At 45.1% G+C, this 120,098-nt stretch overlaps 2 protein-coding genes across 2 annotated transcripts; one reads left to right on the top strand and one right to left on the bottom strand.

The window, feature by feature from the left end:
* The first annotated feature begins 8,670 nt into the window (after positions 1-8,670).
* spata1 (spermatogenesis associated 1) lies at positions 8,671-82,500 on the top strand. Its single transcript, XM_067989825.1, has 12 exons — positions 8,671-8,854; positions 23,442-23,548; positions 27,061-27,178; positions 46,446-46,499; positions 46,604-47,195; positions 51,780-51,927; positions 59,318-59,372; positions 60,419-60,542; positions 61,758-61,883; positions 63,417-63,595; positions 76,150-76,248; positions 80,382-82,500. The coding sequence occupies exons 1-12, from the start codon at positions 8,816-8,818 to the stop codon at positions 80,508-80,510; spliced, it is 1,770 nt and encodes a 589-aa protein (XP_067845926.1). The 5' UTR covers positions 8,671-8,815; the 3' UTR covers positions 80,511-82,500.
* Positions 82,501-86,172: 3,672 nt separating this feature from the next.
* On the bottom strand, positions 86,173-114,559 carry LOC137325107 (di-N-acetylchitobiase-like). The gene is made up of 7 exons (XM_067989824.1): positions 114,328-114,559; positions 110,973-111,111; positions 107,488-107,696; positions 105,853-106,024; positions 103,181-103,278; positions 101,484-101,645; positions 86,173-87,035 (listed from the first exon to the last, which is right to left on the bottom strand). The coding sequence occupies exons 1-7, from the start codon at positions 114,472-114,474 to the stop codon at positions 86,814-86,816; spliced, it is 1,149 nt and encodes a 382-aa protein (XP_067845925.1). The 5' UTR covers positions 114,475-114,559; the 3' UTR covers positions 86,173-86,813.
* Between the last annotated feature and the right edge of the window lie 5,539 nt (positions 114,560-120,098).

The raw sequence follows: 120,098 nt of genomic DNA, 5'->3' as shown, positions 1-120,098 counted from the left end.
TGAAACTATGATGCTAAAACGGGAGAGTGAGATATCTAGAAGAATGAGCTTTAATGGATCAAATAGCCTGTAGGTGCCCTATATTTTCTCAAGACTTTTTCTGATAGCAGTGGTTCCTTGTTGGGATGTGGTTTCACTTTGGTTCTTTGCCCAAGAGACCATGACTTTAGTCATTGATTGTTAGTGGACTATTTGACCAAGGGAGGGGGATCCATGCCAAGCCTCATCCTGTTCTCGGCTGACGTGCCTTTTCTAACAGGGTCGTTTGATAGCCGATTTTCCTGTTTCTTTTCCCCTTTTTGGTTTCGGGATGCTGTGGTCCATCGCTGTCTTGGCTGTGATCAGTTAAAGCAAAACAAACAAAGGAGATTTCTTATGCATGTGTGTGATGGGTCCTTGTTTTGCTAGAAATGAGAGTTGCATGATCAAGTGTATGGTATTGGAAATATATTAGAACTTTGTGGGTGATATAATGCCCATGAAATATTTCATGTTTATCCTGCCAGCACATACTTAGGGATGGAAGGTACTAGTTATTAACAAGAATGTAACTTAGTTGGAGGCAAACCATGCATTATTGTCAGTCAAATCATTCTGCAAGACATTTTACCAGGTTACTAAGCTGAGCTAATGAGAATGATATAATTGGCAATTTGACCAAGGTTTAAAAAAATAAAAGATGATTAAGTCAAGCAGGTGAAATTAGGTGATACGAAACTTGGATTTTGAGATTGTAGGAGGAAAGGAAATAAAGACTTGCATTTATATAGCATCTTTCATGACCTCAGGCCATCCCAAGGTACTTTACAGGCAATGAAGTACTTTTGAAGTGTAGTCACTGTTGTAATGTAGCGAAATCTTTGAAGGTGGCAGGACAGGTTGAGAAAGCACTTAAAAAGGCATATGGAATCCTTGGCTTTATAAATAGAGGCAGAAAGTACAAAAGCAAGGAAGTTATTTTAAACCTTTATAAAACACTGGTTCAGCCACAACTGGAGTATTGTGTCCAATTCTGGGCACCGCACTTTAGGAAAGATGTGAAGGCCTTAGGAAGGGTGCAGAAAAGATTTACTAGAGTGGTTCCAGGGATGAGGGACTTTAGTTATGTGGATAGACTGGAGAAGCTGGGGTTGTTCTCCTTAGAGCAGCGAAGGTTAAGAGGAGATTTGATAGAAGTGTTCAAAATTATGAAGGGTTTAGATAAAATAAATAAAAAGAAACTGTTCCCATTGGTGGAGGGGTCGAGAACCTGAGGACATAGATTTAAGTTGATTGGCAAAAGAACCAAAGGCAACATGAGGAAGAACTTTTTTACGCAGCGAGTTGTTATGATCTGGAATGCTCTGCCTGAAAGGATGGTGGAAGCAGATTCAATCGTGGCTTTCAAAAAGGAATTGGATAAATACTTGAAGGGAAACAATTTGCAGGGCTACGGGGAAAGAGCGGGGGGAATGGGACTAACTGGACTGCTCTTACAAAGAGCCGGCACGGGCTTGATGGGCTGAATGGCCTCCTTCTATGCTGTAACCATTCTATGATTCTATGTAGCAGCCAATTTGCACAGAGCAAGCTCCCACAAATAGTAAAGAAATAAATGATCAGATCATTCGTTTTAGGTGTTCGTTGCAGGATAAATGTTGGCTGGGACTCCATTGGGAGCTTTCAAAATCAGTTTTGCTTATTTCTCTCCAAATTTGTGATTAAATTGTTATTTCTTTCACCACCACTCAATGCTGCCAGAGTAACGCTAATTTTGACTAGGTGTCAGCCGTGGCTCAGTGGCAGCACTCTCGCCTCTGAGACAGAGGTCATGGGTTCGAGCCCCAATCCATGTATTTGAGTACATATTTTAGGCCTACACTCCCAGTGCAGCACTGACGGAGTGCTGCACTGTCGGAGGTGCCGTCTTTCAGATGAGACTTTAAACCAAGGCATATCTGCCCTCTTGGGTAGATGTCAAAGATCCCGTGGCACTATTCGAAGAAGAGCAGGAGAGTTCTCCCTGGTGTCCTGGCCAATAATTATCCCTCAACCAATATCACTAAATCAGATTATCTGATCATTGTCACATTGCTGAAGGGAGCTTGCTGTGCGCAAATTGGCTGTCATGTTTTGTACATTACAACAGTGACTACATTTCAAAGGCGCTGTATAAATGCAACTTCTTTCTTTCTTTGATTGGTGGTGACTACTGCCAGTGCAGTGCTTCGACTGGTCGTAACTTCTGTCAATGTAGCACTCCTTCTGACTGGGCTCATTCTCTGTCAATAACTGCAAAAGCAGCACTTTGAACCCAGCTTCTGTCAATCAATGCAGGGTAAAGGTCTGGGTGGGTACGGCTTCTGTCAATCAGTGTCAATGCAGGACTCTGACTGGGTGAAGCTTCTGTCAATCACTGCCAATGCAACACTCTGACTGGGTGAAGCTTCTGTCAATCACTGCCAATGCAACACTCTGACTGGGTGCGACTCCTGTCAATCACCGCCAATGCCACACTCTGACTGGGTGCGACTCCTGTCAATCACTGCCAATGCCACACTCTGACTGGGTGCGACTCCTGTCAATCACCGCCAATGCAACACTCTGACTGGGTGCGACTCCTGTCAATCACTGCCAATGCCACACTCTGACTGGGTGCGACTCCTGTCAATCACTGCCAATGCCACACTCTGACTGGGTGCGACTCCTGTCAATCACCGCCAATGCAACACTCTGACTGGGTGCGACTCCTGTCAATCACTGCCAATGCCACACTCTGACTGGGTGCGACTCCTGTCAATCACTGCCAATGCAACACTCTGACTGGGTGCGACTCCTGTCAATCACTGTCAATGCCACACTCTGACTGGGTGCGACTCCTGTCAATCACTGCCAATGAAGCACTCTGACTGGGTGCGACTCCTGTCAATCACTGCCAATGCCACACTCTGACTGGGTGCGACTCCTGTCAATCACTGCCAATGCCACACTCTGACTGGGTGCGACTCCTGTCAATCACTGCCAATGCAACACTCTGACTGGGTGCGACTCCTGTCAATCACTGCCAATGCAACACTCTGACTGGGTGCGACTCCTGTCAATCACTGCCAATGCAGCACTCTGACTGGGTGCGACTCCTGTCAATCACCGCCAATGCCACACTCTGACTGGGTGCGACTCCTGTCAATCACTGCCAATGCAACACTCTGACTGGGTGCGACTCCTGTCAATCACTGCCAATGCCACACTCTGACTGGGTGCGACTCCTGTCAATCACCGCCAATGCAACACTCTGACTGGGTGCGACTCCTGTCAATCACTGCCAATGCCACACTCTGACTGGGTGCGACTCCTGTCAATCACTGCCAATGCCACACTCTGACTGGGTGCGACTCCTGTCAATCACTGCCAATGCAACACTCTGACTGGGTGCGACTCCTGTCAATCACTGTCAATGCCACACTCTGACTGGGTGCGACTCCTGTCAATCACTGCCAATGAAGCACTCTGACTGGGTGCGACTCCTGTCAATCACTGCCAATGCCACACTCTGACTGGGTGCGACTCCTGTCAATCACTGTCAATGCCACACTCTGACTGGGTGCGACTCCTGTCAATCACTGCCAATGCCACACTCTGACTGGGTGCGACTCCTGTCAATCACCGCCAATGCCACACTCTGACTGGGTGCGACTCCTGTCAATCACTGACAATGCCACACTCTGACTGGGTGCGACTCCTGTCAATCACTGACAATGCCACACTCTGACTGGGTGCGACTCCTGTCAATCACCGCCAATGCCACACTCTGACTGGGTGCGACTCCTGTCAATCACTGCCAATGCCACACTCTGACTGGGTGCGACTCCTGTCAATCACTGACAATGAAGCACTCTGACTGGGTGCGACTCCTGTCAATCACTGCCAATGCCACACTCTGACTGGGTGCGACTCCTGTCAATCACCGCCAATGCCACACTCTGACTGGGTGCGACTCCTGTCAATCACTGCCAATGCCACACTCTGACTGGGTGCGACTCCTGTCAATCACTGCCAATGCCACACTCTGACTGGGTGCGACTCCTGTCAATCACTGCCAATGCAACACTCTGACTGGGTGCGACTCCTGTCAATCACTGCCAATGCAACACTCTGACTGGGTGCGACTCCTGTCAATCACTGCCAATGCAACACTCTGACTGGGTGCGACTCCTGTCAATCACCGCCAATGCAACACTCTGACTGGGTGCGACTCCTGTCAATCACCGCCAATGCAGCACTCTGACTGGGTGCGACTCCTGTCAATCACCGCCAATGCAGCACTCTGACTGGGTGCGACTCCTGTCAATCACCGCCAATGCCACACTCTGACTGGGTGCGACTCCTGTCAATCACTGCCAATGCAACACTCTGACTGGGTGCGACTCCTGTCAATCACTGCCAATGCAGCACTCTGACTGGGTGCGACTCCTGTCAATCACCGCCAATGCCACACTCTGACTGGGTGCGACTCCTGTCAATCACTGCCAATGAAGCACTCTGACTGGGTGCGACTCCTGTCAATCACTGCCAATGCAACACTCTGACTGGGTGCGACTCCTGTCAATCACTGCCAATGCAACACTCTGACTGGGTGCGACTCCTGTCAATCACTGCCAATGAAGCACTCTGACTGGGTGCGACTCCTGTCAATCACTGCCAATGCAACACTCTGACTGGGTGCGACTCCTGTCAATCACCGCCAATGAAGCACTCTGACTGGGTGCGACTCCTGTCAATCACTGCCAATGCAACACTCTGACTGGGTGAAGCTTCTGTCAATCACCGCCAATGCAGCACTCTGACTGGGTGCGACTCCTGTCAATCACTGTCAATGCAACACTCTGACTGGGTGCGACTCCTGTCAATCACCGCCAATGAAGCACTCTGACTGGGTGCGACTCCTGTCAATCACTGTCAATGCCACACTCTGACTGGGTGCGACTCCTGTCAATCACTGCCAATGAAGCACTCTGACTGGGTGCGACTCCTGTCAATCACCGCCAATGAAGCACTCTGACTGGGTGCGACTCCTGTCAATCACCGCCAATGAAGCACTCTGACTGGGTGCGACTCCTGTCAATCACCGCCAATGCCACACTCTGACTGGGTGCGACTCCTGTCAATCACTGCCAATGCCACACTCTGACTGGGTGCGACTCCTGTCCATCACTGCCAATGCAACACTCTGACTGGGTGCGACTCCTGTCAATCACTGCCAATGCCACACTCTGACTGGGTGCGACTCCTGTCAATCACCGCCAATGCCACACTCTGACTGGGTGCGACTCCTGTCAATCACCGCCAATGCCACACTCTGACTGGGTGCGACTCCTGTCAATCACCGCCAATGCCACACTCTGACTGGGTGCGACTCCTGTCAATCACTGCCAATGCAGCACTCTGACTGGGTGCGACTCCTGTCAATCACCGCCAATGCCACACTCTGACTGGGTGCGACTCCTGTCAATCACTGCCAATGCAACACTCTGACTGGGTGCGACTCCTGTCAATCACTGCCAATGCAGCACTCTGACTGGGTGCGACTCCTGTCAATCACCGCCAATGCCACACTCTGACTGGGTGCGACTCCTGTCAATCACCGCCAATGCCACACTCTGACTGGGTGCGACTCCTGTCAATCACCGCCAATGCAGCACTCTGACTGGGTGCGACTCCTGTCCATCACTGCCAATGCCACACTCTGACTGGGTGCGACTCCTGTCAATCACCGCCAATGCAACACTCTGACTGGGTGCGACTCCTGTCCATCACTGCCAATGCAACACTCTGACTGGGTGCGACTCCTGTCAATCACCGCCAATGCAGCACTCTGACTGGGTGCGACTCCTGTCAATCACTGCCAATGCCACACTCTGACTGGGTGCGACTCCTGTCAATCACCGCCAATGCCACACTCTGACTGGGTGCGACTCCTGTCAATCACTGCCAATGCCACACTCTGACTGGGTGCGACTCCTGTCAATCACCGCCAATGCAGCACTCTGACTGGGTGCGACTCCTGTCAATCACTGCCAATGCCACACTCTGACTGGGTGCGACTCCTGTCAATCACTGACAATGCCACACTCTGACTGGGTGCGACTCCTGTCAATCACTGCCAATGCAGCACTCTGACTGGGTGCGACTCCTGTCAATCACCGCCAATGCAACACTCTGACTGGGTGCGACTCCTGTCAATCACTGCCAATGCAGCACTCTGACTGGGTGCGACTCCTGTCAATCACCGCCAATGCAACACTCTGACTGGGTGCGACTCCTGTCCATCACTGCCAATGCAACACTCTGACTGGGTGCGACTCCTGTCCATCACTGTCAATGCAACACTCTGACTGGGTGCGACTCCTGTCCATCACTGTCAATGCCACACTCTGACTGGGTGCGACTCCTGTCAATCACCGCCAATGCAACACTCTGACTGGGTGCGACTCCTGTCCATCACTGCCAATGCAACACTCTGACTGGGTGCGACGCCTGTCCATCACTGTCAATGCAACACTCTGACTGGGTGCGACTCCTGTCCATCACTGTCAATGCCACACTCTGACTGGGTGCGACTCCTGTCAATCACCGCCAATGCAACACTCTGACTGGGTGCGACTCCTGTCCATCACTGCCAATGCAACACTCTGACTGGGTGCGACTCCTGTCCATCACTGTCAATGCAACACTCTGACTGGGTGCGACTCCTGTCCATCACTGTCAATGCCACACTCTGACTGGGTGCGACTCCTGTCAATCACCGCCAATGCAACACTCTGACTGGGTGCGACTCCTGTCAATCACTGCCAATGCAACACTCTGACTGGGTGCGACGCCTGTCAATCACCGCCAATGCAGCACTCTGACTGGGTGCGACTCCTGTCAATCACCGCCAATGCAACACTCTGACTGGGTGCGACTCCTGTCCATCAGTGCCAATGCAACACTCTGACTGGGTGCGACTCCTGTCAATCACTGTCAATGCCACACTCTGACTGGGTGCGACTCCTGTCAATCACTGCCAATGCCACACTCTGACTGGGTGCGACTCCTGTCAATCACCGTCAATGCCACACTCTGACTGGGTGCGACTCCTGTCAATCAGTGTCAATGCCACACTCTGACTGGGTGCGACTCCTGTCAATCACTGCCAATGCCACACTCTGACTGGGTGCGACTCCTGTCAATCACTGTCAATGCAGCACTCTGACTGGGTGCGACTCCTGTCAATCACCGCCAATGCAGCACTCTGACTGGGTGCAACTCCTGTCAATCACTGCCAATGCAACACTCTGACTGGGTGCGACTCCTGTCAATCACTGCCAATGCCACACTCTGACTGGGTGCGACTCCTGTCAATCACTGCCAATGCCACACTCTGACTGGGTGCGACTCCTGTCAATCACCGCCAATGCAGCACTCTGACTGGGTGCGACTCCTGTCAATCACTGCCAATGCAGCACTCTGACTGGGTGCGACTCCTGTCAATCACTGTCAATGCAGCACTCTGACTGGGTGCGACTCCTGTCAATCACCGCCAATGCAGCACTCTGACTGGGTGCGACTCCTGTCAATCACTGCCAATGCAACACTCTGACTGGGTGCGACTCCTGTCAATCACTGCCAATGCCACACTCTGACTGGGTGCGACTCCTGTCAATCACTGCCAATGCAACACTCTGACTGGGTGCGACTCCTGTCAATCACTGCCAATGCCACACTCTGACTGGGTGCGACTCCTGTCAATCACCGCCAATGCCACACTCTGACTGGGTGCGACTCCTGTCAATCACCGCCAATGCCACACTCTGACTGGGTGCGACTCCTGTCAATCACCGCCAATGCCACACTCTGACTGGGTGCGACTCCTGTCAATCACTGCCAATGCAACACTCTGACTGGGTGCGACTCCTGTCAATCACTGCCAATGCCACACTCTGACTGGGTGCGACTCCTGTCAATCACCGCCAATGCCACACTCTGACTGGGTGCGACTCCTGTCAATCACCGCCAATGCCACACTCTGACTGGGTGCGACTCCTGTCAATCACCGCCAATGCCACACTCTGACTGGGTGCGACTCCTGTCAATCACTGCCAATGCAACACTCTGACTGGGTGCGACTCCTGTCAATCACTGCCAATGCCACACTCTGACTGGGTGCGACTCCTGTCAATCACCGCCAATGCCACACTCTGACTGGGTGCGACTCCTGTCAATCACCGCCAATGCCACACTCTGACTGGGTGCGACTCCTGTCAATCACCGCCAATGCCACACTCTGACTGGGTGCGACTCCTGTCAATCACCGCCAATGCCACACTCTGACTGGGTGCGACTCCTGTCAATCACCGCCAATGCCACACTCTGACTGGGTGCGACTCCTGTCAATCACCGCCAATGCCACACTCTGACTGGGTGCGACTCCTGTCAATCACCGCCAATGCCACACTCTGACTGGGTGCGACTCCTGTCAATCACTGTCAATGCAGCACTCTGACTGGGTGCGACTCCTGTCAATCACTGCCAATGCCACACTCTGACTGGGTGCGACTCCTGTCAATCACTGCCAATGCAGCACTCTGACTGGGTGCGACTCCTGTCAATCACCGGCGAGTCTCAGCCCTTGTGCGCTCAGCTGTAAAGGGATCTGAGTGCAATTCACCCGCCGGAGAGGCAGAGAGTGATTTGGATCTGGCCCCGTTATTAGCGTTGCCGTTATCGGAATAATCTCTGCGGGCTTCTGCTTTGAACCGCAAGAATACTCTGGAAATCTAATCAGAGACTGGGCTTCATGAGATCTGCAGGGGATCGCAGACCTCCGAGTGCTGGGGTGAGTCGTCAGGCTGCTCGCCCAGTGCTTTTATATATCATCAGATAAAATATATTGCAACAAAAAAAAATCACATCGGCAGCCTTGTGGTTAATGCACGTTGGCACCGAGCGGTGGTCTACTTTTCAGCAAAAGTTATTATGAGTTAGAAAATGCTGGAAATGTCCATTAACACCTGAAACGCCAGGTCAGAGAGACCCATTGTCCGAACTGTAAAAGGAAAGTGGGCAGTCACTTTGGTCAGTTCTTCATTCAACTGGTTCAGAGACAGGTGAGACCAGGTAAAGGGAGGTGGGTCATAAATATATGCTAAATTTCCTATAACAGTGACTACACTTCAAAAGCACCTTATTGACTTTCTTTTCTTTCAAGCTATATCTCCATATCACATCATGACATCTGAAAGCCCTTCACACAGTGATGGGCTGTAGTGACTGTTGTTATGTAGCCCAGTATCTCACAAACAGCAGGTAATCTTTTGGTTGTGTTGGTCGCTGTTGAACGGGGAGAAACTCCTTGCTGTTCTCCAAGTGACACCAGGGGATCTTTTAACGTCCACCTGAACAGACAGACAGGTCGACTTTGCTTTACTATTTCAATCTGAAGAGCCATGCTCCCTCAACACCAACAGTAAATATCGCAAGTGCCAGCCTGGATTATGCAGCCAAGTCCTGATGTGTGACCCTTGAAGCCACAGCCTTCGAACCCAGAGACCAACTTGCTACTAAGACTGCTGCCAAGCGAGTAGTAGAAAGAGGCAGCTATTTTTCCAAAATGAAAGAACTGAGAAGGGGTGAATGGGATGGTGTACAAAGGTCAAGCAGGCTCTGTATAGTTATTAGAATGACAAAAGGTGAGTAAAACGGCTCTAAAATTGGAAGGAGTGAAGTAGAACGTGAATGGGTGAAACTGAGAGGAAAATAGGAGAAGATGGTTTAAAAGAAAGAACTTGTGCCTTTTATGACTTCAGGACGTCCCAACGCACTTCACAGCCGATGAAGTGTCAGGAAATATGACAGCAATTTGCGTATAGCAAAGTCCCACAAGCAGCAATGAGTTGTATGATCAGATACTCCAGTGATGTTGGTTGAGGGATAATATTGGACACCAGGAGAACTCCCCTTCTCTTTGAATAGTGATATAGAACCATTTGCATTTACCGCTGAGGGTAGATGGGATCTAGGTTTGACACCTCATCCAAAAAACGGCATCTCTGACAATGCAGAACTCCCTCAGTACTGTACTGAAGCGTCAGCCGAGATTATGTGCTCAAGTCGCTGGAGTGGGGCTTGAACCCATGATCTTCTGACTCAGAGGTGAGAGTGCTACCACTGACCCAAGGCTGACATTTAAAGTTTAAGGTTTGAAGTCAATATTCAGATCAGGGTGCTCTAAAGTGCCCAGGAAGAAAAATTAGATACTATTCCTGAAATTTGTGATGAGCTTCATTAAAGCAATGTAGGACAGCAAAAGTGGAGAGGTTGGAATACAAATGGAGGGATTCAGAACCAGGTGGAGGTCAGGATTATGCTTGAGAGTGTAATGGAGAGAACATTGGGGTTGATTGCTAGCATGAGAAAGGGTTTATAACAAGAATGGACTGCAGAGCTTAGTGGAGTGTCTACTGGCAATACTGGCTAGCTCTTCAGGTTGAGGGGTAGTGTAGTAGGAGCCTGGGAACACATATTAATTAACCTACAAAGTGGGGGGAAATACAGTTATGTTTTTGTGAGATATATATAATCTAAAAGTCTTGCACCTGGTGTGCATTTTGGGCTTTGCACTGTGGGTGTTACATCTGTACATATATGTGCAAATTTCTTTGTTATATCTGCACCTGATTGGCTCTAACTTCACAGTCGTAAAACAGTAAAAGTTCATAACGAAGCATGTAGGAAATAAACTGATTGAAAGCAGCAAAAACAGGTATTAAAAGTTCCAATGTCAGTTTTTTTTTGCAACCTTCCTCCTTGATCCTTACATCCATGCTCCCACCCTTAGTTATTCCAAAGCTGACCGACTGCACGTTTCCTCCCTTCTTCTGCTCTACCATTGGTGACAGAACCTTCTAGAACATCCTTCCTAAACCCTTTTGTTTTACTACATATCTCCCCAACTTCAAAATCTTCCATAAAAAGATGCCCCTTTGATAGCGCCTTTGGTCAACTCCCTTACTGCCCCTCCTATTTCTCTGTCGTTTAGTCTGACTCCCTTGCTAAATTTTGCTACAGTAAAGACACTTAAAGGAATTTTTGGTTTTGTGCTAGATATTTTCTTGGGTTCAGTGTCACTGGTCAGTCCCATAAGAGGACCGTGCATCCCCTACTATCTGGAGTGCACCTTTCACTGCCAATATGTGAGTGGGCGGAGATTTGGCAGATGCAATACAATATTGGAAAATGTGAGGTTTGCACTTTGGCAGGAAAAATCAGAGAGCAAGTTATTAACTTAATGGCGAGAAACTGGAAAGTACTGCAGTACAAAGGGATCTGGGGGTCCTTGTGCAAGAAAATCAGAAAGTTAGTATGCAGGTGCAGCAGGTGATCAAGAAGGCCAACGGAATGTTGGCTTTTATTGCGAGGGGGATAGAATATAAAAACAGGGAGGTATTGCTGCAGTTATATAAGGTATTGGTGAGACCGCACCTGGAATACTGCATACAGTTTTGGTGTCCATACTTAAGAAAAGACATACTTGCTCTCGAGGCAGTACAAAGAGGGTTCACTCGGTTAATCCCGGGGATGAGGGGGCGGACATATGAGGAGAGGTTGAGTAGATTGGGACTCTACTCATTGGAGTTCAGAAGAATGAGAGGCGATTTTATTGAAACATATAAGATTGTGAAGGGGCTTGATCGGGTGGATGCGGTAAGGATGTTCCCAAGGATGGGTGAAACTAGAACGAGGGGGCATAATCTTAGAATAAGGGGCTGCTCTTTCAAAACTGAGATGAGGAGAAACTTCTTCACTCAGAGGGTAGTAGGTCTGTGGAATTTGCTGCCCCCATGAAGCTGTGGAAGCTACATCATTAAATAAATTTAAAACAGAAATCGACAGTTTCCTAGAAGTAAAGGGAATTAGGGGTTACGGGGAGCGGGCAGGAAATTGGACATGAATTTAGATTTGAGGTTAGGATCAGATCAGCCATGATCTTATTGAATGGTGGAGCAGGCTCGAGGGGCCGATTGGCCTACTCCTGCTCCTATTTCTTATGTTCTTAAGTAGTATACAAACACAGGAATCGCAGGCTTCTTCGACAGCACCTCCCAAACCCGCAACCTCTACCACCTAGAAGGACAAGGACAGCAGGCACATTGGAACAACACCACCTGCACGTTCCCCTCCAAGTCACACACTATCCCAACTTGGAAATATATCGCCGTTCCTTCATCTTCGCTGGGTCAAAATCCTGGAACTCCCTTCCGAACAGCACTGTGGGAGAACCTTCCCCACACAGACTGCAGCGGTTCAAGAAGGCGGCTCACCACCACCTTCTCAAGGGCAATTAGGGATGGGCAATAATTGCCGGCCTCGCCTGCAAGGCCAACATCCCATGAACGAATAAAAAAAATAACACAGAACTTTTGCTCTGTATACTAGCTACTGAAATATCGCACATGAATTCTCTCTCTATGGAAGGTGGACTGAAAAGCACTCTTATCAAGACGATGTGGAGATGCCGGTGATGGACTGGGGTTGACAATTGTAAACAATTTTACAACACCAAGTTATAGTCCAGCAATTTTATTTTAAATTCACAAGCTTTCGGAGGCTACCTCCTTCCTCAGGTGAACGATGCGGAATTCCGCATCGTTCACCTGAGGAAGGAGGTAGCCTCCGAAAGCTTGTGAATTTAAAATAAAATTGCTGGACTATAACTTGGTGTTGTAAAATTGTTTATCAAGACGAGGCACGATTTCAAAACCAACAAACTGGTTTATTTTACGTTAAGGTCATGTACAGCTTTCAAAACAGTCAATTTCCAGTGCTGCCTGGATTATGAAAAGTAACAAAGATGCAAATACTAACTCTTTGAGCGTGGATCCACTATCCCCAGCTAGGCCTTTCATGCTAGCTGGTCTAGGCTTTTAAAAACACAATAGACAGCTTCTTACTGCCATCTGGGCACTAGTGACTTACTTTGATAGAGAGAGAAAGAGAACTCTGTGAGGTCAGGGCTATGGTCCACGGAGTTATCAATCAAAGTCACTATCCTGAGGGAAATGCCTCCCCTTTGTCCTGGGAAGGTAAGACTCTTAAATGTTTGCCTTAGCTATGCACCCTGAGGTGCCAATGGAATGAGGTGATATCTGACCATTTAGGAATCACAAGGGAACCATTTCATCACAATAGGGTGAAATGTTTGAGATTGTACACAACAATTCTAATTAATTACTAATTAACATTATAAATTACTATGGTAACCAGCCTAGAGTTAGTGCGGCTGGCAAATGCCGAATTCAACCTTAAATGAATATTATAAGAAAAAGATTTCCAGTTTAGGCAATGCGGGTTAAAACCCAAATTATTACAGGTGCAAGCGGCTTTTGAAAGATTACTAAAGATGTATGAAAACAACCAATCACCAATGATCAATCAGCAAAACCTACCAAGGGAAAAAAACTTGCATTTATATAGCAAGTTTCACATCCTCAGGACACCACAGCCAATGAAGTGTAGTCACTGTTACCAGTAGAAAGCAAAACAATTAAATTGCTCACATTTTTTGAAAAACAAACTTTTTTTGGTGACCATCTTGGTGTATGACTAAAATGAGAAACTTAGTACTGGAAATACAGCTCATACATAATCAAGACCTAAAAGTACGAAACTTACAAGTAAATAATTAAATCAGCAGCAGCATTTTGTTTGATTGAAATGTCTCTAAGAGCATTGTGCCTCTCTGAGAAGCCTAGGGTTTAAGGTCGTGGGGCTTTGTGGAGCTGTCACTTTCAGCTGAAGAGGCTGAATAAGGTAACAGATAATAACTCTGAGAACTTTTTGTGGTTTAACAGCAAGACTGGTCATTCAGAGTGTATCAAGTTTTGCTGCTGGTAAGTCCTGCCCCTTTCCCCTCCCTCCCCTTACTGCTGCCCATCAATGGAAAATTACCTTGAAATTGACTATAACAGCAACTCCTTAAAATCACTTAGTATTTTCCTGTGTGCATAAATTTTACTGGTTTGAACCTGCATCCCCTTGTCCTAAGTTATTAAACCAGAAAAGTGTAAATATAAGCATATGTACCTGAATTAAAATATCTTCATCGATTGTCTTTTGTGATATTGTGTGACAGTAATCATGTCAAGAAATATTTATTCCAATAAAAACTTGTATTAGAAAACATCCTGCAGGTCCAACCATTTTTGTTTTACAACTCTACATTCCTGTCTCGTTACCTTGTGGGGATCAAACTTTGTTTCCCCAATCCGTATTCTGTATCTATCGTTTAAACTCCAGTGTTTCTATTGTAATATCAAAGTACCAGCAGACTAAAATTATACCGAGCAGCGTTTTTTTGAATTTTAAAGAGGTGTGTCAGACTTGACTCACGGCTCAGTCGGTAGCACTCTCACCTCGGAGTCAGATGGTTGTGGGTTCAAGTCCCACTCCAGAGACTTGAGCATAAAATCCTGGCTGACACTCCAGTGCAGTACTGAGGGAGCGCTGCGCTGTTGGAGGTGCCGTCTTTCAGATAAAATGTTAAACCGAGGCCCCGTCTGCCCTCTCAGTTGGACGTAAAAGATCCCATGGCACTTTTTGAAGACAAGCAGGGGAGTTCTTCCTGTGTCCTGGTCAATATTTGACCCTCAATCAACATCACTAAAATGGAGTACCTGATCATTCATTTCATTGCTGTTTGTGGGACATTGTTGTGCCCAAATTGGCCTTTTGCATTTCGCTATATTAGTACAGTGACTACACTTCATTGGCTGTGAAAAACTTTGGGATGTCCTTGTGGTCATGAAATACCCTATATAAAAGCAAGTTATTTTTTTCTTTAAGTGAAAGTGCTTCTTTAGAATGGAGGCAAATGACATTAATTGCTGGGGATTTTACTTTTTAAAAAAAGATCTTAAAAGTGCAGACTGTGAAAAACTTGTAATTCTAGTTTTATTATAACACAAGATGGCCTGAAGGCTTCACTAGTCTGAGGCTCAATTCTCATTGGAGGGGTAAAACTTGCTCATGTTGATTCAAAAATGTCATTGGTGGCTCAGTGGGTTGCACACTGAACTCTGAGTCAGAAGGTCATGGGTTCAAGCCCCACTCCAGAGACTTGAGCACATAATCCCCCAGGCTGACGCTTCAGTACAGTACCGAGGGAGCACTACATTGTCGGAGGTGGCATCTTTCGGATGACGCCGTCTTGGGTGGACATAAAAGATCCCACAGCACTAATTGAAGAAAAGCAGGGGAATTCTTCCTGGTGTCCTGGCCAATTTTTATCCCTCAACCAACGTCACTAAAAAACAGATTATCTGGTTATTGCTGTTTGTGGGATTTTACTGTGTGCAAATTGGCTGCCGCATTTTCTACATTACAACAGTGGCTACACTTCAAAAGTATGTCATTGGCTGTAAAGCACTTTGGGATGTCCTGAGGTCATGAAAGGCACTATATAAATAAGACCATAAGACCATAAGAGATAGGAGCAGGAGTAGACCATTCGGCCCCTCGAGCCTGCTCCGCCATTCAATGAGATCATGGCTGATCTGATTTTTACCTCAACACCACTTTCCTGCCTTTTCCCCATATCCTTTGACTCCCTTGCTGATCAAAAATTTGTCTAACCAGCCTTGAATGGATTCAATGACTCAGCCTCCACAGCTTTTTGGGGTAAAGAATTCCAAAGATTCACGACCCTCTGGGAGAAGAAATTCCTCCTCATTTCAGTCTTAAACGGGCGACCCCTTATTCTGAGACTATGCCCCCTAGTTTTAGATTCCCCCATGAGGGGTAACATCCTTTCAGCATCTACCCTATTGAGTCCCCTCAGAATCTTGTATGTTTCAATAAGATCTCCTCTCATTCTTCTAAACTCCAATGAGTATAGACCCAACCTCTTCAATCTTTCCTCATAAGACAACCCTTCCATACCTGGAATCAACCTAGTGAACCTTCTCTGAACTGCCTCCAATGTAAGTTTGTCCTTCCTTAAATAAGGGCACCAGAACTGTACACAGTGCTCCAGGTGTGGTCTCACCAGCATCCTGTACAGTTGTAGCATGACTTCCCTGCTTTTATACTCCGTCCCCCTAGAAAGAAAGGCCAATATTCCATTTGCCTTCCAGATTACCTGCTGCACCTGTATGTTGACTTTTTGTGTTTCATGTACGAGGACACCCAGATCCCTCTGTACCGCAGCATTTTGTAGTATTTCTCCTTTCAAATAATATTTTGCTTTTTTATTTTTCCTCCCAAAGTGGATGACTTCACATTTTCCCACATTATATTCCATCTGCCAAATTTTTGCCCATTCGCTTAACCTGTCAATATCCCTTTGCAGACACTTTGTGTCCTCCTCGCAACTTGCTTTTCCACCTATCTTTGTATCGTCAGCAAATTTGGCCACAAGACACTCTGTTCCTTCATCCAAGTCATTGATAAATATTGTAAATAGTTGAGGCCCCAGCACTGATCCCTGCAGCATCCCACTAGTTACAGATTGCCATTTTGAAAATGACCCTTTTATCCTGATTCTTTGTTTTCTGTTAGTTAGCCAATCAAGTTCTTTCTTTATTTTAATGCATATCACTTAAAAATAAATCCAGCTTCATTATTCACTTATCTGCCTCACCTTATCTGATCATAAATCACCTTTTCTAACCTTTCCACATTTATTTTCAGCTCTGAAAATCGGAAGCATTGAGAATTGTGGCTTGAGTGCTGTGCCCCTCAGTGTTTCTGATTATGGAGAGCCTTCTCCTTGAGGCTTTGAGCAGCTCCACTGGAACCTCCTGACTGACCAAATGCCCGGGGCTGCCCAGAGTCTCTGTTTACTCTTGAGGTTGCAGGGTTGGGAGTTATATCATAGGAACATAGGAAACAGGAGTAGACCATTCAAGCATGTTCCGCTATTCAATTAGATCATGGCTGATCTGTACCTTAACTCCATCTACTAGGCTTGGTTCTGTAACCCTTAATACCCTTGCCTAACAAAAATCTATCAATCTCAGTTTTGAAATTTTCAATTGATCCCCAGCCTCAACAGCTTTTTGGGGGAGAGGGTTCCAGATTTCCACTACCCTTTGTGTGAAGAAGTGTTTCCTGACATCAACCCTGAACGGCCAAGCTCTAATTTTAAGGTTATGCCCCCTTGTTCTGGGCTCCCCCACTAGAGGAAATAGTTTCTCTCTAGCTACCCTATCAAATCCTTTAATCATCCTACACACCTCAATTAGATCACCACTTAATCTTCTATATTCAAGGGAATACAAGCCTAGTCTATGCAACCTGTCTCATAATTTAATATTGCTATAGTTTTTTTTGGCAAGCAGGCGACCGGTTAACATAAAATACGTCAACGACTGTAATTAAGAACATCATGATCAGCAGTTTTTCTAGAGAAGCGGTTTTATACTGAAAACAAAATGATCAGAATGTGGGGAATGTGTAAACAGATACAGTAGTTAGGCATATGCTAGTCCTGTTTGCTTTTTTGTGAATTTACAACTGAATTGTTTGGGAAATGATTTGCAGAGTGTTTAGTCCCAGTTCTTTAAGGGTGACTGTGTTTGTTTACTTTGCAAACGTTGGACAACATCTTTAGAAATAAATAAATGGGGTTTTATTTAATATCAGCTGCATATATTTACTTATCAAACATTACGGAAAAGGCTTTGCAAATTTGCCAGACCATATAGCAAGCAGCGACTAAAAGGTCTGTGTAGCTCTATTCGTTGTGTTTGTATTACTGAATGTTGTAACGTGCATTGTTAATAGATGAATTAAATATGAGCTAGTATTTACTCAGCTATTTGGGTAAATGCCCCACAGTGAGGCACACGTCACAGCCCCAGTTGCTCTTATAACCATGGGCTAAAAAAGCACAGGATGAGGGTTGTCACTAAGATTGCAGTAGAGCGTAATGTGGGCATGTAAACATTTTCACACTGTGCCCACTTGAACTGTGGAAAAAGCAGCCAATTGAGGATTTTGCCTGTCCAAACTTGAAGGAATAATTTTGAGTTGTATAAAGGTGCGTTTAGATTTGGTGCTTTTGCATTTAGTCTGGATCACAGGAGACCAACATCCATCCAAAAAGCTCCCCGATGTTTACATTGCTAAAACCTTTTTGTCAGTCTACCATTTTGCCATGGAGAGAAAGAAAGAAAGTACTGTTGTCATGTAGGAATCGCGGCAGCCAATTTGCATACAGTAAAGGCCCACAAACTGCAATGAAATAAATGACCAGATAATCTAGCTTAAATGTTGGCTGAGGCATAAATGTTGGGCAGGACACTGGGAGAACGTCCCTACTTTTCAAAAAATCGTGCCATGGGATCTTTTACATCCATCTGAGAAGGCAGATGGGGCCTTGGTTTAAGTTGGGGATTCTAGGAGTAGGGGGCACAGTCTAAAAATTAGAGCCAGACCTTTCAGGAGCGAGATTAGAAAACACTTCTACACACAAAGGGTGGTAGAAGTTTGGAACTCTCTTCCGCAAATAAGGCAATTGATACTAACTCAATTTAAATGTGAGATAGATAGCTTTTAGGCATCCAAAGGTATAAAGGGATATGGGCCAAAGGCAGGTATATGGAGCTAGATCACAGATCAGCCATGATCTTATCAAATAGCAGAGAAGGCACGAGGGGCTGAATGGCCTACTCCTGTTCCTATGTCTCATCTGACAGGTGGCACCTTAAACAATGCAGCACTCCCTCAGTACTGCACTGAAGCACCTACCTGGATTATGTGCTGAGGTCTTTGGAGTGGGACTTGAACCCACAACCTTCAGACTCAGAGGCAAGAGAGTGCTACCATGGAGCCAAGGCTGATTCCTTTTTAAGGCAAATATATGATTCTGGTATTTTTACCAATGTGTTGGGGGTCACAGTCTGTGATTCCAACTACTTTTCTATGAAAAATGGAAACCAGTGGCTTTTAACATAATACACTAGTCGATCTCCTGTGACACTGCACACGGGGAGTCAAGACAACGTATTGGCTTCAGGTGAAGTGCAGTTCGAGGTTGTGGGATAATTGAAGGGATTTCGATTGAGTAAATAAAGAGAAGCTGATTCCACTGGCAGGAGGGTTGGTAACCAGAGGGCACAGCTTTAAGATAATTGGCAAAAGAACCAGGGGGAGATGAGGAGAAATTTTTTTACTCAGCGAGTTGTTATCATCTGGAATGCGCTGCCTGAAAGAGTGATGGAAGCAGATTCAATAGTAACTTTCAAAAGAGAATTGGATAAATAATTGAAAAGGAAAAATTTGCAGGGCTATGGGGAAAGAGCAGGGGGAGTGGGACTAATTGAACAGCTCTTTGGGCATAGTCGCAGGATAAGGGGTCGGCCATTTAAGACTGAGATGAGGAGGAATTTCTTCACTCAGAGGGTTGTGAATCTTTGGAATTCTCTACCCCAGAGGGCAGTGGATGCTGAGTCATTGAATATATTGAAGGCTGAGATGGATAGATTTTTGGACTCCAGGGTAATCAAGGGATATGGGGATCGGGCAGGAAAGTGGAGTTGAGGTTGAAGATCAGCCAAGGTTGAATGGTGGAGCAGGCTCGAGGGGCCGTATGGCCTACTCCTGCTCCTATTTCTTATGTTCTTATGTTCTTTCAAAGAGCCAACACAGGCTCGATGGGCTGAATGGCTCTAAGCTTCTAACACATGCACATTTAATTAAGCTCCCATTCTAAAGCCATACATTTTGTCCTTATTTTTATATAATATTTTGTTTTTATATTATTTATAGTTAATTACCAGCACCTATAGTATTGGTTAGAGGTTACAACTAAAGCATGATAAGTTTACATACGCAGTTCCCATTATAAATGTGGACGTGTGAATTAATGCTGGAAGAAGTTGACGTATAAGTGTGACAAAAATGAGAACAGGAAGTGAGATTTTGTAGCCAGGTAGTTTGCAAATGTAATTTTTAAAATATATTCTAGTTGTTGTCACTCTTTGTGATTTTTTGACCATTTTTCCACAGAAAGGATTTGGAAAGAAGAGTTACATTTAAGGGTTCTATTTTAAAGCAAAGTTTAAAACAAAGGCACTGAGACAAAACTCGGCTAAAATGCTAATCAGCTAGTCTTTGAAATTGTTTCCCCAAAGACTGCAAACGATAAGCAATTCATTAGTCTCGTTCGGTAATCAATAAACAGCTCATACCCGTTGTGTTGGGAGGTCGCTGGTCCTGGGTGCTTGGCAGGATTTGTCTGACATTGGCCCTGCCCTTGAGTTGTGAACACAGGTAGCTAAAAATAGCAGTACAGACAATCAATCAAATCTTTTAAAAGAGAAAGCCGGGAAGGCAGTCAAATCTAGCAAAGGCTTTTTCAGAAGGTTAGAATGCAGGAGACTAATTAGAAGTTATTTGTTTAGGTCAAGCAAGACGACCCACTGATGTACATTATTTTGTATTATTATGCAAAAGCACGTTGTACCGATTGAATTAAGTGAATGTGATCATAATTTGTACATTCACTTGCTGTCAATGAAATAAAGCAACGTAATGATTCATACCTGGCCTTGTCGAACCAGATGTTTTCACAGACTGCATTGAAAAGTTTGGATTAATGCATGTGAGGACACATGCAAATATCCAAATTTGTAATTCAAGAGTGATATATTATTACATCCCCAAGATTATGCTACCGTATATCTAAATATTGGGCAGTGTGGGTCAACTCCAGGACCTAAGTGACATGAGAACCACTTACAGGAGGATAGGTTCATAGGAACAGGAGTAGGCCATTGAACCCCTCGAGCCTGCTCCGCCATTCAATTAGATCATGGCTGATCCATGTCTCAACTCCATTTACCCGCCTTAGCTCCATATCCCTTGATACCCTTACCTAACAAAAATCTATCGACCTCAGTCTTGAAAGCTCCACTTAACCCAGCATCTACAGCCTAATGGGAGAGAGAATTCCAGATTTCCGCTCCCCTTTGTGTGAAAAAGTGCTTCCTGATTTCACTTCTAAATGGCCTGGCTCTAATTTTAAGATTATGTGCCCTCGTTTCTCATTCCCCCGCCAGAGGAAATAGTTTCTCAGTATCTACCCTATTGAATCCTTTTAACGTTTTAAAAACCTCAATCAGATCTCCCCTCAATCCTCTGTACTCAAAGGAATACAAGCCAAGTTTATGTAACCTGTCCTCGTAATTCAACCCTCTAGGCCCTGGCATTATTCTGGTGAATCTGCACTGCAACCCCTCCAAGGCCAGTATATCCTTTCTGAGGTACGGTGCCCAAAACTGAAACCATTAAATGTGGGAAGGTATTTACGGGATGTGTAAGAAATGGTCACTAGCCATACCATTGGTCAACATGAATCAATTTGTACATCATAAAATTTTTGATGTACATTACTTTACTTGCGATTCCAAGAGACTAGCATCTGGTGTCTATTTCCCGGTGTTCATACTACTAAACGTGTTATTCCAGCAGTAGACTCACAGACCAACATTAAAGCTGGGTCAACAATTCTGCTGCCGGGGATAAGGGAGCCAGATTTAGCAATGTAAGTGCAAAGAGTCGGCTTCCAGTTGCCAAATGTCCCGGAATCGAAACTCAACCAGTGCCCCCGTAAAAACAAATTTTCTTTATTAAGCTTTACTACTGTAACTTCTACTTTAAATGTCTTAAGCATAGAGCTGTTCTTGTTTCCTTGTTCACAACTTTGTTCATTTATGTTGGGTTCTGCTCAGTATTATATCTGCGTACATTATCATAGAATGATACAGCACAGCAGGAGGCCATTCTGCCCAACGTGCCTGTGGCGGCTCTTAGAAAGAGCTATCCAATTAGTCCCCATAAACCTGCACGTTTATCTCCTTCAAGTGTTTATCCAATTGCCTTTTGAAAGTTATTATTGAATCTGCTTCCACCACCCTTTCAGGCAGTGTGACTTATTTATATCACCATAAGCCAGTGGCCCGGCCTATCTTGGTACAAATATAAGCCTGATGTACTCTCAGATGAACAAGATTATATATCTTTGTCCATTTCCTTGTGAGTGGTGTTTTCTAGACAGATTGTGAACCCGCGTCCTGTTCCTGTGATCATGAGATTCGATGTCAAGTCTGACCAGAATATTGGTCAACAAATTGCCTATTTTCAGCATAGATGAGTGCACTATAAATCATACAGCACAGAAGGAGGCCATTTGGCCCATCATGCCTGTGCTAGCTCTTTGAAAGAGCTATCCAATTAGTCCCACTCCCCTGCTTTTTCCTCATAGCCCTGCAAGATTTTCCTTTTCAAGTATATATCCAATTCCCCTTTAAAAGTTCCTATTGAATCTGCTTCCACCACCCTTTCAGGCAGCGCATTCCAGATCATAGCAACTCTGCGTAAAAAAAATTCTCTTCATCTCTCCTCTGGTTCTTTTGCCTGGAGTACTGTGTACAGTTTTGGTCTCCTCACCTCAGGAAGGATATACTTGCCTTAGAGGGGGTGCAACGAAGATTCAGTAGATCGATTCCTGAGATGAGAGGGTTGTCCTATGAGGAGGGATTGAGTAGAGTGGGCCTATATTCTCTGGAGTTTAGAAGAATGAGAGGTGATCTCATTGAAACGTATAAAATTCTTAGAGGGCTTGACAGGGTAGATGCTGTCCATTAACCAATCCTCAATCTACACTAATATATTCCCCCCAATCCCATGAGCCCTAATCTTGTGTAACAACTCCTTGTCTGGCACCTTATTAAATTCCTTTTGAAAATCCAAATATACTACATCCACTGCTTCCCCCTTATCGACCCTGCTAGTTATATCCTCAAAAAATTCTAACAAATTTGTTAAACACGATTTCCCTTTCATGGGACCATGTTGACTCTGCCTAACCATATTATCATTTTCTAAGTGCCTTGTTATTATATCCTTAATAATAGATTCTACCTATTTTACCTACTACTGATGTCAGGCTAACTGGCCTACATTTTTCTCTCTTCCTCCTTTCTTGAAGTTACATTTGCTATCTTCCAATTCCCGGGACCGTTTTAGAATCTAGGGAATTCTGGAAGATCAGAACCAAAGCATCCACTATCTCTGCAGCCACCTCTTTTAAAACCCTAGGATGTAGGCCATCAGGTCCAGGGGATTTGTCGGCTTTTAGTCCCATTAATTTCACCAGTACTTTTCCTTTACTAATATTAATTGCTTTAAGTTCCTCACTCTCATTAGACTAACGCTTTTACTGTAGTATATTGATAGCATTGCACTAAATAAGCCTGCAGTTTTATCCCAGCAGTGAGTTAAAACCATTCTGGTTGTTGGTTTTTGTAACTGTGATTGCTCCCTTTGTTATACAAGTTACTCAAATTATTGATTGTATTAGCGCATGATGACATTGTTAGGCTGTTGCATATTCACAGCCCTCGCATTATAAACTGTTTCAGGTGTTAGAGCTTCATGTCTTCTGTGTCCCAGCTGAATTGTGGAACTGCAAATTAAATACGGTTTCTACCCACGCCATTAGCAAGTTCATCTCAGCCGGGTTTGTCAGGTAAGGATTAATACTGACCTGTTATTCTGAATGTTTGCTTACAGTCGAAATCCAATACTGAACAGACGCAACAATTGATATAGTGACTGCTTGTTAATTGTGTACCTTGAAATGAGTGAAATTGAAAACAAAGCAGGAAAATATTCAGCACTACTATTAACTTTTCACAAAAGTGTCATATTTAAAACTATGAAAGGGTTTGATAGGGTAGACGTAGAGAAGATGTTTCCACTTATGGGGGAGTCCAAAACTAGGGGGTCATAAAGATAAGACAGTCACCAATAAATCCAATAAGGAATTCAGGAGAAACTTCTTTACCCAGAGAATGGTTAGAATGTGGAACTCGCTACCACATGGAGTGGTTGAGGCGAATAGCATAGATGCATTTAAGGGGAAGCTAGATAAACACATGAGGGAGAAAGGAATAGATGGATATGTTGGTAGGGTGAGATGAAGTAAGGTGGGAGGAGCATAAACACTGGCACGGATCTAGTGGGCGAAGTTTTCATGCAGACTTTTTTTACATCCAGAAGTATAATTTTAGAGGTTGTCCTTCCAAACTTGAGTTATGTCTGGATAAAGTATTTTGAACTGTTTCGCACAGGCAGGTCACTGGTGGGAGTGAATTAAGAGCTCAGCACAACATTAAAGCTTAATACAAGATCATAAGATAGATACAGAATAAAAGACCCCCAATAAGAGACTTCAGTTATGTGGAAAGACTAGAGAAGCTGGGGTTGTTCTCCTTAAAGCAGAGAAGGTTAAGGGGAGATTCAATTGAGGCGTTCAAAATTGTGAGGGGTTTTGATAGTCTGGTTAGGGAAAAAATTTACAGGGCAATGGGGGAATGGGTCTAATTGGATAGGTCTTTCAAAGAGCCGGCACAGACATGATGGGCCAAATGGCCTCCTCCTATGCTGTACCTACTGTGATACTATGAAATGACCAACTAATCTGTTTTTTTAAATTTAGTGTTGGTTAAGGGATAAATGTTGGCTAGGACACATGGAGAACTCTCCTGCTCTTCTTCAATTAGTACCATGGGCTCTTATATGTCCTGAGAGGGCAGACGCATCCTCAGTTAGACGTCTCATCAGAAAGACGGCACCTCCGACGGTGCAGCACTCCCTCAGTACTGCACTGAAGTGACGGCCTGGATTTATGTGCTCGAGTCCCTGGAACCTCTGGCTCGGAGGCGAGAGTGCAGCTACTGTGCCGCGGCTGACATCAGAGCGGTCTTTTACACCATAGAAGCTTTTTACCAGAGCAATCCAGAACTCATCCCACTGCTTTGCTGTCTCCCCACCCCCCCCCCCTAGCCTTGCACCTTCCTCTGGCTCAAACACTTGTTCCTATAAACGCTTAATATAAATGAGTTGTTAAGATCACAGGAAGTCATATCTTTGAAACAGACCTTTTTTTTTTGACACTCTGGGGTGCCTTATTGCCTTACAGATTCATTCCAGATTCCTTGCAGTGACATTACATCAAGCCAAAGCTCTACAAGCCAAAGCTCTACACTCTGCCCGAGGGGATTTCACCCTGACTGCATCCCCCCGGCATACAATGGGCAGGAAGGCTCCAAACGGTTGCCTTCCCCCACTTGACCACTTGATCTTAGCCAAAAGGCCGAGAAGCGATCCATCGGGGTTGAAATTGGATTTGGGCGGGAATGCAAAAACGGACAGTATCGCATTGGTTGCCTGTTACACGTCCCGCCCCATATCAGTCCCATTGACTGGGTGGTGGGGGGGGGGGGAAGCAGAAGCGAATCTGCCCGTTTTGTTTCACTGCCCATGTCCAATTTCACCCCACTCCCCCTACCCCCCAGTTTCTCTGACTGTACTTTAATTACTGGATTGTTATTGACAGAGAAAAACTGGTATTTTCCCATTTTTCATACAAAGAAGAATTTCACCCTTCCTCTGCATTGAATTACTTCGAAATTACAACACAGAGACAGGCCATTCTGCCCAAATCAGTCTGTACTAGTGTTTATCCTCCACATGAGCAGAAGTTTTAATCCCATGTGTCCACCCTGTTCCCATATCCCTTTATTTCCCTTTTTCCTTCAACCACCTATCTGATCTATTTTTAAATGTTAACAGGGCTATGGGGAAAGAGCTGGGGAGTGGGACTAATCGGACAGCTCTAACAAAGAGCCAGTATCGGCACGATTGGCAGAACGGCCTCCTTCTATGCTGTATCCTGCTATGATACTATGTTCTCTACAATCACTAACCTCCATAGTGCGATCCGCAGTCTCACAGCCCTCTGTGTAAAAAAAGACATTTCTCCTGCTGCTCTTTTCAGTCTGCGCACTGTTATTAAATTATTTTAATATTCTGCCGGAATGTAAAGTATTTTTAATTAACTTTTTAATTCACAGCTATTTAGAGTTATATATTTACGTAGAGCTCACCATTGTGTCAATGTCACTGCTGTTCCACATTCTCTCCTTTTTAATTAAATTTACTTTGCCCATTGTGTCCTTCTCAAGCACAGATTACAGGCTGTTCAAATCACCGTTTACTCCCATCAGTATAGCTTAACAGATCTGTGCTGAAACGAGTATTATTATTAGTTATGATGTGGAGATGCCGGTGATGGACTGGGGTTGACAATTGTAAACAATTTTACAACACCAAGTTATAGTCCAGCAATTTTATTTTAAATTCACAAGCTTTCGGAGGCTTCCTCCGAAAGCTTGTGAATTTACCTGAGGAAGGAGGAAGCCTCCGAAAGCTTGTGAATTTAAAATAAAATTGCTGGACTATAACTTGGTGTTGTAAAATTGTTTACAATTATTATTAGTTAGCAGGGTAAGTGATAATGATATTCCTGATGACAAGGGCCCATTGTGTGTTGTGCAAGCCTTACAAGGCAAACCGTCCTGGGCATTCTTAAGTTCCTAATGTTTTATTCACCTAGCTGGACTAAAATCCTTCTGGAAAATAAACTGTTTCAAATCAGATCCCATAAAGTGGAGTTCTTATGCTGTAAAAATGAACGATTGTAATAATTTCTGCTACTGATAAGCAAAGGACGGGTTGTGTTGTGGGTGGGGAGGTTGAGGGACGGCACTGTGCACTTGGACAATACGCTGTGCTGTTCCTGAGCATTCAAGGCCACAACAAGGTTCTGGCTGCCTAAATACCGAGACAAAATTACAAATGTTTTGTTACTTGCACCCTGGCCTGCTATATATAGATCTCAACTGTGTACTAAAGTAGATTTGCTGATTATCAGCAGGTTAAACATTTAAGAGCAATATACGGTTTAATATTTTAGGTCATTTCATAATTTAAGAAACCCCCGTAAAATGCTCGGGGATAACGACATCTTAAATATTTGCGGCTGTGACGTCCAGCTCCCTTTGTCAGGGGTAAGGTGTCAGAGAGGTGACTTAACTCATTATTTTTGCACTATTTAAAATCGCTTTTATTTCCTAGCGCACTGAGAATCATTGACCCGGAATCTGTAAAGTAAACGTGACATGTTTCACCTTGCAGGGTTTTGCCTGATCTGAGCTTGAAAGCACTGAGGCCACAGATTGGAGATCTGTTTGGAGCTGACACTGCAGATGAGAGATTTGTTTTTCTAAAATGTGTTGGAAGGAGTTTCGCGGTGGTGAGTCACCCGTTGTTGTGTCTACACGGTGAAAAAAAAATCATAATAATTAACCTTGACATATACCATGGGTACGGTGGTGTTGTGGTAACGTTACTGGACTAGTAATCCAGAGAACATGAGTGCAAATACCACCATGGCAATTCGGTTTAAAACAATAAAAAAAAATCTGGAAGTACAAAGCTGGTCTCAGTAAAAGTGAACATGAAGCTGTCGGATTATTGTAAAAAACCTAACTGGTTCACTGATGTCCTTTAGGGAAGGAACCTTACCCGGTCTGGCCTATATGTGACTCCAGCCCCACAGTCCCACACTTAACTGCTCCAGTCCCGCACCCATGCGAGTGACTGAATGGCCCAGCAAGCCACTCAGTTGTATTAGACCGCTACAGTGGTTCAAGAAGAAGGCCCACCACCACCTTTTTGGGGAAAACTAGGGATGGGCAATAAATGCAGGCCTTGCTAGCGATGCCCACACCCTGAGAACGAGTTTTTAAAAAAAGTTTACTCAGCGCCCGTTGTGTAACAGGTCGGACAATCTGCCATTTGCCTATTAACATATTAACTAGACAAGAAAGACTTGCATTTACAAAGCATCATATCACGTCCCTCAAAAATGTCACATAAATTGACTTTGAAGTGCAGCGACTGTTGTTACGGAGTCAGGCTTGTAAATAGCACCTGTGATGCTTGCCTGCTACCTCAGCAGATCTAATGACTGCACAGAACTCAGCTTCTTTATACCCCATCTCTCCCTCAGAAAAAAAAATCTTTCAGTTTCTCCTCTTCATCCCTTGTGTCCCTGGTCTCGGGCAAACCCGCCTCTGATTTCTCCCATTTCCACGCTTCCCACGAGAACTGTCGTGGGACAGGGCCACATTTGCAGAGTTTCTTCGTACAGTGCTCCCAAAGAGCGTCTCTGTCTGAAGCTGGCTACAATTTTTCATCGTGTTTATAGAATCATAGAATGATACAGCACAGAAGGAGGCCATTCGGCCCATTGTGCCTGTGCCTGCTCTTTGAAAGAGCTATCCAATTAGTCCCACTGCCCTGCTCTTTCCCCATAGACCTGCAAATTTTTCCCCTTTAAGTATTTATCAAATTCCATTTTGAAAGTTATTATTGAACCTGCTTCCACCACCCTTTCAGGCAGTGCATTCCAGATCATAACAACTCGCTGCATAAAAAAAAAAATCTTCTCATCTCGCCTCTGGTTCTTTTGCCAATTACCGTAAATCTGTGTCCTCTGGTTACCGACCCTCCTGTCACTAGAAACAGTTTCTCCTTATTTGCTCTATCAAAACCCTTCACAATCTCCCCTTAGCCTTCTCTGCTCTAAGGAGAACAACCCCAGTATCTCTAGTCCCTCCACGTAACTGAAGTCCTGCATCCCTGGTACCGTTCTAGTAAATCTCCCCTGATCAGCCATGATCATATTGAATGGCGGAGCAGGCTCGAAGGGCCGAATGACCGACTGCTGCGCCTGTTTTCTATGTTTCTATGCACCCTCTCTTAACTACTTTACGAAATAATTTATTGGCCATGAAGCACTTTGGGATGTCCTGAATGTAATCGGCAAGCTGCCTTTTCCTAATATACTTGATTTTACTCTCATACATGCCAATCTTGGTTCACCTGCACTGATTTTTCAATAATCACTAATTGTCCGCCAGCTGCAGATGGATTGCTGATTCCTTTAACTTCGCAAACTGAAAAACACCGATAAAAACTAACGTTTAAAAGTCAACGTTCTATTTTTACAAGTTGTTGCTCTTCTAAGTTGTATAAAGAGAGCAGTTGATGGGATACGGGTTATTTTGCACTTGTAAACATCAAGAATTAGCATTCAGATTTTTATCGTAGAATCATACAGCACAGAAAAAGGCCATTCGGCCCATCGTGCCTGCGCAGGCTCTTTGGAAGAGCTAGCCAATTAGACCGACTCCCCTGCTCTTCCACTATAGCCCTGCAAATCTTTCCTTTTCAAGTATTTATCCAATTCTCTTTTGAAAGTTACTATTGAATCTGCTTCCACCGCCCTTTCAGGCAGTGCATTCCAGATCATCACAACTCACTGCGTAAAAAAAAAAATTCTCCCCTCTAGTTCCTTTGCCAATTATCTTAAATCTGTGCCCTGTGGTTACCGACCCTCCTGCCAGTGGAAACAGTAATATTTTTGAGAGCTTGCTTCACGTTAGGACAGACATGTCCATTGTGGGCAAGTGATTTGATACTACGTGAAATCATAGGTGTCAAAAAGTTGTGGAAAGCTTGTGATTTTAAAATAAAATTGTTGGACTATAACCTGGTGTTGTAAGATTCCTTACATTTGTCCTACATTACAACAGTGACTACATTTCAAAAAGTACTTAATTGGCTGTAAAGCGCTTTGGGATGTCCTGAGGTCATGAAAGGCGCTATATAAATGCGCATTCTTTCTTTCATAATGTGACATCTTATGACACATTCCACAATTTCTTACACTTGGCAGCAAATCACGCCACATGCAGTTAAGAGTTGCAATTTTGCATCAAAGAGGCAGTGAAAGTGCGGGCTTCAGAGTGGTAACAAATCATAAGCAACATAGAGCAGTCATTCACCTGCTCCATTATCCTATGTCTCTGTCCAAGACCTGTGGTTTTCCATTGATTGTTCTTGGATCTTTCCCATCTCAGTTAAATCTCATTTTGTGGCATTTCTTCTGTGTGGCTGACAATCAATTGGCTGGCATTGTAGCCCCTTTGTGATTTCATCTTATTGATTTGATTGTACCTTTCTTAGTGCAGTATCTTACCAGTTGTTCGGTTCTTCTGATCTTCATTGCAGATCTTTTTGATAGCTTTATTAGGAGGAACTTACGAAAAGTCAACACCATTTGGCCCACTGAAGCTTCTTCCACATCTCTTTGAACTCCCCTAGGCTAACATCCGACTAAATAGCTCTTTTCGTAGCACAGAAAAGAGTTACCGGGACTTCCCGAATTTTGAATAACTGATCACTCAAATTCAAAAAGAAAGTGTCAGTCATTTACTAGTTGAACCAATCACGAAACATCGTTTCAGTTTGAATTATTCCATTCTCAGGCCTACATAGGATCAAGAGTAGGCCATTCAGCCCCTCAAACCTGTTCCGGCATTCAATTAGATCATGGCTGATTTGTAATTGTAATTGACTAAACTTGCAACATTTTGTGAAACCAGGCAGCGACAGGAGTCCTATGAGTAGCTGACTTTTAAACTCCTTGGCCCTGAACTTTGGCGAGAGGTTGGCGCAATCCCTGGAGAAATGGCTGAAAATTGGCCCTTCACGCTGTTTCCCAGGGTTCTGCTGATATCCGGCTGAATTTACAATTGGAGGTCAGGAGAACCCCAGCAGAAACTCAGAGCTGTTATATGTTGCGACTGAGCTTTAAGGGACAACCACCAAACCAAAAGTAGACTTGAGTTTTGTCACAGTACCGTCCTTCAGATGAGAAAACAGACCTGAAGCCGTGTCTGCCTGTTCTCTGTGGTTCAGGTGGACGTTGATGATCCCAGTGTCTTGGCCAATGATCCTCCCCAAACCAACACCACCAAAGGCAGTCATAGGAACAGGAGTAGGCCATTCAGCCCCTTGAGCCTGTTCCGCCATTCAATGAGATCATGGCTGATCTGTATCCTAACTCCATCCACCCACCTTGGCTCCATATCCCTTAATACTCTTCTCTAGCAAAAATCTATCGATCTCAGATTTAAAATTATTAATTGAGCGAGCATCTACTGCTTTTAGTGGGAGAGAGTTCCACACTTCTACCACCCTTTGGTGTTTCCTAACTTCGCTTCTGAATGGCCTGGCTCTGATTTTAAGGTTATGTCCCCTTATCCTAGACTCCCCCACCAGTGGAAAAAGTTTCTCTCTATCTACCCTATCAATTCCTTTCAAAATCCTAAAATCTCAATCAAATCACCCCTTAACCTTCTATATTACAGGGAATACAAGCCTAGTTTATGTAAGCTCTCCTCATAATCTAACCCTTGGTCATTCGTCTTATTGTTCTTTGTGGGATCTTGCTATGTGCAAAAGGCATTTGCCTATCTAACGACAGTCTTTGCACTTCAAAATAGCCCATTGCATGTGAAGTGCTTTGTGACATTGGTGATTAAAAAAAGAAACGCTACATAAATGCAAATCTTTCCTGAGAACATCATAGTTACGACTGCCCTGTCGCTGTACCTTAAGGCAATGCTGCTTTCCTATCCACTAAAATGTGTTGTAAAAAACATTGTATTTTAATAGGTTAAGCATAACTGTAACCCCTGAGGAGTACAAGTCTTAAAAAAATAGTGAGTTGCAGCATTGTGTAATCTTGCACAATCAATAGTTTTATCAGTTAAGAGTTACGGTGCGAGCGACAGGACATGCTAGGGCATGTGCGTGTGATTTCCAGGGGCCATTGTTCAACTTAGTGATTTACTGTTTCTCACTGCAGTGCTATAGTTAGGTTAATATTACAGTGTGTACACTCTCACATTACACTGCTCAGCTGCACCAGCATACGGGCCCACACTGGGATTCACTTGATGAACAAGGTTTTTGTGCGGTCAGAACGATGTGAGATTTTCCAAGCTGCAGTTTCATTCACCCCCCCCCGCCCTTTCCTTTCCTTTCAAGATGTGCACTTCTCTTCAGAGGTGCCTGGTGCCCTCTGTCCGGTATCTCGGCTGAGTGGCCACTTCTCATTTGCGAGCCTAACCAGCGATTCACATGCAAGCTATCCCTCCATGGCGGGGAGGGGGTGGGATGGGGGAGGGGGATGGGGATGGGGCGGTGGTGTGGCGGGAGGGGGCGGGACGGGGTGGTGGTGTGGGGGGGGCGGGACGGGGCGGTGGTGTGGGGGAGGGGGCGGGACGGGGCGGTGGTGTGGGGGAGGGGGCGGGACGGGGCGGTGGTGTGGGGGAGGGGGCGGGACGGGGCGGTGGTGTGGGGGGGGGCGGTGGTGTGGCGGAGGGGGCGGGACGGGGCGGTGGTGTGGGGGAGGGGGCGGGACGGGGCGGTGGTGTGGGGGAGGGGGCGGGACGGGGCGGTGGTGTGGGGGGGGGCGGTGGTGTGGGGGAGGGGGCGGGACGGGGCGGTGGTGTGGGGGAGGGGGCGGGACGGGGTGGTGGTGTGGGGGAGGGGGCGGGACGGGGCGGTGGTGTGGGGGAGGGGCGGGGGGGCGATGATGAGGGGGAGGGTGGACGAGGGGGGGTGCGGTGTGAGGATGGGGGTGGGAGGGGCGGCGGTGTGAGGATGGGGGGGGGTGGTGTGGGGATGGGGGAGGGGGGGGGTCAGTGGTGCTCCTCACATCTTGGCCTGATCCTGTCCATACTTGACGTCCACATGTGCATCCTTTCTGGCAGGGATCGCTGGATACCAATCAGAAGCAGGGAACCATTTCTTATTTCCCCCCACTGTAGTCCAGAGGTGCTGATCCCCCAGTTGTAGCTCCCCTATGGCCATGCCAGCTGACATCATCAACAACAACAAATTGCAATTATATCATTCGGGACTGCTGACGTCTGGGAACTGGGGAATTCTGGGGGCCATCGCCACCAAACCTGATCATCTCCTCGCCTGCCATACACACACAGATCCAGCAGGGGTCGCCGGATAGCGATCGGGAGCAGCGACCTGGACAATTTTGTTCCCCCTCCCTAGACCTGGGACGTTGAGGCCAATCATATCATCCCCACCACTGCACAGGCCTCGATTTGTTTACTCGGAACAAACCTACAACAACAACTTGCGTTTATATAGCGCCTTTAACGTCCCCAAGGCGCTTCACAGGAGCGATTATCAGACAAAGATTGACACTGAGCCATATAAGGAGATGTTAGGTCAGGTGAACAAACCCTTGGTCAAAGAGGTAGGTTTTAAGGAGCGTCTTAAAGGAGGAGAGAGAGGCGGAGAGGTTTAGGGAGGGAATTCCAGAACTTAGGGCCCAGGCAGCTGAAGGCACGGACGCCAAATGGTGGAGCGATTAAAATCGGGGATGCGCAAGAGGCCAGAATTGCAGGAGCGCAGAGATCTCGGAGGGCTGGAGGAGGTCACAGAGGTAGAACCTTGGAATGTACCTGTTCTGTACGGCACGGCCGCTCGTTGGATAAACTCACTGAGCCATCAGGGGAGCGAATCACATCGTTTTCGATCACCTACTGAACATCCATTTAGTGTAACGTGCCCGTTGTGATGTTGCTGTTCACTCGGCTGTGGACAGACAACAGGCTCAGTGAACACTCAGTGAAATAGCTGCAAACCGCAATTGCAGCCAAACATGAGAAAAAAGTAGTGTCTTAGTGGCTTGAAGCCATAGATTGTCAGATACAGATTTGAAGAGATTTACAAATAAGAATAGCCATTGTCTGCTTCCTTTTTATATAGTGCCTTTCACGTCCTCAGGATGTCCCAAAGCGCTTCACACAGCCAATGATTTACTTTTGAAGTGGAGTCACTGTTGTTTTACAGGCAAACATGGCAAACATTTTGCACACAGCAATGTCCCACGAACGGCAATGAGATAAGTGACCAGATAACCTGTTTTGGTGCTGTTGCTTGAGGGAAAATATTTCCTTCCGAAGGTCAGGGAAAAATCTCTGCTTTGTTTATCCGAAGCTCATGTGTTAATTCAATGTGTGTCAGAACACCATTCAACAAGATGTTTCTAGCTCTCTCGACAGGATGGTTAATCCTCTCAACGTTCCATGAAACAAATATTAGTTACCATGGTTTTAGAAAAAAAAGATTATTGAAGATTTAGTGTGGTATGTTATTAAACCAGAAAGTGATAACCGACCCAACTTTCATTCATGTTACTATATTGATCCTCCTGCGAGAGCCATTTATTACTGGTAGTAAACAAAACGCTGTCCCATGTACAGTCCTCTCCTTCTCTCTTCCCAGTGCAAAATACAATTTAGCTGTGCAGCTGCAACATTAACTGTCATGTTTTAGCACGAAATATTTTTCCTGCATTTGCCATCACTGACCGCTCGCATGAAGAATAGAAAGAAAGTGCCTGTCACGACCTCAGGACGTCCCAAAGCGCTTTGCAGTCAATGAATAACATAAGAACATAAGAAATAGGAGCAGGAGTAGGCCAATCGGCCCCTCGAGCCTGCTCCGCCATTCAACAAGATCATGGCTGATCTGATCCTAACCTCAAATCTAAATTCATGTCCAATTTCCTGCCCGCTCCCCGTAACCCCTAAACGTTTGAAGTGTCGTCACTGTTGTAATGTAGGGCAAGTGCTCCCTGTGACCCATTATTTGCCCCATGTCTGGTTAAATGTAGTCATGATGTGGAGATGCCGGTGATGGACTGGGGTTGACAATTGTAAACAATTTTACAACACCAAGTTATAGTCCAGCAATTTTATTTTAAATTCACAAGCTTCGAATTTATTTTAATTTTATTTTAAATTCACAAGCCTCCGAAAGCTTGTGAATTTAAAATAAAATTGCTGGACTATAACTTGGTGTTGTAAAATTGTTTACAATGGTTAAATGTAGAGAGCCCAGGGTCACGCAGAGGACCTGTGACACTGTATTTCAGCTACTATATGTGTCACATCCATCACCTCCTTCTGTTCACCTATGGACGATGGGACAGTAAACACTCTTATCGGGGCGGTCCAATCTGTTGGGACTGTGAGCCGGGACACGTGTCAAAACCCAGTGAGTGGGCCACAAATGGCAATGAAATAATGAGACCCACATACACAAAAAAACGAGACCCCCCCATATATAAAAAAGGCTAGTCTCCACACCCCTCTCCCCATATGAAAGAACAAGACCTCCCAATACAAAAAGAATCTGATGCCTGCCCCATACAAACAAACCTCAAGGGGCTCCATTCACCTTTCATCCTTCATTCTCCCTCTCCCCCTTACTACCTTCATTTTCTCCTCTTTTTTCCTTTCATTCTCATCTCCCCCTTACTCCCTTCATTCTCCCCTTTCGTTCCACCCTCCCCCTTCACGTTCTCCTTTCATTCTCCCCCTCCCCCTTACCCCCTTCACTCTCCCCTTTCATTCTCCCCCTCCCCCTTACCCCCTTCACTCTCCCCTTTCATTCTCCCCCTCCCCCTTACCCCCTTCACTCTTTCCTTTGTACTGGAGTACAAGGGGGCAGAAGTTATGCTGCAGCTATACAAAACCCTGGTTAGACCGCACCTGGAGTACTGTGAGCAGTTCTGGGCACCGCACCTTCGGAAGGACATACTGGCCTTTGAGGGAGTGCAGCGTAGGTTTACTAGAATGATACCCGGACTTCAAGGGTTAAGTTACGAGGAGAGATTACACAAATTGGGGTTGTATTCTCTGGAGTTTAGAAGGTTAAGGGGTGATCTGATCGAAGTTTATAAGATATTAAGGGGAACGGATAGGGTGGATAGAGAGAAACTATTTCCGCTGGTTGGGGATTCTAGGAGTAGGGGGCACAGTCTAAAAATTAGAGCCAGACCTTTCAGGAGTGAGATTAGAAAACATTTCTACACACAAAGGGTGGTAGAAGTTTGGAACTCTCTTCCGCAAACGGCAATTGACACTAGCTCAATTGCTAAATTTAAATCTGAGATAGATAGCTTTTTGGCAATCAAAGGTATTAAGGGATATGGGCCAAAGGCAGGTATATGGAGTTAGATCACAGATCAGCCATGATCTTATCAAATGGTGGAGCAGGCACGAGGGGCTGAATGGCCTACTCCTGTTCCTATGTTCCTATGTTCCTTTCTTTCTCCCCCTCCTCCTTACCCCCTTCACTCTCCCCTTTCTTTCTCCCCCTCCTCCTTCATTTTCTTAACTGCTGTTCCCCCCCAAAGCCGGAGCCCGCGGGACCTTCAGCCCCTTGAAGTTGCTCAGCCTGGGCAACTGGTGAAGGCTGGTCCCTGGCTGGTCAAAAGCATTAAATTCCACGGGCTCTGGAACTTCAGAAGAGCTGGAGTCCCAAACTGCTGATGTCCATTGAAGTTTAAATCACAAGAAGGAGGTCATTCAGCCCATTGTGTCTGCGCCAGCTCTTTGCTAGAGCGATCCAAAATCAATCCCACTGCCCTGCTCCCTCCCCTTAAGTCCTGTACCAAAGCCCCTTTGCAGACAAAAACCAGCAGAAGGTTCGCAGACTGGGTAAAAGGAGCTTGCCTTTTGGACACTCTTGGCTTGGACTACAAATTACCCGTCAGATTTGATGAAGAGTAAACAGAAAAATGAACGATGTTGAATGTAAACAGCGATTACAGACTTGACTGTTCCTGGAATGTTAAACAACATAGCTGCTTCTCGTCTGCTAACACTGAAGGTGAAACTGACCCTTTGTGACCCAGTCCTTTGCCTCTTTCACGGTTGCCTGATACCAGGGAGTCTCTGGCCTGCTCCATTTATGTCAGCTTTAAAATGACTGCTGACTTGATGCCACACGGCCCAAGATATAGCTCCAAATTTCTTTGAAGGGAATTAAATCGTGTATTTCTCCAACTCACATACGGTTATCAATCAAACACACATTCCAAAACGATCAAGGGGAATGTGAAATACAGGGATGTTTGTGGGTCAGGGAAATCTTTAGCGCCTTGGAGCTGAAGATCTATAATTGCGGTACTTATCCGTATGGCTATCGGGGACATTGCTGGACAGAATAACATTAATGGACCTGCACTGAACAACTATCTTTTTTTTCTCCCATGGGAGCAACCTACAGACACATTGGGCTGGAAATTGCTTATGGCCCATCTTCGGGTCCAGAATGTCGTCAACGCACACCTCAACCGGGAGGCCCGAGGCCGGACCTGAAATTCATAGTATCATAGTAGGTACAGCACAGGAGGAGGCCATTCTGCCCAAGAGCTATCCAATTAGTTCCACTCCCCTGCTCTTTCCCCATAGCCCTGTACATTTTTTCCCTTCAAGTATTTATCCAATTCCCTTTTGAAAGTTATTATTGAATCTGCTTCCACCACCCTTTCAGGCAGTGCATTCCAGATCATAACAACTCGCTGCGTAAAAAAATGTTTCCTCATGTCGCCTCTGGCTCGTTTGCCGATCTTCTTAAATCTGTGTCCTCGGGCTATCGTCCCTTCTGCCACTGGAAACTGTTTCTCCTTATTTACTCTATCAAAACCGTTCATGATTTTGAACACCTCGATCAAATCTCCCCTTAACCTTCTTTGCTCTAAGGAGAACAATCCCAGCTTCTCCAGTCTCTCCACGTAACTGAAGTCCCTCATCCCTGGTGTCATCCTGGTAAACCTCCTCTGCACCTTCTCCAAGGCCTTGACATCCTTCCTAAAGTGTAGTACCCAGAATTGAACACACTACTCTAGCTGAGGCCTAACCAGTGCTTTATAAAGGTTTAGCATAACTTGCATTCTTTTGTACTCGATGCCTCTCTTTCATAAAGCCAAGGATCCCATATGCTTTATTAACAGCTTTATCAACTCGTGCTGCCACCTTCAAAGATTTGTGTACGTACATCCCCAGGTCTCTCTGTTGCTGCACCCCCTTTAAAATTGTACCTCGGGCCTCATAAACATTTTTTGGCATCAGCTGCTGGCACCTGCCACGCCTCCTCCTTGAGGGGGACGGATGTCGGTCTGCTTGCCTTGCCCGCAGCAGTCTGGCTGAAGGTAGGTTCCTGGGAGGGGGGGGTCTGAGCAGGCAACGGGGTGGGGGCGGGGGCGATTTGTTGGCAGCTGCTGCTCAGCCCAATCCGCCCATCGGCCCGACTAATTTAGCAGTTGCCCGAATGCGCATGCGTAGGAACATAGGAACAGGAGTAGGCCATTCAGCCCCTCGAGCCTGTTCCACCATTCAGTTAGATAACGGCTGATCTGTACCTCAACTCTATTTACCTGCCTTGGTTCCATAACCCTTAATACACTTTGCCAAACAAAAATCTATCAATCTTAGTTCTGAAATTTTCAATTGACCCCCAGCCTCAACAGCTTTTTGGGGGAGAAAGTTCCAGATTTCCACTCCCCTTTTTGTGAAGAAATGCTTCCCGACATCACCCCTGAACGGCCTAGCTCTAATTTTAAGGTTATGCCCCCTTGTTCTGGACTCCCCCCACTAGAGGAAATAGTTTATCTCTATCTACCTGATCCAATCCTTTAATCATCTTACACACCTCAATTAGATCACCCCTTAATCTTCTATATTCAAGGGAACACAAGCCTAGTCTATGCAACCTGTCCTCGTAATTTAACCCTTTTAGCCCCGGTAAAATCTTGACACATTATTCACGAGCGCTCCCTTGCAAAGCGTGCACTATAGTGTGCAACCTCTACGTGTGTACATGTACATCTACATGATGTGTAGCACTCGTTACATAACATAGAGCATTGTTAAATCGCCATACAAGATCTTGGGCTTTGTTACGGTGATGGGAGCAACAAAGAATGCAGATTGGGCATGGCCCCAGCCCACTGCTAAATTTGTTGACATTGCAACTGTTTTACGCCCTAAAAATGGGGGCAACACATACCAATTTCAACCCCGTTATCCAAGTACGATGAGCACGTACTGCATATCATGGCGTTTGATTTGGCCTATGGCATACCAGGGAGCCCTAGTAAAATTGAAGTCAATGGGAATCAGGGGGAAAACTCTCCAGTGGCTGGAGTCATACCTAGCACAAAGGAAGATGGTAGTGGTTGTTGGAGGCCAAGCATCTCAGCCCCTGGGCATTGCTGCAGGAGTTCCTCAGGGCAGTGTCCTAGGCCCAACCATCTTCAGCTGCTTCATCAATGACCTTCCCTCCATCATAAGGTCAGAAATGGGGATGTTCGAATGATGACTGCACAGTGTTCAGTTCCATTCGCAACCCCTCAGATAATGAAGCAGTCCGAGCCCGCATGCAGCAAGACCTGGACAACATCCAGGCTTGGGCTGATAAGTGGCAAGTAACATTCGCGCCAGATAAGTGCCAGGCAATGACCATCTCCAACAAGAGAGAGTCTAACCACCTCCCCTTGACATTCAACGGCATTACCATCGCCGAATCCCCCACCATCAACATCCTGGGGGTCACCATTGACCAGAAACTTAACTGGACCAGCCATATAAATACTGTGGCTACGAGAGCAGGTCAGAGGCTGGGTATTCTGCGGCGAGTGACTCACCTCCTGACTCCCCAAAGCCTTTCCACCATCTACAAGGCACAAGTCAGGAGTGTGATGGAATACTCTCCACTTGCCTGGATGAGTGCAGCTCCAACAACACTCAAGAAGCTCGACACCATCCAAGATAAAGCAGCCCGCTTGATTGGCACCCCATCCACCACCCTAAACATTCACTCCCTTCACCACTGGCGCACTGTGGCTGCAGTGTGCACCATCCACAGGATGCACTGCAGCAACTCGCCAAGGCTTCTTCGACAGCACCTCCCAAACCCGCGACCTCTACCACCTAGAAGGACAAGGGCAGCAGGCGCATGGGAACAACACCACCTGCACGTTCCCCTTCAAGTCACACACCATCCCGACTTGGAATTATATCGCCGTTCCTTCATTGTCGCTGGGTCAAAATCCTGGAACTCCCTTCCTAACAGCACTGTGGGAGAACCGTCACCACACGGACTGCAGCGGTTCAAGAAGGCGGCTCACCACCACCTTCTCAAGGGCAATTAGGGATGGGCAATAAATGCCGGCCTTGCCAGCGACGCCCACATCCCGTGAACGAATAAAAAAAAAGACCATAATATGTATTCTCTCCAGCTTGAGGAAACAGCTAGCAGTACCCAAAGCGACTGCTAGACACCGTGCAGAGATCTTAAAATACACACTTGCTGCCCTGAGTGCTGCTGTTAAGTGCATGTTTAATTATTGTTAATAATAATTATTATTGCATGCTTAATAAATCTGTGACATCGGACATTTAATGCTATGAGCCCTATTATTTTGAGGAGCAAATTATAAGTAAGAACACCCATCCTCCTAATAATTAGTGTCACATTCTTGGAAGGTGCACAGTGAATCCTTGGAAGAAGTGGCTCGCTCCTCTTAGCTTGGCAGATCTGGTACGATCAGTAAATGTTTTGCAGGACTGAGTTGTCATGCGTGGGGGGACTAAATTTTGCACTGACTGTCCTGGACACCTCCGTCCACTGCTGCTGCGCTGCTCACCTTTGAAGCCTGTGCCACTCGGATCGAAACACTGCACCCCTCCAGTGTCTTAACTTCTGAGAGGAGCACTAAACCGGAAAACCTCGGGGGGGGGGGGGTGGGGGATCGTCTGCCCTTGCACGAGGCCCGATAAACGTTTCTTGTAAACCAAATTGTTGACTTTTATTCCCCCCTCCCCCCGACCTCTCTGCTGACCCCTTTACGCTGCTGCAGGCCTTTAACTCCTGCAGCTGCACCCAAGTCCTCGCTCCCAAAATAGCGAGCTCCCAGCGAGAGGCATTTGGGAGCTCGCCTGCATTATTGACTCTGGATTCTGCGGCTGGAGTGGGGGGGTGGGGAGGTCAGCCTGTCCGAGCTTGGGAGCAAGCGAGAGGTGCCTTGTCGCCATTCTGCTCAGGGTTTCACCTGAGCCAAAAACCACTAGGCCTCTAAGAACATGGACTAAATTCTGCGAGGAAATACACTGCAGGCGGGGACCCATGCACAGTCAGCGTGTGTCGGAAAACCGCGGGCAACTGTAAGGAGGCAGGAGAATGGTAGAATCATATTTTTAAAAGTATTATTAGCTTAAAGCAAGCAGGGTGGTAATAGTCGCATTCAAACAGGGAGTCAACAAGTTTCAGGTGATGCAACGTTCATACAATCATAGAATGGTTACAGCACAAAAGGAGGCCATTCGGCCCAGCGAGCCCGTGATGGCTCTTTGTAAGAGCAATCCAGTTAATCCCATTCCTCCCGCTCTTTCCCCGTAGCCCTGCAATTTTTTTCCCTTCAAGTATTTATCCAATTCCTTTTTGAAAACCACGATTGAATCTGCTTCCACCACCCTTTCAGGCAGTGCGTTCCAGATCATAACCAATTGCTGCATAAAAAAGCTTTTCCTCACATCGCCTTTGGTTCTTTTGCCATTCACCTTAAATCTGTGTCCTCTGGTTCTCGACCCTTCTGCCAATGGGAACAATTTCTATTTATTGACTTTATCTAAACCCTTCATGATTTTGAACACTTCTGTCAAATCTCCTCTCAACCTTCTCTGCTCTAAGGAGAACAACCCCAGCTTCTCCAGTCTATCCACGTAACTGAAGTCCCTCATCCCTGGAACCATTCTAGTAAATCTTTTCTGCACCCTCTCTAAGGCCTTGACATCCTTCCTAAAGTGCAGTGCCCAGAATTGAACACAATATTCCAGTTGTGGCCGAACCAGTGTTTTATAAAGGTTCAACATAACTTCCTTGCTTTTGTACTCTATGCCTCTATTTAAGTGAAGCATCATATTGTTTGATCTTATTGTGTGAGGGATTGATCAGAGGACCATTTGATCACATTGTGTGTGCTGTTGACCATTTGATCACAGCATGACGACTATCGATCAAGGGAAGTAAGGGCAGATGGGTGAGATATTATGATCTTTACACAATCCAACGGCGGGTTTGCATATTAATTAAGTGGGGTTTGAATGTGAAGTAAAGTGAACGAGACAAGAAAGAGGTGATAACGGAGTCGCTGAACCTGGGGCACAGGTTGAACAAACGACACGGCAGGAAGGGAGACGGGTTAGAAAGTGGGAGAAAGAGGGAACTCGTGGTAGAGAATCGAAGAAAGAACGCCAGGAAGAGTCTCTGCCCAGAGGAGCGGGTAATACCGTTTTGCTTGTTCCTCTGTACTATTGCTAAAGCGATTGTACATACTTTACTTACTCCATAGCAATAAAGTCATCACACAACCAATGTGGGGTCTCCCTCGAACGCTTACACAACTGGCTGGCAGTTCGGGGTCTTGTGAAAGTTGCCCTGGTGTCTGCCCGTGGTCACTGCTTGCAGAGCCCATTGTCATCATAAAATCGGGGGCAGTCCATTTTAAATGGACGTGTTATTTATGTTACCCCATAGGCTTAATCCATTAGTAATTAAAGGAGGGCAACCAGAAAGAATGTTAGTTTCAGGCACCTGACTTGCAAGTCCCGGCCTACATCTGTAAAGGTCAGCCCTGGGGCCTATTGTTTCAACTCGCTGAAAGAGCAAGTGACACATTGATTTATTTAGTGCAGCTAAGCATCATGGCAACCTAATGAAACGGTTACCCTGCACTCAAATATTTGCTTGGTTTTTGCTGTTTGACAACAATCTGGCAGGGCACGTCTCCGGAAAGACTGCGATCGGTCCCAGCAAAAGGAAGTTGAACGCGAGAAGGTAGACTGCTAACAGAACCTCCGTCTAATTTGGGATTGGTGCGTAACTGTCTAATCCGTGTGAAGACACTTTGAGGCATCATTTTCTCTGGTACATTTATTCCGTTTGTTACCGTGCAAGTTACACCTTGTCTGTGCTGGTTCAATGCAGTTATTTTTAAACAGGTTAAATAAGGTCGCACAGATGGATTTATAATGAGCACATGGTAACCAGTGCATTACAAATAGTGTCTAAAGGAAATTAAGCAATTTTAAACTTGACGACCAGGGCAGTACTGAAGGAATGCTCCATGTTTGGAGGGGCTGCTTTTCAAATGAGATGTTCCTAGTATCGTCGTAGGTACAGCACAGGAGGGGGCCATTCGGCCCGTCGTGCCGGCTCTTTGAAAGACCTATCCAAACAGTCCCATTCCCCTTCTCCTTCCCCATAGGCCTGTAATTTTTTTCCCCTTCAAGTGAACCCTCCTCTGTCTGAGCATGAAAGATCTCAGGACACTATCTGATAAAGATTAGGGAGCGTCCTGGGCAACATTCGTTCCTCCCTCAACCAACACCACCAAAAACAGATTAACTGGACATTTGCCTTGTTGCTGATTTCAGGATCTTGATGTGCAAAATGGCTGCTGAGCTGCCGACATAAAAGCGACTGCATTTCAAAAGGTCTGCGGTTTGAGACGTTTGCGGGGGACATGACGAGGCTCGATATAAATGCACGTCGTATTCTAAAGATTTTCTTCAAGATAAAAACAGGAAATACACAACAGGTCTGTCAGCATCTAAAGAAAGGCCTGGTTAACAGTCCACGTGGAGACTTTCCCTCTGGATCCTCCTTCACCTGAAATGCTGACCTGTCTTTTTCCAGAAAGTGATGGGCCTACTGTGCATTTTACATAGAATTACATCGAATTTACAGCACAGAAACACGCCACTTGGCCCAACTGGTCCATGCTGGTGTTTATGCTCCACACGAGCCCCCTCCGACCCCTCTTCATCTCACCCTATCGACATATCCTTCTATTCCTTTCTCCCTCATCTGTTTATCCAGCTTCCCCTTAAACGCATCTGTGTTATTCGCCTCAACTACTCCTTGTGATAGCAAGTTCCACATTCTAACCACTCTCTAAGTAAAGAAAGTTCCCTGAATTCCCTATTGGATTTATTAGCGACGATCTTATATTTATGGCCCCTAGTTTTGGTCTCCCTCACAAGTGGAAACACCTTCTCTATGTCTACCCTATCGAATCCCTTCATAATTTTAAAGACCTCTATCAGGTCACCCCGCAGTCTTCCCTTTTCTAGAGAAAAGAGCCCCTTGTAGCATTTCTAGAATCTTACAGCATGGAAAGGAGGCCATTCAGCTCATCGTACCTGTGCTGGCTCTTTGAAAGAGCTATCCAATTAGTCCCATTCCCCTCTGCTCTTAGAATCATAGAATAGAATCATAGAATGGTTACAGCACAGAAGGAGGCCATTCGGCCCATCGAGTCCGTGCCGGCTCTCTGCAAGAGCAATCCAGCTAGTTCCACTCCCCCCACCCTTTCCCTGTAGCCCTGCAAATTTTTTCCTTTCAAGTACTTATCCAGTTCCCTTTTGAAAGCCACGATTGAATCTGCTTCCACCACCCTTTCAGGCAGCGCATTCCAGATCATAACCACTCGCTGCCTAAAAAAGTTTTTCCTCGTGTTGCTTTTGGTTCCTTTGCCAATCACCTTAAATCTGTGTCCTCTGGTTCTCGACCCTTCCGCCAATGGGAACAGTTTCTCTCTATCTACTCTGTCTAGAACCCTCATGATTTTGAACACCTCTTTCAAATCTCCTCGCAAACTTCTCTGCTCTAAAGAGAACAATCCCAACTTCTCCAGTCTGTCCACTTAACTGAAGTAACGGAACTAAATTTTTCCTTTCCAATTCCCTTTTGAAAGTTGCTATTGAATCTGCTTCCACCACCCTTTCAGGCAGTGCGTTCCAGATCGTAAGAACTCAGCAATAACTACAAACAGCAGGGTCCCACCTCAAGGGGCAGTTGTCCCATCACTGGAAGCATAGCAATAATTACTGTATTTGTTTTAATTTGGGGGTCAACCATAACATTTGTTCATTGTTGTGCACAAACGCACCCTAGTGCTGTACTGGAGTTTGGTGCCAACCAATATAAGGAGATTTACTATCTTGTTGAGGCCCCCCGGGAGAGCAGCACTTGAAAAGGAGACCGCATGCTCCACTCGACGGCCTCCCCGCGTTACTTTAGCGATGTTGCTTTGGGCTGCGCAGTAAGATGCAGGACCCGTGCGTGCGCACATGCGATTTGAGGAATGCATGGCGTAGCAATGCTATACAGCGGAGAAAACAAAATGGAGCTTAGTCGTAAGAGTTCCAGGACACTGAGCTTCATGGGAGCTGAGCGAGATGCAGCCTGGAAGTAACATGGAGCTGATTCCATGCACCTGGAAGCTCGCATCGTGATGTCAGATGGATTGGGATGAGCGAGCAGATTGGCACCGAAGGCTTGTTTCATTTTCTCAGGTTGTGCTTACTTTGGGAACTGCCCTAGAATTAAATATGTTACAGTAAAGCACTGCGTATTCGATTTTCAGTATTCGTTCATGGGATGTGGGCGTCGCTGGCAAGGCCATCATTTATTGCCCATCCCTAATTGCCCTTGAGAAGACAGTGTAGTCACTGTTGTAATGTAGGAAACGCTGCAGTCAATTTACGCACAGCAAGCTCCCATAAACAGATACATGACCAGATAATCTGTTTTAGTGATGTTGGTTGAGGCAGAAATATTGGCCAGGACTGTCTTGCTCTTCTTCGAATAGTAATACCAATCTCCACTGTCTGACGTGGATCAACCCAAAAAAGATTAAATTAAGGTCGTTTATCATATTGTACATGTATTCATTCCTGTACCTAGGGTATTGCAACACCAATTGTGTAAGACTAAACCACCACCTCTCTTGACCCCTCCACTATCTCTGATTTGTCACGCTGCTTGTCCGACATCCAGCAATGGATGAGCAGAAATTTCCTCCCCAAGCCATCGACTCCATCCCTCTCCCTGGCCACTGTCTGAAGCTGAACCAAACTGTTCGCAACCTTGGGGTCCTATTTGACCCTGAGATGAGCTTCCAACCCCTCGTCCACTCCATCACCAAGACCGCCTACTTCCACCTCCGTAACATTGCCCGTCTCTGACCCTGCCTCATCTCATCTGCTGCTGAAACCCTCATCCATGCCTTTGTCACCTCTAGACTCGACTATTCCACGCTCTCCTGACCGGCCTCCCAACTTGCACCTTCCGTAAACTTGAGCTCATCCAAAATTCTGCTGCCCGTATCCTAACTCGCACCAAGTCCCATTCACCCATCACCCCTGTGTTCACTGACCTACATTAGCCCCCAGTCCGGGAACGCCTCGATTTTAAACTTCTCATTGTTGTTTTTAAACCCCTCCACGGCCTTGCCCCTCCCTATCTCTGTAACCTCCTCCAGCTCCTACAACCCTCCGAGATCTCCACACTCCTCCAATTCTGGCTTCTTGCGCATCCCCGATTTTAATTGCTCCACCATTGGCGGCCGTGCCTTCAGCTGCCTAGGCTCTAAGCTCTGGAATCCCCTCTCTAAATCTCTCTGTCTCTCTTTCCTCCTTTAAGATGCTCCTTAAAACCTACCTCTTTAACCAAGCTTTTGGTCACCTATCCTGATATCTCCTTATGTGGCTTGGTGTCAAATTTTGTTTGATAATCGCTCCTGTGAAGCGTCTTGGGACGTTTTACTACGTTAAAGGCGCTATATAAATGCAAGTAGTTGTCTGCTAATTTCCATTATGGCCTATTGGCGGAGTCCCCCCTCCACCTTATTGGAAGGTCCTACTGTCTTATGTTTTAAAAAAAAATTACAAAAAATGCAATACCTCATTTTCATAATGCATTCTGAACCTTGTTTTCAGGTCAGAGCAAAGCAAGAACTGGAACTCAAAGTGAAGTCATTTGCCCCTCCTTATGTAGGTAGATCTACTGTGTTATTATCATAGACGGAATTCTAATTTAGTTAAATCTTTTGTTCATTGTTTTCTGCCTCTAATTGGAATCCACTCTGATCTCTCAGGCTCCCCAGCCAGAACTCTACTTGCTGCCAGGCGTAGGACACTCTGGCTGGAGGGAGCTGATCAACTCGTTTACACCCAACGGTCAGCAGTTCCCCAAGGAACACTCAGAGTCCTGCATGCCACGTCCGAGACCAAGAGGTACAACTCCGGACGAGAACGAGTCTTCGGGAGAATTTAAGGCGTCCAGTTGTTCCTGCCGAGCACATGTCACTAAGAGTCCGGATGTACGCAGCACCTACGAGACACATCAAAGACCAAGGAGTACGAACCGAGAGGAAAAGGCAGCAGCGAGGGAACGTAAAACCGATGGCTTTCCAGGCAAAGTTCACCGCGCCGGGAGCCCGGATAAAACCGGCAGCTACGTCTCACTTCATGGACCGCCAAGTGCGAATCCAGAAGAAAGCGAGGATTCGAGGGAATTTGAAGCCAGTGGTGTCTCGCAGCAGGTGCACAGTACAAGGAGTCCAGATTTCAATAGCACCTGGGAGCAGAAGGAGTCACACACCAAACCCATTATAAACACAAGACAGGCCAATAAAAAACCACTGAGAAATCAACAACAAGAGCATCGAGCGCAGCAGAGAAAAAAAGGTTTTTGAATCATGGATTTGTAGAGATTTCGGCACAGGAGGCCAATTTGGCACATCATTTCCCACCCCAGTGCTGGTTTTTTCAAGTGGATCTGGCCAATCGATTTCTGGTTCCCTGCTGTTTTTCCTTTAACATTTTTAATGTTTTTCTTCTTCAAGTACCCAGGGATGAGGGACTTCGGTTTTGTGGATAGACCGGAAAAGCTGGGATTGTTCTCCTTAGAGCAGAGAAGGTTAAGAGGAGATTCGATCGAGGTGTTCGAGATCACGAAGGGTCTGGACAGAGTAAATGAGGAGAAATTGTTTCCAGTGGCAGGAGGGTCGGTAACCAGAGGACACAGATTTAAGGCGATCGGCAAAAGAACCAGAGCCGAGATGTGGAGAAATTTCTTGCACAGCGAGTTGCTATAGAATCATAGAATCATAGAAGTTTACAACATGGAAACAGGCCCTTCGGCCCAACATGTCCATGTCGCCCAGTTTATACCACTAAGCTAGTCCCAATTGCCTGCACTTGGCCCATATCCCTCTATACCCATCTTACCCATGTAACTGTCCAAATGCTTTTTAAAAGACAAAATTGTACCCGCCTCTACTACTGCCTCTGGCAGCTCATTCCAGACACTCACCACCCTTTGAGTGAAAAAATTGCCCCTCTGGACCCTTTTGTATCTCTCCCCTCTCACCTTAAATCTATGCCCCCTCGTTATAGACTCCCCTACCTTTGGGAAAAGATTTTGACTATCTACCTTATCTATGCCCCTCATTATTCTATAAGATCACCTCAAAACCTCCTACTCTCCAAGGAAAAAAGTCTCAGCCTATCCAACCTCTCCCTATAAGTCAAACCATCAAGTCCCGGTAGCATCCTAGTAAATCTTTTCTGCACTCTTTCTAGTTTAATAATATCCTTTCTATAATAGGGTGACCAGAACTGTACACAGTATTCCAAGTGTGGCCTTATTAATGTCTTGTACAACTTCAACAAGACATCCCAACACCTGTATTCAATGTTCTGACCAATGAAACCAAGCATGCCGAATGCCTTCTTCACCACCCTATCCACCTGTGACTCCACTTTCAAGGAGCTATGAACCTGTACTCCTAGATCTCTTTGTTCTATAACTCTCCCCAACGCCCTACCATTAACGGAGTAGGTCCTGGCCCGATTCGATCTACCAAAATGCATCACCTCACATTTATCTAAATTAAACTCCATCTGCCATTCATCGGCCCACTGGCCCAATTTATCAAGATCCCGTTGCAATCCTAGATAACCTTCTTCACTGTCCACAATGCCACCAATCTTGGTGTCATCTGCAAACTTATGATCTGGAAAGCACTGCTTGAAAGGGTGGTGGAAGCAGATTCAATAGTAACTTTCAAAAAGGGAATTGGATAAATACTTGAAAAGGGGAAAAACTTGCAGGGCTATGGGGAAAGAGCAGGGGGGCAGTGGGACTAATTGGATAGCTCTTTCAAAGAGCCGGCACAGGCACGATGGACCGAATGGCCTCCTTCCGTGGGGTACGATTCTATGAAGTGTTTATCATTGAAAGGACGGGGGAGAAACAGCAGGGATCTAGAAATAGAGGGGATAGCTCCACGTGAAGAACCAGCAATGGCGCAGGCATGAGGTGGCAAATTTTGTGATTGATTAGGCTTCAATAGCCACTTGTGGTAATGCATTTATGCACTTTATGTGAATGGGTTTCTTTCAACCTCCCCCTTGATATTTCTGTAAGGAATCTTACAACACCAGGTTATAGTCCAACAGCTTTATTTGTAATCGCAAGCTTTCGGAGGCTTCCTCCTTCGTCAGGTGAGGTTTCAAGTATTTATCCAATTCCTTTTTGAAAGTTACTATTGAATCTGCTTCCACCACCCTTTCAAGCAGTACATTCCAGATCATAACAACTCGCTGTGCAAGAAATTTCTCCATATCTCGGGCTCTGGTTCTTTCGCCGATCGCCTTAAATGTGTGTCCTCTGGTTACCGACCCTCCTGCCGCTGGAAACAATTTCTCCTCATTTACTCTGTCCAGACCCTTCATGACGACCTCACCTGACGAAGGAGGAGGCCTCCGAAAGCTTGCGATTTCAAATAAAGCTGTTGGACTATAACCTGGTGTTGTGCGACTCCTTACATTTGTCCACCCCAGTCCATCACCGGCATCTCCACATCATTGATATTTCTAGCATTGATGCCTTGTTACCAATTCACTTACCGTAGAGTCATAGAATGATACAGCACAGAAGGAGGCCATTTGGCTCACCATGCCTGTGCCGGCTCTTTGAAAGTTCCAGTAATATTTTGCTGTTTACCATCACCAAACCCTTTTATAACTTTGAACACTTCCATTAGATCCGCACTTCTGCATCAGTGAATTCGGCCTTGGTTTTTCAAGGCTGCCACCATATCCTCTCACCCGAGTACTATTCTAATGAATCTATTCGGCACCTTGCCCATGGCTTCACTATCTTTTCCATGATGCAAAACTGCGCTCAGTGCCTCGAGGGAGTTATCGCTCACCTATCACTACCTCATTGTTTATTGATTAGCCCAACTGCGGCACTGAAGTGAGACACAGATCCTCACAATCAATTCCAATTCTCGGCCATGTTATTGAGCAGTGAACAGGTCGCTCCAGCGTGGTCTTGTACACCACTTACAGCCGACTGAATGCCAGCTGGGCTCAGTGGGCAGCACTCTTGCTTCTGAATCAGAAAGTTGTGGGATCCACTTTAGGGTAATCTAGGTTGTATATTCAGTGCAGTACTGAAGGAGTGTTGCATTGGCAGAGGTATTGGGGGGGGGGGTAATTTTCAACACATTGCCCAGGCAGTAAACTGGCTTTGCGGATTGGCCGCCTGTTAGAGAAGCCGTCTGGCTTTCCTTGCCATTGATTTCATGGGAAGGGAAGATCTGAGACGAAAGCAGGTGGAGGGAGGTGGACTAGACGCACAAGGGGAGAATTATCAGAGGCATTGCCAGGTAAGTGTGATAGAAACATAGAAAATAGGAGCAGGAGTAGGCCATTCAGCCCTTCAAGCCTGCTCCGCCATTCAATACGATCATGGCTGATCCTCTATCTCAATGCCATATTCCCGCTCTCTCCCCATACCCCTTGATGCCTTTTGTGTCTAGAAATCTATCTAGCTCCTTCTTTAATATATTCAGTGACTTGGCCTCCACAGCCTCCTGTGGTAGAGAATTCCACAGGTTCATCACCCTCTGAGTAAAGAAATTTCTCCTCATCTCAGTCCTGAGGAGAAATTTCTTCACTCAGAGGGTGATGAACCTGTGGAATTCTCTACCACAGAAGACTGTGGAGGCCAAGTATCCACAGACTGTGTCCTGAGACTGTGACCCCTCGTTCTGGACCCCCCCAGCCAGGGGAAACATCCTCCCTGCATCCAGTCTGTCTAGCCCTGTTAGAATTTTATATGTTTCAATGAGATCCCCTCTCATTCTTCTAAACTCGAGTGAATACAGGCCGAGTCGACCCAATCTCTCCTCATACGACAGTCCTGCCATCCCAGGAATCAGTCTGGTAATTCGGATGCTTCTTCCTGTGTCTTTATTAAGAAAGAACTTACACTTATATATCCTCAGGATATTCCAAAAACACTTCACAACCAATTAATTACTTTTTATGAACTGCAGTCTCTGTTGTGATGTATGCAAACGAAGCAGCCAATTTGCACACAGCAAGGCCTCAATTAATCTGTTTTAGTTGAGGGATAAATGTTGGCCAGGACACCAGGGGAACGTTCCTGCTCTTCTTCTAGTCGTGCTATGGGATCTTTTACATCCTGCACAGTTTGTCCTCTCATCTGAAAGACGGTGGGGGTAAAATTCGACTTCGGCTGGGCCACTAGTAGGGTTGCCAACTCTGGTTGGACAGATTCCTGGAGGTTTCATCTCGTGACCTCCTGCCTCCAACCGCCCCGCCCCCACACTCCCGCCATTGGCCGCCCGACATGTCCATCCTCGTGGTGCACCGCCTTCCTACGCCAATCAGAAAGTGAACAGACCCTTCATTACCCGATGGGTTGATTCCTGACCGTCAGTCAAACAGCCTTTTTCCCCCCGATCTCCAATATTTTTATATCTAGTAAACAAAAGTGTTCAAAGATTTTTTTTCTAGAAACACATTTTTTTATTGCTGCTATGATTTTTCTCCTGGGTTAGGTTTGCGCAGTGTCCTGGAGATTAGTCCTTAATTCCTGGAGACTCCAGGGCAATCCAGTGCACAAAACAGGCAACAGCAGATCAGCTGCCCGTTACACACATATCCCTGATTTTCCTTTCTTTTGCGCCCCAGTCGAAGCTGAATTCCACCCCCAGTATCTCAGCTAATGTAGTAGTCCCTCAGTACTACACTGAAATGTGAGACTACATGCTCGAGTCCTGGAGTGAGGGGGGGGCTTGAGCCCACAGCCTTCTGACTCAGAGACGAGAGTGTTACCACTGAGCCAAACCGACACTTATTACTACTGCCAATCTGAAAAAGAGATGTTATAATAATTGTACAAAAGCATTTTGGCAATTCTTTTATTATAAATGGACTTTTCTTTTGTAGAAAATGCACCCATGGGAGATGTGCAAGTGGACATTAGTTCAGTTTCAAAGGAAAGCAGGATTCAGAGTAATAGCATGAGGGATTCGGGGGTTCCAGAATCACTGGATGAGAGAGATGCAGAATATTTAGAAAACCAAAGAATGAAAAGGTAAGAATCCTTGATTAGAAACTTGCCATCGATCGATTTCCTTCCATCATCGATCGATTTCCTTCCATCATCGATCGATTTCCTTCCATCATCGATCGATTTCCTTCCATCATCGATCGATTTCCTTCCATCATCGATCGATTCCTTCCTCCATCGATCGATTCCTTCCTCCATCGATCGATTCCTTCCTCCATTGATCGATTCCTTCCACCATTGATCGATTCCTTCCACCATTGATTGATTCCTTCCACCATTGATCGATTCCTTCCACCATCGATCGATTCCTTCCTCCATTGATCGATTCCTTCCACCATTGATCGATTTCCTTCCACCATTGATTGATTCCTTCCACCATTGATCGATTCCTTCCACCATTGATCGATTCCTTCCTCCATTGATCGATTCCTTCCTCCATTGATCGATTTCCTTCCTCCATTGATCGATTCCTTCCTCCATTGATCGATTTCCTTCCACCATTGATCGATTTCCTTCCACCATCGATCGATTCCTTCCATCATTGATCGATTCCTTCCTCCATTGATCGATTTCCTTCCACCATTGATCGATTTCCTTCCACCATTGATCGATTTCCTTCCACCATTGATCGATTCCTTCCTCCATTGATCGATTCCTTCCTCCATCGATCGATTCCTTCCACCATTGATCGATTCCTTCCTCCATTGATCGATTCCTTCCTCCATTGATCGATTTCCTTCCTCCATTGATCGATTCCTTCCTCCATTGATCGATTCCTTCCTCCATTGATCGATTCCTTCCTCCATCGATCGATTCCTTCCACCATTGATCGATTCCTTCCTCCATTGATCGATTCCTTCCTCCATTGATCGATTTCCTTCCATCATTGATCGATTCCTTCCTCCATTGATCGATTTCCTTCCACCATTGATCGATTCCTTCCACCATTGATCGATTTCCTTCCACCATTGATCGATTCCTTCCTCCATTGATCGATTCCTTCCTCCATTGATCGATTTCCTTCCTCCATTGATCGATTCCTTCCTCCATTGATCGATTTCCTTCCACCATGGATCGATTTCCTTCCACCATGGATCGATTTCCTTCCACCATCGATCGATTCCTTCCATCATTGATCGATTCCTTCCTCCATTGATCGATTTCCTTCCACCATTGATCAATTCCTTCCACCATTGATCGATTTCCTTCCACCATTGATCGATTCCTTCCTCCATTGATCGATTCCTTCCTCCATTGATCGATTCCTTCCTCCATTGATCGATTTCCTTCCACCATTGATCGATTCCTTCCACCATCGATCGATTCCTTCCACCATTGATTGATTCCTTCCACCATCGATCGATTCCTTCCTCCATTGATCGATTTCCTTCCACCATTGATCGATTCCTTCCACCATTGATCGATTTCCTTCCACCATTGATCGATTCCTTCCTCCATTGATCGATTCCTTCCTCCATTGATCGATTTCCTTCCACCATTGATCGATTCCTTCCACCATCGATCGATTCCTTCCACCATTGATCGATTCCTTCCACCATCGATCGATTTCCTTCCTCCATTGATCGATTTCCTTCCACCATTGATCGATTCCTTCCACCATTGATCGATTTCCTTCCATCATTGATCAATTCCTTCCTCCATTGATCGATTTCCTTCCACCATTGATCGATTCCTTCCACCATTGATCGATTCCTTCCACCATTGATCGATTCCTTCCACCATTGATCGATTCCTTCCACCATTGATCGATTTCCTTCCACCATTGATCGATTCCTTCCTCCATCGATCGATTCCTTCCACCATTGATCGATTCCTTCCTCCATTGATCGATTCCTTCCTCCATTGATCGATTTCCTTCCTCCATTGATCGATTCCTTCCTCCATTGATCGATTTCCTTCCACCATTGATCGCTTTCCTTCCACCATCGATCGATTCCTTCCATCATTGATCGATTCCTTCCTCCATTGATCGATTTCCTTCCACCATTGATCGATTCCTTCCACCATTGATCGATTTCCTTCCACCATTGATCGATTCCTTCCTCCATTGATCGATTCCTTCCTCCATTGATCGATTTCCTTCCTCCATTGATCGATTCCTTCCTCCATTGATCGATTTCCTTCCACCATGGATCGATTTCCTTCCACCATCGATCGATTCCTTCCATCATTGATCGATTCCTTCCTCCATTGATCGATTTCCTTCCACCATTGATCGATTCCTTCCACCATTGATCGATTTCCTTCCACCATTGATCGATTCCTTCCTCCATTGATCGATTCCTTCCTCCATTGATCGATTTCCTTCCTCCATTGATCGATTCCTTCCTCCATTGATCGATTTCCTTCCACCATTGATCGATTTCCTTCCACCATCGATCGATTCCTTCCATCATTGATCGATTCCTTCCTCCATTGATCGATTCCTTCCACCATTGATCGATTTCCTTCCACCATTGATCGATTCCTTCCTCCATTGATCGATTCCTTCCTCCATTGATCGATTCCTTCCTCCATTGATCGATTTCCTTCCACCATTGATTGATTCCTTCCACCATCGATCGATTCCTTCCTCCATTGATCGATTTCCTTCCACCATTGATCGATTCCTTCCACCATTGATCGATTTCCTTCCACCATTGATCGATTTCCTTCCACCATTGATCGATTCCTTCCTCCATTGATCGATTCCTTCCTCCATTGATCGATTTCCTTCCACCATTGATCGATTCCTTCCACCATCGATCGATTCCTTCCACCATTGATCGATTCCTTCCACCATCGATCGATTCCTTCCACCATTGATCGATTCCTTCCACCATCGATCGATTCCTTCCACCATTGATTGATTCCTTCCACCATCGATCGATTCCTTCCTCCATTGATCGATTTCCTTCCACCATTGATCGATTCCTTCCACCATTGATCGATTTCCTTCCACCATTGATCGATTCCTTCCTCCATTGATCGATTCCTTCCTCCATTGATCGATTTCCTTCCACCATTGATCGATTCCTTCCACCATCGATCGATTCCTTCCACCATTGATCGATTCCTTCCACCATTGATCGATTCCTTCCTCCATAGATCGATTCCTTCCACCATCGATCGAATACCTTCCACCATCGTTCGATTTCCTTCCACCATTGATCGATTTCCTTCCTCCATTGATCGATTCCTTCCACCATTGATCGATTCCTTCCTCCATTGATCGATTTCCTTCCACCATGGATCGATTCCTTCCACCATCGATCGATTTCCTTCCATCATTGATCGATTCCTTCCTCCATCGATCGATTTCCTTCCACCATCGATCGATTTCCTTCCATCATTGATCGATTTCCTTCCACCATTGATCGATTTCCTTCCACCATTAATCAATTTCCTTCCATCATTGATCGATTCCTTCCACCATTGATCAATTTCCTTCCACCATTGATTGTTTATTAAAAAATGTCTTTGCTAAGTCTCTCCCCACCTCTTGCGTCTCAATGCACTCACCCTCTCAGCGTATATTAGAAGGTTCCTCTAATGAGGCCATATGGGTGGAGCTTAAAAACAAAAAGGGGGCAAGCACTTTGATGGGAGTGTACTATAGGCCCCCAAACAGTCAGGGGGAGATAGAGGAACAGATATGTAGGCAAATCTCAGAAAATTGTGCAAATAATAATAGGGTAATAATAGTGGGGGATTTCAACTTCCCCAATATTAACTGGGATACTCAGAGTGTAAAAGGCTTAGAGGGTACAAAATTCTTAACGTGCATCCAGGAGAGCTTTTTGAGCCAGCATGTAGAAAGTCCTACAAGAGAGGGGGCGGTACTGGACCTAATTCTAGGGAATGTGGCCGGCCAAGTGGAAGAAGTGCTAGTAGGTGAGCACTTTGGTGACAGTGACCATAATTCGGTGAGATTTAAGGTGGTCATGGAAAAGGACAGGGAGGGGCCGGAAATAAAGGTTCTAAATTGGGGGAAGGCCGATTTTAATAGGATATGGCAGGATCTGGCCAAAATGGACTGGGATCAGCTGCTTGTAGGAAAATCCGCATCGGAGCAATGGGAGTCTTTCAGAAGGGAGATTGAGACCATACAATGGCAACATGTTCCCGTAAAGGTCAAGGGTGGTTCCAAGAACTCCAGGGAACCTTGGATGTCAGGGGATATACGAGAATGGATTAGGAAAAAAAGGAGGGCTTTTGGCAGATACAAAAGGCTAAAGACGGAGGAAGCCCTAGAGGAGTACAAAAAGTGCAGGGGGATAATTAAAAAAGAAATTAGGAGATCAAGGAGGGGCCATGAAATAACACTGGCGAGCAAAATAAAGGAAAATCCTAAGATGTTTTATAAGTATATTAAGGGTAAGAGGATGACTAGGGAAAAAATAGGGCCCATTAGGGACAAAAATGGCAATCTGTGTGTGGAGCCGGCAGATGTAGGAGGGGTTCTAAATGAATTTTTTGCATCTGTTTTCACTATGGAGAAGGACGATGTAGACAGAGAAATACGGCAGGGGGACTGTGATATACTCGAACATATTAACATCGAGCGGTTTTAGCAGGCCTAAAAATGGATAAATCCCCAGGCCCGGACGAAATGTATCCCAGGCTACTGTGTGAGGCAAAGGAGGAGATTGCGGGGGCTCTAACACATATATTCAGAACCTCTCTGGCCACAGGGGATGTGCCAGAGGACTGGAGAACCGCTAATGTAGTACCATTATTCAAGAAGGGGAGTAGGGAAAAACCGGGGAACTACAGGCCAGTGAGCCTAACATCAGTGGTAGGAAAATTATTGGAAAAAATTCTGAAGGACAAAATTAGTCTCCACTTGGAGAAGCAAGGATTAATCAGGGATAGTCAACATGGCTTTGTCAAGGGAAGATCATGTCTGACTAATTTGATTGAATTTTTTGAGGGGGTGACTAGGCGTGTGGATGAGGGTAACGCAGTGGATGTGGTATACATGGATTTCAGTAAGGTCTTCGATAAAGTCCCCCACAGGAGACTGATCAAGAAGGTATGAGCCCATGGAATCCAGGGTGCCTTGGCACTTTGGATACAAAACTGGCTTAGTGGCAGAAGGCAGAGGGTGATGGTCGAAGGTTGTTTTTGTGACTGGAAGCCTGTGGCCAGTGGGGTACCACAGGGATCGGTGCTGGATCCCTTGCTGTTTGTGGTCTACATTAATGACTTGGATATGAATGTAAAAGGTATGATCAGTAAGTTCGCTGATGATACAAAAATTGGTAGGGTGGTAAATAGCGAGGAGGATAGCCTCAGTCTGCAGGACGATATTGATGGGTTGGTCAGATGGGCGGAACAGTGGCAAATGGAATTTAACCCGGAAAAGTGCGAGGTGATGCACTTTGGAGGGACTAACAAGGCAAGGGAATACACAATGAATGGGAAGACCCTAGGCAAGACAGAGGGTCAGAGGGATCTTGGTGTGCAAGTTCACAGATCCCTGAAGGCGGCGGAACAGGTAGATAAGGTGGTAAAGAAGGCATATGGGATACTTGCCTTTATTAGCCGAGGCATAGAATATAAGAGCAAGGAGGTTATGATGGAGCTGTACAAAACACTGGTTAGGCCACAGCTGGAGTACTGTGTGCAGTTCTGGTCGCCACACTACAGGAAGGATGTGATCGCTTTGGAGAGGGTGCAGAGGAGATTCACCAGGATGTTACCAGGGCTGGAGAGCTTCAGCTATGAAGAGAGACTGGGAAGATTGGGTTTGTTTTCCTTGGAGCAGAGGAGGCTGAGGGGGGACATGATTGAGATGTACAAAATTATGAGGGGCACAGATAGGATGGATACTAAGGAGCTTTTTCCCTTCGTTGAGGGTTCTATAACAAGGGGACATAGATTCAAGGTAAAAGGCGGGAGGTTTAGAGGGGATTTGAGAAAGAACTTTTTCACCCAGAGGGTGGTTGGAGTCTGGAACTCACTGCCTGAAAGGGTTGTGGAGGCAGGAACCCTCACAACATTCAAGAAGCATTTGGATGAGCACTTGAAATGCCATAGCATACAAGGCTACGGACCAAATGCTGGAAAATGGGATTAGAGTAGACAGGGCTTGATGGCTGGCGCGGACACGATGGGCCGAAGGGCCTCTATCCGTGCTGTATAACTCTATGACTCTATGACCTTCTGGTCTGGCCTAGTATGACTGAGTACACATTGCTTTCACCTGCAGGTCCTTTATTTGAATCTGAATCTAAAACAATACAATGAGCAGGGCCGCTGAGTCAAAATCCTGGAACTCCCTACCTAACAGCACTGTGGGAGAACCTTCACCACACGGACTGCAGCGGTTCAAGATGGTGGCTCACCACCACCTTCTCAAGGGCAGTTAGGGATGGGCAATAAATGCCGGCCTCGCCAGCGACGCCCACATCCCATGAACGAATGAAAAAAAAGGTGGGACAAATGTTCTTAAAAACCTTTGGGCTAATTTCGTAAAATTGTGCTCCCTGCGAGGAACCTTGAGCAGTGCATGCTGGGAATTCATGCGTGCGGTCCCTCCGATTTCTGTCTGAGTAGATGGAAAATTGTGGGGCGCGTGCAGCTGAGTTCCTGACGTGGGCCTGCAGAGGGTGAGGCCCCCTTCCGGGAGCAAGGTTTTGTAAAATAACCTCACTTACATAGAATTATATCGAATCTACATCACAGAAACAGGCCATTCAGCCCACCTGGCTTATGCCGGCGTTTATGCTGCGCATAAGCCTCCTCCCACCTCTCTTCATCTACCCCTATCAGCATATCCTTCTATTCCTTTCTTCCTCGTGTACTTAACTAACTTCCCCTTAAATGCATCTATGCCAGTCGCCTCAACTACTCCTTGTGGTAGCGAGTTCCACATTCTCACCACTCTCTGGGTAAAGAAGTTTCTCCTGAATTCCCTATTGAATTTATTAATAGCCATCTTATATTTATAATCTCCAGTTTTGGACTCCCCCACAACTGGAAACATCTTCTCTACGTCTACCCTATCGAACCCTTTCATAATTTTAAAGACCTCTTACAGGTCACCCCTCATCCTTCTCTTTTCTAGAGAAAAGAGCCCCCATACCTGATTGGTATAACCTCCCAATTCTGGTATCATCCTTGTGAATCTTTTATGCACCTTCTCCGATATCCTTTTTATAATGTGGAGACCGGAACCGTGCACAGTGCTCCAAGTGTGGTCTAACTCGTCTTCATCTTTTTTTCCACCGTGAAGGTTGGATAAAAGTTTGATTTGCTCGTTGCTTTTACTTGATCGGATTTTTTGGTTAATGTACAGCACGAGTTGGTTGTGTTGAGCGCACATTATTGCTGCTGCTGCTCTGAAATACTTTGCGTCTGTGTTCTAGTTCAAAACTGTTTAAAAAAAAAGGACTATTCTGTCTTGCAGTCAGCGATTAAATCAGGGCCCAGAATCCAGAAATGCCGGACAAAGAACCTGTCAGGTATTGAATAAGTTTCTGGTAATGTACAAAACTGGATTCTCCTCTTTCCCATTGTTTAAATCTCTCTGTTTTACAAAATGTGAATTTTGCACTCACCAATGTGAGGGACGTTAATCCAGGGGAATGGAACGCAGGAGGTCGTTTTAAGCCAGGCGGGAATCCCATGGGATCGGGTGGAATGCTGGTTTCACACCCCGCCCGATATTAATCTCCATTGACTGCCATTGACTAAAACCAGCGTTCCACCCGATCGGGTCAGTCTCCCGGCGGGTGGGTTAGGTTAAAATTGCCCCCCCCCTCCCCTCCAGTGTCAGCTCTGGGCACTCCAAGCTCACGTGTAGCATTGGTCGGATGCAGAGTGAAGTTCCCTCTGCTCTACCCTCAGCCTCAAAAGCGCCCCCTACTGCACCAGTGTGAAATCTTTCCAATTCCTCCACCAGCCTTCCCATGCTCTCTCAATGAGATTGCCAAACTAGGCACAGTTACCGGCCCATGCCCATTGGGAGCCGAATTGAGAGCCGAATTGCGTGTCGGGCTCTTACAGCCAGCAGACAGAGGAGACTTTCACTCTGTTGGTCTGGGCTGGAATCGACCCAAAAATGCAATATCTAACCCACTGTGCCTCTCAGTACCACAAAACAAAAATCGATTTTCCCCAAATACATTTCTCAGATTAACTGGTCATTTATCTCATTGCTGTTTGTGGGAGCTTGCTTGCTGGGAGCGCATTGGCTGCTGTGTTTGCCCACGTGACCACAGTGACTACACTTCGAGCAACTTATCGGCTGTGAAGTGCTGAGGGATGGGCGCTATATAAATGCAAGTTCTTTCTTCTTTCCTTTCAGTAATTTCCCCAAATAATTGCATTTTGCAGCTGTAAGAAGTGGAGCAAAGGACTGAAGTATTTTTTTACTGTCCATGTAAAAGAAAGTTGTGTTGTGTTCATTAACCCCCTGGCACCTTTGGGGAATTCCAGTCTGCCTGGGCTATTGAGTTTTCAGCTCACGTGTTGTAACTTTTCCTATGTGCTTCTTTTCGCTACTTAGATGCAAGCTGATGACAAAGGGACGCATTGTGAATCAGTTACAAAGCGGTATCCCCTTCCTCCCCTGCCACCTCTACTAGCTCTCACTACACAAAGACCCCACCTTCAATTACTTCCAACAGACAGTAAGTACCGGGTGTAATTTCACATTTATACTTCTGGCAAGACTGAGGTCGATAGATTGTTGTTTGTTAGGTAAGGGCACCATTGGATATGGAGCAAAGGCAGGTAAATAGAGATAAGGTACAGGTCAGCCCCGATCTAATTGACTGGTGGAACCAGCTCGAGGGGCTTGAATGGCCCCCCCCCCTGTTACTTTTTTTTATATTTCAAAATATACTTTATTTCATAAAATATAGAGATACAATGAAAGCAATTTCAAGCCTCCTGCTCCTCTGTGGAAAGAGCACAAATAAGGCCCATGCTGAAAACCATAAAGGAAGTGCCCCTTTTGCATGTGCCGTGAGGAAGTACTTGTGAAACCAGGAGCCCACCCTTTCCCCTCCCACATCGATGTGCCAAGTCTCTAATCCATGCTCTTGTTCATATGGGCTGGAGGGGAGGGAGAGTGACGGGAAAAGTTAAAGATACAAAAAAACTTCGCCCAAAGCTAGTTTTTTTAAAATTCATTCATGGGATGTGGGCGTCGCTGGCGAGGCCGGCATTTATTGCCCATCCCTAATTGCCCTTGAGAAGGTGGTGGTGAGCCGCCTTCTTGAACCGCTGCAGTCTGTTTGGTGAAGGTTCTCCCGCAGTGCTGTTAGGAAGGGAGTTCCAGGAGCGGCCGATATACTTCCAAGTTGGGATGGTGTGTGACTTGGAGGGGAACGTGCAGGTGGTGTTGTTCCCATGTGCCTGCTGCCCTCGTCCTTCTAGGTGGTAGAGGTCGCGAGTTTGGGAGGTGCTGTCGAAGAAGCCTTGGCGAGTTGCTGCAGTGCCTACTGTAGACGGTACACACTGTAGCCACGGTGCGCCGGTGGTGAAGGGAGTGGATGTTTAGGGCGGTGGATTTGCATATGGACGTAGTAGAAGTGCTCATTTGCACTTGCTTAATTTATACAAAGGGATCTCAAGAGACAATTGGATGTGTTTCTGTAGAAAGAAGAGCTCGAGTGATATGGTGAGAAGCAAATAGGTGGGTGGTGATCTTTTACAATGAGACGGACATGTTGGGTCAATTTAATCTTTTCCTCTTCAGAGAAATTCTTAGGTTCACACCAGAAGCACTGTGAGGCATTTCAGCGATATGAAAAGGCCCAATATAAATCCAAGTATTTTTCTTCCTTATTTTCAAAGTGTGACACAATATTCTGAGCATTATGTTGCACTTTTTTTTTAAGAGGAGCAGCTTATTGCTCAAATAAATTCTACAAAACAAGAGAGAAAATACCTGGAAAAGACGAGGGAAGAACTTGTGAAGAAAGCAAAAGGATTGTTATCACAGAACCGCTTAAGGCGAAACCAAGGTAAGGAACTTCAAATCAATTTCCGTATAGTCCGTGGTTATAAAAAAGTAATAAAGACACAACTTACTAACTCTCTCGAAGTATGGGCTTGGCTTCTCTCCCTAAGCTGCTTCAGACATTTAAAACACTAGCATCTTCCGAAAGAGAAAGAAAAGAGAAAGAAAGAAAAGGAAAAGGAGAAAGAAAGGAAGAAAGGAAGGAAGGAAGGACTTGCATTTATAAAGTACCTTTCATGACCTCAGGACGCCCCAAAGCGCTTTACAGCCAATGAAGTACTTTTGAAGTGTAGTCACTGTTGTAATGTAGGAAACGCGGCAGCCAATTTGTGCACAGCAAGCTCCCACAAACAGCAATGAGATGATGACCCGATAATTAGTTTTTTTAAAGTTGGTTGAGGAATAAACATTGACCAGGATGCCGGGGAGAACTCCCCTGCTCTTCTTCAAAAGTGCCATGGGATATTTTACGTCCACCTAAGAGGGCAGATGGGGCCTTGGTTTAATGTCTCATTTGAAAGATGGCACTTCTGACACTACGGCACTCCCTCATTGCTGCACTAAAGTGCCAGCCTAGATTTTGGGCTCAAGTCTCTATAAAGTGAGACTTAAACCCACAACCTACTGATTGAGAGACGAAAATGCTAAGATGCAAACCCATCTTGGGTGCGAGGGGCAGAGACAAAGAGACTTCTCTGTCACCTACGCTCTCTTAAGTCAGTGAGTTGGATGCTCAGTCCTCCGAGGTGTCAGTCATCATTGCTCTCCTTTAAGGTGGGAGTAAGAGACTCCGCAGTGTGTGCCTGGCTAACCCCCACCCAGCCCCACCGGTGTGAATGGAATGGGATGACACCTGGACCCTCAGTTGTTGCAAGGAACCATCTTCTTACAGAAACCAGAAATGTTGGAGATTATACATAACCACACTCTCTTTGATTAACAAATTACCACAATCGCCTGTGCAACCCAGTCTGGTTCCAGGCTGCTAACTTGTTGCTGAGAAAAATTGCTGAATCTAGTCTTACAGAAATATTACCATGCTATATGATATATTATATAGAGGTCGCACTCTCACTTCTGAGTCAGAAGGTTGTGGGTTCAAGTCCCACTCCAGAGACTTGAGCACAAAATCTAGGCTGACACTCTCAGTGCAGTACTGGGGGAGTGCTGCACTGTCAGAGGTGCCGTCTTACAGATGAGACGTTAAACCGAGGCCCCGTCTCTACTCTCAGGTGGATGTAAAGGATCCCATGGCACTATTTTGTAGAAGAGCAGTGGAGTTCTCCCAGTGTCCTGGCCAAAATTTATCCCTCAACCAACATCACTGAAACAGATGATCTGCTCATTATCGCATTGCTGTATGTGGGATCTTGCTGTGCACAAATTGGTTGCCGCATTTCCTACATTATAACAGTGACTACTCTTCAGAAAGTACTTCGTTGACTATAAAGTGCTTTGGGACATCCTGAGGTCATGAAAGGCGCTATATAAATGCAAGTTCTATATAAATGAATGGTCTTATTCTTTTGTTTGACAGTTCGCGACAATTGGAAAAAGAAATACTTTGAATCAAAGAAGGTGACTACTCCGCTGGAAGAAATATCCAGCAAGTTACGCCAAGAGCTCGGGACTTACTACCTGAAGCTGCTGCAACAGTTGGAGGCCAGGGACACGAGGAAACGACCTAGAAAATTAACAAACACCAGCAGTTCGAAGGTAAATGCTGTTAGTTTAGATCAATTTATTCTACGTGGCCAATACCATTCATTATATTGGACTCAGAAGCAAGATAAAGCCAGGCGCTTCTGTTCTTTGTGATGTGGTTGGGCCACTCACAGAATTAGATCTATATTAATGACTTGGACGAAGGGACTGAGTGTAATGTATCCACGTTTGCTGATGATACAAAGCTAGGTGGGAAAGTAAGCCGTGAGGAGGACACAGAGGATCAGTAAAGAGATGTAGACAGGTTAAGTGAGTGGGCAAGAAGGTGGCAGATGGATTATAATGTGGGGAAATGTGAGGTTATTCACTTTGGTAGGAAGAATAGAAAAACAGAATATTTTTTAAATGGTGAGAAACTATTAAATGTTGGTGTCCAGAGAGACTTGGGTGTCCTGGTACAAGAAACACAAAAAGTTAGCCTGCAGGTACAGCAGGCAATTAGGAAAGCAAATGGCACGTTGGCCTTTATTGCAAGCGGGTTGGAGTACAAGAGTAAGGAAGTCTTACTACATTTGTACAGGGCTTTGGTGAGACCTCACCTGGAGGACTGCGGACAATTTTGGCCTCCTTATCTAAGGAAGGATATACTTGCCTAAGAGGGGGTGCAACAAAGGTTCACTAAATTGATTCCTGGGTTGAGAGAGTTTTCCAATGATGAGAGATTGAGTAGAATGGCCCTATACTCTCTGGAGCTTAGGAGAATGAGAGGTCATCTCATTGAAACATATAAGATTCTGAGGGGGCTTGACAGGGTAGATGCTGAGAGGTTGTTTCCCCTGGCTGGAGAGTCTAGAACTAGAGGGCATAGTCGCAGGATAAGGGGTCGGCCATTTAAGACTGAGATGAGGAGGAATTTCTTCACTCAGAGGGTTGTGAATGTTTGGAATTCTCCATCCCAGAGGGCTGTGGATGCTGAGTCATTGAGTATATTCAAGGCTGAGATTGATGGATTTTCAGACTCTAGTGGAATCAAGGGATATGGGGATCGGGCGGGAAAGTGGAGTTGAGGTTGAAGATCAGCCATGATCTTATTGAATGGTGGAGCAGGCTCGAGGGGCTTTATGGCCTAGTCCTGCTCCTATTTCTTATGTTATGTTGATCTTGAGATGTTGATTGACTCGGTGGGCAAGACCTGGCCATTGGAACAGGAGTAGGCCGTTATGCCCTTTAGCCTGTTCTGCCATTCAATTAGATCATGGCTGATCTGTCTTTCCAGACAGTTCCATTCTCGTGGTCACTGCTATGCAAAGGAACTGAGGTTACCCAGCACCACAGGGGTTGGTGATCTGAGGAAGGGTCCTACATCCGGATTGTCAGTTGACCTTTGTTCTCTTGACCGATGCTGACTGACCTGCTGAGTGTCTTCAGCGTTTTCTGCAGTGTTCCAAGTAGTGAATTATCATTAAACTGTTGATAGACTGAGAGAATTTACAGCACAGAAACAGGCCATTCGGCCCGACTGGTCTGTGCTGATGTTTATGCTCCACACGAGCCTCCTTCCTCCCTACTTCATCTAACAATATCAGCATATCCTTCTATTCCTTTCTCCATCATGTCTTTATCTAGCTTCCCCTTAAATGCATCTATGCTAGTCACCTCAACTACTCCTTGTGGTAGCAAGTTCCACATTCTAACAACTCTCTGGGTAAAGAGGTTTCTCCTGAATTTCCTATTGGATTTATTAGTGACTATCTTATATTTACGGCCCCTAGTTTTGGACTCCCCACAAGTAGAAACATCTTCTCTACATCTACCTTATCAAACCCTTTCATTATCTTAACGACCTCTATCAGGTCACCCCTTAGTCTTCTCTTTTCTAGGAAAAGAGCCCCAGCCGTTCAGCCTTTCCTGATAAGTATATCTTCTCAGTTCTGGCATCATCCTTGTGAATCTTTTTTGCACCTGCTCCAATGCCTCTCTATCCTTTTTATAATATGGAAACCAGAACCCGTGCACAAGTGTGGTTTAATCAAGGTTCTATACAAGTTTAAAATTGTAAACAATTTTACAACACCAAGTTATAGTCCAGCAATTTTATTTTAAATTCACAAGCTTTCGGAGACTTCCTCCTTCCTCAGAAAGTTTAACATACCTTCTCTGCTTTTCAATTCTATCCCTCTAGAAATGAACCCCAGTGCTTGGTTTGCCTTTTTGTGACCTTATTATCCTGCGTAGCTACTTTTCGTGTTTTGTATATCTGTACCCCCAGATCCCTCCTCTACCCCCTTTAGACTCTTTGTTTTCCAAGGAGTATGTGGCCTCCTTATTCTTCCTACTAAAATGTACCACCTCACATTTTCTGCTTTTCCTTCTGCTCTTTTCTCTCCACCTCCCCCTCGTTCACTTTATAATCCAGACATTCCCTACCATTTCCCCCTGTGACACCGTGCAGTCCGTGTGTACAGGTCCCTGTGCCTGTGCTTCAAGCAATGTTTGTCTCTCTCTCGCTCTGTCCCTGTCCGTGGGAGTCACTGTACCTCAGCCTGTTTTCACTGCACTCCCTCATTCACAGAACAGTGCAGATCCGTTCACCTCACTGCACTGCATCATCTCTCATTTAAACAGGTGGAATGGTCAGTACAACCTTCATTAAACTGTTCCCCTTCTGTGTCTTTATATTTACCAATACACACCATTATCTTTCTCCCTCTGCTGGTGTCTCTCTGTATCACTGTACTCAGTCTCACCTCTATCTTTCTCCCTCTGTTGGTGTCTCTCTGTATCACTGTAAACAATTTTACAACACCAAGTTATAGTCCAGCAATTTTATTTTAAATTCACAAGCTTTCGGAGATTTTCTCCTTCCTCAGGCAAATGTTTCAAGATCTCCTTGAAGCCTACGCATTTATACATATTGAACAATAAAACATGGTGTTTACAGACTGCCCCTGCAACTGCCCGTTGCCAAGGCAATCACCGTGTTCAGACAGAGAGGTGTTACCTGCAGAACCTCCGAATACACATTCAACAAAAAAACAAACAGGGAAAAAAAACAGAGAAAAAAAACACAGAGAGAGGCAGAAACATCCGGAAGGCAGAGAGAGCCAGCAAATGACCCATTATATTAAAAACAGATAACATTTGTTCGCTGGTGGGGTAACGTGTAGCGTGACATGAACCCAAGATCCCGGTTGAGGCCGTCCTCATGGGTGCGGAACTTGGCTATCAATTTCTGCTCGACAATTTTGCGTTGTCGTGTGTCTCGAAGGCCGCCTTGGAGTACGCTTACCCGAAGGTCGGTGGATGAATGTCCATGACTGCTGAAGTGTTCCCCGACTGGGAGGGAACCCTCCTGTTTGGCGATTGTTGCGCGGTGTCCGTTCATCCGTTGTCGCAGCGTCTGCATGGTCTCGCCAATGTACCATGCTCTGGGGCATCCTTTCCTGCAACGTATGAGGTAGACAACGTTGGCTGAGTCACAGGAGTATGAACCATGCACCTGGTGGGTGGTGTCATCTCGTGTGATGGTGGTATCTGTGTCGATGATCTGGCATGTCTTGCAGAGGTTACCGTGGCAGGGTTGTGTGGCGTCGTGGACGCTGTTCTCTTGAAAGCTAGGTAGTTTGCTGCGAACGATGGTCTGTTTGAGGTTGGGTGGCTGTTTAAAGGCGAGTAGTGGAGGTGTGGGGATGGCCATAGCGAGGTGTTTGTCCTCATTGATGACATGTTGAAGGCTGTATCACTGTACTCAGTCTCACTGTATCACTGTACTCAGTCTCACCTTTATCTATCTCCCTCTGTTGGTGTCTCTCTGTATCACTGTACTCAGGCTCTCCTTTATTTATCTCCCCCTGCTGCTGTCACTCTGTATCACTGTTTCAGAACAAATTTCTAACAAATCCCTCTGTATGAAGGCCACACAATTAACCAGATGTGTGCACCAAGTCAGGAAAACAGCAGTCTTAAAAATACTGCAAAAGCTTGACATGAAGAACCAGGACTTCTTTAACCACATGAATCGATTATGACAATCAAAAATCTCAATGAACGAGCACAGAACCATCAAATGTGTTCTTAACCCCACAATACCCTCTTGGCCAGTCACCAGTAAACCTCTCCAGCAATGGTTTCATCAGAGCAGGGTCTTTGGTTGTAAATCCTTGAATAGAGTTATTGTGGCAGATCTGCTGTGAAGACACATTTTATTACGTTCCCATCTCTCAGGGACAAAAATTTCATGTTACATTTAAAGCAGCACCTTGGTTTTTTTTTAGAAAAACTTTCAAATTAAAATTCTATTGGAACACTTTACAAGGATTTGATTTAAGTTTAGCAACAGTTGTCTGTAGTGACGATTTGACACGTGCAAGATGCTTTCCACCATAGCTACTTAGGTCAAAAGGTTTAAAAAACAAAATTCCCTACCCTATCAAACCCCTTCATAATTGTAAAGACTCTATTTAAGACCCAGCCCTCAGCCTTCTCTTTTCCAGAGGAAAGAAGCCCAGACTGTTCAACCTTTTTTTTTAAATTTCAAAATATACTTTATATCATAAAATTTAAGGATACACACAGTTCAATGTAAATATCACAATTCCAAAGCAATACAATTCAAAAAGAGTACAGTACAGATTGTACACAATATGACCCTAATATTACAATTTAAAACACAGTACATCTCTTCTAATACATTCTGTACAATATAAAGGTGGGGTGGCCTTTCCCCATAGAGCCTTTGCGTAGGCAGCACCTCACCTCAGTGCGTCCCGCAGCACATACTCCTGGACCTTGGAGCGTGCCAGTCGGCAACACTCGGTCGTGGACATCTTCTTCAGCTGGAAGACCAGCAGGTTTCAGGCGGACTGAAGGGCCTCCTTCACCGAGTTGATGGTCTTCCAGCAGCTGTTGATATCTGTCTCGGTGTGTGTCCCGGGGAACAGCCCGTAGAGCACAGCGTCCTGTGTTACCGAACTGTTTGGGATGAACCGGGACAGATACCAACGCATCTCTCTCCACACCTTCTGCGCGAAGGGGCAGCCCATCAGGAGGTGGACAACGGTCTCCTCCCTGCCGCAACCTCGAGGGCAGCTCTTGGTGGCGGGGAGGTTCCGTGTGTGTTGGAAGGACAGCACTGGGAGAGCCCTTCTCACCACCGTCCAGGCTACATCCAGGTGCCTGTTGGTCATTTCTGACGACGAGATGTTCTGCTAAATGGCGTCGACCGTCTGGTCAGGGAAAAGCTCGATCGGATCCACCTTCTCCTTTCCCTGCAAGACTCTCAGAATGTTTCGTGTCGACCACTGTCTGATGGCCTTGTGGTCGAAGGGGTTCCTCCTCAGGAACTTCTCCACCTGTGACAGGTTGAGGGGGTTGGGGGTTACAGTCCAGCTGGATGGGATGTCCTGCGTCTGCTCGGCCAGTGTGGCCAGACCCAGCCTTCTCAGGGTGGTGGACAGGTAGAAACTCAGCACGTAGTGACACTTGGTGTTTGTGTACTGGGGCTGCACACATGTCCTGAGGCAGCCACACACAAAGATGGCCATCAGGATCAGAGCTGCATTGGGTACGTTCTTCTCCCCTTTGTCTGGGGGCTTGTACATGGTGGCCCTGCAGACGCGTTGTACCTTGGACCTCCAGACAAAGTGGAAGATAGCTCGGGTGACAGTGACGGCGGATTGGCGGGGAATGAGCCAGACGTTGGCCACGTAGAGCAACACCGTGAGTACCTCACACATTAACACCTGGTTCTTGCCGGTTCTGGAGAGGGATCGCCCCACCCACATACCAGGCTTCTGTTTAGCCGTGGCGACTCGCTCCTTCCAGTTCGTGGTGCAGGCCTGGGGCCCCCTCGAACCAGATCCCCAGCACCTTCAGATAGTAGGACCTGACGGTGAAGGGAACAAAGGATCGGGTCTCCCACCTGCCAAAGAACATGGCCTCACTCTTACTCCGGTTCACTCTGGCCCCCGAGGCCAGCTTGAAACTGTCGCAGATGCCCATCACTCTGTGCACCGACCGCTGATCAGAGCAAAAAATGGTGACGTCGTCCATGTACAGGGAAGCCTTAACCTGAGAGCCTCCGCTGCCTGGGATCGTCACCTCCGATACCCGCGTCCTTCCTGATGGAAGTAGCAAACGGCTCGATACAACATACGAGCAAGACTGCAGAGAGAGAGGACAGCCCTGCCTGACTGCAGATCTGATCAGAAAGCTGTTTGACTCCCACCTCAGCGTGGAGCAGTCGGATCCAATTGCGGATTCCCACCCCAAACCAGGATGTAACATTGGAAAGGAGAAACAAGGTGCACAAAGGATTGGGAGAGAAAGATAGCACTAGAGCAAGGAATAGTACGGTATTAGATGGGACCAGTCTAAGAGAGAGTACAAGAAAGTCTAAGATAGGTTTACAGTGCATGTGTGTAAACAAGGTTGGTGAACTGCAGATGCAATTAGCCAAATGGGAATATGATGTAGTGGCGATAACGGATTCCTGGCTCAATAAAGGGTAGGATTGGATACTAAATATTCCCGGTTACAAGGTGTTCAGGAAAGATAGGGAAGGGAAGAAAGGGGTGGTGGAAGTATTGATTACGGAGAATATTGTAGTGCTGGAGAGAGAGGATTTCCTGGAGGGGTCAAGGACAGAATCTATTTGGTTAGAGTTAAGAAACAATAGAGGTGCCATTACACTACTGGGTATATTCTATAGGCCACCAATTAGTGGGAAGGATAAAGAGGAGCAAATTTGCAGGGAAATTAGAGAGAGGTGCAAAAACCATAGAGTAGTGATAACTGGAGATTTCAACTATCCTAATATAGACTGGGATAGTAATAATATCAGGGGCAAAGAGGGGGAGGAATTTTTGAAGTGTGTTCAGGAGAACTTGCTTGACCAGTACTTTTCCGGCCCAGCGAGGAAGGAGGCATTGCTGGACATGGTTCTGGGGAATGAGGCGGGCCAAGTGTCAGTGGGGGAATATTTAGAGAACAGCAATCATAATATCATAAGGTTTAGAATAGCTAAGGAAAAGGACATGAACCACTCTAAAGTAAAAATACTCAATTGGAGGAGGGCCAATTTCAGTGGGATGAGAACAGATCTGGCCCGGGTAAATTGGAATCAAAGATTGTCAGGCAAAACTGTAATTGAACAATGGGCGGCCTTTAAAGAGGAGATTGTTCAGGTACAGTCTAGGTACATTCCCACGAGGGAGAAAGGTAGGGCAACTAAAGCCAGAGCTCCCTTGATGACAAGAGAGATGGAGAGTAAGATGAAGCAGAAAAAAGTATGATAGATGTCAGGTTGATAATACAAGTGAGAACCAGGCAGAATATAGAAAGTTCAGTGGGGAAGTGAAAAAGGAAATAAGAGGGGCAAAGAGAGAGTATGAGAATAGACTGGCGGCCAACATAAAAGAGAATTCAAAAGCCTCTACAGGCATGTAAACAGTAAACGGGTAGTAAGAGGAGGGGTGGGGCCGATCAGGGACCAAAAAGCAGATCTATTCATGGAGGCAGAGGGGACGGCCGAGGTACTAAATGAGTACTTTGCATCTGTCTTCACCAAGGAAGAAGATGCTTCCAGAGTCTCAGTAAAGGAAGATGTAGTTGAGATACTGGATGGGCTAAAAATTGATAAAGAGGAGGTAAAGAAAGGCTAGCTGTACTTAAAGTAGATAAGTCACCTGGACCGAATGGGATGTATCCTAGGTTGCTGAGGGAAGTAAGGGTGGAAATTGCGGAGGTACTGGCCATAATCTTCCAAACATCCTTAGATACGGAGGTGGTGCCAGAGGACTGGAGAATTACAAATGTTACACCCCATGTTCAAAAAAGGGTGTAAGGATAAACCCAGCAACTACAGGCCATTCAGTTTAACTTCGGTGGTGGGATTTAGAAACGATAATCCAGGACAGAATTAACCGTCACTTGGACAAGTGTGGATTGATTAGGGAAAGCCAGCACGGATTTGTTAAAGGCAAATTGTGTTTAACTAACCTGATAGAGTTTTTTGATGGGGTAACAGAGAGGGTTGATGAGAGGGGAACGTGGTTGATGTGGTGTATTTGGATTTTCAAAAGGCATTTGATAAAGTGCCGCATAATAGGCTTGTCATCAAGATTGAAGCCCATGGAATAAAAGGGGCAGTAGCAGCATGGATACAGAATTGGCTAAGTAACAGGAAACAGAGAGTAGTGGTGAACGGTTGTTTTTCGGACTGGAGGGAGGTGTACAGCAGTGTTCCCCGGGGGTCAGTGCTGGGACCACTGCTTTTCTTGATATATATTAATGACTTGGACTTGGGTGTACAGGGCACCACACTGGTGGAGTCATCTCACAAACGTAAGAAGTGCTTGGCTCAGCTGCTGCTGCAGTGTTGGCCTGCCAGAGGGAGTAAGAGCGAATGGAGGGAATCAGAGTGGGACCGTCTGGTCCACCTGGTGGTGGGAAATCCACATTTATTGAAGGCCTTAGAGAGGGTGCAGAAGAGATTTACTAGAATGATTCCAGAAATGAGGGACTTTAGTTATGTGGATAGACTGGAGAAGCTGGGGTTGTTCTCCTTGGAACAGAGAAGGTTGAGAGGAGATTTGATAGAGGTATTCAAAATCATGAAAGGCCTAGACAGAATAGATACAGAGAAACTGTTCCCATTGGCGGAAGGTTCAAGAACCAGAGGACACAGATTTAAGGTGATTAGCAAATGAACCAAAGGTGACATGAGGAGAAACCTTTTTACGCAGCGAGTGGTTAGGATCTGGAATGCGCTGCCAGAGCGAGTGGTAGAGGCAGATTCAAGCATGGCTTTCAAAAGGGAACTGGATAAGTACTTGAAAGGAAAAAATTTTCAGGGCTACGGGGATAGGGCGGTGGAGTGACACAAGCTGGATTGCTCTTGCATAGAGCCGGCACGGACTCGATGGGCTAAGTGGCCTCCATCCGTGCTGTAACCTTTCTATGATTCTAAATCGCATTCTGGAGACCACGTCCATCATGTAGGTGTGGGATATTCTGTCGACGGCCTTCTCCTTGTCCAGGCTGATGAGGCAGGTGTGCACCCCCCTATCCTGCAAGTAGGTGATTGTATCCCTGAGCAGCACAAGGCCATCAGAGATCTTCCTTCTGGGTACAGTACAGGTCTAATCACCCTCTCCAGAGTGGAACCAATCTTTCCTGATGGTTACAACCTCTCAGTTCTGGCACCATCCTTGTAAATCTTTTTTGCACCTTCTCCAGTGCCTCCATATCCTTTTTGTAATGTAGCGACCAGAACTGTACATAGTACATACTTGTAATCCGTCAATAGATGCTGACTGTTATCGCCAGTTGATGGAGGCAGATTATCGATCGCATGTCGAGGATTGGTGGTTATTGTAGCTAAGCCCTAACCAGTGTCCCAAGTCTCGGTGACACATAGCAGTGTCAGTAACCTGATAGCAGGAACGATCTCAACTTCAGCCTCCAGGCCCCTGCTCGTCTCAATTCTGTCTAAAATGATTGATTAGATGTATCAGTCTGTCAATTTAGGACCCAGGGCTTTGAAACCATGTAACGTGAAATATTGAGAACCTGGAGAACATTTTTATATTAGATGATGGATAAGATCCCGTAGAGGGATCAGGTAACAAAATGCAACAAACAAATAGTTGTTACCTGATCCCCTATGGGATCTTATCCATCATCTAATATAAAAATGCGTGTGTACTTCATGTCATGGGAGCATCACACTTGGCATCGGTCTAATTATGCACAAATTAACTTATTCCAGGCAAATCCCTGGCAGCTATTATGCTGCATAGCAAAAACTCTCCAAGAGCAGAAATGACCAGAAGCCACAATGTCTGCAGTCCCTCAGTTGACTTTCCACAAACAAAGCCGGAGCTCTGCCCTCCAGCCTAAGTCGTCATTAATCTTCAACTCACTTAATACTCGATTGGGGTTTAAGATGTCAATGAATTTCCTAGAAACAAGTCAGTAAAAATGCTGAGCGATTGAAAACTTTACCGATTCTGAGCCCCTCTCCCTCGCCCCAGCACCATTCTGTAATGGTCCGAGTTGCCGTGGCGATCACGGTGGTGTTAATGGGCGGGGTCTTGGCGGAGTAGCGCGAGGGTTTCCAGCAAATGTCGGCGTGGCGCACGTAATGGCACAAGACACTCAGGCCAACATTTCCTGGAATTTCTGCAGGCTGGGGCTGGAACCTCTAGCGTTGGAAGACAATGAGTCATGTCCCCCCCCACCTTGCCCCGATGGTCTTATTTGGAGGCAGGTAGAGGCTCTTTAGGCCACAAATTCAGGCACAATGTATCATCCGTTTTCCCACTCAGCAATGCCATGTGGGATCAGCTATATTTTATTTAAAATCTTATATCGGTGCACATTTCCTGTCTAGAAACCTTACTTCCTGTTATCACGAATTTATGTCAGATTTTTGTGTCCACTCTTCTCCATTCTAAATTCCTACGTCGACATTTAATATTTCAAATTGCTGCATCCAATGTCACAATTACAAGCTCTGGCCACCAGATTGCTCTGCGTGCCTAATTTCTGATCTGTTTTTAACTCGTGTGGCTGCTATTTTGTTTCCCCCCTCCCCCCCCCAGTTGATTTTTTTTCTCTCTCAGGTAAGTTCATGTCAAACTTAATATTGCTCTATTTTTGGCTCTACCATTTTACACATTATTATTCATTATTTCCCTCTAGGTTTTCCACTCAACTCTCCCCTCCCCACAGCTCTTTCACCTGACCAGCACTGCTCAGTATCATATCATGGTATGCTACAGCATAGAAGGAGGCCATTCGGCCCATCGTATCTGTTCCGGCTCTTTGAAAGAGCTGTCCAATTAGTCCCACTCCCACTGCTCTTTCCCCATAGCCCTGCAAATTTTCCCCCTTCAGGTATTTATCCAATTCCCTTTTGAACGTTATTATTGAATCTGCTTCCAGCAGCATTGCAGGTCTGCCTTGGAACCCTGCTCTGACTGCTCAATATCACAATCCCCCTTGGGGCTTCACTCAGGCCCTCCCTGTCCCAGTTTTTAAGCAGAGTACCATTGCTCCTTGCTGTGCCTCACACCCCCACCCCAATACGTTCACGCTCTCTTAGGCCCTCGAGTTTTTTTTAAATTCATTCATGTGATGGGGTCGTCGCTGGCAAAGCCAGCATTTATTGCCCTTGAGAAGGTGGTGGTGAGTTGCCTTCTTGAACCGCTGTAGTCCGTGTGGTGAAGGTTCTCCCACAGTGCTGTTAGGAAGGGAGTTCCAGGATTTTGACCCAGCAACAATGAAGGAACGGCAATATATTTCCAAGTCAGAATGGTGTGTGAGGGAGGTGGTGTCCCCATGTGCCTGCTGCTCTTGTCCTTCTAGGTGGTAGAGGTCGCGGGTTTGGGAGGTGCCGTCGAAGAAGCCTTGGCGAGTTGCTGCAATGCATCCTGTGGATGGTACACACTGCAGCCACGGTGCGCCGGTGGTGAAGGGAGTGAATGTTTAGGGTGGTGGATGGGGTGCCACTCAAGCAGGTTGCTTTGTCCTGGATGGTGTCGAGCTTCTCGAGTGTTGTTGGAGCTGCACTCATGCCAGGCAAGTGGAGAATGTTCCATCACACTCCTGCCTTGTGTCTTGTAGATGGTGGAAAAGCTTTAGGGAGTCACTCACCATAGAATACCCAGCCTCTGACCTGCTCTTGTAGCCACAGCATTTACGTGGCTGGTCCAAGTTAGGTCCAACAAGGTCAAGTTAGGCCTTGTACTGCTACTCTTGCCACCAGTGGCCTTGGCAGCGTTAAAAGACATCCCGCTGGTTTCTGGATGGGTATAAGCAGAGAGAGAAGGCTTGTTAGGGAGTTAGAGGGGAGGGATGTTCGACGGGAAGAGAGCACGGGGCGGGTGGGGTAGGGGGACGCTAGGTATAGGTCGATCTTAAGCACAGGGACACAACTGCCATCAACGCAAGTGAGGTGCGGGGAATACCCTCAATCAGGGCCCGGTACAGCATTAGCATACCTGACCAAAAACCAGGGCAAGTGCAGCCCGCCTGGAGGTCCAGGCCACCACTAGGGCCAGGACCCTGAGGATGAGGGAAAGCTGGAGGGGGGTGGGGGAGGAAAAGAGAAAGAGGGTTGGAAACCAAGCCCAAATCAGTAAAAATGTTACCCTCAGGGAACCTAGTCAGCAATTGAATACTGATTCTGAGCACCCCATGCACCATTCATTAATGTTCTGAGTTGCCATAGTGATCACAGTGGTGTTAATGGGCAGGGTCTCAGAAACATTCAGGCCATCATTTCCTGGAATTTCTGCATTATAATAACGGCAGACGTCCCACCCTAGAAAGCTGCCACCAGTGACCCCCTCAGCTCTCTCACATCTCAATAGGCGGTAAGGGCTGCCAATCATCCCAAAAGGACCATTAGTACAGGCCGGGGTCTTCCAGTGCTATTCATGGGATCTTGCTGTGTGCAAAAATCACTGCCATGTTTGTGTACCTGCATAATAAAGGTTACTGGAACTCAGTAATTCTTTGGCTGTGAAGCACTTTGTGATAGTTGGGGAGATATGATATACGACTATATAAATTCAAACGTTAATGATGTTTTGTTCCAGAATGAATTAATTATTCAGATTACGACATTCAAGCATGAAATTGATCAGCTTTATAGAAGAGTGGAAAATGCCAAAATGAAGCTAATCACTGAGATGAAGGTACAGTATTCTATAGCAAGGGCCATGAATGCTTTAAAATTGTTTTTAATCACTTATTGAAATCATTTCCATGAACACATAATAGGAATATTTATTTTAGGTACCTGCACTTTAAGAGATTTGGTATATATACCCACAAAATATCTGTAGCTATCTCAATACATCAAACGATTAGCACAATCAGTCCATGATTTGATCTGTTGAATAAACAAATCAAGCTTGCAGTTTCCTTGTCTGATTGAAATAGAAACAGTTCAATGCAATGCTGAGCAGAGTTCAACCTATCCAGAGAATATTGGAAAATGAATCATTTTTGTCTGTGCACTTTCACCATCGTAATACTTCCAATGTGACATTTCTAGAAGTTTTGCGGGCTGATTTCATACAATGGTTACCACACAGGAGGCAGCCATTCGGGCCGTCAAGCCTATGCCGGCTCTTTGTAAGAGCAATCCAGTTAGTCCTATTCCCCCGCAGTCCTGCAATTTTTTTCCCTTTGAGTATTTATCCAATTCCTTTTTGAAAACCACAATTGAGTCTACATCCACCACCCTGTCAGGCAGGATATTCCACATAACTACTCACTGCATTAAAAAAAAAAGTTTTTCCTCATGTCACCTTTGGTTATTTTGCAATCATCTTAAATCTGTGTCCTCGGGTTCTCAACCCTTCTGTCCCGTGGCACCACCCCCATATCTAAAGGAGGATTGGAAGATTATGGCCAGCACCTCTGCAATTTCCAACCTTTCTTCCCTCAGCAACCTAGGGTGCATCCCATCTGGACCAGATGACTTATCTACTTTAAGTACAGCCAGCCTTTCTAGTACCTCCTCTATCAATTTTTAGCACATCCCATATCTCAACTACCATCTCTTTTACTGAGACTCTGGCAGCATCTTCTTCCTTGGTAAAGTCAGATGCAAAGTACTCATTTAGTACCTCGGCTATGCCCTCTGTCTCCATGTGTAGATCTGCTTTTTGGTCCCTAATCGGCCCCACCCCTCCTCTTACTACTTGTTTACTACTTACATGCCTATAGAAGAATTTTGGATTCCCTTTTATGTTAGCTGCCAGTCTGTGCTCATACTCTCTCCTTGTCCCTCCTCCTCTACTTTCTATATTCAGCCTGGTTCTCACTTGCATTATCAACCTGACATCAGTCATACACCCCCTGTTTCTGCTTCATCTTGCTCTATCTCTTTCGTCATCCAGGGAGCTCTGGCTTTGGTTGCGCTACCTTTCCCCCTCATGGGAATGTACCTAGACTGTATCTGAACCATCTCCTCTTTAAAGGCTGCCCATTGTTCGATTACAGTTTTGCCTGCCCATCTTTGATTCCAATTTACCCGGGCCAGATCTGTTCTCAACTCACTGAAATTGGCCCTCCTCCAATTAAGTATTTTTGCTCTAGATTGCTCCTTGTCCTTTGCCATAATTAATCTAAACCTTATGATACTATGATCGCTGTTCCCTAAATGTTCCCCCACTGACACTTGCTCCACTTCATTCCCCAGAACCAGATCCAGCAATGCCTCCTTCCTCATTGGGCCAGAAATATACTGATCAAGAAAGTTCTCCTGAACACACTTCAGAAATTCCTCCCCCTCTTTGCCCTTTACACTATTACTATCCCAGTCTATATTAGGATAGTTGAAGTCCCCCCATTATCACTATTCTATAGTTCTTGCACCTCTCTAATTTCCCTGCAAATTTGCTCCTCGATATCCTTCCCACTCGTTGGTGGCTTATAGAATACAGCTAGTGTAATGGTGCCTTTATTGTTTCTTAACTCTAACCAAATAGATTGTGTCTTTGTCCCCTCCAGGACACACTCTCTCCAGCACTGCAATATTCTCCTTAATCGATACTGCCGACCCCTCCTTTCTTTCCTTCCCTACCTTTCCTGAACACCTTTTATCCAGGAATATTTAGTACCCAATCCCTGCCCTTTGTTGAGCCAGGTCTCAGTTATCGTCACCACATCATATTCCCATGTGACTAGTTGGGCCTGCAGCTCACCGACCTTATTTACCACACTTCATTAGACCATTTTGTATTCGCTCAGTCTGATCCCACCTAATACTGTACTAATTCGTACAGTAGTGCTATCTGTCTCTCCCAATTTTTTGTGCACTTTGTTTCTCCTTTCTAATGCTACATCCTGGTGCCTATCCCCCTGCCAAATTAGTTTAACCCCCCCCCCCCGCCCCGACACAGCACTAGCGAACCTCCCCGCGAGTACATTGGTCCCAACTCTGTTGAGGTGCAACCCATCCACCTTGAACTGGTCCCTCCAGCCCCACAACTGGTCCCAATGCCCCAGGAATCTGAAGCCCTCCCTCCTGCCCCATGTCTCTAGCCACACATTAACCTGCCTTATCTTCCTATTTCTGTACTCACTAGCGCATGGCACTGGGAGTAATCCAGAGATTACTACCTTTGAGGTCCTGCTTTATAGTTTCCTCCCTAGCTCCTGAAACTCTAGCCACAGCATCTCATCCCTTTCCTTTCCTATGTTGTTGGTACCCACATGGACCACGACTTCTGGCTGTTCCCCTTCCCCCTCACAGAATGTAAAGGACATCGGCCTCTCAGTGATGTCCTTTACCCTTGCACCCAGGGAGGCAACACACCATGTGGGACTCACGCCGACAGTCACAGAAACGCCCGTCTGTCCCCCCGACTATCGAATCCCCGATGACTGCTGCATTTCTGCACTTCACTGTGCCCCCCTGTGCAGTCCTTTGCCCCGCGGTGCCATGCTCAGGACTGCACTCACTGGAATACCAGTTGAGAGTGTCACACACCCAGAAAATTCCAGCACTTCCTGCCTCTTCCTACCTTTTTGGATGGCCACCCACTTGCCATCCTGAACTCTGTGTGGCTGCAGGGTGAGCACCTCCTGGAACGTACGATCCAGGAAACAGTCAGCCTCCCTTACGCTCTGCAGTGACTCCATCCGCACCCCCCCCCCCCCCCCCAAACTCTCACCCTCAGCTTGAGCTCGAGCAACTGGGAGGCATTTCCTGCACATGTGGCCCTCCAGGGCACATGAAGCGTCCTGAAGTTCCCACATGGCACAGGAATTGCAGGCAGTGGGTCTCAGCTGCCTGTCCATTATATTTAGAAACTTCCCCCCCCCCCCCCCACCCCCAAACTCCCTTTGGATACTTGGATTATTAATTTACTTACCCTGATTAACCTACCCTTATATTCCAGGTCTCTGAGAGCTCCTCCTCTCTGTACACTGTGATGCCACTCTCTCCTTTCTTAGTGAATGAGGCTCTCCCCGGTCTGCTCTCCCTGCCTCCCCTCTTGTTCTCCCAGGTCCACTATCCCCGCCACTCCTCTTGTTCTCTTAAAATATTGTACACATTTGACAAAAAGAATGTTAAGTATTACGTTTCACAAGGTCAGTGCTGAGGAATGGAACGCTTTCTACTTCAGGCACCCAGTGTCCGCATCAAGCACACCCAGATATAGGACAGTTGGATACAGAGTGAAGGTTCCTCTGTTCTACCAGCATTCAAAACAGTACTTCCCCGCTGTACCATTTCCCACACCAGCCATCCTATGGTCTTTGAATGGGATTGCCAATTTAGTGCTAGCTCCCTCCCGTGGGGCTCCCATGGAACACGACATTTAACAGGGGGCCATTTTAACCCAATTTGGCGGGTGGGAATCCCACACTGAAACGGCCCTATATTATTCCCCACTGACTTCAATGGAGAGTAATATTGGGCAGGGTGTAAAACCAGCGTTCCATCCGATCCTGTGGGTTTCCCGCCCGGCAAGTTAGATTAAAATTATCCCCATAGAGCCAGCTGATTATAGGAGACTTTCATTTGGATTTTAACTCAGATGGCAGACTGGAAAAGGATAACACTGCCGTACCAAATCCAAACATATACCAAATCGACGAGCACTGGAACATAGTTATACGCACTGACAACATAAAAAAAAAGTTATATTTCTGAATGAGTTGAGTTAGTGTTTTGGATTTCATATATGTGGCTAATTGAAAAGCAATACGGCTTCTGTTGAATGCTTGGCTGAGATGGGCAATTAAAGTTGGTATTCAGTGACCTAAGTTGAATTTTAAACAATTTCTATAACTTCTATTGCCTCTGCAGCTGAGAAAACAGACATCAAGAGATCTCCGAGCACTCCGAGCTGAACTGGCACAGAAAAAGACCCAGTCATCCCTAACACACCTGCATGGTGGTCCAGTGCCTCACAGCACAAATATTTTAGCTATTTAGCCAATAATTAGTCGTTTATCTCAAATCGGCTTATGTGGGATCTTGCTGTGCTCAAATTGTCAGCCGTGTTTACATTACAACAGTGACTACACTTAAAAAAAAAGTACATCATTGGCTGTGAAGCACTTTGGGACGTCTGGAGGTCGTGAAAGGTGCTATTTAGAATCACAATCGTTACAGCACAGAAGGATTTGGCCCATCGAGCCTGTGCCGGCTCTTTGTAAGAGCAATCCAGTTAGTCCCCTTTCCCTGCTCTTACCTTGTAGCCCTGCAGATTTTTTCCCCATCAAATATTTATCCAGTTGCTTTTTGAAAGCCACAATTGAACCTGCTTCCACCACCCTTTCAGGCACTGCATTCCAGATCATAACTACTCGCTGCGTAAAAAGGTTTTTCTCCAGTCCTCTGGCACCACCCCCCATATCTAAAGGAGGATTGGAAGATTATAGCCAGCAGCTCTGCAATTTCCACCCTTACTTCCCTCAGAAACCTAGGATGCATCACATCCAGACCAGGTGACTAATCTACTTTAAGTACAGTCAGCCTGTCCAGTACCTCCTCCATCAATTTTTACCCCATCCAGTATCTCAACAACCTCCCCTTTTACTGTGCATCTGTTTTTACCAAGGAAGAAGATGCTGCAAAATTCAAAGTACTAATTTAGTACCTCAGCCATGCCCTCTGGATAGATCTCTTTTGGTCCCTAATCAGCCCCACCCCTCTTCTTACAACCCATTTTTTATATGCCTATTAGAAGATTTTTGGATTTCCTTTTATGTTAGCCACCAGTCTATTCTCATTCTTTTTGCCCCTCATTTCCATTTTCACTTCTCCTCTGTACTTTCTAAATACAAATGAGAACCAGGCTGAATAATCAACCTGGCATCTATCATATGCCCCCTTTTTCTGCTTCTTCTTACTCTTTCTCTCTCGTCATCCAGGGAGCTCTGGCTTTAGTTGCCCTACTTTTCCCCATTTTGGGAATGTACCTAGACTATACACAAACCATCTCCTCTTTAAAGGCCACCCATTGTTCCAATATAGTTTTGCCTGCCAATCTTTGATTCCAATTTACACAGGCCAGATCTGTTCTCAACCCACTGAAATTGGCCCTCCTCCAATTAAGTATTTTTACTCTAGATTGCTCCTTGTCCTTTTCCCTAACTAATCTAAACCTTGATACAATGATCACTGTTCCCTAAATGATCCCCCATTGACACTTGCTCTACTTGATCCAGCAATGCCTCCTTCCTCATTGGACTGGAAATATACTGATCAAGAAAGTTCTCCTGAGCACGTTTCAGAAATTCCTCCCCCTCTTTACCCTTACACTATTACTAACCCAGTCTATTAGTATAGTTGAAGTGGTCCATTATCACTACTCTAGAGTGGTGCGAGAACTATAATTTTCCTGCAAATTTGCTCCTCCATATCCTTCCCACTAATTGGTGGCTTATAGAATACACCTAGTGTAAAGGTACCTCTATTGTTTCTCAACTCTAACCAAACCAAGATTCTGTCCTTGAACTCTCAAGGACATCTCTCCAACACTGCAATATTCTCCTTAATCAATACTGCCACACCCTCCCCCCTCCTTTTTTCCCCCTTCCCTATCTTTCCTGGATACCTTGTATCCAGGAACATTTAGTATCCAATCCTGCCCTTTTGTGAGCCAGGTCTCAGTTATCGCCACCATTATATTCTCATGTGGCTATTTGCGCCTGCAGCTCACCAATCTTATTCGCTATGCTTTGTGCGTTTACACACATACACTCTAAACCTATCTTAGGCCTTCTCGTATTCTCTCAGTCTGCAAACTTCTGTAGGCATTTGAATGCAAGTTCTTTCAACTGCATTCAATTTTGACAGAAAAATCAAAACCGCCTTACCACCCCCGATTTTCTCGACGGAGAGGCAAATTGCCTTAATTTGTTTTTAAATTGTAATATAAATCTCCAACAAATAAAACCTGAAAAAGAATGAGACTCAACATTTGTAATAGTTAATTTTCAGTGCCAGAGGGGTTGACTGGCAGTATTCAACACTTATCACATCGTTAAAAAGGGTACTTATGCGTTTAATGACTTGACTAAACTTTCTGCAGTGAGTTTAGTTTGCATCTACCATGCAAATACAGCAACTTCACACCATTCAATGCATTTCAATGGTGAGGCAGATGCGTGATGCCGTTTTCGCGAAGCTAACGGCGGATTTCCACGTTTAACTGCGCGTCTGCCCTCGCCTGAAGTTGTTGTGCCATTAGCACATAAATAACAGTGAGCACCATTAGCCTCACCCTAATTTTGGCAGCAAATTCTGGGCCATTCTTTGTGGCTTTCTCCCATGGAGACCCAGTAGCTTTTCTGCCTTTTGCAGTGTCGCATCCAGGAGTAATTTGGCCTGATTTGAAAGTGTCCGCTGTTGTTTTCCACCTCCTTGAAATGTCCTTCTTTGACAGCCTCTGCCAGCTCCTGCAGTGGAACATTAAAAGCGGCACAAAAAGCAAGCCATCCAGTCCGGCTACCTGACAATCAACTCACTGAGCCAAGCACTTTCCTACTTACCTGCTGCTCCCCCCAGGCTGCTGTTGCACCCTTCAGCCGATCTCAGCTCTTCGAAGAGGCTGTTCTCTAATTTCCAAGCACCTCCAGCGGGCTACTCCCTTTTGACACAGTGCTACAGGACGGCCAATGGATATTTAAACGAGCCGACCCCTGCAGGGGTCAGTGCTGCGGAGGAGTAGAGGATACAAAGTCTTGACTCGGGCACAAAACCAGCATAAACGTTCCCGTGGAATTGCAGGGTCTTCCCCTGCTCCCCCCAAAATCGAACATTCTGAAGATAGAAGCAGGGAGTCATAAAATGTGGTTTGTACCTTTACACTGACCCAACTGATCACTACGTAATGGCAGGCCAGCGAAACAGACCATGACAAAGTTGATTCCACGGGCTACTTTCAAGTAGCCTTCTGCAACAGGCCTCACGCTTTTAAGAACTAGTTGGCTTTTTGCTGCAAGGACAGAGTTGTAGTTTAAACACAACAATACTACCTGTGGGTTAGATCTATTTTTTTAAAAAGTCCGCTGCTCAAGGTGAAGGTACTTTGCTAGAATTATTAATATTTTGCCAAGGACAAAAAGATAACTTTACTCTTGCTGAAAGATGTCACCATACTAATTCATTTTTCCTCTCCCTTCTGTACCGTGATCTGTATTTAACTCTGCTCTTGCAATTTCCATGCCAGTTACTCATCTATGGTATTAGACAGGAACTTTCAGAAGTTGATTGGGAGAGTCTGTTGGCAGGCAAAGGGACGTCTGGTAAGTGGGAGGCTTTCAAAAGTGTGTTAACCAGGGTTCAGGGTAAGTACATTCCTTATAAAGTGAAGGGCAAGGCTGGTAGAAGTAGGGAACCTTGGATGACTCAGGAGATTGAGGCCCTAGTCAAAAAGAAGAAGGAGGCATATGACATGCATAGGCAGCTGGGATCAAGTGGATCCCTTGAAGAGTATAGAGATTGCCGGAGTGTTGTTAAGAGAGAAATCAGGAGGGCAAAAAGGGGACATGAGATTGCTTTGGCAGATAAGGCAAAGGAGAATCCAAAGAGCTTTTGCAAATACATAAAGGGCAAAAGAGTAACTAGGGAGAGAGTAGGGCCTCTTAAGGATCAACAAGGTCATCTATGTGCGGAACCACAAGAGATGGGTGAGATCCTAAATGAATATTTCGCATCGGTATTTACGGTTGAGAAAGGCATGGATGTTAGGGAACTTGGGGAAATAAATAGTGATGTCTTGAGGAGTGTACAGATTACAGAGAGGGAGGTGCTGGAAGTCTTAACGCGCATCAAGGTAGATAAATCTCCGGGACCTGAAGTTAGGGAGGAAATTGCGGGTCCCCTAGCAGAGATATTTGAATCATCAACAGCTACAGGTGAAGTGCCTGAAGATTGGAGGGTAGCAAATGTTGTGCCTTTGTTTAAGAAGGGCAGCAGGGAAAAGCCTGGGAACTACAGACCGGTGAGCCTGACATCTGTAGTGGGTAAGTTGTTAGAGGGTATTCTGAGAGACAGGATCTACAGGCATTTGGAGAGGCAGGGACTGATTAGGAACAGTCAGCATGGTTTTGTGAGTGGAAAATCATGACTCACAAATTTGATTGAGTTTTTTGAAGGGGTAACCAAGAAGATAGATGAGGGCTGTGCAGTAGACGTGGTCTACATGGACTTTAGCAAAGCCTTTGACAAGGTACCGCATGGTAGGTTGTTACAGAAGGTTAAATCTCACAGGATCCAAGGTGAGGTAGCCAATTGGATACAAAATTGGATTGACGACAGAAGACAAAGGGTAGTTGTAGAGGGTTGTTTTTCAAACTGGAGGCCTGTGACCAGCGGTGTGCCTCAGGGATCGGTGCTGGGTCCGCTGTTATTTGTTATTTATATTAATGATTTTGATGAGAATTTAGGAGGCATGGTTAGTAAGTTTGCAGATGACACCAAGATTGGTGGCATTGTGGACAGTGAAGAAGGTTATCTAGGATTGCAACGGGATCTTGATAAATTGGGCCAGATGGAGTTTAATTTAGATAAATGTGAGGTGATGCATTTTGGTAGATCGAATCGGGCCAGGACCTACTCCGTTAATAGTAGGGCGTTGGGGAGAGTTATAGAACAAAGATCTGGGAGTACAGGTTCATAGCTCCTTGAAAGTGGAGTCACAGGTGGATAGGGTGGTGAAGGCGGCATTCAGCATGCTTGGTTTCATTGGGCAGAACATTGAATACAGGAGTTGGGATGTCTTGTTGAAGTTGTACAAGACATTAGTAAGGCCACACTTGGAATACTGTGTACAGTTCTGGTCACCCTATTATAGAAAGAGTACAGAAAAGATTTACTAGGATGCTACCGGGACTTGATGGTTTGACTTATAGGGAGAGGGTGGATAGGCTGAGACTTTTTTCCCTGGAAAGTAGGAGGTTTCGGGGTGATCTTATAGAAGTCTATAAAATAATGAGGGGCATAGATAAGGTAGATAGTCAAAATCTTTTCCCAAAGGTAGGGGAGTCTATAACGAGGGGACATAGATTTAAGGTGAGAGGGGAGAGATACAAAAGGGTCCAGAGGGGCAATTTTTTCCACTCAAAGGGTGGTGAGTGTCTGGAACGAGCTGCCAGAGGCAGTAGTAGAGGCGGGTACAATTTTGTCTTTTAAAAAGCAGTTGGACAATTACATGGGTAAGATGGGTATAGAGGGATATGGGCCAAGTGCAGGCAATTGGGACTAGCTTAGTGGTATAAACTGGGCGACGTGGACATATTGGGCCGAAGGGCCTGTTTCCATGTTGTAAACTTCTATGATTCTATTCTATTACCATAATCTCATGCACAAGGTTAGTCAAACCACAATGTTAAACATGAAAACTGTCAGGAATAGAGACCAGGACAATTCTTGCTGGTTAGTATTACAAAGTAAATACAGGCAAAATGGGACACAGGCCCCATCTACCACAATACTGAGTTTCACATGTTGACAACGAGGAGGGCAAGTGATTAACTAAGGACTACTAAATATATGTGCCAAGATTAGATTTGAGGGGAATTTTAAAAAAACTGTATCGCAATTGTTTTATATTTACACAATCTCCACTTTCCTGGAGCAACACCACTTACTTTGAAAACAGTATTTTATTTTGTGAAATACATACTTAAAAATTCAATTTGTCTTTCAGGAATAGACAATTGTAAAGCACTCAGGAGGATTAAAAAGTCAAATAGTTACAGTGTTTTGTAATATTACAATTTCAACAGTAGCAGTAAACAGGACAATATTTGCTGGTCTGTTCACCCCACACTTAATGGAGGAAAGTGAAAATGAAAGTGATCCAGGTTCAAAATGATAACCCAAGACAAAATAAAATCATAAAAAAAGACAGTCAAGAATTAAGATGTGGATAAAACAGACAGCACACGTTAGAGTGGAATATTACTCAATGGAAAAGTTGCATTGTTCCCTGAATTGTAAGTATTTAGTGGCAAGAAGTTTTAGCCTGCACCATTAAGCATTATGATATTTAATAAAGATTTGGTGCATTTAACACAGATTTGGTACATTTTGTAAACAACTTTAAGATGCCTGAATCAACCAGACCTTGTAGTGCAAATTGCATTAGTACATTTGCTTTTCATTGAATACAAATTCGTTAGCTAGACAAAATGTTAAATCTGTTCCCTAGATCTGCGATATGTTTAATTTCTAATGTTGGAAGCCAGCTCACTTTTTGCCGCGTTTACTTGCAAAACGAAATGATCACATTATGTCAAGATTAGATAGTTCAAGCTCGCCATTTTCCTCAGTAAGAGCATTCCACATGTCTTCAGTTTGCTTTATTGCTGAAGGATCATTACTGTAGTTCAGCTGATTTGCATTCCACATGCCTACGCCACGGAGACCAAATTTCTTCACGATAGCTGACTTCATTGAAATGCTCTGTGGATCATCATACCAGACCTCATGATATGTATTATCAACCTGCCATAAGAAAACAAAAGGAGTGTTACACAGATAGGAGCTAGGGGTTTGGGTCAATGCACAGTTCGAGACAGTGCTGAAAATCTTCAGCAGCACTAGTTAAAATACACCAAACTCATACTTGCATTAAAAGATGAGCTTAGGTGGGCTGAGGAAAAGGTAAAAAGATGGATTGTTCCATACCTTAGTTGAAATGGATTATGAAAACCACTGCAATCTTACTTGAACTGTAAGTAATCTGCAAAGTGTCTTAGTACATTTACACATCACACCTGATTAGGAATCAAAATAGAAACTAATTTTAAGAAAGTCTGACCACTGATCCTTCATTGCGAACACAGAACCTCGAATCTGAATAAATGTCAATTTTAATTCTTTAAATTACTAAAACTGGCAAAAATCAATGAAAACTTCCTTGAAGTTACACTGTGGGATAGAGTATAAATGATCTAACAGGCTAAACACTGTCAAAATAGAGCCAAACTACTCATCTGATTGAATTAAGCGTTCGTCTAACAACCCACAGCATAATTTCAAGCCAATTACACAACTACGTCACTGCACTTCATAGTACCTTATTGTCTGAAACACTTTGGGATGATTCAGAGAGACAACATATAAAGCAGAATATAAATGCCATTCTTTAGCTTCTGTTAGATTGCAAGCCTGGATCAAACTTGAGGATAGTGTAGCCTGTCCTCGTGTAAACTGGTCGCACTGTGGCTTTCGCTATTCTGTGCGAATGATGTTGTAAGAATATTGGAAATAGGGAAAATGGACATCTTTTTCTTAAAGATGCTAACCATCATGCTCTGCAGGTTGTGCTGCTTTTTTTCTGATTCGTAAACTGTTAATCTCTGACTAGTAACTGATCTTTGTTCCGCTCGTTGTGAGGCAAGGCAGCTACGTGACCCAAAAAGCAGGTCAATAATCCAAAGATAGCGATAAGACCATGACTATGACCATGATGAGCTAGCTAAACGAGCGCGGTCAAAAACTGGCCAACTTGAAGAGATACCTTGCAATGGGTCTTGTGGTTAAACGAGTAATGTTAAAACGAGCTGACCATCTTGAATTCTTTGAAAAACAACTTTGTTAATCTGTAAGGGCCTTGAGTGTTGTTCGCTAGATGGTGCGAATTTCCTGCTTTTGCGGGGGTGGGGGGAAAACGGGACATGAAAATCCAACGTCTTTTGGGCTCAGGGCAGAGGAATCAGCGAAGTCCACCCAACTGTCGAAAGAACACTTAGCGGTCTGAATACAACAGAACACCTGACTATCAGAAGATAACCTCACTGTTGGAAAATCGACCATTTCCCCAACTTAATTACAACTTCTGCCCAGAGATCAAATGAGGTAATATTGTTTTGATCTTTGTTGCCTAAATATTTGATACCTTTACATGTTTGATTTGACTATTAATAAATGAGACATTACCAATTGATGTCATGTCCAAATCGGTTACAAATTGGCGAGTCAGGCAGGAGGTGACTAACTAATGATTTTGTGAACACTAAACAAACACCAAAAAAGGGAAAAATGTTAAACATTCAACAGACTTAACTTGATCACAAAAGACACAAATTGTTCAAATTCCGGAAGTATTTTGTTTTAGTACAAGTCATCATGGCAAGTGTCCACAAAATATTAGAAAAGAAGCTAAAGGGGGCCATAAGAACATAAGAAATAGGAGCAGGAGGCCTTACGGCCCCTCGAACCTGTTCCATCATTCAATAAGATCATGGCTGATTTTCGATCTCAACTCCACTTTCCTGCCCGATCCCCCTAGAATATACTCAACCACTGAGTATCCACAGTCCTCTGGGGTAGAGAATTCCAAATATTCGGAACCCTCAGTGAAGAAATTCCTCCTCATCTCAGACCTAAATGTCCGACCCCTTATTCTGAGACTATGTCGCCTAGTTCTAGACTCTCCAGCCAGGGGAAACAGCCTCTCAGCATCTACCTTGTCAAGCCTTATATGTTTCAATGAGATCCCCTCTCATTCTTCTAAACTCTAGAGAATACAGGCCCATTCTACACGATCTCTCCTCATAGGTCAACCCTCTCATCCCAGGAATCAATCTAGTGAACCTTTGTTGGACTGCCTCTAAAGGAAAGTATATCCTTCCTTAGGTAAAGAGACCAAAACTGCACACAGTACTTCAGGTGAGGTCTCAACAAAGCCCTGTACAATTGCAGCAAGACTTCCTTACTTTTGTACTCCAACCTGCTTGAAATAAAGGCCTACATACCATTTGTCTTTCCAATTGCTTGCTGTACTTCATGTTAACTTTCTATATTTAGTGTACAAGGACACCAACATTTAATAGCTTCACACCATTTAAAAAAAATCAATTTTTTCTATTTTTGCTACCAAAGTGAATAACCTCACATTTCTCCATATTATACTCCATCTACCACCACCTTGCCCACTCACTTAACCTCTTAATCTCCCTTTGCAGACTGTCACTCACTTAACCTGTCAATCTCCTTTTGCAGACTGTGTCCTCCTCACAGCTTACTTTTCCACCTAGCTTTGTATCGTCAGCAAATTTGGAAAAATTACACTTAATATAGATTGTAAATAGCTGAGGCCCAAGCCACGTTCCTTGCCGCACCTCACTAGTTACAGCCTGCGAACCCGTTTATTCCTACTCTGTTTTCTGTCCGTTAACCAATCCTCTATCCATGCTGGTATATTACCCCCAATCCCATGAGCCCTTATCTTGTGCAACAACCTTTTATGTGGCACCTTTTCGAATGACTTTTGAAAATCCATATACTACATCCACTGGTTCCCCTTTATCTACCCTGCTAGTTACATCCTCAAAAAAAAACTAATAAATTTGTGAAACACAATTTCCCTTTCATAAAACCATGCTGACTCTGCCTAATCACGTTATGATTTTCTAAGTGCCCTGTTACCACTTAATAATGGATTCCAGCATTTTCCAGACGACCTATGTCAGGCTAACTGGCCTGTAATTCCCGGTTTTCTCCCTCCTTTCTTGAATAGCGGTGTTACATTTGCTGCCTTACAATCCACTGGGACCGCTCTAGAATCTAGGAAGATCACAACCAATGCATCCACTATCTCTGCAGCCATCTCTTTTAGAATCCTAGGATGTAGGCCATCAGGTCCAGGGGATTTGATGGCTTTTAATCCTATTAATTTCTCTAGTACTTTTTCTTCACTAATATTAATTACTTTAAGTTCCTCACTCTCATTAGAACCTTAGTTCCCCACTATTACTGGTATGTTTTTTGTGTCTTCTGTGAAGACAGATACAAAATATTTGATTAACATCTCTGCCATTTCCTTATTCCCCATTATAACTTCTCCTGTCTCTGCCTCTGAGGGACCCACGTTTACTTTCGCTACTCTCTTTTGTTTTACATACTCGTAGAAGCTCTTATAATCTGTTTTTATATTTGCTAGTTTACTCTCATTCTATTTTCTCCCTTATCAATTTTTTAGTCATCATTTGCTGGTTTCTAAAATTCTCCCAATCCTCAGACTTACTACTTTTCTTAGCAACATTATAAGCCTCTTGTTATATAAGGGCTAAGGAAGGGCTACCCCCACCCCCTTTTCCATTTTGTCTGTCTCTTCAAAACGTCAAGTACCCTGGAACATTTAGTTTTCAACCTTGGTCACCTTGCAACCACATCTCCAATGGCTACTAGATCATATCCATTTATCTCTATTCGTGCCATTAATGAGTCTATCTTGTTACAATGCTTCGTGCATTCAGATAAAGTGCCTTTAATTTTTTTAACCATTTTTCCCTGCTTTGACCTTACTCGCTGCTGCTCTATTACCATTAAACTCTGTCCCTTCCCGTCACCCTCTGCTTATCTTTACCCAAATCGCTACACCGCTCTATTGCCTTGACCTTTCCTCTTTAGATTTCTAAAATTTCCCCTCACCTGATTTCCTTCCCTCTTTCCCCTTTCCCCCCCCCCTTTTAGTTTCAAGCCCTAGTTATTTGATTCACCAGGGCACTGGTCCCAGCCGGGCTTAAGTGGAGCCCGTCCCAACGGAACAGCTCCCTCTTTCCCCAGTACTGGTGCCAGCGCCCCATGAATTGAAACCTGTCTCCCACACCACTCTGAGCCTTGCATGTAACTCTCTGATCTGTGTGACCCTATGCCAATTTGCACATGATTACCACCTTTGAGGTTCTGCCTATTAATTTAGGCCCTAGCTCCTCAAACTCAGCAGAATCTCATTCTTAGTTCTATCTATGTCGTTAGTTCCTACGTGGACCACGACAACCGGATCCTCTCCCTCATGCTCCAAGTTCTTTTCTAGCCGCAAGGAGATATCCATAACCTGGCACCGGGCAGGCAACACAGCCTTCGGGACTCTCGGTCACGGCTGCAGAGAACAGTGTCTATCCCCGACTATACCATCCCCTACCACATTCTTTTTTACTCCCCCCACTTGAATGGCCTCCTGTACCACGGTGCTGTGGTCAGTTTGCCCATCCTCCCTGCAGTCCTTGCTCTCATCCAAGGGTCCAAGGAACCTTTAGAAATCGATCTCCAAAATTGTGGAGAAGGATGAGGTCCATGAGATGGCCACAGAATGGGTCGAAGATCAAGTCTGAAATCAAAAGGTGGCGGCGAGAGTTGGCGAAAGGACCCTTGTGGGCGGCTGATTTGTGTGCACTCGAGTGAGGAATGTATTAAAATAATTTAAAAAAGAGGAAGATGGGAAATCACTCAGAGGAAACCAAGAGACAGATGAAAAAAAAGACAGGCAGACGAAAACGAAAGGTTGAAAGAACATCTGACTGATACTGGAGAGTTCACAGTTGGAGGCTAAAACTGCGACAGGGACTACAGAGTCAGAAACTATTACAAGAGAGATAGACTTAGAGAAAAATGGGAGACTAGAGTCGGAACTCGCCGACTGTAGAGGGGCTTTAAGGGAGATTATATGACGACCTATAAATTTGGTAGACCACACACAGTGTAACTTAATGATTCAGGAGTTAAAGGGGCAAACTGAGCCAACAAGGTGCTGTGGAGGCTGCTGTAACTTGGAGTCATTGCAGGAAGAAAGGTCGTAAGATCAGGTGTTTCAGATGTCAGAAAATGGGTCATTATGCCGTAGACTGCCGGAGTAATGTAGCATGCAACCCCTCCTACCCGAAAAACAATGAATGAAATCAGATAATAACGCCTCAAAAACCAGGAGGGGGTAAAACAAAAATTAGATAAACTAATAACCTTCCTGACTATCCAACAACAGAAACAGACAACAGTTCCAAGAACAGTTGAAAGTTAAGATAGTATATGTACAATGACCCAAACGGGTGGTAATGGAGATGAGATAGACGAGGAAGGGTTGGCGGGGGAGGGACTGCAAACTATCGCTCCCCACACAACACAATGACACAAGAGGGCAATGATGAGAATAATAGATTGTGAAGGCTTAGATGAGGACATCGAAATGGAACTCACAGAAGTCAAAAGAATCATTTAAGCAAACCCAAAGTGTGTTACAGAATAAAAGACCAGAAGGGAGAGAGGCAGTCACACAGGTTCTAGAAAGCGAATCAGGAGACTCGAACTCCCGGCTGGTTCCCCAGTTCCCACTTTCCATTCACTATACCCCATCCTCCCAGCAAGAGGAGGAGAAAACTTTTAAAGAGAGCCAATACAAGCCTGATAAATGGTCTTTCCCACGTGAGATTTTAAATCAGTACAAAATTGAGTTAAGTAGGAAACATCAGATTGAAAATTCAGATGATTTAAAACGGGGGATAAAGATAAACAGGGAAGATTCAGTCTCCTACTGTGACAAGCTACTGGATTTCTCTTGTTTTTAGTGTAACTATCTTAGTGTGTTGCACTCTGCAGCATGCAGACTGCAGCTGGCTCCATTTCCTCTTTTTTCACAAAACTGTGGCAGCGATTACCCTTTTATAGTTCCGGTCGTTCATTATAAGCATTTCAAATCGTTGTTTTCTAAGCGTAGTACCACTTAATTGAACAAGGAGTCAAGAGTTTGGAGAATTATTACAGTTACAGGACTATGTCCTATTTTATGTCTGAGAGATTGGCAATCTAATCAATTGTTTTCTTTTCAATCCGGCAAAGTTTCTTTAAATTTAGTTGAAGTCTGCCTGAGTATTAAGCTGCTGTGATGAAGCTGGCTCCACCACCTTTTCAGTCTGTACTGCAAAGAAGTTTTAAAATCACGTTGCCTTACGGAATTAGTTCCACATTTGGGACGACTTTGACTCTGTGGGTCTACAGCTGTTCAAAGGGGGAAGTTAGTTGATAGCAAAGTACATAGCGGCCAAGACAACAGGCAGTTGAGACATCAGGTCAAGATTGTGTAGGGTGCTCTACTTCAAGTCTCCAAAGAAACTGAAGGCGGAAAAATAATTCTTTGTGCTTCCCTCACAGATGAAGCAAAATGGACAATGTGATATTAATTACATTTATTATTGGGGGATATACGACAGGGGGTTTAGAAATTGTAAAATGTACCATAAGTGAATAATGTCCAATTTACGGTACGGTGGTAAATGGCCACAAGAGACATGCAGATAAAATGGGAACGAGGGGGATAGATAACACATCAGGGGTAGAAAGTAGACCAGAGAAGGGCATCTTCAGGACAAGACAATTATAGTCGGACGCTGTGGGATGGGCAGGTGGGGTAACGGGGTATTCGGAACAGTAATGTCAATTTGGAATTGGGTAGAAGTTGAGACTATGAAGAAGCAAGCGTGTCATTATGAACATGCGCGGGCCAAACTGGTTGATGCACCAATCCTAAACGCAATCAACGAGCACAGGAAGAATATATCGCCTAATACATGCACAACATTGCTAAGTTTTTCTCGCAGATGCAGGATAAAATAAATGAGATGATATACAAGGGAAACAAGCGAGCAAAGGCAACCATTCTGTATCTTGTGACTTTGATTAGTGTAATAGATTTTTTAATATGCTAAGAGAAATGGTACACGGTTTTACTAAGCACAGTCGGAAAGAGATTTAGGTGATGAACTCAGACAACAGGAACATGATAAAACAATGCATAAGCAATTACTTAAAAGGAGTGAATAGGCAGATAGGGGATGTTATATCAGAACAAGGGGTGTACCTGGTTTTAATAAAATGACCGGCAGAGAGACAGGTTAGGAATATTGGCAGTCAGTCAGTCAGAACAACAATGACTAAGGAACTGATCTTAAAGGTATGGAGGGTTTTTACAATGTTCAGATTCAAAATGGGGTTAAATGCGATAGAAAACAATTGGATTCCAAATTTTATATTGAACAAACAAATGAAAATCTGGAAATCATGTTGAACCTTTATAAAACACTGGTTCAGCCACAACTGGTGTGTTGTGTCCAATTCTGGGCACCGCACTTTAGGAAAAATGTGAAGGCCTTAGAGAAGGTGCAGAAAAGATTCACTAGAATGGTTCCAGGGATGAGGGACTTCAGTTACATGGATAGACTGGATAAGCTGGGGTTGTTCTCCTTAGAGTAGAGAAGGTTAAGAGGAGACTTGATAGAGGTATGCATAATCATGAAGGGTCTAGTAAATAAAGTAAATGAAAAAAACTGTTCCCATTGGCGGAAGAGTTAAAAACCAGAGGACACAGATTTAAGGTGATTGGCAAAAGAACCAAAGACAACATGAGGAAAAACTTTTTTTAAAAAAACGCAGCGAGTAGTTATGATCTGGAATGCACTGCCTGAAAGGGTGGTGGATGCAGATTCAATCGTGGCTTTCAAAAAGGAACTGGATGAATATTTGAAGGGAAATAATTTGCAGGGCTACAGGGAAAGAGTGGGGGAATTGGACTAACTGGATTGCTCTTACAAAGAGCCGGCATGGACTCAATGGGCTGAATGGCCTCCTTCTGTGCTGTAATGATGTGACATTGTTTCAGGACTGATTCCTGTGGTAGTGGCAATACCATTGCTATCAGCTGATCTAAAACCGATGGAAGTACTTAAAGTGGAATTGATGGGCTTGTTGGAGGATGATATACATAAGGAATTTGTAAATTAGCCAAAGATATCAGTAAAAGGGGAGAAGAATGGTTCTGGATTGCACCAAACACTTCATGCTGTTTCAGGAAAAGTGGATCCTGGTTGCGCAGATGTGACATTTTACAAAATGCATTGCCAGCTTGCGGTTTCACCCTGGATGAAGAACCCCCTAACTGTATCACTGAATTTGAGAAGGACCAACGTTGTTTATTCGGAGAGAGGAAGGTATTACATTGCCACTAACAAGAAGCACTACACATAAGGCAAAACCATATGTCCGGTTTGGCAGTTAACACCTTGCTTTACATCAACCAGAATTACAAAATTGGGGCTAAGATATTGGTGCCTGTTGTGGCCACAATGCAAGTAAACATTACCCTCCAGACAGAAAGCTTACGAGTGGTTGCAAATTTTGGCTGCTAAAGTATTAAGTGTACTTAAACATGCTATCAGGAACATTAAATGGAGGCAGGGTCACTTAGAACTGACAGGCTTATTGAAGGATAGAGAGATCGAAACCTTAGGGTTTTCTCACTCCTAAACCAGGGATTGTGGGATCGGGTCCCATCAGGTTGCCCTGGTAACTGTAGTTGATCACGATGTCACCAGACTGAAGATCCGTGGGGGCCTGATGGAGGAAACATTACAGGTTGTAATTCGATTCAGGCACCCCATTCCCCCTTTATCATTCAGTATTAAAAGTGTCTTGGATAGAAGTATTACCTCAGAAACATTTGGACAAAATGCAGCAGGATAACAAGGAAAGAGAGAGAGGTATACAAATCCTTGGGGCTAAATCATGGTGGGAGAATGTCTATAATGCTGGTGAATCCCTATGGACATACTTAGCGTTGTTGCTCGCCTGACCATACAAGTCCTGGTTACCATATCCCTAATAGTGTCTGTTGAGTCCGCAGGTGGGTCTCCAAGTTAAAACAGAATGTGCGCCATTCCAAACCATTCCCCCACTGAACTAAATTGATTAAATAAGTGAGGGGTCGAAGACTTAGTCTTCTCTCCCTCAAGATGTGGAATCTAAGAATATTGGAAATAGGGAAAATTGACATCTTTTTCTTAAAGCTACTAACCATCATGCTCTGCAGGTTGTGCTGCGTATTTTTTTGATTCGTAAACTGTTAATCTCTGACTAGTAACTGATCTTTGTTCCGCTCATTGTGAGGCAAGGCAGTTACGTGATAAAAGAGGAACAATGACCCAAAAAGCGGATCAATAATCCAAAGATAATGATAAGACCATGACTATGACGAGCTAGCTAAACAAGTGCGGTCAAAAAAACTGACCAACTTGAAAAGCTACCTTGCAACGGGTCTTGTGGTTAAATGAGTAATGTTAAAACAAGCTGACCATCTTGAATTCTTTGAAAAACAACTTTGTTAATCTGTAAAGGGTCTTATGAATATGGTTCCATAGCTGGTGTGGGGTGCCTGCCAGTGGGGACATAAAAACCCACTATCTTTTGGGCTCAGGGCAGAGGAATCAGCGAAGACCACCCAACTGTCGAAAGAACACTTAGCTGTCTGAAGATGACACCGCTGTCAGAAGACAACCTGACTATCAGAAGATTACCTCCGTCAGAAAACTCGAAACGACCACTTTCCCAACTTAATTACAACTTCTGCTCAGAGATCAAATGGGGTAATATTGTTGATCTTTGCTGTCTAAATATTTGATTCCTTTACATATTTGATTTGACTTAATAAATGAGACATTGAGGCAGAAGTTGCTTGGGAAATAATGGTGAGCTGAACAGCGCTCACCGTTGATAGTGGCGAAATCGAGGAGCAAGTTCTGACGCTCGCACACGCGCAGTGAAACGCGGAAATCCGGAATGTACTCCTGCTGGTGCGCCACCGATATGACAGCTTCGAATCAAAAGGTATATCGCACACTGCAATCAGGAAAATCATTGAAGTGCCAATTTGCCTATCTGCCCAGCTGGAAGGTAACTAATTACACCAGAAAACAGGTACACTTAAAACTTAGTTTAGACCTGGTATTTTTAATGCTGTAATGGTGTAAGTCTTAATGACTGCCAAACAAATAAAAATTAACTTTAAAAAATGTGGAGTCTTATTACTCCTTATTTTAATAGTTTATGGTTGTAACTTTTTAAAAATTAAAAAATGATTAAAATTTTTCCCATGTCACATTTAATTCAATTATTTCTTACCCTCTTTTTTTGCTGTCTATAACTGTTTTTACAATTATTTTAATGTTGTACCTTCCAAACCTGCAGAGTGTCGCAGCTAATCAAAAATGCAGTGACCTGATATGGTCGAGGGGAAAGTGTGAGCCGTTCACTTCTCCCAGTGTCCTAGCAGCGAGCACTGTTGGTTTGCTGCTTGGAGCAATTTCTACCCCATTGATTGCCAATTGGTGTCATGTCCGAATCTGTTACAATGTTCCTACAAAGGGTATAGCCATGTGCAAACGTGATGGCATTGCTACCAGAAAACATTCTACTGCCAGAAGGGCACTTTTACTTGGGAAGACCCAGTGGTCTCCCAGTCTTGAAGATCCAAAATATTTGGCTGTCGGGTGCCACTGGCTCCATGGAACCCATGCTAATGCCACTGGTGGCATGAGGGTCGCATAAAATTTTAAAAAAAATTTTTAAACTGCCATGGAGGGACTTGAACTTACATTCTGTGGATTATTAGTCCAGTCACATAACTACTACACTACCTGTAGTATAGACATTTCCCTTTTTAAAGATTCAAAGTATGAACATAAGACACACATTTAAAGGGCAAATGTGTACTATGAAATTGTCACAATGGGTTGGGTCTATTTGCCCCCGATTACCAGGCTACTTAAAGCTTCCAAGAAAGACTTGCATTTGTATAACCCCTTTCACGACCACAGGATGTCCCAAAGTGCTTTTGAAGTGTAGTCACTGTTGTAATGTGGGAAACGTGGTATCCAATTTGCGCACAGCAAGGTCCCACATCAGCAATATGATAATGAGCAGATAATCTGTTTTAGGTGTTGGTTGAGGGATAAATATTGGCCAGGACACTAGGGGAGAACTCAACTGCTGCTCTTCTTGTTCATGGGATGTGGGCGTCGCTGGCAAGGCCAGCATTTATTGCCCATCAGAACATGGTGGTGAGCCGCCTTCTTGAACCGCTGCATTCTGTGTGGTGAAGGTTCTCCCACAGTGCTGTTAGGTAGGGAGTTCCAGGATTTTGACCCAGCAATGATGAAGTGCCATGGGATCTTTTATGCCCACCTGAGCGGGCAGACATGACCTTGGTTTAATTTCTCATCTGAAAGATGGCACCTCTGACAGTGCAGCGCTCCTTCAGTATTGCAGCTTAGAAAAATCCATTTGGACAGCCCAAATGTAAACTTAGATGCAAATCAAGAGATTGTGGTATTCGATTGGGGGAAAATAGAAAGAGATAGATAACTTGCAAGTCATTGTTGGCATGGGCCTCCAGAGAAAACAATTAAAAAAAATAGGATAAATCAAGGTTTGATTTAACTCAATGTGGAACATTCTTTCAATATAATCTTTTCAAATTACTCAAACAACTTGCATTTATATAGTGCCTTTAACATAGTAAACGTCCCAAGGTGCTTCACAAGAGCGATTATCAAACAAAATTTGACAGCGAGCCACATAAGGAGATATTAGGACAGGTCACCAAAAGCTTGGTCAAAGAGATAGGTTTTAAGGAGCATCTTAAAAAGGAGGAGAGAGGGGTACAGAGGCGGAGAGGTTTGGGGAGGGAATTCCAGAGCTTAGGTCCTAGGCAGCTGAAGGCATGGCCGCCAATGGTGTAGCGATTAAATTCAGGGATACGCAAGAGGCAAGAATCTCACAGGTTTGTAGGGCTGGATGACGCCATGGAGTGATTTGAAAATAAGGATGAAAATTTTAAAAATGGAGACTTTCCCAGATCGGGAGCCAATGTAGGTCAGCAAGCACAGGGGCGATGGATGAACAGGAGTTGGTGCAAGTTAGGATACAGGTAGCTCAAAGTAACAAAATATTGCAAAAAAAAGGGGGAAAACACGATTTAAACATTACTGCCGAAAGCTCAAGCTTCACAGTCTGACTGCAGTGAATCAAGTATCTCAGATTTGGCCAATGTCAAATAGACACGTGACTAGGGAGAATGCAGTAGGTAGAGAGTGTGTGGTATTTGCTACTGCGCAGTTTTCTTATGTACAGGGCACGCTACCGTCAATCTTTCATGTTAAATTGATCATCAAATGGGAGACAGGGGCACACATTCCATGAACTACCGATCATTTTCACAGCAGGGTCAATATGGGTTGTGTAAAGTGATCTATAACCTGGTGTTGTAAGATTCCTTACATTTGTCCACCCCAGTCCATCACCAGCATCTCCACATCATAGTTGAAAAGCCCACAGCTCATCTCATTTGTCTGCAACTGGTCATACACAATATTTTAACAGACAGAACTGGGTTTGGTGCTTTGTATGTCAATTCCGATTTTCTTCGCAGCTCTCTAACCACATAATTTCTACCATACAAACTGGGCGTGTTGAACTTTGCTGAATCCTGTACAGAGACTATTGAATCATGAAACACTGCAATGTTTGCATTCGTAGAAGTTTACAACATGGAAACAGGCCCTTCGGCCCAACATGTCCATGTCGCCCAGTTTATACCACTAAGCTAGTCCCAATTGCCTGCACTTGGCCCATATCCCTCAATACCCATCTTACCCATGTAACTGTCCAAATGCTTTTTAAAATACAAAATTGTACCCGCCTCTACTACTGCCTCTGGCAGCTCGTTCCAGACACTCACCACCCTTTGAGTGAAAAAATTGCCCCTCTGGACCCTTTTGTATCTCTCCCCTCTCACCTTAAATCTATGCCCCCTCGTTATAGACTCCCCTACCTTTGGGAAAAGATTTTGACTATCTACCTTATCTATGCCCCTCATTATTTTATAGACTTCTATAAGATCGCCCCTTAACCTCCTACTCTCCAAGGAAAAAAGTCTCAGTCTATCCAACCTCTCCCTATAAGTCAAACCATCAAGTACCGGTAGCATCCTAGTAAATCTTTTCTGCACTCTTTCTAGTTTAATAATATCCTTTCTGTAATTGGGTGACCAGAACTGTACACAGTATTCCAAGTGTGGCCTAACTAATGTCTTGTACAACTTCAACAAGACATCCCAACTCCTGTATTCAATGTTCTGACCAATGAAACCAAGCATGCTGAATGCCTTCTTCACCACCCTATCCACCTGTAACTCCACTTTCAAGGAGCTATGAACCTGTACTCCCAGATCTCTGTTCTATAACTCTCCCCAACGCCCTACCATTAACGGAGTAGGTCCTGGCTCGATTCAATCTATCAAAATGCATCACCTCACATTTATCTAAATTAAACTCCATCTGCCATTCATCGGCCCACTGGCCCAATTTATCAAGATCCCGTTGCAATCCTAGATAACCTTCTTCACTGTCCACAATGCCACCAATCTTGGTGTCATCTGCAAACTTACTAACCATGCCTCCTAAATTCTCATCCAAATCATTAATATAAATAACAAATAACAGCAGACCCAGCACCGATCCCTGAGGCACACCGCTGGTCACAGGCCTCCAGTTTGAAACACAACCCTCGACAACCACCCTCTGTCTTCTGTCGTCAATCCAATTTTGTATCCAATTGGCTACCTCACCTTGGATCCCGTGAGATTTAACCTTATATAACAACCTACCATGCGGTACCTTGTCAAAGGCTTTGCTAAAGTCCATGTAGACCACGTCTACTGCACAGCCCTCATCTATCTTCTTGGTTACCCCTTCAAAAAACTCAATCAAATTCGTGAGACATGATTTTCCTCACAAAACCATGCTGACTGTTCCTAATCAGTCCCTGCCTCTCCAAATGCCTGCAGATCCTGTCCCTCAGAATACCCTCTAACAACTTACCCACTACAGATGTCAGGCTCACCGGTCTGTAGTTCCCAGGCTTTTCCCTGCCACCCTTCTTAAACAAAGGCACAACATTTGCCACCCTCCAATCTTCAGGCACCTCACCTGTAGCTGTCGATGATTTAAATATCTCTGCTAGGGGACCCGCAATTTCCTCCCTAACCTCCCATAACGTCCTGGGATACATTTCATCAGGTACCGGAGATTTATCGACCTTGATGCGCGTTAAGACTTCCAGCACCTCCCTCTCTGTAATATGTACACTCAAGACATCACTATTTATTTCCCCAAGTTCCCTAACATCCATGCCTTTCTCAACCGTAAATACCGATGTGAAATATTCATTCAGGATCTCACCCATCTCTTGTGGTTCTGCACATAGATGACCTTGTTGATCCTTAAGAGGCCCTACAAAGAATGGACAATGCACAGCTCTCCATTGTGCTTTGATTGATAGTCTTACCATGTAGATATAATATGGGGCTTTCTGATCATCATCCCAAAATCTGCCAGTAATTGAACTGTCCACTTGCTGCATCATCACTTTGTATGGGATCTGACGTCCAGCTGCATCACTGCAAGGGGCGCCTCTGAAGGGAATCTTTGGCAATGCACATCTACCAGCCTGAAAAATACAAAGAATGAAAAAAAAAAGTACAAAAATGCAGTAACAGCATGACTGATCTCTAAGTGTAAAGGCTATGAGGGGCAATTAGAGAAACCTATGCCTTACAATTTAGAAGGAACGGGTTCTCTGAAATATGTAAGTTAAATATGCAAGATCCATATTATAGAAAGGATATAGAGGCATGGGAGAGGGTGCAACAAAGATTCACAAGGATATACTCATCGGGAAAGGCAGAACAGGCTGGAGCTCTTTTCTCAAGGATGACCTGAGGGTTTTAAGGGTTTGATAGGGTAGACGTTGAGGAAATGTTTTTACTTGTGGGGAGTCCAAAACTAGATGTCATGTCACTAATAAATCCAATGGGGAATTCAGGACAAACTTCTTTATCCAAAGAGTGGCAAGAACGTGGAACTCACTACCACAAGGAGTAGTCGAGGTGAATAGCGTAGATGCACTTAAGGGGAAACTAGATAAGCAAATGAGGGAGAAAGGAATAGAAGGGTATGCTGATAGGGTTAGATGAAGTAGGGAAGAAGCTCGTGTGGAGCATAAATACAGGCATAAACCTGTTGGGCTGAATGCCCTGTTTCTGTGCTGTAGTTTTGATGTAACTCGATGTAAGTGGTGTATTTACAGATAAGGACAAAGTTGTAAATTCAAAGAGACAGCAACAAGACTGAGTATAGAAGATTAAGGGTTGATCTAATTGATGTGTTTAAAATGATCAAAGGATTTAATAGGGTAGACAAGGGAGAAAAAAACTACTCTGATGGGAGAAGTGCAGAACACGGGGTCATAACCTTAAAATTAGAGCTAAGCCATTCAGGGGTGTTGTCAGGAAGCACTTCTTCACAGAGGGCAGTGGAAATCTGGAACTCTCCTCTCTCCTCCCCCCCCCACAAAAAGCTGTTGAGGCTCAGTCAATTGAAAATTTCAAAACTGAGATTAATAGATTTTTGTTAGGTAAGGGTATTAAGGGTTACAGAACCAAGGCGGGTCGATGGAGTGAAGATACCGGTCAACCATGATCTAATTGAATAGTGGAACAGGCTCGAGAGGCTGAATGGCCTACTCCTGTTCATGTGATCCCATGTGTAAAGGGGTGAACTTTGAGAAAAGATTAGAGAAGCTTAAGATTTACAGCCAAGAATGCAGTTAAAGGGAGGCCTCAGCGGAATAAAATGTTAAATAGCACGGGTAAGGTGAGCCCAGAGAATAAGCCAATGGATGCAAACGTAGAACAGATATTAACAATCTTCTTTATGTTAAAAAAAAGGTTTTTGAAATAGTCTACAAGCAAGCTAACAGAGGCACAAATACTGGGCTGTTCCAAATTAGATGCCCTGATAGGACAGATAATGTACCAGAGGGATGAGTTTCAGGTGAACTGACTTCACTCTCATTTCTTGAGCAATGCAAACAATTCATTTCTTCAGAAAAGGGAATCAATGGGATAGTTTGCACAGCAACAAGACAACAGTTTATTCTAAATAATTAGGATAAATGAAAGCCAGATAATGACAACACCTTACCTCAAGCAACTGCGTGCAAGGATAGTCATAACCATACCATGGAACTCCCAGCACGAGCTTTCTGGAATCAATACCCAGACTGATATAAGCGGAGTAACCTAAATGGGGAAAATAATAATGAGGGTTTTTAAAATTTGTTCATGGGATGTGGGTGTCGCTGGCAAGGCCAGTATTTATTGCCCATCCCTAATTGCCCTTGAGAAGGTGGTGGTGAGCAGTCTTCTTGAACCGCTGCAGTCCGTGTGGTGACGGTTCTCCCACAGTGCTGTTAGGAAGGGAGTTCCAGGATTTTGACCCAGTGACGATGAAGGAACAGCGATATATTTCCAAGTCGGGATGGTGTGTAACTTGGAGGGGAACGTGCAGGTGGTGTTGTTGCCATGCGCCTGCTGCCCTTGTCCTTCTAGGTGGTAGAGGTCGTGGGTTTGGGAAGTGCTGTCAATGAAGCCTTGGCGAGTTGCTGCAGTGCATCTTGTGGATGGTATACACTGCAGCCACTGTGCGCCGGTGGTGGAGGGAACGAATGTTTAGGGTGGTGAATGGGGTACCAATCAAGCAGGCTGCTTTGTCCTGGATGGTGTCGAGCTTCTTGAGTGTTGTTGGAGCTGCACTCATCCAGGCAAGTGGAGAGTATTCCATCATACTCCTGACTTGTGCCTTGTAGATGGTGGAAAGGCTTTGGGGAGTCAGGAGGTGAGTCACTTGCCACAGAATACCCAGCCTCTGACCTGCTCTTGTAGCCACAGTATTTATGTGGCTGCTCCAGTTACATTTCTGGTCAATGGTGACCCCCAGGATGTTGATGGTGGGGAATTCGGCGATGGTAATGCTGTTGAATGTCAAGGGGAGGTGGCTAGACTCTCTCTTGTTGGAGATGGTCATTGCCTGGTACTTGTCTGGCGTGAATGTTACTTGCCACTTATCAGCCCAAGACTGGATGTTATCCAGGACTTGCTGCATGTGGGTGCATGCATGCTGATGGAATACTGCTTCACTATTTGAGGGGTTGCGAATGGAACTGAACACTGTGCAATCATCAGCGAACATCCCCATTTCTGACCTTATGATGGAGGGAAGGTCATTGATGAAGCAGCTGAAGATGGTTGGGCCTAGGACACTGCCCTGAGGAACTCCTGCAGCAATATTCTGGGGCTGAGATGATTGGCCTCCAACAACCACTACCACCTTCCTTTGAGCTAGGTATGACTCCAGCCACTGGAGAGCTCCCCCGCTGATTCCCACTGACTTCAATTTTACTAGGGCTCCTTGGTGCCACACTCGGTCAAATGCTGCCTTGATGTCAAGGGCAGTTAGTCTCACCTCACCTCTGGAATTCAGTTCTTTTGTCCATGTTTGGATCAAGGCAGTAATGAGGTCTGGAGCCGAGTGGTCCTGGTGGAACCCAAACTGAGCATCGGTGAGCAGGTTATTAGTGAGTAAGTGCCGCTTGATAGCACTGTCGACGACACCTTCCGTCACTTTGCTGATGATTGAAAGTAGACTGATGGGGCGGTAATTGGCCGGATTGGATTTGTCCTGCTTTTTGTGGACAGGACATACCTGGTCAATTTTACACTTTGTCGGGTAGATGCCAGTGTTGTAGCTGTACTGGAACAGTTTGGCTAGAGGCGCAGGCTAGTTCTGGAGCACAAGTCTTCAGCTCTATAGCCAGGCTGTTGTCGGGGCCCATAGCTTTTGTTGTATCCAGTGCACTCAGCTGTTTCTTGATATCACGTGGAGTGAATTGAATTGGCTGAAGACTGGCTTCTGTGATGGTGGGGATATCGGGAGGAGACCGAGGTGGATCATCTCCTCGGCACTTCTGGCTGAAGATGGTTGCAAATGCTTCAGTCTTAGTCTTTTGTACTCACGTGCTGGACCCAGCCATCATTGAGGATGGGAATGTTTACAGGGCATCCTCCTCCCGTTAGTGGTTTAACTGTCCACCACCATTCACGGCTCGATGTGGCAGGAATGCAGAGCTTTAATCTGACCCGTTGGTTGTGGAATCGCTTAGCTCTGTCTATAGCATGTTGCTTCTGCTGTTTAGCATGCATGTAGTCCTGTGTGGTAGCTTCACCAGGTTGGCACCTCATTTTTAGGGTACACCTGGTGCTGCTCCTGGCATGCTCTTCTACACTCCTCATTGAACCAGGGTTGATCCCCTGGCTTGTTGGTAATGGTAGAGTGAGGAATATGCCGGGCCATGAGGTTACAGAATGTGCTGGAATACAATTCTGCTGCTGCTGCTGCTGCTGCTGATTGCCCACAGCGTCTCATGGAAGCCTAGTTTTCAGCTGCTTGATCTGAACTGAATCTATCCCATTTAGCACGGTGGTAGTGCCACACAACACGTTGGATTGTGTCCTCAGCGCGAAGACGGGACTTCATCTCCACGAGGACTGTGCGGTGGTCACTCCTGCCAATACGGTCATGGACAGATGCATCTGCAACAGGTAGATTGGTAAGGACGAGGTCAAGTAGGTTTTGCCCTCGTGTTGGTTTGCTCACCACCTGCCGCAGGCCCAGTCTGGCAACTACGTCCTTCAGGACTTGGCCAGCTTGTCAGTCATGGTGCTACCGAGCAAATCTTGGTGATGGACATTGAAGTCTTAGATTCACATTGATATCGGGCAGGTAGACCCTGAACCAGATGGTCTTATTGTACATACCTGATAAAGTCTGGTAATAGGGAGCATTTGCCTTTGCAAAGCAATCGTCCCACATTTGACTCTGCATATCATAGGACATCACAAATAAAAAGTCACAGGAGTTTGCAATTTTCAGAAAGTCATAGCATCGGCCATCAATGCAGTCTGGAGACCAAGGCACGTCAAATGTGACCTAAGAGCCAAAGAGTGACAAGCAGAAGTTAATTTCATCTCATACCTTATGTTGGATATCACTAGTAGTCATATGGTTTTTAATATGCATTCCCTATTCATACATGGTCCATGGAAGCTGTGAATTTAACAGGTTAGGAGTTCTACAGTGTTCATGACTGTATAAAAAGGAACAGGATAAAGTTGGGCCAAATAGTGAGTTAGAATTAATAGGATCCTAGGTTATCAAATATTAATCAGATTCAATTCCCCACTGCTCACTCACCCTCCCAATTTCTCTCCTCTCCTAAAGACATCAAATAGTGACCAAACTGCAGTCCCAAAAAGGCCAGGCAAAGTTTTTTTTTACACAAGGCCAGACATTGAGTGCTGGCAGGCTATTAGACTGTGGAGGCCAAACCCAATTGGTGGCCTTGCCAAACATTTGCACGGTCACACTCCCAGTGGGAGGTTTCCAGATAATAATCAGATGATTCATTTGACCTTCCCCGACCCAGTGGCACTCGGGGTAAATTGTGCCCTCCAACATCCCAACTGAAATCAGATAACTCAGCACGAACCAGGATTTGTATGGCTCATGCATTCACTGCCTTAACGACAAGGCATTCGGGAACCTAAGGTCAAGAATTAAATCACTGTAATCTGAGTTAGCAAAGTCTGTTATGTGCAAACTTCTCAACAGTAAAAGTCTGCTTCAAACATTATCCAATAAAGATGAGATGAGTGCTTTCTTTTCTGCCTACTTATTGGTCCCTTTATTTCAAAGTAACTCAATGCATGTAAACTGTGGGACATTTCTGAAGGATGTTATAGGGTGCTACATTAATACAAGCTTTTCTTCCCTTTAAGGGTTTTGGCAGAGTAAAAAAGGAAAAACCGTTTCCAGTGGCAGGAGGGTCAGTAACCAGAGGAAACAGATTTAAGGTAAATGGCAAAAGAACCAGAGACGAGATGATGAGAAGTTATGATGATCTGGAATGTACTGCCTGAAAGGATGGTGGAAGCAGATTCAATAATAACTTTCAAAAAGGGATATGGATAAATACTTTAAGGGGAAAATTTTGCAGGGCTATGGGGGAAGAGCAGGGGAGTGGAACTAATTAGATAGCTCCTTCAAAGAGCCAGCACAGGCATCCTTCTGTGCTGTATCATTCTAAGAATCTATGTAAAAATTACAGTTCGAACAATGCTGTCCCTAGAAACCGGGCCTCAAGTCACTTGTATCATTCTGGGCTACAAGTGGTGCAGCATCAAGTTTGCTGCATATCCAGCTTAAGCTGATTCAACCTAAAATTTCTAACCTCAGCAATGGTCAAAGCAGCTTTGTAACAAGATGATGCACTCAAACAGCCGCTAAAAATCATGATTTCGATCTACTTATCCAGAAAAATATCAATGTTCCTTTATTATTACGTAGAAAGTAAATTGCTTATCCCCATTTAATAAAAAAAATGGCTCCTTTACCTGAGACCCAGGTATTTCATGGTGGAACAATTGCGTGGTTTCAACAACCAGTTCAGTTAGCGCATAATATTCTACGGACTGATATGCAGCAGCTTCCTCCAGATCCAAATTGATTCCATCCATAAATTGCTTTTTTGCCAACTGCACTTGATTATTGATCCAAGCAATTCGGTTATCTCTGTCTATAATGTCCTTTAGTGGTACATCTCCTGGTGAAGGGTGAAGAAAGAATTTACATTTACACAGCATCGTTTACAGAACATCGTGTCCCAAGGCACTTGTTGAGTATATTCAAGGTTGAGGTAGATAGATTTTTGGACTCTAGGGGAAATCAAGGGATATGGGGATTGGGCATGAAAATGGAGTTGAGGTCGAAGATCAGCTGTGAGCTTTTTAAATGGCGGAGCAGGTTCAAGGGGCCGTATGGCCTACTCCTGCTCCTATTTCTTACGTTCACAGGACAGAACTGCCAACATCAAGTAGGAAGGGAGGAAGATTTAGATAGAACTTGCATTTACATAATGCCTTTCACATCCTCAGGATGTCCTTAAATGCTTCATAGCCAATTAATTATTTTTGTAGTGTAATCACTGTTGCTTTGTAAGCAGATGTGATGTCTAATTTGTGCCCAGCAAGGCCCCACAAATAGGAAATTAGATAAATGGCCAGTTAATCTGTTTTGGTGATGTTCCAGGACGTCACGAGAACTCCCTGTTCTTTGAATTGTGCCAACAGGGTCTTTTACATCCACCTGAACAGGCAGGGGGAGCCTTTGTTTAAGGTCTCATCTGAAACACAGCATCTTTAGCAATGCAGCATTCCCTCAGTGCTGCACTTATGTCAAGTCCTGGAGTACACCCAAAACCTTCTGACCCAGGAGGAGAGACACAGTGCTACCACTGAGGCCAAGCTGACATTTGAGGGAAGTGACCAAAGGCACAGTCAAATAAGTAGATTTTGATGAGGCTTTCAAAGATAGGAAGAGAAATAGCAAGACAAAGAGGTTGAAGAAGAAGAATCTAGAGTTCAAGACAGTAACAGCTGAAGGCTCTGCCATTGATGGTGGAAGAGAAATCTCCATTGGCCAGAGTCGGAAGAATGGAGCGTGTGCGCTGGGCCAAGGTTCTGGACACAATTGGGTCGGGCTTTCATTAAACTGCATTCTTCTTTCTAAATCCTGGTTGATAAGCATGTGGACTTTCAAAAGGCATTTGATAAAGTGCCACATAACAGGCTTCTCAGCAATATTGAAGCCCATGGAATAAAAGAGGCAGTGGCAGCACGGATACGAAATTGGCTAAGTGACGGGAAACAGATGGTAATGGTGAACGGTTGTTTTTCGGACTGAGGGAAGGTATACAGTTCAGGGGTCGATACTAGGACCGCTGCTTTTTTTGGAAGATATTAATGACTTAGACAAGGGTGTACAGGGCACAATTTCAAAATGTGCAGATGACACAAAACTTGGAAGGGTAAACAGTGAGGAGGATAGTGATAGACTTCAAGAGGATATAGACAGACTGGTGGAGTGGGCGGATGAAATTTAACACAGAAGTGCAAAGTGATACATTTTGGCAGGAAAAACAAGGAGTAGCAACATAAACTAAATGGTACAATTCTAAAGGGGGTGCAGGAACAGAGACCAGGGGTTATATGTGCACAAATCTTTGAATGTGGCAGGACAGGTTAAGAAAGCAGTTAAAAAAACACACAGGATTCTGGGCTTTATAAATAGAGGCATGAGTACAAAAGAAGGAAGTTATGTTGAACCTTTATAAAATACTGGTTCAGCCACAATTAGAATATTGTATCCAATTCTGGGCACCTCACTTTAGGAAGGATGTGAAGGCCTTAGAGAGGGTGCAGAAAAGATTTACTAGAATGATTCCAGGGATAAAGGATTTCAGTTATGTGGATAGACTTGGAGAAGCTGGGGTTGTTCTCCTTCGAGCAGAGAAGGTTGAGAGGAGATTTGATAGAAGTGTTGAAAATCATGACTGGTTTAAATAAAGAGAATCCGTTCCCATTGGTGGAAGGTTCGAGAACCAGAGGACACAGATTTAAAGTGATTGGTAAAAGAACCAAAGGAGACATGAGGGAAAAACTTTACGCAGCAAGTAGTTATGATTGGGAACGCGCTGCCTGAAACGGTGATGGATGCAGATTCAATCGTGGCTTTCAAAAAGGAATTGGATAAATACTTGAAGGGAAAAAAATTGCAGGGCTGTGGGGAAAGAACGGTGGAATGGGACTAGCGGGATTGCTCATACAAAGTGCCAGCACAGGCTCAATGGCCTCCTTCTGTGCTGTTAACGATTCTATAAGTTGCATACTGCTGCTGTGCCAGGAAATAAAAGTTCAACCTATATTTATAGGTTATTACAAACAGGATGTCCTGTCATCTTTCTATTCAAAAGTGTCTATGGTTTTGCCATTATAATTGTGTTCACATCTGGTAATGCCTGTCCTGTCACTTTTGTAATAGGATCTTGCCTATAATGTGACAGCCCGTGGTTATGTAGTTTCACATTATGGCCACCAAGTGGTGATGTTGGGCAGATTTCACAACCTTCATCTGAAACTTTCTCAACTGCCATTTTTACCTCTAAATATTTAATTTCTAAAATAAGAGTTTCTAAAAATAAAAAAATTCAAAAAATTACATTTCACAATAACATGATTAAATTTATCCACTCAATTGTCTTTTCATAGAATGATCAGCACAGAAGGAGGCCATTCAGCCCACTGTGCCTGCTCTTTGAAAGAGCTATCCTATTAGTCCCACTCCCCTGCTCTTTCTCCATAGCCCTGCAAATTTTTTCCCTTCAAGTATTTATCAAATTCCCTTTTGAAAGTTACTACCAAATCTGCTTTCTCATCTCTTTCAGGCAGTGCTTTCCAGATCATAACTCGCTGCATAATTTTTTTTCCCCCATCTCGCCTCTCGTTCTTTTGCCAATTACCTTAAGTCTATATTCTCTGGTTACCGACCCTTCGGCCATTGGAAACAATTTCTCCTTATTTACTCCATCAAAACCTTCATGATTTTGAACACCTCTATCAAATCTCCTCTTAACCTTCTCGGTTCTAAGAACAACCCCAACTTCTCTAGTCTGTCCACATAACTGAAGTCCCTCATCCCTTTTAATTTCTTCATTAAAGTTTTTACTTAAAGACCTCAGCCTGTCAAAAGCCTGGATTTTGACTCGATGTTCTTACCCCACAACAGTTAAGAGTAAGTTTTCAATCACATTTTCAGCATTTACAGTTTGCAGAATTTCCCAGCTTAAACAGGTGACGAAGGAGCAAAGCTCCGAAAGCTTGTGATTTCAAATAAAGCTGTTGGACTATAACCTGGTGTTGTGCGACTCCTTACATTTGTCCACCCCAGTCCATCACCGGCATCTCCACATCATGGCTCAATAATACAGCTTGCATTAGAAGACACAAGGACATTTGTTTTTTTCTGTGACAAAATTAGTTACCTTTCAGGACAACTCGAACTTCATTCGCATGAGCATAACACAAAAGCTCAGGATCGTAAGGTCCAAAGGCTGCAACAGTCGTGACCTTAGACCAGTCATAATACTTCCAATCCTTTCCTCCAACATCAAAGACAAAGACCTAGTACAAAATAAAGCAGTCAATTGCAGTAATGAAGGGGATAAAACTGCCATTTAAAAATATATATTTTCACAATCAATGGCCCAGATTTTGCCATCAAAATAACGGTGAGGCTAATGGCGCTCGCTGTCACTTATGTGTAAATGGTACAGCACGCGGTTAAACTCAAACATTCAAAAGTTGCTGTCTGAGTTGCACCGCTCTGCCGTTAGGTTCTCAAAAACGGCATCTCGCTGCCTGCCTCACCATTGAAATACATTGAACTGCGCGAAGTTGCTGTATTTGTGCAGTAGATTCAAACTAAACCCACCACAGAAAGTTACGTCTTGTTCATTTCAGTCTAAGTACCCTTTTAACAACCTGATAAATGTTCATTACTGCCAATCAAGCTTTCTGGCATTGAAAATTAACTATTACACACATGGAGTCTCATTCCTTCAGGTTTTAGGCGTTGTTGGAGATTTTAAAAATGTCAAATTTAAAATTAGAATCATAGAATGGTTACAGCACAGCAGGTGGCCATTTGGCCAGTTAAGCCTGTGCCGGCTCTCTGCAACAGCAATCCAGCTAGTCACACGCCCGCATCCTTTCCCCGTAGCCCTGCAAATTTTGTTCCTTCCAATACTTATTCAATTCCCTTTTGAAAGCTACGATTGAATCTGCCTCCACCACCCTTTCAGGCAGTGCATTCCAGATCATAACCACTCGCTGCGTAAAAAGGTTTTTCCCTCACATCGCCTTTGGTTCTTTTGTCAATTACCTTAAATCTGTGTCCTCCGGTTCTCGACCCTTCTGCCAATGGGAACAGCTTCTCTATCTCGACCCCTCATGATTCTGAAACTTTTCCCTTTTGTCTCTTTTCCCCCCCTCTCTCTCTCTTAATCCAACCTTCCTTTCTCTCTCTTTTCTGTACCTGATTTGACATTGAATTCACCCTCTCTAATTTACACTTCCTTCTCAATCCTTGCACTGTTAATTTCACAATCCTTCAATCTCATTGGTTAAGGAGATATACTGTTGGGTTGCCACCAAAGATAAAAAAGGACAATCTCTCAGAGCTTCCATCTCCACAATAGTGCAGGTGAGAGGAACTGAACAAGAGGAAAAGGAGCTCACATCCCAATACTCCATTTCAAGTGTTGGTGCTCAATACACTTCAAAAGGACAACTTAAACTAAACAAACTCTTTTTACAAGGGACTTTGTTACAGAATGAAAAACTTTCCATTTAAAAAAGGTACCTGGTGCCAAGAGCAAGCATTTTTACCATCAGGTCAGCAAGACTAGATCAGAATATAGTTCCCTGCAAAAAAGCCTATACTGCTCCAGTATGACATATTTTTCATTTCCCAAACCAATCATCCTGTAGTCTCAAATGAAACTGCCAATTTAGTGCTTCTTTTGGGGCAGTTTTGTGATGTGGGCCCTTTGATTTGGACTGAGACTACCAAACATGCATCATCTAAGCTGGCACTTTTGTGCAGTAATGAGAGTGCTGCATTGTTGGAGGGGTTGTCTTTTGGATGAGATGTTAAAGGGGATCTAATAGATCGCTGGCAATATTGAAGAGCAAGGAGTTCTCTTGGTGTCCTGGCCAACACTTTTCTCTCAACCAACATCAGCAGAAACACATTAACTGTTCATTCATGCAACTTGCTGTTTGTGGGACCTTGTTCTGCACATATTGCTACTGTGTTTGCCAACAACACTTCAAAATGTAATTCATTTCATGTGAAGTTCTTTGGGACATCCTGAGAACATGAGGCGCTACATAATTTCAAGTTTATTCATTCTTGGAACCAACACAGAGGAAACTTTTATCCCACCCATCTGTCAGAAGAATGTTTTATTAGTGGGAAGTGGGATAAAAGCAGAATGAACACATCTAGCCTGCAGGTTATATTGGTGGTGAACTTGTTGCTGCCACACTGCCCACTTAGTAAATACTAACCTCATCAATACAGTCAGCAGTTACAGAGTCATTTTGCAACCAATGTATTTTTAAAAAAGATCTGTTATGTTGTATTCAGTTTAATCGTGGCCAAGGTCCCAGTTTTACAATGAGTGAAAAAGTCAAAGTCATTTTTATTACATGAGATTCCAGGATTTTTAAATTGGTGTTTTGGGGATCGATATTCTGTGAAAACCGCAAACCGGTGACCTTAACCATGGTATTAGACAAGAGTTAGATCACTACATTTGTTAAAACATCTCTACATTGCTCAATACTACAGTGCCCCCCACCACCAAATAGCTCCACCAGTCCTCGACCCCGACCCCACCCCTCAGTCTGTTCCTGATATTTAGGCCATGTCAAAACGACCCCCCCCCCCCTCTGCAACCTGTCTCATCCGTGTCTCAGGCCGCTGCCTTCTGTTTCTCCAGCTCAGCCCAACCTGCACCCCCCCAACCAACCAACCAACCCGTACCCCCCCCCCCAACCAACCCGTACCCCCCCCCCAACCAACCCGTACCCCCCCCAACCAACCCGTACCCCCCCCCCCAACCAACCCGTACCCCCCCCCCCAACCAACCCGTACCCCCCCCCCCAACCAACCCGTACCCCCCCCCCAACCAACCCGTACCCCCCAAACCAACCCGTACCCCCCCAACCAACCCGTACCCCCCCAACCAACCAGTACCCCCCCAACCAACCAGTACCCCCCCAACCAACCAGTACCCCCCCAACCAACCAGTACCCCCCCAACCAACCAGTACCCCCCCAACCAACCAGTACCCCCCCAACCAACCAGTACCCCCCCAACCAACCAACCAACCAGTACCCCCCCAACCAACCAACCAACCCGTACCCCCCCCCCTCCTTTAACATGGGCTTTCGGGGGGAGGGGGAAAGAGGAAAGGGATACCCAGCTCTGCAGTGGGGGGGGGGGGGGAATGGAGGACGGAACTGAAACGGGCCAAGCGGCCCGACCCCATCACCCCACCGGGGAGTGAGGACCAGGCCGGAACTCGGAATTCTCCATAGCAACGGCATTTAAAAAAATTTTTTTTGCAGCAAATGGCGGCGGGAGGGGGGGGGGGTGCTTTAAATTCACCTCACTCACTCCCCTCCCCTCACCCACCCACCCACAGACGGACGCCCTTTTTGCTCGGATATATTAACAACCACCACCACCCACCCACCCTGAGTAAAGACGACACGAACCCCCCCCACCCGCGACCCGGGCCGACCGACCGACCGACCCGCGACACCCACCTCGAACTGATTCTCCCCCCTCAGGGGTATGCACAGAGTCGGATCCGAGCACGGGCAGCTGGTGCCCAATCCGACCCACAGCACGGCCAGGACCTGCCTCAACGCCCAACGCCAGCGCATCTTGTCCACCCGAGGCGGGCGGATCATTTAAATTTTATCCGAGCGATTATGTGACGACGACGCGGCGCCGCCGCCTCGCCCACTCGTCACGTCGGCCGCTTGCGCAGCTCCGTCGCGGCATCGGCTTCTGCGCGTGCGTCACCCGTTCCCGCGGCCGGCCGGCCCGTCGGTGGCCACGAATGTGCGCGTGCGCGCCTCCGGGCGGGCGCCGTCAACGCGCATGCGCAGATATCCGATTAAAAAAAATTATATATATATATATATATAGGCGGGGATTTTGAAAAAAATAAATTGCAATGTTACAAAAACGCTGCAACTATTTGACTTTTTAGTCCTCCGGAGAGGGCTTTGCAATTGTCTATTCCCGAAAGGTAAGTTGGATTTTGATGTGAATATGCATTTCACAAAATAAAATGGTGTTTTCAAAGTAAGTGTTTTAGTTGTGTTGCTCCAGGAAAGTGGGGATTGTGTAAATATAAAACAGTTGTGGAACCGGTTAAAAAAATTCCCCTCAAGTCTAATCTTGGCACATATACATAGCAATCCTTAATTAATCACTTGCCCTCCCATTGCCAATATGTGAAACTCAGTGTTGGGGGGAGGGAGTGTCTCATTTTATCTTTATTTACTTTGTAATATTACCCAGTAAGAATTGTCCTGGTCTTTATTCCTGACATAGTTTTCTTCTGAGAATTAGGAAAGAATCATAGAATGGTTACAGCACGGAAGGAGGATATTCAGCCCATCGAGTCCGTTCCGGCTCTTTGCAAGAGCAATCCAGCTCGTCCCACTCCCCCACCCTTTCCCCGTAGCCCTGCAAATAGTTCCATTCAAGTACTTATCCAATTCCCTTTTGAAAGCCACGATTGAATCTGCCTCCACCACCGCCTCAGGCAGTGCATTAAAGATCTTAACCACTTGCTGTGTGAAAAAGTTTTTCCTTTGGTTCTTTTGCCAATCACCTTAAATCTATTTCCTCTGGTTCTTCCCTTCTGCCAATGGGAACAGTTACTCTCTATCTACTCTGTCTAGACCCTTCGTGATTTTGAATACCTCTATCAAATCTCCTCTCAACCTTCTCTGCTCTAAGGAGAACAACCCCAGCTTCTCCAGTCTATCCATGTAACTGAAGTCCCTCATCCCTGGAATCATTCCAGTGAATCTGTTCTGCACCCTCTCTAAGGCTTTCACATCCTTCCTAAAGTGCAGTGCCCAGAACTGGACACAATACTCCAGCTGTGGCCGAACCATAGTTTTATAAAGGTGCATCGTGTCTTCCTTGCTTTTGTACTCCATGCCTCTATTTATAAATGCCTCACATTTACCTGAGGAAGGAGGAAGTCTCCGAAAGCTTGTGAATTTAAAATAAAATTGCTGGACTATAACTTGGTGTTGTAAAATTGTTTACAATCTATTTATAAAGCCCAGGACCCCATATGCTTTTTTTACTACTTTCTCAACCTGCCCTGCCACCTTCAACGATTTGTGTACATATACCCCCAGGTCACTCTGTTCCTACACCTCTTTTAGAATTGTACCCTTTAGTTTATATTGCCTCTCCTCGTTCTTCCCACCAAAATGTATCACTTTGCACTTCTGTGCTTTGTTTCATCTGCCATGTGTCCGCCCATTCCACCAGCCTGTCTATATCCTCTTGAAGTCTTTCACCATCCTCCTCACTGTTCACTATACTTCCAAGTTTTGTGTCATCTGCAAATTTTGAAACTGTGCCCTGTATATCCAAGTCCAATCATTAATATATATCAAAAAAAGCAGTGGTCCTAGTACCGACCCCTGGGGAACACCACTGTACACCTCCCTCCAGTCCGAGAAACAGCCATTCACCACTACTCTTTGTTTCCTGTCACTGCCAATTTCGTATCCATGCTGCTACTGCACCTTTTATTCCATGGGCTTTAATTTTGATGTCAAGCCTATTCTGTGGCACTTTATCAAATGCCTTTTGGAAGTCCATAAACACTACAAAGCAGTGGCCCTAGTACCGACCCCTGGGGAACATCACTGTACACCTTCCTCCATTCCGAAAAACAACCGTTCACCACTACTCTCTGTTTCCTTTCCCTTAGCCAATTCTGTATCCATGTTGCTACTGCCCCCTTTATTCCATAGGCCGCAATCTTGATGATAAGCCTACCGTGCGGCACTTTATCAAACGCCTTTTGAAAGTCCATATACACCACATCAACTGCATTGCCCTCATCAACCCTTTCTATAACCTCATCAAAAAACTCTATCAAGTTAGTTAAACATGATTTGCCTTTAACAAATCCGTGCTGGCTTTCCTTAATTAATCCATACTTGTCTAAGTGACTGTTAATTTTGTCCTGCATTATTGTTTCTAAAAGTTTCCCCACCACCGAGGTTAAACTGACTGGCCTGTAGTTGCTGGGTTTATCCTTACACCCTTTTTTGAATAGGGGTGTAACATTTGCAATTCTCCAGTCCTCTGGCACCACCCCCGTATGTAAGGATGATTGGAAGATTATGGCCAGTACCTCCTCAATTTCCACCCTTACTTCCCTCAACAACCTAGGAGTTCCTCAGGGCAGTGACCTAGGCCCAACCATCTCCAGCTGCTTCATCAATGACCTTCCCTCCATCATAAGGTCAGAAATGGGGAAGTTCGCTGATGATTGCACAGTGTTCAGTTCCATTCGCAACCCCTCAGGAACATTTACCTGACGAAGGAGGAAGCCTCCGAAAGCTTGTGAATTTAAAATAAAATTGCTGGACTATAACTTGGCGTTGTAAAATTGTTTACAATTGTCAACCCCAGTCCATCACCGGCATCTCCACCTCAGATAATGAAGCAGTCCGTGTCCGTATGCAGCAAGACCTGGACAACATCGAGGCTTGGGCTGATAAGTGGCAAGTAACATTCGCACCAGACAAGTGCCAGGCAATGACCATCTCCAACAAGAGAACATAAGAACATTAGAACATAAGAAATAGGAGCAGGAGTAGGCCAATCGGCCCCTCGAGCCTGCTCCGCCATTCAATAAGATCATGGCTGATCTGATCCTAACCTCAAATCTAAAGAACACAAGAAGTAGGAGCAGGACCCGGCCACTCAGCCCCTGGGCCCGCTCCGCCACCCACAGGGCCTTGACCGATCTGAATTCAGTTTCATGTCCAATTTCCTGCCCGCTCTCCGTAACCCCTAATTCCCTTTACTTCTAGGAAACTGTCTATTTCTGTTTTAAATTTATTTAATGATGTAGCTTCCACAGCTTCCTGGGGCAGCAAATTCCACAGACCTACTACCCTCTGAGTGAAGAAGTTTCTCCTCATCTCAGTTTTGAAAGAGCAGCCCCTTATTCTAAGATTATGCCCCCGAGTTCTAGTTTCACCCATCCTTGGGAACATCCTAACCGCATCCACCCGAGCAAGCCCCTTCACAATCTTACATGTTTCAATAAGATCGCCTCTCATTCTTCTGAACTCCAATGAGTAGAGTCCCAATCTACTCAACCTCTCCTCATATGTCCACCCCCTCATCCCCGGGATTAACCGAGTGAACCTTCTTTGTACTGCCTCGAGAGCAAGTATGTCTTTTCTAAAGTATGGAGACCAAAACTGTATGCAGTATTCCAGATGCGGTCTCACCAATACCTTATATAACTGCAGCAATACCTCCCTGTTTTTATATTCTATCCCCCTAGCAATAAAAGCCAACATTCCGTTGGACTTCTTGATCACCTGCTGCACCTGCATACTAACTTTTTGATTTTCTTGCACTAGGACCCCCAGATCCCTTTGTACTGCAGTACTTTCCAGTTTCTCACCATTAAGATAATAACTTGCTCTCTGATTTTTCCTGCCAAAATGCATAACCTCACATTTTCCAATACGTTTGCCTTAGACACCCATTTTATTTTTATATAACTATAGAAACTCTTGCTATCTGTTTTTATATTTTTTGCTAATTTATTTTCATAATCTATCTTCCCTTTCTTAATCAATCCTTTAGTTACTTTCTGCTGTCTTTTGAAGACTTCCCAATCTTCTATCCTCCCACTAAGTTTGGCTACCTTATATGTCCTTGTTTTTAGTCGGATACTATCCTTAATTTCTTTACTTAGCCACGGATGGCTGTCATTTCTTTTACACCCTTTTTTCCTCAGTGGAATATATATTTTTTGAAAGTTGTAAAATAACTCCTTAAATGAACACCATTGCTCATGTACCGTCTTACCCTTTAATCTATTTTCCCAGTCCACTTTAATCAATTCCGCTCTCATATCATCACAGTCTCCTTTATTCAAGCTCAGTATGCTTGTTTGAGAACCAACCTTCTCACCCTCTAATTGGATATGGAATGTAACCATGTTATGGTCACTCATTCCAAGGGGATCCTTAACTAGGACATTATTAATTAATCCTGGCTCATTAGACAGGACCAGGTCCAAGGTTGCTTGCCCCCTTGAGGGATCAGTTACATACTGCTCAAGAAATCCATCCCTAATACACTCAATAAACTCTTGCTCAAGGCTGCCCTGCCCAATTTGATTTGTCCAGTTAATATGATAGTTAAAATCCCCCATAATTATAGCTGTTCCCTTATTACATGCCCCGACTATTTCCTGATTAATACTTCTTCCAGCAGAGTTGCATCTATTAGGAGTCCTATATACTACGCCCACTAATGTTTTTTTCCCCTTATTATTCCTTATCTCTACCCAAACTGTTGTATTATCCTGATCCTTTGTCCCAATATCATTTCTCTGTATTACAGTGATTCTTTCCTTTATTAACATAGCCACCCCACTCCCCCTTCCTTCCTGCCTGTCCTTCCTGATTGTTAAATACCCTGGCATATTTAATTCCCAGTCGTTGTCACCCTGCAGCCATGTTTCTGTAATGGCTACAAGATCATACCCATACGTAGTTATTTGTGCCGTTAACTCGTCCATTTTGTTATGAATGTTACGTGCATTCAGATAAAGAACTTTCAAATATGTTTTGTGACACTTAGTTCCTGCTTTTTCCTTTTTTAACACTTTACCTTTTACTCCGTACCTTCTGTCCCTTCCTGACACGCTTTCCTCTGTCTCCCTGCTCAGGTTCCCAACCCCCTGCCACTTTAGTTTAAACCCTCCCCAACAGCACTAGCAAACACTCCCCCTAGGACAGCGGTCCCGGCCCTGCCCAGGTGCAGACCATCCGGTTTGTACTGGTCCCACCTCCCCCAGAACTGGTTCCAATGTCCCAGGAATTTGAATCCCTCCCCCTTGCACCATTCCTCTAGCCATGTGTTCATTTAGAATATCCTCCTCTTTCTACTCTGACTAGCACGTGGCACTGGCAGCAATCCTGAGATTACTACCTTTGAGGTCCTATTTTTTAAATTTACCTCCTAACTCCCTATATTCTGCTTTTAGGACCTCATCCCCTTTTTTACCTATATCGTCTAACCACCTCCCCTTGACATTCAACGACATTACCATCGCCAAAACCCCCACCATCAACATTCTGGGTGTCACCATTGACCAGAAACTTAATTGGACCAGCCACATAAATATTGTGGCTACAAGAGCAGGTCAGAAGCTGGGTATTCTGCAGTGAGTGACTCACCTCCTGACTCCCCAAAGCCTTTCCACCATCCACAAGGCACAGGTCAGGAGTATGAT

Source organism: Heptranchias perlo, chromosome 9 (assembly GCF_035084215.1).
Source record: "Heptranchias perlo isolate sHepPer1 chromosome 9, sHepPer1.hap1, whole genome shotgun sequence".
Classification (NCBI taxonomy): domain Eukaryota; kingdom Metazoa; phylum Chordata; class Chondrichthyes; order Hexanchiformes; family Hexanchidae; genus Heptranchias; species Heptranchias perlo.
This window is presented reverse-complemented; position numbering and strand designations above follow the sequence as displayed.

Excerpts from the sequence above, each read along its gene's own strand:
- spata1 (XM_067989825.1), top strand. The coding sequence starts at position 8,816 with ATGAGATCTGCAGGGGATCGCAGACCTCCGAGTGCTGGG. Across the intron at positions 23,549-27,060 it reads ATCTCAGCCGGGTTTGTCAG|GGTTTTGCCTGATCTGAGCT; the intron begins GTAAGGATTAAT and ends TTCACCTTGCAG. Across the intron at positions 76,249-80,381 it reads AGCTAATCACTGAGATGAAG|CTGAGAAAACAGACATCAAG; the intron begins GTACAGTATTCT and ends TTGCCTCTGCAG.
- LOC137325107 (XM_067989824.1), bottom strand. The coding sequence starts at position 114,474 with ATGATCCGCCCGCCTCGGGTGGACAAGATGCGCTGGCGTTGGGCGTTG. Across the intron at positions 106,025-107,487 it reads ATGAAATACCTGGGTCTCAG|GTCACATTTGACGTGCCTTG; the intron begins GTAAAGGAGCCA and ends TTTGGCTCTTAG. Across the intron at positions 87,036-101,483 it reads CCCCATATTATATCTACATG|GTTGATAATACATATCATGA; the intron begins GTAAGACTATCA and ends TTCTTATGGCAG.